This window comes from Myxocyprinus asiaticus, chromosome 49, assembly GCF_019703515.2.
Source record: "Myxocyprinus asiaticus isolate MX2 ecotype Aquarium Trade chromosome 49, UBuf_Myxa_2, whole genome shotgun sequence".
Lineage (NCBI taxonomy): Eukaryota > Metazoa > Chordata > Actinopteri > Cypriniformes > Catostomidae > Myxocyprinus > Myxocyprinus asiaticus.
Genome location: NC_059392.1, coordinates 12,116,450 through 12,238,622, shown reverse-complemented (window position 1 = coordinate 12,238,622; position 122,173 = coordinate 12,116,450). Strand labels below are relative to the sequence as shown.

Genomic DNA, 122,173 nt, shown 5'->3' with positions numbered 1-122,173 from the left:
CTAACTCTTGAGGAAGCTGGGTGAAATTTTGGGTTTTTTGCGTTGGCTCTGCCGTGCGGCTGGAACTTTTGCATTGATGGAAGATTACATTTGCATTGAAGTTCCCGGCCAGTTTGAGAGTGGACACTACGGATGACCACAAAATATTTACATGCTCACACAAAGGATGTATTTTATAAAGCTGATGGATTATGTAAGTCATGGTATATATTTTATGCAGCCTCTGAGTGAATTGACTCGACCATCCGGGGAACCGGGATGCCGGTTTTGTTTCTTTTTGTATTGGTTCCGCCTAGAGGCTGGAGCTTGTTCTATTGAATAACACTCCTTTGGAACAGCTGTGGATTAATCTGTTCATTCTTCGTGCTTATTCCTCCTGCTGGCTGTAGTTTGTTTTGAGTTTTTTCTTTTTTTTTCTTTTTTTTTTACGGGACATTTGAATGATTACGTCATCCGCTGAACTCATAACAGCCAGCTCATTGAACATTCGTTTGTCTGTCCGAGGAATCTGAACGGTTTTATATCAGCTGGAATTTGTTTTGTGGAAGATCACATCCTTGAGACAGTTCTGTGAATGAATCTACACATTTTTTGTGTTCATTCTTCCTGTTAACTGGGTTTATTTCACAAAGTATTTTCTGTTATGTAATTTTGCCTTACAAATTTGTGAGGCAAAATTGAGCAATCCAATGGCAAAGTTGTCGTGGGGACTCGTGTGCGTTCATGGACCTTTTGAGTTTAGAGGGATTGTCGCCGGTTGGCGCTGTCGTGCGCGGGGTTAACGTTTTTCTTTTTTCTATTTGTTTTGTTCGGGTTGTTCGGGGTTGATTGTTTCACTAATGGGGAATGTGGTCTTCATAATTTTGTTTTTCACACACAATTTTGTATTTTTATTATATCAATATGTCAAATGTTAATATGAATAAGTTTTCTCTCTCCACATGGAATGTGAATGGGTTGGGGCACCCCATAAAAAGAAGGAAGGTTATTTCTTTTCTAAGAAAAGAAACGTAAGAAATATGATAGTGTTTCTTCAAGAAACACATCTCTCCCCACAGGAAGCTGAAAAATTAGGAAAGATATGGGGTGGACATGTTTTCTTTAGTGTTGGCTCAAGTAAGAGCAAGGGAGTCATTATATTGGTAAATAAACATCTACAATTCAAATTTCTCAAACAGATTAAAGATAAATTATGAAGAGTAATTATTGTTTTAGCTGAAATTCAAGGGCAAAGTCTGATTTTGGCTAATATTTACGCACCTAACGTTGATGATCAAGGCTTTTTTATAGATCTTGAAGGGATGTTGCAAACCGCTGGCACCCCTCATGATATAATATTGGGAGGAGACTAATCTATTGATGGACTCAGTCCTTGATCATAGTGAAGCAAATGTGTGTAAGCCCCCTAGAGCAACATTGACGCTTCACAGGATGTGTAAAAATCTTGGTCTTTCGGATATTTGGAGACTTTTGAACCCATCCGGTAGGGACTATACTAGTCTATACTATTTTTTTCATCAGTCCATAAGATTTATTCTAGAATAGATTTTTTTTTTTATATCCAAATCCCTTATTTCATCTGTTGTTGATTGCTCAATTGGAAACATTTTAGTCTTAGATCACGCCCTGGTGAGTTTAGGGGTGTTGCCACATATAGAGAAAAAGAAATCATATAGTTGGCGCCTTAATGTTTCCCTTTTACAAAATCCTGATTTCCAACAAATGTTAAAGACTGAAATCAATGTTTATATGGAGACCAACTGGTCCTCAGTATCCTCTGTGGGTGTGGCTTGGGAGGCACTTAAAGCGGTTCTTAGTGGTCAGATCAGACAGTATGCCTCATTCATCAAAAAATCCAAAGCACGAGAACTTGTGGAGTTGGAAGGAAATATTAAAAGTGCCGAGGCAGAGCTGAAGCGCTGAATGTCATCTGATGGCCTCAGAGAATTAACCCGATTGAAATATGATATAATACTATTTTGTCGCGGAAAGTGGAGTTTTGGTTATTCAGGGCAAGACAGTCATACTTTGAGTCGGGTGACAAAGCAGGGAAGCTTTTGGCTTTAGTCTTTTTCTACTAAAGTAAATATTGGTGGTGAAATATTTACCTCAGCCTTTGATATTAATAATGCCTTTAAAGAATTCTATATTGATCTTTATAGTTCCACGCCTTCATCTACTGATGAAGATATTAGAAACTGTGTGGAACCATTAGATCTTCCTAAACTGACGACTGAGCAAAAAAACTCTCTTGATTCTGAGATAACCTTGGAGGAGCTTAACGAGGTAATTAAGTCCCTACCTACTGGCAAGGCTCCGGGGCCAGATGGTTTTGCCGCAGAATTTTTTAGATCCTATGCTACAGAATTGGCCCCACTTTTGTTAGAAGTTTATACTGAATCATTAAAGAAGGGAAAACTTCCTCCAACCATGACACAAGTCCGGATCAGTCTGATTCTTAAAAAGGACAAAGATCCAAGCGAGTGTAAAAGTTACCGTCCAATCTCCCTGATCCAACTAGATGTAAAAATATTGTCAAAAACTTTGGCTAACCGATTAAGTAAGGTTATGACATCTCTTATACATATAGATCAGGTGGGATTTATTCGGGGCCGCAGCTCTTCTGATAACATCAGGCGTCTCATCAATATTGTGGTCAGTGGCGAATGAATCTCCGGTCGCTGCCATCTCACTTGACGCCGAAAAGGCGTTTGATATGGTAGAATGGGATTATCTTTTTAAGATTTTGGAAATGTATGGGTTCAGGAGTACATTTATTGGTTGGATTAAGTTACTTTATAAACACCCTGTAGCAGCGGTACAAACAAATGGATTAATTTCAGATTATTTTACTCTGGATAGGGGCACTCGACAGGGTTGCCCTCTTTCCCCGTTATTGTTCTGTCTTGCCCTGGAACCATTAGCAGCTGCGATAAGAAAGGAGGATGATTTTCCAGGGGTGACAGCGGGAGGTGCGGCGCATAAGCTTCTGCTTTACGCAGATGATATTTTATTATTTGTCTCTGAACCTACTAGATCTATGCCTTGCCTCCACAGAATTATTAATTCCTTTTCCAAGTTCTCAGGATACAAAGTCAACTGGTCTAAATCCGAAGCTTTGGCGCTGACAGCGTACTGCCCAGAAACGGCTTTCCAGCCGGGCGCCTTCCAGTGGCCCAAACAGGGCATTAAGTATTTGGGGATTTTATTCCCAGCAAATTTGTCTGATTTAGTTAGTTAATTTTGACCCTTTAATAAAAAGGTTTTCGAGCAATGTCAGCAGGTGGGCTTCATTACATTTATCGATGATTGGGAAGGTTAATGTTATTAAAATGAATTGTATTCCAAAATTCAACTACCTGCTACAGTCTCTCCCTGTAGATGTCCCCCTCTCTTATTTCAAGCAATTTGATAGCATAGCGAAGTCCTTTATTTGGAATGGTAAGCGCCCCAGGTTAAATTTCAATAAGTTACATAGGCCAATTGACAGAGGAGGGCTAGGCCTACCCAAGATTTTGTTTTATTATTATGCGTTCGGTCTTAGACATTTGGCTCATTGGTCGCTTCCACCTGAAAGAGCCCCTCCCTGGTTTTGTATTGAAAAGGAAGTTCTTGCCCCTATCTCGCCACTGCATAGCCTTTCGATTAAACTAGCCGGAGAGGTTAAGCCGCATCCCGTTATTTTGCATTTGCACTCGATATGGACAAAAGTGTCCAGAGTGTTTAATTCTGATATTTATTTAAATGTTGCCTCGAGCATATGGCAGAACCCTAAACTATGTATTAATAAGTCCCCTTTTTGTTGGTCAGATTGGATTGTGAGGGGGGTTAATGCACTTGGTGACCTATATGAGGGTGGAGTATTGAGATCTTTTGAAAATTTGGTTCAACATTTTGGCATTCCCAGATCTCAGTTTTATAAGTATTTACAGCTTCGCCATCTACTCTGAACTATTTTTGGGAGTGGCACGCACCCACCTAAAGTGGCAGGTGCTTTGGGAGAGGTGATTACTGCTTTTGGAAAAGGCCATGAAGCATCAGTGTATTACTTCCTACTAATTCAGAGTCTGGGGGATGGAGCCTTGACTTCTCTCAAGAGAGTATGGGAAAAAGATTTGAATTTGGTATTGGAGGATGGAGTGTGGACTAAGATTCCTAAAAATGTCAAGTCTGTATCTAGAGATGCAAGGGTTCACCTTATGCAATTTAAGATTTTACATAGATTTTATTGGACCCCCTCTAGATTATATAGGCTTGGTCTTAAAGACACACCCACTTGCTGGCAATGCCAGTCAGAAGCTGGAGACACTACCCATGTCTTTTGGGGGTGTGTTAAGATCCAGGAGTTTTGGTTGAGGGTTCAGAGGTATATGTGCGACGTTTTGAACACTCAGGTTTTGCTTTGTCCCAGACTCTGTATTTTGGGTGATGGGGCGGTCATGCATTTAGGGGACAATCATATAAAAAACTGGGTTATAACCAGTCTCATGATTGGCAGGCAAGTAATTTTAAGGGGTTGGAAGTCAAATGGAGCACCCTCTTTTTCGGAGTGGTGTGTGGAAATGGGGAGGGTAGCTGCATTTGAAGAGGCGGTAAGTAGAAGGCTGGGGTTGAGGAACTTATTTGCTAAAAAATGGGGCAAATATTTAGTTTTTTGGGGGGAATCTCGGGGAGGGGATGTGGAGAGTGTAGTTTAATCATGTATGTTTATTATTTTATTTATTTGTGTGTATATATATATATATATATATATATATATATATATATATATATATATATATATATATATATAATATATTTTATTTTATGTAAGTGTATGTATGTGTATCTGTGTATGTATATGTGTGTATATATATATATATTTATTTTATTTTTTTGGATTGTGTGTGTGTTATGTGGGACCACAGGGGTGTTCATTAGGGGTCAGGGTGGGATTGTATTAGTAGGGTTTAATACAATGTTGATTCATTATATATGTGTTGAGTTTTTTTCACTGTCATATGCACATGAATCAATAAAAATGTTAATTACAAAAAAAAAGAAAAAAAAGATGATGATATAAATATGGTTTTACCACCAACACAAAGTTCCATAGTAATAGCATTTCAATATAAGATTAAAGGCCATGAATATGGTAATCAGTGCCATAGTATAAATCAGTTTACCACAGAATTACATTTTGAAACCATCTGAGTGTTATTAACTCATCTTAATTAAATGGCTTTGTAAATAAAATGTAATCTTTTACACTGCCAGGGACAAAAGAGTGCTATTTGAGTTCAATCTATCGAGGGTAGGTTGCGCTATATAACAAACGCAGTGCTAAAATATGCAATTACTATATTTAGATTCACACACTAAGAGCAGATGATCTCACTGACAAATTCCCACTGAACTACATGCTAATTACTATAAATAGTTGCTAGGGAACATCATTAACGGATGAAACTACTTTACTATTGTTGGATTTAACTTTTTACTAAATGTATTTAATAAAAATAAAGAAATACAAACAGTTAAGCACCTAGCTTGCTCTCAGGTGGTAAAATTACAATCTGTTGTATCTCTCTGGTGCCAGCGGCCCAAGTCTGGGGGTACAGGGAGCACCATAAAACTCGTATCCTCTTACATTTGACCTCAGTTAAAAACTTCACAGACACATTCAGTGCCTTGAATAGAAAAGAATAAAATGTAGTGACATAAACAATACACAATGAATGAACACAATCAAACTACACTAATAAGTCCATATACACCGATGGGCCAAATCATTATGACCACCTGCCTAGTATGCTTTTGGTCCTCTGCGTGCCACCAAAACAGTGCCGACCCACCGAGGCAAGACCTCTGAAGGTGTCCTGTGGTATCTGGCACAAAGACATTAGCAGTAGATCCTTCAAGTCCTGTAATTTATGAGGTGGAGCCGCCGTGGATCGGACTTGTTGGTCCAGCACATCCCACAGATGCTCAATCAGATTGAGATCTGGGGAATTTGGAGGCCAGGGCAACACCTTGAATTCTTTATCATGTTCCTCAAATCATTCCCGAACAATGTGTGCAGTGTGGCAGGGTGCATTATCCTGCTGAAAGAGGCCACTGCCATCAGGGAATACCATTGCCATGAAGGGGTGTACCTGGTCTGCAATGATGTTTAGGTAGGTGGAACGTGTCAAATTGACATCCACATGAATGGCCAGACCTGGTTTTCCCAGCAGATCATTGCCCAGAGCATCACACTCCCTCCACCGGCTTGTCATCTTTCCATGACAAGTGCATCCTGGTGCCATCACTTCCCCAGGTAAACGGTGCACATGTACATGGCCGTTTATATGATGTAAAAGAAAACGGGACTCATCGGACCAGGTGACCTTCATCCGCTGCTCCAAGGTTCAGTTCCAACGCTCGCGTGCCCAATGTAGGCGCTTTTTCTGTGGACGTGGTCATTATGGGCACTCTGACCAGGGCCCAGCTACGCATCCCCATACGCATCAGGGTGCGATGCACTGTGCATTGTGACACATTCCTCCCGTAACCACTATTAACATTTTCTGTGACTTGTGCCATGACCTTCTGTCAGTTAGGACCAGATGGGATAGCCTTCCTTGCCCTCGAGCATCGATGAGTCTTGGGCGCCCAACATCTTGTCGCCGGTTTGTGTTTTGTCTCTCCTCGGACCACTGTCAGTAGGTACTCACACTTTTTACCAGGAGCACCCCACAAGCCTTGCCATTTCAGAGATGCTCTGACCCAGTCGTCTGGCCATAACAATTTGGCCCTGGTCAAAGTTGGTCAGGTCTTTACTCCTATCTCTTTACTCTTATCTAATCTACCCAGACCTTGACATGTGGCCTTGTTAGGAGATGATCAACATTATTTGCTTCACTTAAAAACTTGGCTCATCAGTGTATAATAATCGCACGCTATTCTCAGTAATTCTCATGTTGGGCAAGTTGTCACATGTATTTCATTTTTTTGTAATTTTAAACAGTTCGTTAATTACAATGTCTGTTGGCCAAAACAATGGTTTGATATTTTTGTATATTAACTTTTCTATGCTCTTCATGCTTCATAGATATATGATGTGCATTAAGTGTAACAGCTGTCTCTCTGCTCTCAAATCTCCCCCCAAAATCAGAAGACACTTAATACTACATTTCAACTTGAAATCTGTAACTTCCTGAATGTAGGCCGCTGACAGGAAAAAAAAAAAAAATTTGAAAGTGATGTTGACCCGCATAGTGAACATATTCTTCACATTCGGCACAATGTTATTAAAAAAAAAAAAAAAAAAAACAAAAAAAAAAAAAAAAAAAAAAAAAGCGCATCCCGCCCATTCAACGGTTATTGGCACTGGCATTGTGATTCAAACTGCCCGGTTTAGTTGTCGATCCGTGTCATCGTTACCCAGCCAATGTAAGAGAGTTGCCGAGAAGAAATCCCCGCCGCGTGTGTGTCAGAGTTTGGACGCCTCGCCCCTCTCGTTTAATACAAACCGATTTTCAGTATCCCTTTCGTTGCTATTTTGTTGGTATGTCCTGTGGACGCACGTTCATAATATGGCAAGCCGTTTTAACATTTATTCCTTAAAACTCAGTAGTAAGCATATGTATTTTCATGTTACTAGTACTTATTTTAAGTTACTACTAAATATTCCAATAGTCCTTTATCTTTTTCCATTTTACAAGCAACCATTAATTAGTACTTATTTCAATAGTCACTAGTAAGATAAGAAATGGTATGAGTAGGAATTGGAATAGACACCAGTGTCTAATAAATAGGTACTAGTATCTAATAAGCACTAAAACTGGAACAGATGATGATTACTATTGGAATAATTATAGTATCAAATGAATAGTTGCTGGTAGAATTCACCATTGGAATGCTTATTAGTAAGTAAAAAAAAAAAGTACTACACAGCAAGCCAAAATATGTGCCAGTTAAGTAACTGTCTGCAGCGTAATTTCATGACCAAACTTTTGTCATGGCAATGTAACTGGTTAAAGTATTCTGGATAACAGAAAAGTGAAATTCCTGGATTCGTTTTGCACAATGTAATTTTGTAATGAAGTTGTGTGTTGGCTCTCCTGTCAGATGCAGTATGAGTAAAAAATACCTCAGAAATATGTGTAGTCCTGATTATCTGCTGTTGGATGAGATTCTGTCAGGCTATATGTAAATATGTAACTATTATTGTTTTTATAACTTAAGACATTTATATATTTTATTATGAAATAAAAAATGTTTTCCTCAGAAAAACAAACTATCCTGTCAGGCGCAGTTCCATTGTGCACGGACTGTTCTGAGTTCAGCTGAAGATGTGTGATATTACAATATGAATTTGTGTATTTCCCACCTATCTATATTAAAATACCATTGTTTGAGTATTATGTTAAATATATTTTAACTTGTCAAAATGTAACAGTCTCTTAAGTACTTTTCCTAATTGTGACTGGAGATGTTTTAAACATTTAAATAGCAAACTCTAGTCATTATTTACATTATGAGAACGTAAAGACAACATTGTGAACTGGTAATTTGATGGTAATGAAATTATAGCCCTATAATGTTGCAGTTAGTCATGGAATTACCAAAATATTACGAATACATTATGTAACTGGACCGTTCTAGGTTATCTTGGGACATTAGGAGGATGTACGTAAAGACAACATTGTGAATTGGTCATTTAATCCCTAATAGCACACGTACATCACCCAGATGTCTATTTGATATGTGTGTTTACATTTGGAAGACATATTTTTAATGTTGTTTGCTCATCTGCAATATGTCAATAAGACAGTTGTCAATAAGTATGTCTCGGATGTCAATAAAACATTCCGCAGATGTCTTTGAGACATTTTTGATATAGCATGTTGGTAAATCTGATCTTTTAAAGATGTTTAACAGATTTTAATTAGATTGTGATGTTTTCCAGATGAAACTATCTAAAACCGACATCTCTGAGATATATGTGTGCTATCTGGAATGGGCCTATGACGTTGCAGTTACGTTGCCAATTAGTAAATCATGAAATTACCCACAAAAAAAAAAAAAATATATATATATATATATATATATATATATATATATATATATATATATATATATTAATAAATTACGTAAATTGTATATCGTGTGTTAGCAGGTCTTTAGCAAAAATAGATACAATTTTAAGGAATAAATGTTAAAACGGCTTGCCATAAAACGGTTTGTCATATGCACACACACAAAAGCACGCACGATTTTTTTTTTTTTTTCATATCTAGCCGGTCAAGATGGCGGCGGTACTGCCGAAGCGGAGCAGCCGCTCGGCTTAATTGATCATTCTCACTAAATCACCAGGACAGATCGGATCGAAATCGACCAAATCTTTTCGATCCTCCATAACCTTTGTTAAGATATCATCCGTGATATCCTATCGCATTAAACCGGGTGATTTTCACGGAAAATGCTCCTGCTCTAGTTTATGTGTCTCGTCCATTAGCTATACTGGTGAGAATGGGAGAGAAGCTGGAGTTAAAGCTGAAGTCGCCGGTCGGAGCCGAAGCTGCAGGCTACCCGTGGCCCTTACCAGTATATGTAAGTACTGTATTTATATATTCAATCTAAACCGAAACCAGCTCCGGGATTCCTTGCTATTATACGAAGTGGGTCAGGAGGGTAGGGAACAACGTGTATCCAAAGGGCACATAGTGTAAAGACTTTTATTATTGCTGCTTTGTGGTTTCTAGTAGTGTTTTAAGTACTTAGATTCACTAAAAATGAACATACGAGACTGATTGTACAACTGAAAGTTCCGTATATATTCGTATACATGTGTATTGTCAAAGAGGTGACTGTATTATAAATTAAACACTAATAATTACAGACCTAAAATATCACAGTCGGATTTGTTGTAAAAAAACAAATGTCTTTAGACACTGGGCCGTTTCACCGATGCTGAATAATCCCATCAATATTTGAATAGCAGGAAATACAAACAGTGCTGCCGTTTGTAGCCCGCTGACCCAGTTGGCCATCTCACACAGGCTGTGTATCAAAACACAGCGAGTTCCCTATCTAGACATCATTTTGGTGTTCTATATGGGCGTTCGAACGTTCCATTCGAATTTGCAAGATTCGAATCGAACGTTCCAACGCGTCTATGAGGCCCATTCTAAAATATGAACCTACCAATGATGCTCTGAAGTGCTGTCTAGGTAGGCAGCGCACTAGGTTTTGAGACACATCCACTTACCAACCTAAACCTACTACAGCAGTGTGTAATTGTCTAATACTCGTTTTACTTGAAACCTCATAGCTCTTTGAAGAAACATGCTGTTTAAGCACATATTAAACCAAAAACCAATTTCAGTTAATATGACTCAATTTCAGCTAAGGTTTACAAAGACTGAAACTCACGCTAGCCGTCAAGCTAATAGCTATATAGCAGGGCTGGCTAACTTTATCACTCTCTCTCTCTCTCTCTCTCTCTCTCTCTCTCTCTCTCTCTCTCTCTCTTTTTTTTTTTTTTACCAACAGCAACATTCAACAAACTTTAGATAACTAAACAATTTATATGGCTGCCAGAAGTGTCCATAAACAACAGTAATGGATATATTAGGTGTACATAAAATTTGTGTCTGCTAAATATCGTGTGGAGGATGTTAAACAAAAGGCAAGCAGTGAACTCAGGAGATAGGACGGTATCTCCATATTGTTACTGTCTTTTATTGACAGCCAGCTCTCATATCTGTCCCATAACTGTTATGTGGCCTTATTTTTTACTGTGCAGACGTTTCCCTTACATTATTTTGTAAGGCTTGTAGCAGCCTAGTAGGGTGCACATAGTACATGTTAGAACATTAGTTAATTTGATGTATTGAAGACTGTTTTGTGTTCACTTGGCTCAAAACTGTGGTTGCTCATTTGGCAGCCCTTGCAGTGGAATGGTGCTGTGTTTTGGTTGCCATCTGCATACATTTTGAGAGGGGACAAAATGTAAACCTAACCCATATAGCTTGAAATCTCTTGTAAAATAACATGGGGTTTGGCACTAACTGGACTTCTAGTCATAACTTGTAAATCAAGTGGTTGAAAAACCTGCCAGACTTGAGGATTGGCTTTTTTTAAATGGAGCATTGTGACATTTACATTATTTTGTGTGGTTTGTTAAGGGGAGTGTCTGTATTGTACTAAAGGTTTGGGCAACTGATAACTGAACAAACCTCTAACTTACATAAGCAGTCTGATTTAAGATTTTCCACCCAGTGGACGATAAAACGAGTGAATCAATCCCATAGACTTTGACGGAGGGACTCGGGACAGATCCGGGGACCAGAATATCAGAGATTAGGGATGGTCTCTTTTGATTTGGTCCAGTAAGCAATCATCTAGAATGCCCTAGCAATGCCTTAGTAACTGGTGACAGTTAGATTTTCCTAAGCATTTACATTGTCTTATGAAAATGTAAAAATTGAACTACTACTGTTGTGCCTTAAATGCCGGTAGAATGACATCCCAAGTCAAAAAAAAGGTTTGTTTTGGGCTGACCAGACATTGTTCTTCTGTCTGTGTTGTCTTTGAAAGCATTGTACAGTCACTGCACATTTACAGTAATCATAACACAAAGATTCCATGGCGTGATTAACTCAGGTGATGCTGTGCTGTTGAACTGGATGGTTGACAGTGGGCTGAGCCCACAACACCACACACATTTGCTCCAGTATTCTCTGTTACAGTGTTAAATGTCAAAACGGCAAACAGCCTCGCAGTATACGGCCTTATTACACGGCTCTCTGGAATATTTTATTCCGATTGGTCAATTGCAACATTCTGCGCTCATATTTTTGTGTGTAAAGGCTACTAAACTGTATTTAAATTTTTATTTTATTTTCCCCTTTTCTCCCCAATTTGGAATGCCCAATTCCCAATGCACTCTAAGTCCTCGTGGTGGCGTAGTGACTTGCCTCAATCCGGGTGGCGGAGGACGAATCTCAGTTGCCTCCACATATGAGACCGTCAACCCGCGCATCTCATCACGTGGCTTGTTGAGCACGTTAGCGCGGAGATATAGTGCGTGTGGAGGCTTCATGCTATTCTCCGCGGCATCCATGCGCCCCACCGAGAACGAACAACATTATAGCGACCACGAGGAGGTTACCCCATGTGACTCTACCCTCCCTAGCAACCAGGCCAATTTGGTTGCTTGGAGACCTGGCTGGAGTCACTCAGCACGCCCTGGATTCGAACTCACAACTCCAGGGGTGGTAGCCAGCATCTATACTCGCTGAGCTACCCAGGCCCCCGCTAAACTGTATATTTAATTGTCCATGGCAACTAACCTCCTCTGTTTCTCGAATCATTATACGGTCTAATTGTTCTGACATAAACAACAAATGGACGTGAAATATTGATTTGAGTTTAAATTAATTTATTTGGTAGGTAGTGTAATTAGTTAGTCCGTGTGGCACTACATCTTGCTTGCACTGTAAGCATGATGTAAATTTCACCTACTTATTCATTAGGGGTGTTACGGTTCTCGGTAAAAAAAAAAACCGACCCGTACTGTTCTGTAAGCATTGGCACGGGGGTTCACCAAGTTTAATGACACATCTGGGGCACAAGGTTTGGCAAAGATAACAAAGCGTCAAATAGACACGCAAAGTTACAACCTCCGCTAAATGCACCTGAAAGGAGCTGTAAATGGATACTCTCCGCCTGTGTTTCACGTGGGTCAACTTTGTTGACATCACAGTTCTGCACGCATTGTGTGTAGTCGCAAATGGCAAGCGCCAAGTAAAACGAGCCGCTGATAGAGAAGGCCCCTGCATTATTCGAGTCCTCCTGTCTGGGAAGGGAACATTCTCTTTTTGTAGTCAATTACAACAGCAATGGTCAAAAACATTTACAAAACAGGCACTGTTTGCAGACATCACTCGACGCGAGTGCTGTATACTGGTAATTCATCAATATATGATTAATCATTTACGCCGACATCACCCAGGGATAGATAGCGCGGCGCGAACAGAGCTGCAGGTGAGACTAAACTGCACACAGTCACTTCCATTTTTAAGCAGGCACTCAGTGCAAATACTGACAGACATAAAACAATAACTAAAGCACTTGGGCTGTTCATTAAGTTATTTTTCCCTGCTACATTGATGAAGATTTCGGATTTCAGTGTATGATTATAACACTCAAGCCGCGACATCCCGGACCCTTCACATATCCATTTTAATAGCAAGTTTCCTTCTATAGTGACGTACAGATTACGAATGTTGAATATGTTGAGTTGCGTTTGAAATGCACTTTATATTGATGCATGTAGTGTAATAGTGCGTAGTAACTGGATAAGTTTTTTTAGTTAAGGACCCTAGTGAAAATTAATCATGGTTTTACTATAGTAATATTGTAGTAACTATGACTGTAATAACCATGACTGCCGTCACCATGGTTTTCTTGCAGAAATCATGGTTTTGATACAATTAACTATGGTTTTACAAAAGTACTTTAGTATTCATATAGTAACTATGATTTTACTGTTGTAACCATGATAGTAACCATGTTGATTTTTTGGTTACTATGATTTTACTACAAATACCAGGGCCTGAAATTCGGCGCAGGATTGTGGGTATAGCGCACAATTGTAATCATTCCCGCAAGTTCCACATTCATAGTGTGGGAAATTCCCACACACTTTTATTCACTTTACAGTGCAGCTGCGAATTATTAAACCAATAGATACAGATGAACAAATCAAATCAATAGACTTGTATTTGTATCAAACTCTAACTCCAGAAGATGCACAAGTAAATCCGCTCTATCTCTCCCTCTCTCTCTCGTGCAGCTGTCAGCAGCACGTTTGAGCACCTGTTGAATTTGGTTTTTAGCGCGCACAGTGAGGGAGTGCTTTGTCGCGTAGTTACTGAACTTAAGATGTTACAGATGTATAAACTTTTCTAAACCTGTTAATTCGACATGTAAATGCTGTTATACTGCATGTCCGTTAGCGAGCGACACCATAAAACTATCACTCCTGTTAATGATTAACAAAGCTGTTAACATTGCAAGCACATTACATTGGAGCGATCTATAGTTTTGATGCCTTTCATATATTGGTGCTCCAACATTAGTCGTAATGCAGCACTTTTGACAAGAAAGGCAGAAATTCCAAAAGTGCTTTGTGTACCAGCTGCATGGTGAAGAGAGACACCTAAACACCTGTTACATCTCTCATCTCCATCTCTCCATCCAGAGTCTGAAATTAATGGGGGCTCTGGGCAAAAATGCCTCCAAAGATTTCTTGTTGTTTTATTAATAACATCTGATAGCCTATAGGCCTACTTCCAAATTCATACATAGTGATCTTCATTGGAATTTTCACTGAACTTTATTTGTTTCGTGCTGATGTTGCAAGGTCAGTGGCGGATGCTCGTGCCATAAACGCACAAATGGGCATTCACTTCTCGCGCTCCGCAGCAGTTTGGTGTCCTGCTCAAGTGCTAAATTACGTGACCGTTTAGTCCTTTTGTTCAAAATATACTGTCCTAGTAAGTAACACTGTAAGTGTATTCAGTAATGTTGCCCCTCAATGAAAAAGTTGATGTTGTTGTAAAATTTCGGACATTTTAGTGTCACTAGTTTTATCTCTGTAACTGCTGATCTCCTGGGATTTTCACGCACAACATTCTCTAGAGTTTACTCCGAATGGTGCCAAAAAAAAAAAAAAAACATCCAGTAAGCGACAGTTCTGTGGACGGAAACGCCTTGTTGATGAGAGAGGTCAACGGAGAATGGCCAGACGGGTTCGAGCTGACAGAAAGGCTACGATAACTCAGATAACCACTCTGTACAATTGTAGTGAGCAGAATAGCATCTCAGAATGCACAACACGTCGAAACTTGAGGAGGATGGGGTACAACAGCAGAAGACCATGTCAGGCACTTTATTAGAACACTCAGTGATTGCGTGTAATACAGATGTGCTCAAAAGTTTGCATACCCTGGCAGAAATTGTGAAATTTTGGCATTGATTTTGAAAATATGACTGTCTTTTTGAAACAACCACACCGTCTTTTTCCAGAGCAGCCTGTATTTTTCCTGAGGTTACCTGTGGGCTTTTCTTTGTATCCCGAACAATTCAGTTGTGGCTGAAATCTTTCTTGGTCTACCTGACATTGGCTTGGTATCAAGAGATCCCTGAATTTTCCACTTCTTAATAAGTGATTGAACAGTACTGACTGGCATTTTCAAGGCTTTGGATATCTTTTTATATCCTTTTCCATCTTTATAAAGTTCCATTACCTTGTTACGCAGGTCTTTTGACAGTGCTTTTCTGCTCTCCATGGCTCAGTATCTAGCCTGCTCAGTGCATCCACATGAGAGCTAACCAACTCATTGACTATTTATACACAGACACTAATTGCAATTTAAAAAGCCACAGGTGTGGGAAATTAACCTTTAATTGCCATTTAAACCTGTGTGTGTCACCTTGTGTGTCTGTAACAAGGCCAAACATTCAAGGGTATGTAAACTTTTGATCAGGGCCACTTGGGTGATTTCTGTTACCATTATGATTTAAAAAGGAGCCAAACAACTATGTGATAATAAATGGCTTCATATGATCACTATCCTTAAATAAAAGACCAGTCATTTGCATGATCAGTCATATTTTCAAAATCAATGCCAAAATATCACAATTTCTGCCAGGGTATGCAAACTTGTGAGCACAACTGTATATCTTGTCTGAAAGATGTAGAAAGAGGATTTCATGCTTGGTTTAAGTCACAAACAAAGATAATGACAACACAGGGCAAGGGCATTTACATTGACTGCTAGTTTTTACAAGAACATGTGTTTGAAAAGTCTTATCTTCTGAAAGTTTGCATTTTTCACACCACTGATGTTGCCACAAAAGATTGAGCCGCTTTGTATACGGAAATGGGGGGGCAGATCAAAGGCTGTGGTTACCACAGAGATGACTGTCTTGTTTGTCCCTCCTGCCATTTATTTTACTATGAATCAGGCTCCCTTTTTTTTTTTTTTTTTTTTACACACAAACCAAGAATGTGGGTTTCTCAGAAGCACATGCTATTTTCAGTGCTGCTGTGTCACTAAAAACTCCAGTCTCTTTCATGTGTCATTCAATGTGTCCTTTCTAGGAGTGTAAGAGTTATGACTTAAGCAGTTTTAGTGCTTTGGTTGGCCTCGGATGACTTCCGTCTTTGAGTTTGCTTGATAAGGGATGGATGCCCCACCTACTGAGAGCCATATTTCTGCTCTCTGCAAAGCCTGCCATTGGGTAAACAGAATTAAAGAGTGCCCACATTGGCAAGCTGTAAACATGCCTTTCAAGTTTTTGTTTAGGGAGGGGTGGCTACTATTAATTAAGGATTCTGGGTGGTGGTTGTCCATATATTGTGCACTATGTTTGGACCTCCCTTTTTGCTTTCCTTTAAAAATAAAAAGGCTAGTTCACCCAAAAATGAAAATTCTATCATTTACTCCCCCTCATTTTATGTTTCTTGCTACATTGTGACAAGTTTACCACCACCTCTTACCATCAGGGAATTCTCCTCTACTTTAAATATTTCTTACGCTCAGTGATTGTATACTTGGCAAAGATAAAATCCCCTCCATTCATTTTAACTGTATTGCTTTTCAGAGACTCGGGTGAGTGATTTTTTTTATTTTTTTTCCCACTCCAGCTGTCTCTTTGGCTGTTGACGTCTCTGTGTCCACTAGTGTGCCATTTTGCATTCGCGGCTTCACATTGTACACTGAACAAAAGCACCCCACTCACCTGGGGTGGGAGAACAGAGAGGGTTTTTTATCGAACTGTGAGCTTTAGTGTTTTCTTTCTTCCCTGCAGTACTCTGCTGTAACTTACATACTCAGCCGCTCAATACACAGACATTTACATCCTGTTCGTACACTTTAAATCTACTGTGTGTGCGTGCATATCTGGAAACTTAGATCATCTATAAGTGCTTCCATGTGATGCAATGCCAAAAGCTTACTTGGCTTTAGTTTTTTTTAACTATGTAATTCAAAATGTCCTGTGTCGAACCTTAACTAGATTTTTCTATTTTCTAAAGAAAATGTGAGTGGTGTTCGCTTGTTCAGAACTCTCCACCACAATGTTTTTGATTAAATATTGAAATGTTTTCAAATAATAATATATGGTATTTAATCGTTGTTTATGCACCAAATCTTTTTATTTTATTATTTTCTGGTTTTTAATTTTAGTTGCACAAACTGCATTTAAGGAGTGCTTTCACAGTACAAGTTTTGGGGCATTCACTGGTTCCTTTGACATCAAAGTTGAGTTAGTTTTGTTGATAAGAATGCTGTTTTCCAAACTCTGGTGCGCACCCGCGAACAGGACACAAGTCCTCTTGAAAGGGTGGTCTGCGTGCAGTACGGTTCATGTAAACACCGGTACTGTTTGCTGCTGATATGAATGCAATCGTCTAGGGCTGGGTATTGCTAGCCACCACGCGATGTGTATTGCAATACACATCGCAATTCGATATATCGTGATACATCACGATATTATGATTTGATTCCAATTCACAAGCTTTGAATTCCAATTTATTTGGGTATCTTTCAGTTATAATGTCCATTTTGCTTGCATAGCGTATGAAAAATTCTTTCAGCTAATGCTTATACTGAGGACTTTTTAACTTGGTAAATTACCATAATATTTTCGAAATTATTTAATCATTAGTTTTTCATAATTTGTCACATTTTTGTGTTTGAAAAATATACAAATTCTATGTATTCCATCAATAAAAATTATGTCTTGAAATTGCATATCGCATATATAATTTGTTACTTGTTTATTGTTTACTTGTAAATAGTGCAAATTAGGCATGTATTTACGTTGATGTGTAGCGCAAATGCTAGAATACAGTTCTAGCATTTGCGTTACACATCAACATAAATACATGCCTAATTTTGACTATTTACATCTAAACAATAAACAAGTAACAAATTAGGCATGTATTTACGATGATGTGTAGCGCAAATACCAGAACTGTCTCTTTAACACCAGTGGCAGGGACGGAAGCGGCAGAAGTGTTTGTCGAATGGCTTCTTTATGTGTGATTAACATGAAATGTTTGTTGTTTTTGATCAACAACTAACTGTAAAGAACAAAGATATGAAAAGAGACATAATTCAATGACATAGAATAAAAGAACGATTTTACGATTTTAAGAATTGTCATAGGGATCATCAAACAAACATTGTGTAAAATCCATTTTCTAGTGCCAAACGGATAAGAGAGGCCCAGCGCAACTGCGATAGAAACAGGCTCAGCTTCAGTCTCTCTCGCCCCTTATAGAAGCGTCTCTGACTGCACTGAGGAACGGCACTCTGAGTTTGCACTTTTTTAGACAACTTCTTTACTTAAATGCTAGTCATGATAAGGACAAATGGTAGAATATAAATATCGATACATGGATTTATTGTATCAATACAATATTGTGAGTTTCACGATACAAATCGATAATTGCATGTATTGACAGCCCTTCAGTCATGGAAGTGAACCGATATTGATGACGAATTTACGTCTTTGCTTGCTCCCAGGTGCAGCTATTATGGTAAAATAATTTTTTAATACCAGTTTGTTTCAAAATAAATCACCTTCTGGCAGCAGCTCGCATTCTTCACATCTTGCAACGCATTTGTGGAAGACACACACTTAACATTCTTCATATCTTTTCACATTCAGTGCAACCAGGGCAGACAAACGTAAGTGCCATTTTCTGCATGTAAAGTTTTGGTGGTAAGCGACGTACTTCAAAAATAACACCGTGAAACTGACCTAGGAAAGACTAAGTACATTTTTAAACACATTCAATACGTAGATTTTAAAAACTATCTGCAGATTAATTGGTTAAGCTTTCTTTAGCTATTGGTATTGGCAAAATCCATTATTGGTCAACTACTGCTAGTTGCTCTCTGGATGATGGGGTACAAAAATGTTAGTCTGATTGCTTTGGAAAGTATTGGCACATATCTTCACAAACCACGCAATTTCAGCTATCATGTCTGTAGTTTGAGCATAATAATTGTGACGCTTGTCTTAGCAAACACCACTAACAAGCAGGGATTTGGTGTTTCCACAACCCTTCCCTTTGGTTGAGACACTCCCCTCAGCCTGAACGTTGTACAGAACCGTTATGAACAACACTGACATGATTAAACATAATGCTCATGTAATATATTTAAGGTGTAACATTTCGTTATCCCAGCCAAAAAGAACGACAAATTCTTCCCTTCTGTTTGTGTACGGGGGTTGTACTATGAGGTAATCTCCACGATTAAATGATAAATGTTTACGAGGCGTGATTTCCTCCCCTCACACACCCCCTCTGTGATTCACACCGAGGTTGGATGAGGTGAGTAAAGAGTCCACTTTCGTATTTGAGTCAGTTCAACCACCAAGCGTACTCGTGACAAAGCGCAGCCCATGACGCTGGTATTTTTTTTGCTCTCTCTCTCTGTCTTCCTCACCTCCTTTCCTTTGCCAGTGTGATATTTTTAGCTGTCACGTTGGTGTTGCTGTGCGCCGTGTGTGCACAAGACCGCCGGAACACCCCTTCATTTCTTACGTACTCACTCCCCCTCCCGTTCGGCATGATGTGCTGTGTCTGCCTGTGCACGTACACACACTTTTCCATCTGTCTTAGCAGTGCTGGTGTTTTCATTTAACAGCATATTAAAATAATGCAAGACAGTCATGTTCTGGTGGGATAGTTCACCCAAAAATAACAATTCTGTCATCATTTACTCGCCCTCTTGTTATTCCTAACTCGTATTATTTACAAGAGAATAAGGAATGACATTAATTTATGCTGAACTTTCCCTTTAAGTCCACTTGTTCGAGCTCACACTATGGGCACATTATTTCTCAGTGCCGTTGCATTTGCTTCAGAGTAGTAGTTGTGGGCGGAAGGGCACGAGACCCACCGTACTCACAGCTGAGCGGGAAAACTGCTCCATGCTGGATGAGGAGGAGCCTGGCGAGGCAGAATGGCCCAGCAGCGGCACACTCCGGCAGGCACTGTTCTTCTCAGTACTCTGCTGATGAAAAGTGGGTCACTGGGTCAGGTAGCGACATAGCTCAAGTGTCTCGGTTACAGCAGGACTGAGCGAGTTCGTCAGGGTCAGATCTGCAGGTCTGACATGATGCAGGCTTAATTAGACCTCTGGGGTCTTAAAGAGCCACAATTATGCATTTATAAGTGTGGCACAGTTAATGCAAAGTCACATGAATTGTGATCACCCTGCAGGGGTTTTATTATGTGATAATGACCATCAGACTGTAAATTTTCCCACTTATTACATGGCCATTGAACAAATAAATAAAGAATTGGACATTGGAAATATTGGTTTGAGAGTTCTGTAGGAACTTGGTTGTCTGGGACAACAGTCGATTATACAGTCTAGTGGTCATTGTACGAAGATATTTGACCGCAAAATGCCACAATTGAACTGTAAGATTCAAGGATTGCAGAGAGCCATGTAAAAAGCCCAAGATCACACTATGATGCATATATTGACTGAAACATAATGGTACAGTGACTATAGTACAAGTGCCTATGGTGACATAATGGTCTTATCCAGGCATGTGTGAGGAATTAACTTATTCAAATTATTGAAGGCATGCTGGCGGCTGTGTGTGCGGGAATGTGTGACAGTTATACTCTTGTGACCCTGCACAAACTGGAAAGGTCAAATTTGTGTTGTTGTCGTGCAGACTACCTTTTAAATGGATAACTGCCTTTACAAAAAATCTATAGTTCTTGCAAATGTGCCACAAATTTGCAACTCATTATTTTCACATGCAAATGAGCTTCTGATTCATCACAAATGTTTGCCAGAAGTTTGCAGCTCTTTACCGGCAGTGTTGAACCTCCTGCAAACCTTTGGCAACAATGGTCAATTTACCACAAGTTTGCTGCAAAGCTCATTTGCATGTGAAGATGATCAGTGGCGAGTTTGCGGGAAATTTGCCATGAACTCTCAATTTTTGTAAGGGTGATTTAGCTTTATAAACAACATAAAAACAAATAAAAATAGCCTTTGATGAATAAATAAAAGAAGTTATCATCCAGTTGGATTGTAACTCTTTTAGGAATAGCAACATAATATGCGTTTACATCGTAATGTAAGAACGCCCTTACAAAAATCGAGAGTTTGTGGCAAATTTGTCGCAAACTTGCCACAAATTCACACTGATTGTACAAATTTGCCACTGATTATTTTGACATGCAAATGAGCTTTGCTGCAAATTGTCCATTGTTGCCAAAGGTTTGCTGCAGGTTTATCACTACTGGTGAAGAGCTGCAAACGTTTGCGGTAAATCACAAGCTCATTTGCATATGCAAATACTGAGTGGCAAATTTGTGGCAAATGCTATTTTATATACAATATGTGATAATTTAATGAGTTCCAAATGTAGATTTTGGAACTGACGCAAGGGGGATGAGGTTATCAGTCAATGCTGATAATCTCAAATTAACCAGATATTGTCCAATTAATTTCTCTGGCCGATATAGCAATCTAATACTGCAATATAAAGTTTTATGGCTGGTTCATTTTTGTGATTCACTACCTTTTGGCAGGTGTGCCGAAGTAATTTTGAACCCTACTTCTAACATCTTTCTTTCTTCTCAGGATAAACACCATGATGCTGCACATGAAATAATTGAAACCATTCGGTAAGTCTTTTGTTTTTGCTTTTAGTTTTGATTGCTCTGTCAATTTTTATGTGCATAATGTCTGTATTATAATTGAGAAACTAAACTGGGTTTCTCTCTTTGTTCAGCTGGGTATGTGAGGAGATCCCAGATCTTAAGCTGGCCATGGAGAACTACGTACTTATCGACTACAACACCAAGAGGTAAAAACTCAGACTAATAAGACAACAAACGTTTATGCTTTTTGTAGTTTGCCTATTATTAGTATAAATATATACTATAAAATAAATGCATATTTACGCATAGATTTTGCATGTATAGTATATCTAGTGATTTTAATGTTGTCCATGCAAGATTTATTGCTTGCAATACAAATAGTTTCATTTTCTGTCTTGTATTTGAGAAGACAATGAAAGATTGTTCATTTATTTTGTTTTGTTGCAGCTTTGAGAGTATGCAGAGACTGTGTGACAAGTACAACAGAGCCATTGACAGCATTCACCAACTGGTATGTCAAGTCGTTCTAAATATTTATAGTCTTAACAGCTGACCAACAGTTGTTTTTATTTCAAAGAACTATTCTATTGGGTTTTTATATAGTTACTTTGTAGAGAAACTTTTATACTGTTACCGTCAATAAATGAAACAGACTGGATGTCATTTGTTTCCTTTCATGAGTTTTTTTGTTTTGTTTTAGTATGTCCGTGGTTCCATATTTGTCAGCATAGTAGTTTGAAATATACTGATGCTAAGTATAACTTTTTCATTTTGTGTGTGTGTGTTGCAGTGGAAAGGGACCACCCAACCCATGAAACTCAACAAGCGTCCTTCCAACGGCCTGCTGCGACACATCCTACAGCAGGTTTACAATCACTCTGTCACTGACCCCGAGAAACTCAACAATTATGAGCCCTTCTCTCCTGAGGTGTATGGAGAGACATCATTCGACCTGGTGGCCCAGATCATCGACGAAATGGAGATGATGGAAGAAGACACCTTTGTGGATCTGGGCAGTGGTCAGTAACCGTGCTCCCAAAACTTGTTGATAAAAGACATTTGATGCAGATTAGGTTGTAACCACTTCGTCCTTAGGAGTTTGCCTTATTCAAATGTCCTCTCGTTTTAGGGTGGATCTTTATTTTTGCTATCAACCATTTGACTGTGCATGTTTGTTGTCTTTGCAATCCAAATTTGTAGGTGTTGGACAGGTAGTCCTGCAGGTCGCCGCAGCCACCAACTGTAAACACTACTACGGCATCGAGAAAGCAGACATTCCAGCAACCTATGCAGAGGTACAAGCATCCTGTCCAGACCACTGTACCATTGGCTGAGATATTCCTTTAAAAGCTACCCGAACGCTCTTAATACACGGCAACCTCTTTACTAAAATGGACAGCGGGTTTTGGAGTTGCAGTGTTTACGTCTGAATTTTTATGTTTGCAGTCAATGGACAAAGAGTTTAAGAGGTGGATGAAGTGGTATGGAAAAAAACACAGCGAGTACACTGTAAGTGTTTATAGTAGCATATTGTGAATTGTGAGTGAAGGGATGTGTTTTGGTCTGTTTGTGTTAATATGATTTATGTCTTATTTGACAGCTGGAAAGGGGAGATTTCCTCTCAGAAGAATGGAGAGAACGAATAGCCAACACAAGGTATGATCACAAACAATCATCCGCTCACATTCCCACCAATGGGATCTGAGCACAGTTTATAAACAGGGATGCAAACTCCTCACCTTTCGTTTTGAAACCAAAATTGGTCACTTTAGTGATTTGTGTAGATCCAAAGAGTTTTTGGGGGTCAGATTCTAAAAGCATGCTTGACTACTGTGTAATTGATTACAGCAGTGGCCAAGCGTGTGCTTTTCTACCACAGTCCTACCGAGGCAGTCATACATAGTGATTCTGCGTCTGACAGGAATGCAGCTTGAAGGGCTCTGAAGAAGCGGCATTCATTAAAGAAATAGTTCACCCGAAAATGAAAATTCTCTCATCATTTACTCACCCTCATGCCATCCCAGATGTGTATGACTTTCTTTCTTCTGCTGAACATAAATTAAGATTTTTGTAGAATATCTCAGCTCTGTAGGTCCAAACAATGCAAGTGAATAGTGGCCAGAACTTTGAAGGCCCAAAAGCACATAAAGGCATCAGAAAAGTAATCCATACTACTCAAGTGGTTAAATTCATGTTTTGAAGCAATATGATAGGTGTGCTTGAGAAACGGATCAATATTTAAGTCCTTTTTACTACCAATCTCCACTTTCACATTAGCATTCTTTTGTTTTTGGCGATTCACATTCTTTGTGCATATCGCCACCTACTGGGCAGGGAGGAGAATTTATCATTGTTGACTCTTGATTTGGATGAAAAGTTATGTTCAGCAGTTCACAAACTAAAGAAAAATTATAGACCTGCTTTGTTCTTATAATGCTTAAACACTATAAAGACTATGGGTAGATTTTAGTCATGAACAACTAAAAATTATTCAAAGACTTACTCATAGCACATAAGACACTTATTTGTCGACACCTAGAGTGGCATCTCTAGAAGTGGTCACTAAACTAATCTGTAAATGAAATTGAACAAATTCGTGAAATAGAAGCAAGCCACACCAAAATGCCATCTATATTTGCAGCTAATTCTGCACAATTGTGCAGTTAATTTGCTATACTTGAAACATTAATATCACTGAAATTGTTGCTTTTAGCTTATTCTTTAAAAAAATATCCCTGGAAAACATGCTCACCCTTACAAAAAATCTAAACTAGCCGCAAACTTGCAGCAAATTTGTTGCTCGTTATTTTCACATGCAAATTAGCTTTTGATTCACTGCAAATGTTTGCCAGAAGTTTGCAGCTCTTCGCCGGTAGTTGTGAACCTCCGGCAAACCTTTGGCAACAATTTGCCGCAAAGCTCATTTGCATGTGAAAATTGTCTGTGGCAAATTTGCCATGAACTCTCGATTTTCGTAAGGGCATGGACCACCAATTGTCTCACCTTTGTCGTCCCCCATGATGAGTTTGCATCCCTGTATAAAACTTTAAAGATCAAATTAGCATCTTTCAGATGTAACTTCCAACCAAGTTAAATCCTTTTGATCTTGAAGTTAAACAATGAAATGTTGTTATTATTCAGGACGTTTACATAGTTCAATCTGAAAAAAACTCCGAAAAAAATCTGACTACAGAGGTAATGCGCAATTTGTATTAAACCAAGATGTTGACCGCTAAGCAAACAAGGTAGAGAGAATGCTAGGAACTAATATTTTTGGATGCTAATATGATGTAAAAGGTCAACTGGAAAACATCTGCGTCACTTCCTCAGCAGACGTCTTTGCTTTAAATATTTATGCATTGCCATATATACTTGAATGGATGGATGAAGACTGTAGCTTGACTACTCGACAATCCACTGTAGTTTGATTATTACTGCGCATGTAAACATTCTGACTGTCTTGTTGAGTGTCCAATGCAGGCCTGTGGTGTGTTGTGTTCTTTTGCAGTGTTATTTTTGTGAATAACTTTGCCTTTGGTCCTGAGGTGGACCACCAGCTGAAGGAGCGATTTGCCAACATGAAGGAAGGTTCGTTATCACGTGCTCTGACTAGACTTTTTTTTGTTTGTTGATTGAGTAAATAATATCACTTCACTTTAAATTCATTGTTGCATGACCAAATCATTTGAAGTGGACAGCTGCTTACATTTTCAAAATTATGAAGTTTCTTGCAGTGTAGCTCAAAGCAGCTGTGTAAACACCTCTCTGTGAAACCCTTTGACCCCTGCATTGACACATAGGTTCCCTGTCAGAATGAATTTTTATTTTTGAGGAGATGATATGTGCTTCGATTTTTAGAAGTATGAGCTTCTTGTCAGTCTTGTGGCTCAATTTCAGTCTTGTCTCTTTTAGGTGGAAAAATTGTATCCTCAAAACCTTTTGCACCTCTTAACTTCAGAATAAACAGTCGAAACTTGAGTGGTAAGTTTTAAGCTTGGGTCTTAAAGAGGTAGTTCGCCCAAAAAGGAAAATTGTGTCATCATTTACTGATCCTAATGACTTCTGTGTAAGAAAAGAAAATACAGTATTTAGCAGAATGTTAAGGCCACTGTTTTCCAGACAGTAAACATTTAACTGTGATTTTAAACGTTTGATGACATCAAGCATCATTGGTTCTCGCACATCTTGCGACTGATCTCAACACTATGGATTTTTTCGAACGCAAGCACATTGGAGATTTGAGAGCTACTTTTTCATTTGTGGGTGAACTATTCATTTAAATCAAGATTCGGAGTTGTTTGGTTCATTTTGATTTTGTTGTTTTAATGTCTAATGGTCGTTCGTTTTTAAAGATATTGGCACAATAATGAGAGTTGTTGAGCTGTCGCCTTTAAGAGGATCAGTATCATGGACGGGGAAGCCAGTGTCGTACTATCTGCATACAATAGACCGCACCATAGTAAGTGCCCTTTTATTTGAGTCACATAGGTTTTGTTGTTCCTTTGTCTGCATACAGTAGGAGCCTTATTTGCATTAGTCTTTATTGCTAGGCAAATGATGTTGCACATGCCTGTCTCATGACACAATCTCACCAAGAGAAGCTACACTAAGAAATGCTAGGGCTGGGCGATATATAGAAAATGAGCCAATATTTTATTTATTTATTTATTTTATTTTTTTACTAAATTAACTAAAGGAAGAATTATATTTATTGTTTTTCATTTGTATGCACCAGTGTAACAATACATATTGTTAAACTGCAATATTTTCCTACACACATTTTTATGAAAAGATTTTAATATATAAAACTGCAGCATAGAGATTTTTGTAAATTTTTCTCGTAGTAATCACACAATTTCCTGAACAAAAACGAGCAAATGTGAAGCAGACTTTCAATTCGAATTATTGAAACAGGCACTTTGCACTGATTCATGGAAATTAATCAAACTTAGCAAATATCAAGCATTTGTCTTAAAGCATGCATGCTCGCAAGGAAAGTTTGAGAAGCTTTTTCAACGACACTGTCTATTTTTAATGTTTTTTTTTTTATACCCTTTTCTCCCAATTTGTAATGCCCAATTCCCACTACTTAGTAGGTCCTTGTGGTGGCGCGGTTACTCGTCTAAATCCGGGTGGCAGAGGACAAGTCTCAGTTGCCTCCACTTCTGAGACCGTCAATCCGCGCATCTTATCACGTGGCTCGTTGTGCATGACACCGCGGAGACTCTCAGCATGTGGAGGCTCATGCTACTCTCCGCGATCCACGCACAATTTACCACGCACCCCATTGAGAGCGAGAACCACTAAACACGACCACAAGGAGCTTAGCCCATGTGACTCTACCCTCCCTAGCAACCAGGCCAATTTGGTTGCTTAGGAGACCTGGCTGGAGTCACTCAGCACACCCTGGATTCGAACTCGCGACTCCAGGGGTGGTAGTCAGCGTCAATACTCGCTGAGCTACCCAGGTCCCCAACGACACTGTCTTTTTAAAAACTTTATGGCAAAATAAAGTGTTAAAATCAAGAAATTCTGAATTTTGTATTTGCAGCAAAAGCATTCCAAATGTATTGTGTAATATTCTATATATTGCTCAGCCCTTACACATGCTTGTATTTGGGTGCTAAAACAGTGGCTTAAAGCATTATCTAACCGAAGACTTAATTTTATTTTGCAGCTTGAAAACTATTTTTCTAGTCTCAAAAATCCTAAACTCAGGGTAAGTTTATGCTTAATTCTATTTAATGTGTTTATGGGTTCTGTAAAAGATATCCAGCTAAATTTTGTCGTACGTCTCTGCATGTTGTGGTTAAAGGAAGAGCAGGAGGCGGCCAGAAGACGTCAGCAGAAGGATACTAAGGAGAACAAAAGCAACACCACCACCCCGACCAAACCCAAGGAGCACAAGGTAGACCTGAAGAAATCCCCATTGCCCAACTGCATATGTTCTCTAAATTGATTAGGACATCTTTGATTGAAACAGTGGCGAACAAGTGAAGTGTTTGAAGACAATCATTATTTTTGCCAAACTTTCTGGTGCAGCTAGTGGCTCAGAAATTACACACTTCACTTTTAATGAAAGTGTCTGGTCTTATTGTATATGAAAATCAAAATGTAATAGACTTCCTTCACATATAAAGGTGCACTCAGTAATATTTTTACGTTCGCTTAGTTTTGTTTGATACCAAACAGTGTAGATGCAGCATTGTGCAAGGGCAAACGTTTTGTTACTGATGACATTGTAGAAATGTGCTATTTGCAGTCAGCCAAATCGCAAGCCCTTTTAACATTTAATCAAGTGCTGGATATGAATTAACGACAAATATAATTCTGTTTTTACTAGTGAAAATGCTTATTTTTGAAATCGCTAATTAGTTTTGCACTAGTAAAAATTATTTATCAAAATATATTACTTGCGGAAATACCCATTTTTTATATCAAAATTGGATTTCAACTAGGAAAAGCTGTATATTTTTTTTGGTATATCTGTAACTGCATTTTCGCAATTTTTACAATGATCTGTTATTACTTCTGTTCAAAATGCAATTACAGAGATCTATAGTTTATTTCTTCCTAGATAAAATTCCAAATACACATATCAGGTTTGTATTACTAGTAAAAATTATTATATTTGATTACAATAATTGCAGTGTTACTAGTTACAAAGTTCCATTCCTGATATCAACAGTTGAATTACAGCTAGTAAATTTTTTTTTTTTTTTTTTTATGTCTGTAAATTAATTTAGTGTTTCAGATATGAGGAAATTGATTTCAGATATCATTAAATTAAAGCAATAGTTCACCCAAAGAGGAAAATTCTCATTTACTCACCCTTATGTTGTTCCGGATGTGTACAGTGCATCCGGAAAGTATTCACAGCGCTTCACTTTTTCCACATTTTGTTATGTTACAGCCTTATTCCAAAATGGATTAAATTCATTATTTTCCTCAAAATTCTACAAACAATACCCCATAATGACAACGTGAAAGAAGTTTGTTTGAAATCTTAAAAGTGAAAAACAATCACATGTACATAAGTATCCACAGCCTTTGCCATGACACACAAAATTGAGCTCAGGTGCATCCTGTTTCCACTGATCATCCTTGAGATGTTTCTACAACTTGACTGGAGTCCACCTGTGGTAAATTCAGTTGATTGGACATGATTTGGAAAGGCACACACCTGTCTATATAAGGTCCCACAGTTAACAGTGCATGTCAGAGCACAAACCAAGCCATGAAGTCCAAGGAATTGTCTGTAGACCTCTGAGACAGGATTGTATCGAGGCACAGATCCGGGGAAGGGTACAGAAAAATTTCCGCAGCACTGAAGGTCAATGAGCACAGTGGCCTCCATCATCTGTAAATGGAAGAAGTTTGGAACCACCAGGACTCTTCTTGGAGCTGGCCGCCCGGCCAAACTGAGCGATCGGGGGAGAAGGGCCTTAGTCAGGGAGGTGACCAAGAACCCGATGGTCACTCTTTACAGAGCTCCAGCATTTCTCTGTGGAGAGAGGAGAACCTTCCAGAAGAACAACCATCTATGCAGCACTCCACCAATCAGGCCTGTATGGTAGAGTGGCCGGACGGAAGCCACTCCTCAGTAAAAGGCACATGACAGCCCGCCTGGAGTTTGCCAAAAGGCACCTGAAGGACTCTCAGACCATGAGAAACAAAGATTGAACTCTTTGGCCTGAATGGCAAGCGTCATGTCTGGAGGAAGCCAGGCACCGCTCATCACCTGGCCAATACCATCCCTACAGTGAAGCATGGTGGTGGCAGCATCATGCTGTGGGGATGTTTTTCAGCGGCAGAAACTGGGAGACTAGTCAAGATCGAGGGAAAGATGAATGCAGCAATGTACAGAGACATCCTTGATGAAAACCTGCTCCAGAGCGCTCTGGACCTCAGACTGGGGTGAAGGTTCATCTTCCAACAGGACAACGACCCTAAGCGCATAGCCAAGATAACAAAAGAGTGGCTCCGGGACAACTCTGTGAATGTCCTTAAGTGGCCCAGCCAGAGCCCAGACTTGAACCCGATTGAACATCTCTGGAGAGATCTGAAAATGGCTGTGCACTGACGCTCCCCATCCAACCTGATGGAGCTTGAGAGGTCCTGCAAAGAAGAATGGGAGAAACTGCCCAAAAATAGGTGTGCCAAGCTTGTAGCATCATACTCAGAAAGACTTGAGGCTGTAATTGGTGCCAAAGGTGCTTCAACAAAGTATTGAGCAAAGGCTGTGAATACTTATGTACATGTGATTTTTATTTTATTTTTATTTTTTTATAAATTTGCAAAGATTTCAAACAGACTTCTTTCACGTTGTCATTATGGGGTATTGTTTGTAGAATTTTGAGGAAAATAATGAATTTAATCCATTTTGGAATAAGGCTGTAACATAACAAAATGTGGAAAAAGTGAAGTGCTGTGAATACTTTCCGGACGCACTGTATGTATGTCTTTCTTTCTTTAGCAGAACACAAATGAAGATTTTTAGAAGAATTTCTCAGCTCTTTTGGTCCATACGATGCAAGTGAATGGGTGCCAAAATGTTGAAGCTCCAAAAATCATATAGGTCTGCATAAAAGTAATCCATATGACTCCAGTGGTTAAATCAATGTCTTCAGAAGTGCTTTAAGTGTGGGTGAGAAACAGATCAATAGTTAAGTTAATTTTTTACTATAATTTCTCCTCCCTGCTCAGTCAAACTCCACTTTCTCATTCTTCTTGTGTTTTTGGTGATTCACATTATTCATACATACGCCCCCTACTGGGCAGAGAGAACAATTTCTTGCATAAATGGACTTAAATATTGATCAGTTTCTCACACACACCTATCATATAAATTCTGAAGACATGGATTTAACCACTGGAGTCGTATGGATTACTTTTATGCTGTCTTTATGTGCTTTTTGGAGCATCAAAATGTTGTCATCCATTCACTTGCATTGTGAAGACCTACAGAGCTGAAATATTCTTTTAAAAATCTTAATTTGTGTTCTGCAGAAGAAAGAAAGTCATACACATCTGGGATGGCATAAAGGTGAGTAAATGATGAGAGAATTTACATTTTTGGGTGAACTATCCCTTTAAGAAGTAATTAAAGAGGGGGCCTGGGTATTTCAGCGAGTAAAGACGCTGACTAACACCCATGGAGTCACGAGTTCGAATCCCAGGGTGTGCTGAGTGACTCCAGCCAGGTCTCCTAAGCAAACAAATTGGCCCGGTTGCTAGGGAGGGTAGAGTCATATGGGATAACCTCCTCGTGGTTGCGATTAGGGGTTCTCCCTCTTAATGGGACGCGTGGTAAGTTGTGCGTGGATCGCGGAGAGTAGCATGAGCCCCCCCCCCCCCCCTGTGCTGTGAGTCTTGTCCTCCGCCACCCGGATTTGGACGAGTAACCACGCCACCACAAGAACCTACTAAGTAGTGGAAATTGGGCATTCCAAATTGGGAGAAAAGGGGATAAAAAAAAAAAAGAAGTAATTAAAGATATCTAAGGCTTTTCTAATAGATACAATTCCAAATACACATATCAGCTTTGTATTACTACTAGTAAAAATTACAATTTGATATCTGTAATTTAGTATCTTGAAATAGAGTTTAGATATCATTAAATTGGGAAGTAATTAAAGATATCTTAAGGCTCTCTTACTAGATAAAATTCCAAATACTCATCAGCTTTGTATTACTACTAGTAAGCCTGTCGCAATTATTAAATAATCGTCTAATTGCAGTCATTTAAACTAACTGCGATTATTTGAGATGACCACGATTATTATGCACTTCAAATTCCAATCACATTTAAATCCCCCAAATAAGGGAATTTTAAACTAATATATAAATGCCATGAATGGCGTTTTTGTGTGTCATTCAATTGAAATCCGAGCACCACTGAGCCGCACCACGGACATCAACCCAGAGCAGCTCCTGTCCGGAAGAGTGTGTGAAATGCTTCTCAAACTCCGGCAAAAATATAAATGAGCAAATGTAAACGTTGATAGTGAACGCAAAGCGCTCCGGTTTCACTTTAATCCCCAGGTTATTAGTATTTTGGTTGCACCATAAACTGCATCTGGAATTTAATTCAGTTTGGACTCTTGTAGCCTCTGTCTGGCCCTCCCCATCACAGGAAGGAAAGACGGAGAACATTTAATATAGGCTACCAATTTTAAAAACTACTCTTTCATCACATTATCATATCAGCAAAATCCTATATTGATCGACCTCTAATTTATATTTATATAATGGTACTATACATAAACCAATTTTAATGTGATATATATGTGGAAAACATGTCTTCGGTATTTTAAACTTGCATATATCCTACCCTGTTTTACTGATAAGCAATGTTAAGGCCATGTTGAATGTGTGCCTAATTAAGTAAGAGCCTGTGATACATGATTTATTTTGAGATGGTGTGGGTTTGTTTTGTTATGCGGAAACAGTATTAGTTTTATTTGTTCAGGTCTTGGAAAAAGGTCTGAAAAAGTCTTAAATTTGATTTTAAAAACTGCAGCTACCCTGACCAAGGCTGCACAGGCCTAAAAATAATATAGACCAATTCTGATTGATCAAAGTTATATTCAAATTCCTCACTTTCATTGTACCATGTGCAGCAGCCGCAGCACGAATCAGGTGGTGAAGAGGAGCACTCCAATTCAATCGCACCCATAAAGCCGTCGCCCAAACCCCGCCGTGCTAAACTGCTGACAAAGGGCCGCAAGATGGGCAGCAGGAAGCGTGGGCGACCCAAGAAGGCAGCCACTATAACCGCAGCAGAGCGCAAGAACAAGAAGAGCCAGAGCGCCCTGGATCTGCTGCATGCTAAAACCCTCTCAGCAGCGCCCCCTCAGGGTGAGACACTCAAATCATCATACTTTACACACTGTCAAAAGACACTTTCCCCCAGAGTTCATGAATAGTGAAAAGTGTTGAGTAAATGATGGCAGAATTTTCAGTTTAGTCTGAATTATCCTTTAACTGATTGAAAGTGGTTCGCCATAGTCATGACGAGTTCAGTAATTCGATAAGCTGACCCTTGTTATAAATTTACAGATGCATACAGGTCACCTCAGAGCCCATTCTATCAGCTACCTCCCAAAGTGCAACATTATACATCAAGCCAGCTTCTCCTTAGCCCGACTCCACCAGGCCTGCAGACTCTGCTCGGTAAGTGCACATAGGCTTGCGTAAATGTGTACTTGGTAGATTCCATACTTACATACTTAACGTGAACTTCTCACTCTTGCTCTAGATAACATTAAAGTCCAATACCTGCAGTTCATGGCGTACATGAAAACACCACAGTACCGCACCAACCTACAGCAAGCTCTTGAGCAGGAGAAGGTAAAGACAAGTGGTTTTCCTTTGCACATTGTTTTTCATTGTCTCAAACTTTTTTTCTTGGCTTTTACAAATAATGCCAGCTTCAGTGACTTCTCACTAATCTGTGATCTAAGCAGGTGTAAGTGCTCTTTGATCTTGTTGTAACGTTATTATTACATTTCTCTCCCCGATTTTTCCCGTGCTTTTATGTCACAGTTGCGACACACAGAACTGTCAGGTCAAGCCCAACAGCTGCTCAACACCTGTCATGCACACAAAGAGAGGATCAGAGACCTGTTCCAGTCCAAATTGGAGGAGGTAAGACTGAAATGTTCATTGTCTGTTGCCAAAGCTGTCTGTAGTTTTTGGAAACGTTACTTGTCAACTAAATGGCAAATTCAAAATTGGTATCATTAGCTGAGGTTAAACCCTTTTGTCCCCTATGTTGACAGCTGGGTGTGAAGGCGGTGACAGTGGAGGATCTGGTGCAAGCACAGAAGGAGATCACTGCCCACAACATGCAGCTGAGGGAGCAAACCAAACAACTGGAGAGAGACATGGCGGAGCTTCGTGATCAGAGTCTGGTGCTGGTGAGTGAACCGGAATAAGCCATCGTGAGCAGAATGGTAGTTTCAGGGTTCCCATGGTCATTCATGGGCAACCTTGAAGTATCAGGGAATTTAAGAATGGTGTCTTCAGGCCTGAAAAGTCATGGGAATTAATAAAATCTTAAATTATGTGAATATCTATAGTGAATAGACATTTTCTAGTTGTGCTCTGGTCTAGAGGTAGACTGATATATTGGTTTTACCGGTGCTGATAGTTGCTTTTTGAACTCGGTTATCTGCAAGAAATCTATGCCGATAGTTGCTGATGTAGTTTTGTTTTAAATCATTTTTCTATTTTGATTTGATTATCAAGTGTTTAAATTTTGTGACCTGCCTAATATGCTGTTGGTCCTCCACGTGCCGCCAAATCAGCGCCGACCCGCCAAGGCATGGACTCTACAAGACCCCTGAAGTTGTCTTGAAGGATCTGCTGCTAATGTCTTGGTGCCAGATACCACAAGTCCTGTAAGTTGCGAGGTGGAGCCACTGTGAATCGGACTTGTTGGTCCAATACATCCCACAGATGTTTAGGTAGGTGGCATGTGTCAAGTTGATGTCCAAATGAATAGCCGGACACAGGGTTTCCCAGCAGAACATTGCCCAGAACATCACACTCCCTCCACCGGCTTGTCGTCTTTTCACAGTGCATCCTGTTGCCATCACTTTCCCAGGTGAATGGCGCACACGGCCGTACATGAGATATAAAAGAAAACGGGACTCGACTTTAACATTCGATTTTAAAAACTATCAGCAAGCTAATCAGTTATCTGCCTTTTCCACCACCTTAGTTATCGGTATCTGCAAAATCCACTATCAGTCGACCTCTACTCTGGTCTAAAATACTTCATCGGCTAGATATTGCTCTTGTGTAAAGTTACACTTGCGTGCAAGCCATAGTGATGTCCGATTTGTGACCAAATTATTCTCTTAAGATTTTAAAAAAATCCTTATCCAGTGAACACGAACAACTGGAAGAGTCTTGGAAATTCATTGGTCCAAAAGTGTGGGTACCTTATATATTTTGGGCATGCATAATTGTTTGGCAACACTAAGCAACTAAACATCCTGAGGATCACAACATCATTGTACACATTTTTTATGTGGTTGTCAGTTGAAGGCTCGTTGCGAGGAGCTTAAGCTGGACTGGGGATCTCTGTGTTTGGAGACCCTGTTGAAAGAGAAAGCTGCTCTGCGAAGACAAATCTCAGAGAAACAGCGCCACTGTCTGGAGCTCCAGGTATCACTCACACACAAATTCTACTAAATCAGTTCAGAGTATACAGTTTTATTGAATTTATATAAAGTGTCATAGCCATGGCACAGTGGTTAGCACCCATGCTGGTGAGATGTTAAGCCTTGGAGCTCATGTGGGTGATGCAGGTTCAATTCCAACTAGCAACGTTTTCCCGATACCATTCCCACCCCTGTCTTTCCTTAATAATTCCCTGCCTCTCCACTGTTTCTGTATAAGAGGTAAAACCCAAAAGTAAAATAAAAAATGTAAAGTGTAATCTTATAATATTGTAATATACAGTATATTGATATATTTATTTTATTACATACAGTTGAAGTCAGAAGTTTACATACACCTGAGCCAAATACATTTAAACTGTTTTTCACAATTCCTGACATTTAATCATAGAAAACTTGAAAAGTCTTAGGTCAGTTAGGATCGCTAATTTATTTTAAGATTGTGAAATGTCAGGATAAAAGTAGAGAGAGATTTATTTTAGCTTTTATTTCTTTCATCACATTCCCAGTAGGTAAGAAGTTTACATACACTTTGTTAGTATTTGTTAGCATTGCCTTTAAATTTTTTAACTTGGGTCAAACGTTTTGGGTAGCCTTCCACAAGCTTCTCACAATAAGTTGCTGGAATTTTGGCCCATTCCTCCGGACATAACTGTTGTAACTGAGTCAGGTTTGTAGGCCTCCTTGCTTGCACATGCTTTTTCAATTCTGCCCACAAATTTTCTTTTGGAGTGAGGTCAGGGCTTTGTGATGGCCGCTCCAATACCTTGACTTTGTTGTCCTTAAGCCATTTTGCCACAACTTTGCTTGGGGTCATTGTCCATTCGGAAGACCCATTTGCGACCAAGCTTTAACTTCCTGGCTGATGTCTTGATGTTGCTTCATTTATCCACGTAGTTTTCCTTCCTCATGATGTCATTTATTTTGTGAAGTGCACCAGTCCTTCCTGCAGATGGTGTTGGGATGGTGTTCTTTGGCTTGCAAGCCTCACCCTTTTTCCTTCAAACATGATGATGGTCATTATGGCCAAACAGTTAAATTTTTGTTTCATCAGACCGCAGAACATTTCTCCAAAAAGTAAGATCTTTGTCCCCATGTGCACTTGCAAACTGTAGTCTGGCTTTTTTATGGCGGTTTTGGAGCTGTGGCTGCTTCCTTGCTGGGCAGCCTTTCAGGTCATGTCGATATAGGGCTCGTTTTACTGTGGATATATATACTTGTCTACCTGTTTCCTCCAGGATCTTCACAAGGTCCTTTGCTGTTGATTTGCACTTTTCGCACCAAACTACGCTCATCTCTTGGAGACAGAATGCGTCTCCTTCCTGAGCGGTATGATAGCTGCGTGGTCCCATGGTGTTTATACTTCCGTACTATTGTTTGTACAGATGAACGTGGTACCTTCAGGCATTTGGAAATTGCTCCCAAGGATTAAATAGAATTAAATTTTTTCCTCTGAGGTCTTGGCTGATTTCTTTTGATTTTCCCATGATGTCAAGCAAAGAGGCACTGAGTTTGAAGGTAGGCCTTAAAATACATCAACAGGTACACCTCCAATTGACTCCAAATAGCCAATTAGCCTATCAGAAGCTAATTGGCTAATTGCCTAAAGGCTTGGCATCATTTTCTGGAATTTTTCAAGCTGCTTAAAGGTAAAGTTAACTTAGTGTATGTAAAGTTCTGACCCACTAGAGTTGTGATATAGTCAATTAAAAGTGAAACAATGTGTTTGTAAACAATTGTTGGAAAAATTACTTGTGTCATGCATAAAGTAGATGTCCTAAACAACTTGCCAAAACTATAGTTTTCTAATATGAAATCTGTGGAATGGTTCAAAAATGAGTTTTAATGACTTCAACCTACGTGTGTGTTAACTTCTGACTTCAGCTGTATGTGTTTGTGTGTGTGTGTGTGTGTGTGTGTGTGTGTGTGTGTGTGTGTGTGTGTGTGTGTGTGTGTGTGTGTATGTATATACACGCACACACACACTGGAAGCCAAAAGTTTGGAATAATGTACAGATTTTGCTGTTCGGAAGGAAATTGGTACTTTAATTCACCAAAATGGCATTCAACTGATCACAGTATTGTTAGGACATTGCTGATGTAAAACAAAACAGCACCATCACTATTTGAAAAGTCATTTTTGATCAAATCTAGACAGGCCCCATTTCCAGCAGCCATCACTCAACACCTTATTCTTGAGTAATCATGCTAAATTGCTAGAAAATCACTTGCCATAATATCAAACACTGCTGAAAGCTATTTGGTTTGTTAAATGAAGCTTAACATTGTCTTTGTGTTTGTTTTTGAGTTGCTTCAGTATGCAGTAGACTGGCATGTATAGAAACTCGGCAGTTAATCATTGTTTTGAGGAATGAAAGCTATACAATGCTTGAAATTGCCAAAAAACTGAAGATTTCATGCAAAGGTGTACATTACAGTCTTCAAAGACAAAGGACCACTGTCTCTAACAAGGAAAGAAAGAGATGTGGAAGGCCAGATGTACAACAAATACTTCCTACACACTACACGACTTTCAAAGATGTCGGATTGTGATACCGTTCATATTACACAACTGTCTGTCTTGTCATGGAAGTCGTAGGGTTTTCAAATTACACGAGGAATCGGCGACAGGGGTGAACGCATTACAAAACATTTCACTATTGACAAATCCCCGACGACTCTGCCTGGACTCCAAGTTACGTTTCACAACAGAGTACACGCGAGAAGTGGTACGAGATACGAAAACAAATGCATGATCATATGTTATGCATTTCAGAATATGATGTGTATGTTTTTAATCGCTTAAAGGTATCTTATATTTTATTAGTTACAATATGAAAAAGTACCTCCTACTGAAAAATCTACCTATTTGCTTACCTGACTGTCCAAGTGAGTTGGCAATTTCTCTCCAACTCTTGTCTTTCTCCACCCAGTTGTGGTACAGTTCAGAGGAAACATCAAATAGGCACTGGTGCTCCTGCTTATGTTCCACTAATTTTTCCTCCATTTCTTCGGTCCAGTGAGACTTTCTTGATACCACAGCCATGCCGGTTGATGTTCTGTTGCAGGTACATCAGGACTTCTCCCACTGAAACTTCCCGTGCCCCGTTTATTGCTCTCTCATTAGCTGTAGGTCAACGCTGCAGTTGTATTCAGTCAAAACACATTTCACATTGCGCGACTTGGAATCACAGACAGGTCCAGATATTTAACATGCTAGATATCTCGCTGACATCGGCGACGCGTCGGCGCTTCTCTCAGATCGCATCTTTGATAATTCATACATTGCGTTCGTCGCTCATGGGAGCAAGCTCTGATTTGCCTATGATTTCGGGCTTTTGTCGGCGATCTCCACAAAACTGTTGGCGAGTGAAAATCGAGCCTAAAATTGTGTAGTGTAAACTCTGCATAAGCAAGAGGATAAGTACATCAGTCTCTAGTTTGAGAAATAGACACCTCACATGTCCTCAGCTGACAGCTCCATTGAATTCTATCCAGTTTCATGTACAACAGTAAAGAGAAGACTCAGGGGTGCAGGCCTTATGGGAAGAATTGCAAAGAAAAAGCCACTTTTGAAACAGAAAAACAAAAAGAAAAGGTTAGAGTGGGCAAAGAAACACAGACATTGGACAACAGATAATTGGAAAAGAGTGTTATGGATCTTAACCCCATTGAGCTTTTGTGGGATCAGCTAGACTGTAAGTGGCGTGAGAAGTGCCCGACAAGACAGCCACATCTATGGCAAGTGCTACAGGATGCGTGGGGTGAAATGTCACCCGAGTATCTGAACAAACTGACAGCTGGAATGACAAGGATCTGCAAAGCTGTCATTGCTGCACGTGGAGGATTTTTTGATGAGAACTCTTTGAAGTAGTTTTAGTTTATTGTAATAGTCATTATTAATGTCCTGACTATATATTGTGATCAGTTGAATGCCACTTTGGTGAATAAAAGTACCAATTTCTTTCTTGGAAAGAATTTGACCTAATATTGCCCTTAAGACATGCCAGTCTATTGCATACTGTGGCAACTCAAAAACAAACGCAGACAATGTTAAGCTTCATTTAATGAACCAAATATCTTTCAACTGTGTTTGATATAATGGCAAGTGATTTTCTAGTACCAAATTAGCATCTTTATTTTATAGCATCTATAATTAGCAATTTAGCATGATTACTCAAGGATAAGGTGTTGGAGTGGTGGCTGCTGGAAATGGGGCCTGTCTAGATTTGATAAAAAAAGACATTTTTCAAATAGTGATGGTGCTGTTTTTTATATCAGTTATGTCCTGACTATACATTGTGATCATTTGAATGCCGCTTTGGTGAATTAAAGTACCAATTTCTTTCCATAAGAGCAAAATGTGAACATTATTCCAAACTTTTGGTGTGTGTGTGTGTGTGTGTGTGTGTGTGTGTGATATATATATATATATATATATATATATATATATATATATATATATATATATATATATATATATATATATATGCGCATTTAGTTCCTTCTTACAAAAGAAAACAAAACAATACGTAACAATGTTTTATTAACATTTTCTAAACGAAGCATTCCAGAGTATAAAAATAGAAATGCACTAAAGTAGCACTAATTCAAGTAACATTAAACATTTCTAAGTGAGAGTTTGACTGATTGAAAGAACTACTCCCCATAGTTTGCATATTCATTGCAATGGGCATTAAATGTCTTAAACCCTCTTCCTGCACAATATTAAGCGTGGCTGTCCAATTTGCAACAGCAATCGTGAAGCTGCATTTACATCATTAGAGCCGCTTTTAACTCCACATGAAAAGTGCTTGCAGAGAACTTCTTGTTTTGCTTTTAGCGCTGCACTGCCAATGTAATGATACTTAATCGAATCGTCTAGTAAGAAGGAAGCGCAATGCAATGCGGGGTAAATGCTGATGCTTCACTCCAGCGGGACATGTTATTGCGGCATACAACAATCCCATTTGTGTTTTTGTACAAAAAATTATGGTTATGAGGTCCTTTCTCCACACTTTATCATTGATGTGGAATCACTGTTGTGCGTTTGTGGTGTGTACATCAGTGTAATGACCCCTGACCAGTGTTTCAAACAGTAAAATGACAATCTGTCAAATTTATAAATGCAATAATCAAGTAAAAAAAAAACATCTTTTTTTTTTTTCAGTAATCACTCTAATTCATCAAGTTTGTGTGTTGATTATTGGGCAGAACCAGTTTTGGAATAGTTTGTTGCTGAAACTATTAAGATTTTGCAGGATTTGCATAGACCAGCAGATGTTGTTGTTTGTAAAATACTGTGATAACAGTTTTGTTTACAGAAAACGGAACTTGTGCCCCTGCTGAGATATTTTTACCATGCTTGGCTCTGTGTCCAACCTGCATTTATGTGAACGGCTCCCCCTGGTTTATCTTTTCAGATCAGCATTGTGGAGCTTGAGAAGAGCCAGAGACAACAAGAACTGTTGCAACTCAAGTCATCGTACAGCCCATGTGAGGTCTCCCCCTATCGAAAAGCCCTGCCTGGCCCAGAGCTGCGTCCCACACTTGGTCTCGACACCCCTAAATTCGCCCCACAGTCCTCTGCAGGATTGCCTATTTCACCAGACTACGAGATCGTGCCGCCCACCCCAGACTCCAGAACCAGGCAGCTAGGCCAACCATTGCCTGACTACACCCGCTTTTCACCAGCCAAGATCGCCCTCCGTAGGCACCTCAACCAAGATTCAGCTGCCAATCAGTTTAGAGCCTTGGGGAAAATCCACCGGTAAGTTTGAGACTCATTTGGCAGACAAATTAAATGGATTATACAAATTATATATATTTTATTAATTGTATGTAAATAACATGCAAGGCTGGGCAAAATATTGAATATTCATGATATTCACAATGATGTTGCTTACTAAATAAAATGTAAGCAACATTGTGAATATTGCAATGATTTTAATGCTCTTAATTCGTCTGTCAAGTTTCGTGACTCGTGAGTATGAGAGCGTCAAGACAGACGTTTTAAAAGCATCTCTCATTTAAACTTAAGTAGCAAAAATAGCATTGGGGCCATTCACACTTAATGCGTTTTACTGTCCGTAAGCGCTGTTATTTAATTCTTTTAATGTTTACATGTGCTAGACGGACGTCTTTGAACTCGCTGTTTTTTGAGCATCTAACGTAGGAGCGCCATGTTTTTCAGATGCAAAACACAAAGGAATGTACATTTTTAAGAACACGTCTTGAGATACCTGCGTTCTGTTCTATTCGCTACCTCTAATTTTTTTAGCACAAGAACACTTTAGGTCTGTATGGCTATTAAAGTTCCGTTAAGTTCGATTAATTTCTGTGAATCTGTTCAAACTCCGTTTCAGTGATTTGATTCAAAACACTGATTTGGTGATTCACTCACGTCATCACTCAGTGTTATTGGAAGTCTCCATGTGGCATTTTATGCATGTTAAAATATTTTTGTGAAAATACATGTTAATAATATTATGTATAATATATATTTATATTATGTAAATATATGTTAATTATAATTTTATGTAGTTTCATTAATAGATATAAATAAAAATGATTTATAATCAATCTTTCTTAGTTGCTGTCTGGCTGTACATCAAAGTCTTAAAATATATATTTTATACTTGTATATAAACATCTCCTGGTGTTTTAGGCAGTGACCATGTGGCCGTACATCAAATTCTTAAAAATATAGAGATAAAATTAATTAAATATATCGCCTAACCCTAATAACATGTTTAGCTGACTGGGTGAGTTTTGTTTTTTGTGGTGTTTGATCACTGATCACTCACATGTGTTTTCAGGGGGGACATTGGTGCGGTATCATCACCAACTCTGGGATTAAAACAGGCTTGCCCTTCACCAAACTCGTATGATATTCAACAGACAACCACTCCCAAGAGCACAGATAGGGTAACTAATGTGTACATGCATTTATATGGCCATATGTGTGCACATCCACTTAAAAATTAAACAACTCTTATTTTCCTGCAGGCCGATAAGGAGAAGAGTCAGGCTGCCCCTGGTGACACTATAATCAGTCTGCCAATCAGCATCCCCCTTAGCACTGTGCATCCCAGCAAACTTCCTGTCAGCATCCCACTGGCCAGTGTGGTGCTACCCAACCGTGCAGAAAGACTGGTATGTGCTGGTGTGGACATCAGTGATGATGTATGAAGTAGGGGTCGACCGATAACTAAGGTGGTGGAAAAAGGCAGATAACCGATTAATTGGCAGATTTAGTTTTTAAAAATCAATTTCTAGAAAAATGAATAACATCCTAAAAGCAGTTTATTGTTGCAACCAAAATTCCAATAATAACCAGAGAAATGAAGATTTGGTGCATAACACATGCCCGGAAAGCAACTATCGACACAGATTAATCGGTAAAACCGATATATCGGCCTACCTCTCATATGAAGTTATTATAGCATATTATTATATTGGGAGATTTGATTTAGTTGTCCTATTATTTTTATTTTTTTTATTTATTTTGTATTATATATTTTATTTATTTTATATTTAATTTTAATTTATACATTTCCCATCAGATCTTTTTTTTTTGTATTTTTTTTGTATTTTTTAGATTAAACATTTTCCATTCAAATCAAGATTTTATTTTTTCTTTTATTTTTTTTAATAAACCACGTTCTTTTTTTGTCTTGAAATCCAAGAATCTGATTTTTTAAAAATGTATTCAAGTGTGGACCATCAGTGCTAAGGATCATTGGATTTGAGAAACAAATCTTGCAATCATTTAGGCAATAATTCATGCCTTGTATGTTTATTGCAGAGGAACACTCCTAGTCCAGTGTCAAATCGTGAACAATCAGCAGGACAGACCAATGGCAAACCACCTCTCACGCCTACCTCAGGTACAAACCCGAACACACCAGGCAGTTTGCTCAACTCTGGTTTGTTTGTTGTGGCTGAGGCCTATTGGTTGGCACACATGCTTCCAAAAATTCCCCTCAAAAAAGTATTTTTTTGTTAATTGAGCTTATGCAACACAATTCTTGAACTTTTAGTTGCAACTTAATTCCATTGCATGCAATCAATTACATTTTTACAAAGTTCCAGTCCCACACGGACGCATTGGAAATGTATGCGAACGTTAATTTTTTAATCTAACATCGTCCATTTATGTAGTTTATTTAATAGAACTTTACTGAATTAAAATGTTTATTTCTGCCTTTGTGCCAAAGAAAAAAATCTCTAACCAATGTTTGATAAAAATGTTTTTAAAATGTATGATGGTATTATCTAGTAGTAATCTAGTTACATTTTTAATACTGCTTCCTTCCTCCTGCATCCTCTTAGGGTACTCCTCCAGCTCAGGGTTGGTGAATGGCTCTCACTCTGCATTGCTGACGGAGGACCAAGACTGCGACACCACCTCCCCTCTCCCTCACAGCACTCCCATCATGGGCCTCCAGCCTCGTGGCTCTGGCCTCAGTCCTCCCCTGGGCACCGGGGGCGTGCTGCAGTATGCTGACGCACCACCAAGGCTCCCACCCGAGGACAGCCACGACCGACAGGGCCTGGAATCTGACACAGACCCCCTAGATAGCGAGGCCCGCCGCCGCATCTTTTTCTCTTCCTCCTCTTCTTCCTCTTCCTCCTCCTCCTCCACTGGAGGTTCCAGACTGCATCAGGGGCAGCATCACCATAGTAAGCATCATCATCATCATCACCACCACCACCATCATCATCACTCTCCAGGCTCACACGGGCAAGAGGGACGCAAACGAGGCCGGCGGAAGCGCAGCTCTTCAGGGGCCATGCCCAACAGCATCTCCCCCAAGAGGAGGCCGTTTCCTGGGCTGGGCTGCTCCAACCATTCCTCTGGATCTCCGCTTAATATCAATTCTATGGTGAGTTGATTTCTTGTTAGTGCTGATTGCTTATATTGTGTTAGGGATTTCTACAACCCCTGATCATAAGTATTAAGTATACTATTACTTTTCAAAGCAATCTAAAAAATCCTGCAGACTTGATTTGAAAGAGGAACCCGGCCATATCTTGGCATCATAAGCTGCGTTTCCACTATCGGGCCAAATGAGGGCGTGCTAGTGCATGCATTCCCACTGTCACTTCGGGGGTTTTATCATGCCTCCTCGGGGCAAACAGCCAATGGCCTTTGGCCCACTAATTACCCTTGGGCCAAACAAGGCCAACTGGGAATTGAGGCGGGGTCAGTGTCAAAGGCGGAGTTTCACTGAGCCAGGTCAGCGGTTTCAGCACAACCATACTTATTTCCCAATTTTCATATCTAGCTTACCCCAGCTTATCTCAGCAGATCAACCGAGAATAGAGAATTGTCAGTACTGGTCAGTAGAAGAAATCAGGGCTCTTCTGAATATTTGGGCTGATGAAAATGTGCAATGTCAGATCGATGGCATCTGCCGAAACGAAGACGTGATTAAGTATGTTGTGACCGAACTTGCCAAGTTGTGTATGCAACACACAATGGTACATGTTCGAAAAAAATAAAAAATTGTGGACACTGAACAAATCATTTCTTGTTCATTTCGAGGGCTAGCTCTTCTCCAGAGTCTGATACCTCAGCTTGAGCTTCCCTCTTGCTTGTCAAATGGGCAGGGTGTGTAACGGTGGCACCAGGGTGATGCGAGGTAATTGGCCCGATGGTGGGAACGCAGATCAATTTTGGTCTCGCAGCTCGAGTTCCGAGGCTATTGGCCCCGGCTGACCAGTTGACAGCCTTGGCTCGCACTGGCCCAATAGTGAAAAAGCGGCTATAGAGACTTGGAATGGGCTATTTTGACTTGGGCCAGTAAACAACCTCCAAGAACACCCTAGCAATAACCCACTGCACCTTAAGAACAGCGGAGTAACATGACAAAAACCACTCTGAATAGCTTAGCAAATGCAAAGCAATGTCTTGGCAACCACCTACAAAACCTTGCTTTCTGGTAGCAAGTTTTGCATTCTTGCATTTTCTTCAAATTTAAAAAAAGAGTTCATTTTTATTGTGTAATACTTCAACGGCAGATGGTTTAAAATTACAATTCTCGATAGTTAAGAATTGATGGATATTTCCTAAAATAAATTTACTTGATGTCTTTCTTTTGCCAGGTGAACAATATTAACCAGCCTTTGGAAATCTCAGCCATCTCTTCCCCAGAGCAGTCAGGCCGCAGCCCGTGTGGGCCGGATCTGGATCAGCCTCCTGTGCTTAAAAGAGAGCGCCCCCTGGAACTCAACAATTCAGGACACTATTCCTCCACCCCCAGTTCAGATGAAGAGGTCAATAATTTTGCCCCAGACACCTCCAATTCAGCCCGGTAAAGGCTCTTTCCTGGCAATCTCATTTCATCAATCAATTTTCATTTTACATTGTGGATCTTCAAATTCCTGATTCTTCCCTTTGTAAGTCAGTTGTTTTCTCTTTCAGAATTGAAAGGAAAATTGCCACCATTTCTTTAGACAGGGATGGACAAATCAGAGATTTGGAAAGGGGTAAGCTGCATTTTTTTAAATGAAAGGAATGTAATATATTGCTGGGTTTCCATGGTCAATTTTTAAATAGTTTTTCAGGCCTGGAAAAGTCATGGAAATTATGTAAATCTTAAATCATGAAAAGGGATGGACATTACTGAAGTGATAAAAAAATTTCTAAGTGTACTCTGCTCTAAAATATTTCATCTGCTACATATTTCTCATGTGTAAAGAACTTGGCAAGTCATGGTTATATCTAGGGCTGGGTATTGATTATATCAATTATATTATAGGTTTTTTATCATTTTAGATTAAAAAAAATTAACAAATCCATATTGCAGATATTAATGTTACATGTTTATTGTTTAATTGCATAATTTGTACTATTTACAAGTATGTACATTGATTTGTTGAACATGTGCTAAAAACTGGTACTGTCTCTTTAAAAAAAAAACAGCATTTCTGTAAAGAGCATCTGTAAATGTGCGCATGTTAACAAGAGATAGACCCGAATGGCTTTACCTCATCCGTGCTGTGTGTGATTAGAATTAAATGTTTATTTTAAAAAAATTATCAACATTTGACTGTAAAAAAACAGAAAGGGTATTAAGAGACATTGACCACGTTTACATGCACTTAAGAAAACGGGTTATTCCAGGGTTTTTGCAGAAAGCGGCGTTCTAAAACTTAATGTAACCGAGAACGTCGATTTCATTACGCCATTAAAGGGATTAAGAGAAAGCGGTCTAACACACCTAGGTTTCTCCTGGAGAAAGCTGCTTATGTGGCCATGTAAACACATAAGCGGCATCCTAACAGGTTTTTGAAGAGAGCGCATGTGTGTGGAGCAGACAGAATAAACGCCATAGGATGGAGCCCAACAACAAGTCAACAAAACATTTCTGGGAGTACAATGGGAAAAGCACATACACAATAAACTATTCCCATTTATAAACACAACTGTAAAATATCGACGGTCCCTCAAGTTCGCATATATGCTTGTACATTGAGGGAATCCCAGAGTTTTACGTAAATGGAAACCCCACTAATGCAGCGCAGTTCCGCTGCAGGTCAAGATAGAAAGGTAAGGAAACAAACACAGCAACAACTCTGGAATATTTGGAAATAAAGTGAAGCAACAGAGAATAAAATAGTGAAGTCTTCGGATGTACCATGTTTGTTATTTACACAAGTGTCGCGGCGAAATTACGTTGCTGTGGAGAAAGCTGCTTAGTGACCGAGCCACATGTATACGGGAGTAGAGTGCACTGCTTAAACAGTGCCTGTAAACCGGAACACTGCTTTCTTGCAATAACCCGCTTTCTGGTGTCCATGTAAACGTAGTGACTATTCAATGACAAATGGGTCGTGTGGATCTCGTCTTTGGACACGCATTACATGGAACAACTTTTACCCTCAACATGCAATGAAAGGATCTCGCTGCTGAATAGTTCAGCACTATACTACACAAATACTGGTGAGCAAAATCTAAACATTTAACAGCCAGTTGCCAAATATATACATTTTATTCGCATAGCGTGAAATTTGGTTTCAAATGCGAGTGATTTCCTATCATTGTAGTGGAAGGTTGCGCATCCAGTAAAAGAGTGATCTTGGGATTTTAAAATTGTTATTGAGATTGTTTAAATCAAAAATATTTTTTAGGGGGCCTGGGTAGCTCAGTGGTAAAGACTGAGCTGGGTAGCTCAGTGGTAAAGACTGAGATACCCAGGGCTACCACCCCTGGAGTTCGCTAGTTCGAATCCCAGGGCGTGCTGGGTGACTCCAGCCAGGTCTCCTAAGCAACCAAATTGGCCCGGCTGCTAGGGAGGTTAGAGTCACATGGGGTAAACTCCTCATGGTCCCTATAATGTGGTTCGTTCTCGGTGGGGCACGTGGTGAGTTGAGCGTGGATTCCGCAGCGGATGGCGTGAAGCCTCCACACGCTCTTTGTCTCCGTGGCGACACGCTCAACAAGCCGTGTGATCAGATGTGCGGGTTGATGGTCTCAGACACGGAGGCAGCTGGGATTCGTCCTCCACCACCCGGATTGAGGTGAATCACTACGCGACCACGAGGACTTTAAAGCGCATTGGGAATTGAGCATTCCAAATTGGGTGGAAAAAGGGGAAAACATTTTTTCCTTTTTTTTAAATCCATATCCAGTAATCACAAACTGGAAAGGTCATGTAAATGTCTTGGTTGAAAGGTGTGGGAACCCTGGTACTGTCTTTTGCTAGTTGTGGATCATATTTGCTATAGAACGTTTACGTTTTACACATATCTTTCATTAATAGGCTCACAAGGGTGTAAATCAGGTGCCAGCAGTGTAAGCAGCGAGGTCTCCTCTTCCTCTGGTGCTAGCAAATGGAAATCCACTTTCTCCCCCATATCTGACACCAAACCTACCCCTTCAGACCTCCGTCAGTGTGGCTCGCCCTTCGGTGTGGGATCTTCCCGTGGTGCTGGAGGGGGCACGGACTCTGACTCCGATCAGAAACAACAGAGGAGAGGAGAACGCGAACGTGAACCTTATGGGAACTCAAACCTCTTTCTCAGTCAGGACGGCAGTGGTCGCTCTGTGGTAAACACGTCGGAACGACCACCACAGAAACAGAAAGTGCGTGAGTGGGATCTGAAATGTGTGAGCGGATTGGCCAGCCAGAACCTCTTTATATCTGCTGCAGCCAGTGGAGGCATCTTGAGTGGAAAAGTGGGCGGGGCCACCACAGTTTCCACTGCCGCCTCAGTGGGACAGTACTTCCCTCTGGGTGGGGCATCGGTCCTGCAGTCCTTATTTGGAGCTCAGGTCCCCGGACCATCCACCAGCGGAGCCCCACGATTGGTCAACGGACATTCAGCGCTGGCCAGCTTTTCCAGTGCAGGATTGGCAGGGGGCACTGCAGGAGGTGAGTTTACATCTGGGTGCTTCTCCGTTTTGAGTGCATTTCATTTCATGGTATGAGAAGTCGGCTAGGGGTTGACAAAAAGGTAAGTCTAGGCCTAGCGCTGCCACCTTGCCTGGCTCTCCCACACTGCTTGCTATGCTGTTGATTTACAAGCTGACTGTGCAAAGGCTGAAGCTGCACACCCAGAGGAAATGGCAACAGGCTGTTATAAATTAAATGCTTACAATATGCAGTACAACAAATGCTACCATGACATTTAAATACTTGTAATATTTTTCTATTATATTTAAATTATCTTAATAATACCAAAAACCTCATTAAATAAAGAAATAATCATTTTATTTAAAAACTATTTTATTTTTTAAATATTCACAATAAAATTGAAATAATATCTTAGTAATTTGTCCCCACATTACAGAAATGAGAACTGTGGGGGGAAAATATGCTTAATTGTCATGAAAGTTATTTCACGATGCAAACCTCTTAATGGTACAAAAATAGGCTTCATTTCTTAATGCAAATATCATTTTTTTTAAAGATGAATATGACCCGGATATGTTCTGGACAGGCTTTGCAAGAGCCTTCAGTTCATTAATGATTGATTTAAAACGCCTCAAGATTGGCAAGAAACTCCTTAACCCTTGATTCTAAAAGGGATAGTTCACCCCCCCCCCCAAAAAAAAATTCTCATTGTTTACTTGCCCTCATGCCATTCCAGCTGTGTTACTTTCTTTTGCTGAACACAAACTTAAGATTTTTAGAAGAATATTCAGCTCTGTAGGTCCAGACAATGCAAGTGAATGGTGACCAGTCCTTTGAAGCTCCAAAATGCACAAAGGCAGCGTAACCGTAATCCATAGGACTCCAGTGGTTAATTCCATCTCTTCTAAAGCAATATGATAAGTGTGGGTGAGAAACAGAGCAATATTTAAGTCCTTTTTTACTATCAATTCTCCTCCTTGTCCATTAGATGGCTATATGCTCGAAGAATGTGAATTGCCAAAAACAAAATAAGTGAAAGTGGAGATTGATAGTAAAACATTTATGTGTTTCTGCTTTTTGGAGCTTCAAAATTTTGGTACCTATTCACTTGCATTGTATGGACCTACAGAGCTCAAATATTCTTCTAAAAATCTTCATTTGTGTTCAGCAGAAGAAATAAAGTCAGACACATCTGGGATGGCATGAGGGTGAGTAAATGATGAGAGAAATTTAATTTGTGGATGAACTATCCCTTTAAGGCCAAAGTTTACTTTGGTTTTCCACGTGCCGTTATGTGTTGCGCATGGTGCGCGTGGCGCAAATTTAATCATCAGTACAGTACTCGTGGAATGTCCGTGTGCTGCCCAGTTTTTCTAGACGTGGATAGTCCGCATGCCCCTGCTGTTGACTGTGCTAAAATCTCAAAGCAGTTGCAGTGCGATGCGTTGAATGCATCCGAATGGGCTCACGTTCAAAAGAGTGTACTTTGAAAAGCTGAGTGCTCAACCGTGCACGAGACGGAATGGCATGCAGAAAGTACACCTTAGCTTTTACGGACGTAGGTCAGCCTTCGCATTTTCTCTGGGTGTTTGTCTTGATTGCAGGTCTTGTTTTTGGGTGTTGAGGCATTCCACTGTGTACCAGCACCTTAGAATCCATGAAGATCGAGGTCCATCAGTGGAATGCCTCTTTGCTTTAGATGTGCTTGATTGTTGGACTGGCTTGCTGCTGTGCACAACCTGGCTGAGCCCCCATTTTCTGTCTCTCTCTCTCTCTCTCTCTCTCTGTCTTCTGCTCCTCCCCTCTCTGTGCTGTGTCTGCAGGGATTTTTCACCATTTGGTGCCTTCAGTCTCCTCTCAGCATTCTGGGGCCAATCTCCCAGGCCCTGGGGCCCTCAGTTCCCAGCAGCAGAGGCATCTGGACACTAACTCCAAACCAGGAGCCTCATTTTTGCCTTCGGGCCCCTCCCACCACAGCCGCACACAGACAGTCCTGCACGCCCCCTCCCCGCCCAACCACTCCCTCCCCCTGCCCCCTCCCCTCAATGCTGTCTCTAACTCCGCCCCTCCCCTATCCTCCTCCCAGTCTTTGAGGACACAGTCCTCCCTTCCCACTTCCACCGTCTCCTCCTCCTCCCAGTCCCTGGCTGTCGCTTCCGCCACCGCTGCTTCCATCACCACCACCTCTGCTTCCTCACGGCCCTTCACGGTGCATTATCCCGCACATCTGCCACCTCCACACCCCTCCAGCAGTGCTGGGGCAGGCGGGGGCGGGGCCTTGAGCTCCTGGAGGACTCTGGGTTTGCAGGCATCATACATGGCCTCGCAGCTCCCCAGCAATCGCCCCAGATAGGACACGGCCAGGTGTAAGAGGGAGGGGGGGGTGGGGGGTACTGAAATGGGAAGAGACTGTTACTAGATGGATACAGGGAAGCTACTGCATTCTACCTGCTGTATTATCAATCTGAACAAGGTATGTGGTGTTCGCATGGTAACACGCAACATGCTTTGCTGCTTTTTCTTTTAATAGCTGCATATTTGACTGCTTATTTTGCGTTCTTTTGGTTTCATAAAACACCTTCTAGATTGTACCATTTTGTCAGAATTACCACTTTATTCATGTCTTTGGAAATGTTATAATATTAGAGATTGACCGATATATATATATATATATAATATATGTGTGTGTGTGTATATGTTTTTTTTTTGTTTTGTTTTGTTTTTTCAGATACCGATAAATTTTATGATTTAGTGTATGATAACCGATATGCAGAATCAGTTTAATAATTTTTTAATTGCCACGTTTTGACTCTGGCTAAATAACCATTATAATACAAATCAATAAAAACATTTTGTTTGAGATTTTGGCAATTATCGGTAGACCCGATAAGGAACCAGTAACAGATTATGTATAGTGTGAATATTAGTAAATTATCTGAATGTTTTAGGATCCAATAACCGATATGCGTAACCAGTTTTACATTTTTATTTCTACTTTTTAACTCAATGGTTAAATAATAATTTAAAAACAACAATAACAACATAATGCGCATTATGAATATTTTTATAATATTATTATATTTATGGTTTTAGTTTCCGATAACCGATTTGCAGAATCAGTTTTGAATTAATTTTAATTGCCACATTTTGACTCTGGCTAAATAACCATTACAATACAAATAAATAAAAATATATTGTTTTGTTAGAGATTTAGGCATTTATCGGTTGACCCGATAAGGAACCAATAATAGATTAAAAGTGTGAATATTGGTAAATTATTTTAACGTTTTAGGATCCAATAACCAATATGCATAACAAGTTTTTAGTTTTATTGTTACTTTTGGACTCAATGGTTAAATAATAATTTGAATACAATAATAAAAACAATGGACATTATTAATATTTTCATAATAAATGTATTATTATCAAAGGACGTCAGTTATGACATAGTGGAATATTTCCAAACCGGGATTTTGGCATTTATCAGTAGACTTCAATCGATATTAATAAAACTATAACAGATTAAGTAGAAAAGTATGAATATCGGTTTAAAATTGTTTTAAATAGTCACATGTTTAATAATAATTATAACAATATTATTATTGTTAAAGGAAGTCAATTATGACGCAATAGAATATATCCAAACAAAGATTTTGGCGATATTAAAGGAATAGTTCACCCAAAAATTAACATTTGCTGTTAATTTACTCACCCTCAGGCCAACTAAGATGTATAGACTTTCTTTCTTCATCAGAACAGGATTAAAGATTTTTAGGAAAGTATCACAGATTTTTAGCGTCATCCAATGCAAGTGAATGGACACCAATTTTTGATGGTCCAAAAACCATATTTAGGCAGCATCAAAGTAATCCTTGCGAATCCAGTCGATCGAGTAATGTCTTCTGAAGTGAATCGATACGTTTGTGTGAAAAACAAATCGCTAATTAAAACGCTTTTAACTTTAAATCTGTGCTTCCGCCAACTCTCTGTAGCTGTTTGAATTGACCTAACTCAGTGCGAAGTACATTCCTCTGTGGTAAACGGAACAGAACTTCTGAATTCTCGCGTGAATGCGCCAACGTGATGAAGTCACGTGACAGCGACGGGAGGCATTGAGTGTTTACAGGAACTGGGTTTTTTTTTATTTTTTTTTTTTAAAGTCAATAACGTTATAATTAGCGATTCGTTTTTCACACAAATGTATCGATACACTTCAGAAGACATTACTTGATCGGCTGGAGTTGTGTGGATTACTTTGATGCTGACTAAGTGTGCCCTTTGGGCTATCAAAAATTGGTGTTCATTCACTTGCATTGGATGAAGCTAAAAACCTGGGATACTTTCCTAAAAATCTTAAATCCTGTTCTGATGAAGAAAGAAAGTCATAATATATATATTCTTGGATGTCCTGAGGGTGAGTAAATTATCAGCAAATTGTAATTTTTGGGTGAACTATTCCTTTAAGGAACCAACAACAGATTAAATAGAAAAGTCTGAATATCGGTAAAAAATTTCGGTCAAATCAAATATCGGTCTGTCTCTATATATAACATGTTCATGAATGAACTATTTACATATTGTGTAATTCGTGGATTTTTACCCTCAAATGGTTACAGGTAACTGAAGAAATCTACCTCAACCCAACGTAACCTATGCAATGGACCGGTGTGGACCAATGGGCTTGACTCGCTCACCGGTGCTCAAACATTTGCTAACACAGGTTCAGCTTATAAGATACACACACACAAACACTCACATACTCACAGATTTACAGATTTTGCAACTTCCTTGCTTTTTAGTGAATTAACTGTCATGATTTATTACTTGTGTGTTTAACATGGCCTTCAGTCAATTGTTTGAAAAGATACAGAACTAAGACTAAATTTGCAGTTGATTCACAGTGGAACAAATGAGAAGTGTTTTACATGTCTAAAAGTAATTTATGTCACATCAAAACAACTTGTGAATCTTCATATTCTTGCTGATGTCAATGGAAAGTAATGTGGCTTTTATGATTGATAATTCCTAATCGGTTGGACTCTGTGAAGCCCGGCCCTTGGAGCCTGATCCAATTGTAGGGAAATCTCATTACAGCCTGAGCTTGTGCTACAGAGTCACAAAATACTAGAAAGTCTCCAACGGGTTGACATTGTTTCATGATTTTAGTCACATTTTCAACAATAAATCGGTTTAAAAGAATAATTGTCATCTCGGAATTGGTGCATTTTAAAGGGGTAGTTCACCCAAAAATGAAGTTTTGCATTCTTTTACTCACCTCTGTGTTTACTTTCTTCAGTGGAACACAAAAGATGTTTCAAAGAATATTCGGCTGCTCTTTTCCATACAACAAAAGTGCATGGTCACACAAAGCTACACTTCAAACTTAAAAGGGATAGTTCACCCAAAAATGTAAATTCTCATCATTTACACACTGTCATGCCATCCCAGATATGTATGCCTTTTTTTCTTCTGCAGAACATATTTGAAGAAAAATAGAAAAAATATCTTAGCTCATTAGGTCCTTAAAATGCAAGTGGATGGTGATCATCAGCATAAATGTCATCCATGCGACTCCACTGGTTAAATAACGATTGCTTTTGGTGTGAAAAAAATCAATATTTAAGTACTTTTTAACTATAAATCATAGCTTCCGGTCAGCAGCAGTATACGCATTCACGAGAGGGCGGAGTTCACACGGTCTGTGGTGTGACGTATTCGCTTTGGCATGTTTGGACATAATCTCACATTTTTCTCTCGTTTGAGACATCCAGGATGAGCACACAAACTCCCCATTGTGAGTAAACAAACAGATAAAACCAATGGCGCTTCTAAACAGTGTTCCTCCTATTCCGTTTTAAACAACGCCGCTCTTTCAGGTGTGTCGCACGTGCTGTTCTCACGTGAACGTGCCAATGCGATTACGTCACGCGTGTACTGCTGCTGACCGGAAGCGATGATTTATAGTTAAAAAGTACTTAAATATTGATCTTTTTCGCACCAAAAGCAATCGTTTCGCTTAAGACGACATTAACGAGTGGAGTCATATGGATGACATTTATGCTGTCTGTCACCATCCACTTGAATTTTAAGGGCCTACTGAGCTAAGATATTTTTCATCGAATGCGTTCTGGTAAAGAAAGAAAGTCATACACATCTGGGATGGCATGAGGGTGAGTAAATGATGAGAGAATGTAAATTTTTGGGTCAACTATCCCTTTGATTAAAATGAACTAATGCCACACAATTCTAGAACATTTTGTCAACTCTATTTCAATGCATTCTATCCATTTAAATTTGTAAAATGGAAGTTTTATGAATACTTTTTGTGGTGTTAATTTAGCATTGATGAAACTGGGCAGGGTATTTCCATTTTCCAGCATGCTTTGCATGGGACTCGTTAGGGAGAGTAAATGTTTAAATTAAGTGTTAGTTTGTGTTTTTGTGCAGGATGAATATAAAGGGGGATACTTGTTGGTGTTTAATGTTTTTTTATGTTGAGATTTAGAAGAGTTGTTTTATGTTGGAGTTTTGGGGGTTTCCATTATGGTAAAGAAAGTGGAGTTTGATGTAACAATGAGGACATCACATATGAAATTGATTGCTCGCTTCGTTGAGCAATTGCTGTGCTAACCATAGCACAGTTACTAAACTACACTCTGTTGTGCAACCAGCATGTATTTAGCATGCTAACATTCACTTTCACTAGTTAGTATATAATAAGTAAAAGAGATCTGAGTTACATTGATACGTCTAACTTTGTTGGGTTTACTCAATTCAACTAGGTTCTTTCTACACAAAGTGTTGGTGTTGAGATTACGTAGTAATTTTAAGTCAAGAAAACAAATTTCAAACATGTGGAACCACTGTCCATGATTGAATCAAGTTCAGCCAAAGATTTGTTTTTTTAGTGTATCGTATGACTTCAGAATACTCTGAATGTACTGCACAAGTCATATGAACTGTAATCATATTTTATGGTGCTTTTTGGCTTTTTCTCCACAGTTTACTTTCACTTATTATTTGAAAAAAATAGAGCCATTCTCCAACAGTTCTCCTTTTGTGTTCCACATCAGAAAGCCATACAGTTTTGAAACAATGGTGAGAAAATGGCGACTTCATTTTTAGGGTGAACTCTCCCTTTAACAGCTCTCCATAGGAATTGTTTGTATTATGAGGTGAAATAAGTAGGAAACCCAGAGCTCAAGCTGTAAAGTGGAAAAATGTACCTTTTAATTTAACACTGGATTACTTACCTGTGGAGCTGTTAATGGAATACGTAACCACATATGCCATATAAAGACTTTAATTTTGCAAGTTTTATTCATCAAATGATTCAATTAAAGCTCTTTCAAGAATTTATTAAATATGAAACGGACACATTCGCACCTTACCAGGAGTACATGAATATGATGAGCATGTATCTGTAAGGACCTATTTAATCAGGTTAGTTACACTTTAACTGCTGGATCTTATCAATCACTACATTTACCGTAACTTTAGGTGTTTTGTTTGGTTTAGGTCTCTTAATACTCAAGCTTCCATTTTCTTATGTTACTGCTGATCCTTTAATACAACGCACATATTTTGTTCAATCGGGGTGCAGTGTCTTACACGGTACAGGCATATTCAGGTGAATTGTGGTGCTGAACCATTCTTGCTGGTTTCCTTTGGATTTCCACTAATTTCGTGGTGCTTTCCGCAACCTGGAAAACCAGCACACGTGTACTTTTACACAAACACACATACACACTGATAAAAAGACGTACACACACTGGGAAAATGCAGAATAAATACGGTAAAAAAATAAATAAATAAAAAAACTAAAGAAAAAACTACTGGGCAACTTTAACTCATCTTTGTTTTGTTTTTATTTGTGTATTTTTTTTTTTTTTTTTTTTTTTTGTACTGTGAATGATAGTGTCTTTCAGACTGTATAATTGTACATAATTTGGTTTATTTATCATTTTAATTTTCTGTCATTTGTTTTTGTTGGTGATTGTTGGCTCTTTTGTATAGGAGCAGAGCACAACATGTGCAAAGTGTATGAACTTGACTCACAGTCTAAACAATATGGTGCTACAATCTGTACAACTTTAGACTGTGCTTATTTATATTAAGAACATCAACACACACAAAAAAAAAAAATTAATAAAGATACTTGGTGCTTTTAAACGGGAATGATTTCAAGCCTTGCGGCATTTATTTTTCCAATATTTATTATGTTATCGTATTATTTGGCACCCAGCTTAAAGCAGTTATTGCTTGTTTGGATAGTGCTGATTATTTTATAGAAGAAACACCTTTTGGTCTTAATCTAACAGACTTAAATAAGCATGGAAGTTCACCACGCTTTGCGGAACTTTATAGGAGGGTGATAAAAATTTTAATGAAGTATTTACTTCAGTGGTGCTCGCATCTGAACTTGACCTGTATGACAAGTAGTGAATGCATAGAGCTACTACACCTTGACTGTTTGAGCCTGTATGAAATGGAAAACTGGTGCCAATGGCGTTAATTTTTTGTATCTGTTATATTAAAACTTTCATTTGTTATAAAGATGAAAATGTGTGCTAAGCCTATTTGCCTACATTTCTGGGCCTAAACGGCTCGGTGCTGTTTTCACAATGTAATAATCACTGCTTCGTCTTACTAAAATTGGTGCTGTTGTTTAAACAGATGTCTAATATGTCCCATACCAAAACCTACAATCCACTATCAAAGCCTGTCCTAGAGTGTGTTGTGTAACTTAGAGTTAGAGCCTGTTGCGTTTCGTGGTGAGGTGAAGTTCCGATGTGACTGATCGTAGAGATGGTTAGTTTTCCGTCAGTGGGCTAGTACTGTGGTCGACCGATACTGATATCTAAGATGTAATTCAGATACTCACTGAGCACTTTATTAGGAACACTGTGGTGCTAATAAAGTGCCCGACGTGGTCTTCTGCTGTTGAAGCCCATCCCCCTAAAGGTTCGACGTGTTGTGCATACGGAGATGCTATTCTACTCACTACAATTGTACAGAACGGTTATCTGAGTTACCGTAGCCTTTCTGTCAGCTCGAATCAGTCTGGCCATTCTCCATTGATCTCTCATCAACGAGGCATTTCCGTCCGCAGAACTGCCGCTCACTGGGTGTTTTTTTGTTTTGAAACCATTCTGACTAAACTCTAGAGCAGTGGTTCCCAACCCTGTTCCTGGAGGCCCCCCAACATTTTGTACATCTCCATTATCTGACACACCCAATTCAGGTCATGGAGTCTCCACTAACGAGCTAATGAGTTTACTCAGGTTTGTTTGATTAGGGAGTTATCCAAAATATTAAGTTTTGGGGGGCCTCCAGGAACAGGGTTGGGAACCACTGCTCTAGAGACTGTTGTGCGTGAAAATCCCAGGAGATCAGCAGTTACAGAAATACTCAAACCAGCCCATATGGCACCAACAATCATGCCACGGTCAATCACTGAGATCACAACTTTTCCCCATTTTGATTGTTGATGTGAACATTAACTGAAGCTCCTGACCCGTAGCTGCATGATTTTATGCATTACACTGCTGCCACACGATTGGCTGATTCGATAAATCGCATGAATAAGTGGGTATACAGGTGTTCCTTATAAAGTGCTCTGAGTAATAGGTAACACAATTTGATGACAAATGAGACGCAAAATTTCTTCAGTGAAAAAACACTACTGGAAAATGTATGAAAACAAATCATCCATTGACAAGGCTGTTTTGTCTTTGGCTTTTTTGAAATTGATATTTGTGGTAATTGGCCCAAAATGGTCAAATATCCTACCTGGCATATCGGTCTATCACTGGCTAGTACAACATTGTCAAAATGGTAATTGGCGTGCAACATAGTCGGCGGGAGTGCAGTTCCTTAGTTTTGTATCCTTGTTTTCTTCATTGTGTGTTTTGTTTTTGTCTCGAAAAAAGTCAACCTCATCTAAGCTTTATAGTCAAAATGCTGTTTAATAGACTATGGTGTAAAATGATATAAAAACATTGTGTAATTTCTGTCTAACTAAAGATGATATAGGATATTGACCAGTAAATGAGTCCATTGTTACCAGCACTGAGGGTCTTTTTTTTGTAGAAATTAATAGTCATTGTTAATGTTTCCTGTTTTAATGGCCAATTTGTGTTTTGATATCTTTGCAACTGTTTATGATTTCATTATCCTGACAGTTTGAAAACTCTTTAGAACAGGAAGGTGCTCTCCTGCACTTTAAACAAGGAAAATGCAGCTATGAAATTCATGCACCTCTTGCATTGTGCTAGCGAGAGTTAATCATTTAATAAACGTCAATGCAAGCTTGGCTTGTTATTGTGACGTCTCTTTCTAAATCTTTTGTCCATCCAGACATCTCTTGTTGGAATGGAAATTAACTTAAGCTTTTCTTGAAATTGATTTTGAACTATTTAAAATAAAAACAATTCATAATTCTTGCTGGTGTTGCATTTTCTCAGGTATATGTACAAGGTTAGATGTGCATTGCAAAAGGCAACTCAAGTCCTTTGGCATGTTTCCATAGATTAATGATTATGTCCAAATATAAATATGTAAATTCACAAAGGTTCTGTCTAGTGTCTCAGGAACATCAGTTCTGACTTTAATAGAGTTGCATATTGGAAGGGAATGTTAAATATATTGGCTGTCTTCCTGTAGCTGACATATATAAATGAGAATTGATTGGTTGCCCTTAGAAGTTTGCTTTACTGTGCATTGTTTACCTGTGATCGCAATGTCCACCGGCGTATCAGCACTGACTATCTTTCAGTCATAATGTTCCAATCCAAATTCATCCCTTTTAAGTTATGAAAAATGCTTGTATTACTCAAATACTTTAATACTTGCATTCCTATTTTCAGTGAATCACAAATTATATTTTGTAATTGTTTATCAAAACCATCATAGGATTATTGTGCAGTAATAGCAAACTCTTAGAGCCGCCAGATTTGTGTCACTGTGTTTGGTGCTTTGAACTTAAGTTAAAATTACAGCCTAAATGAGTGGATAAAAGCTTTTAAATCCCAGTTTTCTGTTAACAAAATTAATAAAGTGTTTCTAATGAAAAGCTGCTTGATCTTTATTTCTTTATCATAATGAATGAAGATTAATGTTGGACTGGAAAGGGGTGCAGTAATGGTTCAACTGACAATAAACCACTTGAAAACCAATTTACAAGTGGTCCGAGGCATTGCAGGTGATCCTTTGAGAAGATCAAATCTCATAAATGCGTTTATTATCCACTTATACACTGTAAAATCTAATTAGATTATCATAGATTTTTTAAGGCAATCGGTTTGCAAGTAAACGTCATTATTTGGCTCAAGTGAACTTAATTATGTACAAAGTACAAGTAAACTCGATTAAAAGTATCATTGTTTTTTTAATTATTTAAATTGAGTTATAGCACGTCTTATACAGTATAAGAGAAATAATGACTGCAGTCTCATCAAATCAAATGGCAGAGAAGATTCTCTTCAGTTCTACTTAGTTTACTTAAATCTGCACTTTTGTAAAGTACTACTGAGTAGAGAATAATGGCTTAAATAGAACAGGCTCCAAGTTCACCAGAGGTAACACTAATCACACTAATGGTGACTTCACACAAATCACAACTATCAACCAGCTACAACAAAACAACAAGAATAGTCATAAGAACTAAAACTATATAAATTTTTAAATATTTTTCTCCATAAGTTCCTTTTTGTCTTTACCAAACATACATGATTTATTCAAGAGCAAGGAGTCCATGGGTGTGTATTCCACACAGCTGCAATTTTGTACTTGATCATTTTGAGTAAGCTGTACTCGAAGCCAAAGTTTAAAGAACGTAAATATTTGAGTTATGATTCCAAAATGTGACATTTCAAGTACTGTTTAATGAGGACCACTTAAATATTTTTATTAATGACAACTTTAGGGTTTAGAGAGTAATGGTAACAATTAAAACTAGTAAGAATTGTAAATGGTAAAGCTTAAGTTGAGTCAACAATTTTTTTTTATTTGATACAAGTATTAGAATTTATAGTGTAATTATTAGTATTGAAAGGAATGTTATGTAATGTTAAAAATATAATTAATTAAAAAATATAAGATCATTGAGGTCACTTGGACCCTCTCACAAAAACCTCAAATAAACATGAGATATGAAAGAGATTCGCCTTGAACTGTTTCGAATGCTTCTAAAACATAGACCCCTGTGTTTTGGGAAATACTTCTTACTGGATTACACTTGTTGTGGTGTTTGCCAGTTGGTTTGCATTGCGCTTGTTTGGAATAGACGAAAGCAAAGAAAGAAGTCCTAGAATATGTGTCCTTACAACAAAGGAACACTTGTAGATAGAGACCCTTGCAGATTTATTCATTTTCTCATCTTGAACTATTCAAAAGTATTCATAAAGTTCTTTAGAAATCATCTTACAATATGGAAACCAGAGATAACTTTTTTGGCTGCTCTCTAATTCTGAACATTAGAGAAATACTTCTTTTTCTTTCATTTAAGAATTCCAGATATGGTAAACTATCTAGCATTTTGTCTTCTGTGATTTGTGCTTGTTCTCAGCCATTGTTTTGGCCAATAGATCCTTGCCTTATCTCTTGGGACTGGTCAAATACCTAGCACACCAGTGCTACAGAGACCTTGACTGTCTGGAAAACATGTGCAGCTGCGTGTCTTCGAGAGGCGGGGTTAGGAGTTTGAGAGTATTTCAGTAACATCAGATAGCAAGGACAAATTTTATTTTCAGTACCTAAAATTATACTGAATGCCTTTAGCTATTCATATTTATGCATTTGGCAGACACTTATCCAAAGTGACTTACAGTGCATTCAGAGTACACTTTAACAGTTTGTATGTTCCCTGGGATTCAAACCCATGACCTTGCTGTAAGTTGCATCAAGCAAATTAAGTAGTTAAACTGCCATAAAACAACCTTAAAAACACGACTTTTGAAAGAAGAATAAATGTAAGTGCTTTAATAAAATTAGAACCTTCACATTTCTGTCTTTGAACCCTCTAAAAATTGGTCCCATTCACTTCTATTGTAAGTGCCTCACTGTAACCATGATTTTTGCTTTTTTTAAAGAAAAGGAGGGAAAAGTCTAAATGAATTTTTGTGGTAATCACCATTATGCCACAAATGCTGGCGATTGAGCTTAACTTGTATTGAACCCGGAATATTCCTTTAACCGGTTAATGATGTGGCAGTAGAGGTAGGCAGGAATGTTAAGGGGGTGTGGGAGTAGGACATAACAAGGACTGGATTCAAACACTCATTGCAGGAAGATGGCCCTATCCCAACCATATAGAGCCTGCAAGTCTGAGTAGCCTGCCAGGAACAACTCGGGGCACCTTTCAAGTATCTGCGATTCAAACCTATTTTCCTATGAGCACAAAGGCTTTTACGTGTTACTGGAACATTCGCTACTCAATATACCACTAAGGGTCATGTTAAAAAGGTAACTCTCATCTTGTGAAAAGTCTTGCAAGATTAATTTTTTACATTTATACATTTGAAGTCCTGGAGCAACCTTGCTTCTAACTGTACACCAAACTGAACCCTTACCTTGATAGCAGCAAACGCAAATCTTGCGAGAGCTTCGCAAAATGAGATACTGCCAAATCTAGATGCAATACTGCCGTGACTCCAACAACTTGTTCACATTTAGCTTTAAGCTTTATATTTTGGGAGAGTGTTATAAAGAACCTCACGGCTAAAATGATTTCCTCATTCATTGTAATTATTCAGTGTAGCTACGAAGCACTGCCCACACTGCAAATTTGCTTGTCAGAGTTGCCCAAACTTGAACCCCACACAACATTTGTGTAGGGAAATTTCTTTGCCATCAGGTGAAATTACTGACTGCGCAGATTTCCATTTGAGATGACTGTATTTTGCCTGCAGAATTTCACAGTGCAAAGGTAAAAGTGACTGAGCCTTTATTACAAAGAAAGTCCCTCTGGAGTAAACTTAAGTTAAGTGACTTGTTTAAGGGGACAGTGGTCATAGATCACTCCTAGTGGGGTTTGAACCTACAACCTTTTGGTTACTGGCCCAGATTGTTTCCACTCTCTATATACAGTATATTAGCATGCAAGAGGTTTAAAACAAGTCTAGAATGTAATATAGAAATGGGGTACAAAATATAGTTTCTCACAGCCAGAGACGAGCAATACATGACAACACAAAAGACTACTTACAAAATACAGGAACATAATGTACCTCAAAAGACTCAAGGACACAAATACTCTAGGACGTGTAACTGCATCCCAGGGGAATGAAATTAAAAAGGGATGAAAAATGAAAAGAAAATAACTTTGTTACAGTTTACCATTTCAAGACTCTATGGTCAAACTGTTATCACCCTCACACTACAGCTGTGTGTCTGTGGTCTACACAGTAGTTCATTGTCTGTGTGGGTTCCTCAGCTTATCAAAGCTCAAAGGCATGTGATATTCATTCACTGTCCTTTGACACTCACATCAACCCGCATACCTCAAATACCCCCGTTACTCCAAGGACGAGCTTTCTTAGCGGGCTGGCTCCTCTCAGGAAACCAGGAGGCGTGTATAAAGCACATCCCCATCACTGACCCGCCCCAAAACAAGTGTTAGACTTCTTTGTGATTGAATCAGAGAAGATGCTTGCCCAGACAAGATTTGGGATGATGCTGTTGCTGTCTTTGACTGTGGTGGCTGGGTCATACGGTACCACAGTGGAACACAATAACCAGGACAACAGCCAGAAAATCACCCCAATTTCAGGTCAGTTCTTTCTAATTTCTTCTTGTTTCTACACATTTTTGGTGTCATTTTTGCATTGTTTTACATCTTGCAGATCAGTGAATCTGTTACGGTGGTAGTTCGAAACTTTCAGAGTGATTTTGCTATGATCCCTGTAGTTTTGGCAGGTACGTAGGAACTATTTGAAAAGTGGGGGCATATTAGGGCTTGGGTGTTGATTACCTACCAATTAGTGAAAGGACGTACAGTCATTTAGAACTTTCGGAGGTACGAGTCCTTCCCAAATAATGGTCGATTCACCCTTGAATTCATCAACAGGACACAATAGAGATGAGCGGGAAGATGGAGATATGGGACATATGCCCCACAGTGCCAATGAACAGCCAACCGACCAATCAACACATGCCACTGAAGACGTACCATGCCAAGAGGAGCAATCAGCTAACAATCACGCAATGGATGATTTCCTGACAGCCCTGAAAGATGGCTGGAACAGGGAGAGTGAACAGCCAACGGAGTTCCAGCGCTTCGGAATGTGTTCGCAACATGATGCAATACCAGATTTCCAGGTTTCTGCATTAACGCGCCTAGCTGAGAGTGCACACCAGCAAAGTAATGGACTTAAGGTTGTACATGCTACAAAAGGTAAATATATTTTCTTTGGCTTCGTAAATTTGATTTCAAATTTTACTCCTTGTATTTTATAGCTGGATATTCATTCTTGTCAACTAGTTACTCTGATGTTAGTTAACGTGAATATCACTCAATCTTTTTATTGTGGTTTTCTTAGTAGATATTTGGGATGCTGAGAAAGATGGAGAGATTACTTTGGCCCTCACATTTCCAAGGCAAGCCCAGCCAACCAACCTGGCCTCCTTGATGCTCCTGTTCAGTGTGGATTCCATCAAGGGAGATGGTTTGAGAATGACATTCAGCAGTCATACTATTCATCCATATAAACAGGTTATCCTCATAATTTTCCTTTAAGCCGTTTCACCACTTATATTTACTATAACAGGATATGGAAGGACTGGAAATTATGGGGAATGTGGGAAGAGAAGATCAGAAGTGTTTTGAGCCAGATTTGAATTTGAGCACCACCAACTCAATTGACCTCATTCATGATACATAAGCAAAACAAATTTTTGTTAGTTTGTAAAACTATTCTGCAACAATTTACATAAGAATGAATGAGGCCCATTGTGTTGGGGATTGTGCATTAACCACTACACCATAGCTCTGACATGATGATAATTCACTAAAGCATGTTTTTTATGCATATTTTTGGCAAGATAAGTTGTTATGGTGTGTTTTCTCTGTTTCTCTCTCTTCCAGACGATTTGCATTTCCAAGGGCATGCTTTTTATTTTCCTTACTGGTGGACAGAGAGAGCATAATAATCACAGTCACCTTAAACTGAGACTTGCAGTTGAGACATTGAAGACTGAAAACAGTGAGACTTTTCTCCTTCCAAAATACACTTCTCAAGTCTCCTTTAACAATGGCCTTATTAACTGTTTTCTCATTTTAGGTCAGAAACCTAGTCTATCTGAGCTTCAGGAAGTCTTAATGAGAAAAGTGGATGGCAATAACATTACAATGAGGCCGAAGTTACTTTTCCTCTCTGACCGTGGAAACAGTGATGAGCATAGGACACCTTATTTAAAATTCCATGGGTAAATTATTCACTTGCTGGAGGTTCATAATGGACGCCATTTGCTGAATTAAACATGCAACACTACATTTGTCACAACAATATAGCATACTACTGTTTGAAACATTAATAATTATATAATGTATTCTGTTTAACACACTATTTTTTTAATTATTAGGCAGTATACAGTACATACTGCACAGTTTTCAATAAGTAGAAAGAAAGTATTCCATTCCGAACATAACCAATGTTCTGATTTTTGTTTTATTTGTCCAGAATTCCTCTGGATCAGAGACCTTCACCTGGCCCTCTTCCCCCATCCAGAACTTTTCTTTTCCTGTGCGAGCTGAAGAAGCTCTTCAATGACATCCAGCCAGAGAAAGAGCTGCCAACACCTCAAGAAGAAGCGAGCACAGTCTCTTTGGATACACTGCATTCCCTTCCACCCCTCACCCTGGGAGTGTCATCCACAGAGTCCCTCCTTTCGGTACTGGTTAATTCCTCTACTCCGACTGCATTTGTCTTCCCCCAAAGGCAGCAAAGCCTGCAGAATCACCGAGTGGAGCTGACACTGGAGTCTCCTCTACTTTCTGTGCTCAGACAACGACTGGATGAAGCCATTGCTCAGGTGAAAAAGGAGGCAGGGCAAAAGGTAATTGACAGGCTTCAGAAGCTGAGTGAACTTAGTGCCCTTCCTCCAGATGGAGATGATGATAAAGCAAGTGAGTACTGTAGCTTTTTTTATATGTCTGTATGTTATAATTGCATTAATAAGTATATACAGCAGAAGCGGAGGATAGAGTTTTTAATACTGGTCCCCATGATTCATTTATAGTCAGTCAAGACTATAAAGAGGCACAATACCGGGCTGTTTTGCTGCTGAAGGCTTTGCAGACAGTGCTCCGTACCTTGGAGGTGGAACGGGCCCAGAGAACAGCCAGAGCAGATGAGGACGGCCCAACAACGCCCAGTCAGTGTCGACTTCAGAGCTTGACTGTTTCCTTGAGAAAGTACTATTTTGAGCCCTCAATGGCAAACATTAACAACTGCGTTGGAGCCTGCGTCTTCCCAGTGGACAATGGCATCAACCATGCCATCCTCCTGAACCACCATATCGAGAGCGGCCAGCTTGTCACTCGCTCTCCCTGCTGTGTGCCAGTGGACTATATTGACCTGCATGTGATCGAGCTGGAGAGCGTGGGCACCCAGATCGCCCAGAAGCGGAATGTGGTGGCGACCACATGTGGGTGTCGCTGATGGCCTCCTTTGATCTAAGAAATGTACTTATGCATGTCTATATTGCAATATATGAATAAAACATCACAGATCTGCATAAACTGCATTTATTTTTGCCTGTCAATACACAACAAAGCCTCTCTTTTTGCTAAATTGATGCAAACAGACCTGGTACATATTTAAAGGAATATTCCGGGTTCGACAGCATTTGTGGCGTAATATTGATTACTTGAAAAATTAGATTTGACTTGTCCCTCCTTTTCTTTAAAGCAAAAATCTGGGTTACAGTGAGACACTTACAATGGAAGTGAATGGGGTCAATCTGTAAATGTTAAAATGCTCACTGTTTCAAAAGTATAGCCACCAGACATAAACAACAGTGTGTGTTAACATGCTTTTAGTGTGATAAAATTACTCACTAACCTTTTCTGTGCAAAGTTATAGCCGATTTTACAACTTTGTTGCCATGATGATGCATGCCACAAACACTGTTGTTTGAGTTCAACTTGTATTGAACCCAGAATATTCCTTTACATTTGAAAAATAAGATGTAATTTGAATTGTAAATTAGGTGATTAAAGCAAAATTTTGCAAATACAAAAATATATAAAATATATTTTTAGATCACTTTGGGTTGTATGAAATAATTAGACGTGCTGTTAAACACATATTTGCATCTGTGCTGAGCTCATCAAAATATTTGACTGTGTTTGAATAAAGTAAATACAAAGCATATTTTCCTTGCATCAATTGTACGTATAATGAATGAAAATAAATTCACAATGACTCCTTAATAATTTGCACCCTGCATGCAAAATGTTTCAGATGGTTTTATATTGACATGAACACATTCACCTAAAACAGTTATTTTTGATTCAGAAGTCCTCTTTACCCTCTTTTTTTTTTTTTTTTTTTTTTACACAGACTGTTCCTTCTTGAGTAATCCTTTATCCATTTCCCTGTTACGGATCTTTCGTGGCACTACCTTGTTTCCTGCCTTCTGTCTTGCTGTTCTTTTCTTTCTAAACTCCTCGATTTTATCCTCAGATCCCCAGTTCCAAAATGCGAAGGTGTCCCACCATGAACCAGGCTACAGGAAAAAAAACACAAGGTTTCAGAAATGGGTAACTACCTGCACATTGTTCAAACCAAACACAATCCTATGAGCCTTACCTCTTGCAGATCTCCACTCTGAAGCTCTGATCCAGTTTCTTCTGTCTCTTTAAAGAATGGCTCTAGTGTCTCTGTTGCACAGTAAGACACCATTAGTACTTATTAAATGGCTCCACGAAATACTTCATTGTTACTGGTTAATCGCTGTATTCAAATATTTTGGTATAATGTCCATTTTCCTACATACCACTGTTAATTTCATGCCTCTCGAATCTCTCTATGGTCTTCTCACATAATAAAATGACTTCAAGTTAAACAAATATTTTATGTCTGTTTATTTATTTGTTTGGTAAGTAGATGTGTAATAAGTGAAATAATGAACAAAAAACTAGTCACTATCACTTAACAAACCACTTCAAGGTGATCTGAACTGGAGGGTCCAGTCTGGGTTTATTTTGCTACACTTACCAAAATGACAGTACATTGGAGATCTCATATTCACACACACACACACACACACAGATGACTCGGTTTTATGAATTCACCTTGTACTTTCTCAACTCCAGAGCTGACCACAACGATTATCATGGCTACTAATATGCAACGGTTCAAAGTGATGCCTTTCCATGGATTTTCGACCTTGCTCAAGGATTCCACAGGAAATATGCGCCGATATTTCACTGTTGGTTGAAGAGGGCATGGTTAACTCAGATGGTTATGGTTAACTCAGAAGAGCTATGTAACATCAGTTGCTTTGCAGATGCAGCATAAGACTGTTAGAATTTACATGCACTGTTAATACTAATAATTATCTGAAATTGTAAAAAAAAAAAAAAAGTAAAAAACATTTACTCAACGTAGTTTTTTACCATTTCTTACTAGTTTTAATTAAGTTACCATTACTCTCTAAACCCTAAAGTTGTAATTAATAAAAACAATCAAGTGGTCCTCATTAAACAGTACTTGAAATGTCACATTTTGGAATCATAACTCAAATATTTACGTTCTTTAATCTTTGGCTTCTAGTACAACTTACTCAAAATGATCAAGTACAAAATTGCCGCCCTTGCGCTAAAATAAATGATGAATGTTTGGTCAAGACAAGGGAAATTGTGTAGAAATATAATAACTGTTATTAAAAAACATATAGTTTTAATTCTTATGACTATTGTTGTTTTGTTGTAGCTGGTTGATAGTTGTGATTTGTGTGAAGACACCATTAGGGTGATTAGTGTTACCTCTGGTGAACTTGGAACCTGTTCTATTTAAGTAATCCTTCTCTACTCAATTTACTTTAGAAAAGTGCAGATTTATGTGCATTTAGAAGTGCTCTCGAGAATTCAATGGGCCATATGGCTAACCTAGAGTCCAGACATAATTTCCCTTATAAAGATGTGCTAAAACTCAATTTAAATAATAATAATTAAAAAAAAACTATTTAACTTTAATATACTATCTAACTTCAATAATTAAGTTCAGTTTACATGAGCCAAATGAGTATGTTTACTTAGAAAAAGCACGTACACCGATTGCCTTAAAAAATCTTAGCTAGGTTAACTAATTAAATTTTACAGTGAACAAGAGCAATAACAGAGTCCACTCTCGAGCTGTTTCAGTGTTATATTTGTAGATCAAAGGGAAACATACTTGCTCTGATGATCCTTGCTGGAACTATCCAGGGATGTAAAGAATAAAACAAAGTTTGATGTTGACAGATTTCAACAGAACTTCATACATAAATCAATTTTGCAACAACAATGTCTATTGTAATTGAATCGTAATTGAATTGAGTACATTAAAACTAATTACAATGGTGTTATGCCAGACAGCTGTAACAGAATTAAACACATACAGTTTAAACATTTAGGATAATCTGTAGCTGTAAATTAGATGTCTGAACTTACCGTGTAGCTGACAACAGTCTTTATGGTGAATATGGTGAAAGTCTGATAAATGTAATGCGTATAATGTTAAATCTAAATAAAAATATAATAATAATACAAAACTAATTTACAAGTAGTTTGTGGCTGAAAACACCAGGCTCTTACCAGGCAAAGCCCGAGTGGTTATGTATAAACTGTGTACAAGAAAGGATACTGGTTTCAAAGCCAATGTGTCAAACAGGGTCTCAAGTTCTTCAGAGCCCCGATGGACAGGCACAGCTGAGAGTTTTTACATGATTTCTACATGGTCCATTTTCAATTTTGAATTGAGTGTTAGTAGTAGTAGTAATAATAATAATAATAATAATAATAATAATAATAATATATACTGTATATATATTCTTACTTTTATTCTTTTTTATTTTTGTACTTAAATTATTTAAAATTATTATTTTATTATGTTCAAACATCTACATATTATACAATGAAATCACTTAATATTTCTGTAACTTATATCACTTCATGTTTTCTAAATATTATTCTTTATATGCAGGTCATTCTCAAAAAATTTTGACTTTCCAACTTTCAGTTAAGTTCAGTTCAGTTTTTGCCAATAAAAGCTGAGAGTTGACATCTTTTAACATCTTGACATTATTATTATTTTTTTTTTTCATAAAAGACAACTTGACTGTTGCTCTTTATTTTATATTTTTATTTAGTTTTATGAATGAATCAATGGTTGTAACACCAGTGACAAATTCTCTTAAAAGATTAATTTTCTAAGATGGTGTCAATAGCATCACAAAACATTCTAATCAGATTGAAATCAACAAGTCATATCAATATTTTTTTTCTCAATAAATCTTTCACATGAACATTAAACAATGTAAAACCAATAAAATATTTAAATGAACCATTTGAAAAAAGTTAGTTAAAATGTAAATTAATAACTTTTTCAACATGGTTTGTAATTCACTTTATGCACATTTGAGCAGCCTTCTTCTGCTGAACTTTGACCTCGGACGTTCTTTTGCATAACTTTTTTTTTATTATTTATTTATTTATTTATTTATTTTTAGGCAATTGACATTAAAAAATGTATAAAACAACATTGAGTCAAACCATCTAATTAAAGGTTAGGTTTCTTGACTATATTATAACTGAAAAATAAAGGCACATGTCTGTCACCATATTTTGTTAACGACCCATGCAGTTATATTACAGATGTTAAGCAATCTATGACATAGTGCATCTTGCATTGTTAATTACATTGAGAGTGAGCTAACATTTTATGTTTAATGATTAATAGATTAGGTAACTTCGTTAGAGGCACATGTATATTTTTAGTTATCCAATCATTCTAGATTTAGATTTGTGCATACAAAACAAAGGCACTATGCACTGATAGATTAGACATTATTATCCTATACTGTTGTAACCATACATTCTATTTGAATATGTTTGTTTCCACTCGGGGATTATTTGTTGGTCAAAAAAAAAAAAAAACATGACGTAGCACCGAAGACACGCCCACTCTTGGCTGTCTCGCGTTCAGAGTATAAATACAGCGGGCCTACGGCTTTAACACACTTAGTTGGAGCACGGACAGAGAAAAATTCGGGCTTTGACGTTGGCCGGATGGTTAAATCCAACCTCCAGACGATCCTGAATAGCCACTGTTTTGTCAGAGAAAAAGAGAGTAATATATCCAAGATGCCAGTGAACGAAATGACCCGTAATAAACCCGAGAGTGACAGGTAAAGTGGGACTTTTACGTAATAGTTTTGGCTAGCTAATGGCTGTTAGCCAGCTGGCTCGCTCGAGGCCTTGTTTTAGCTGTAAAGCCTAGCAATGTATGTTGTATACTGAAAGACGATCCAACATATATTCGCCTGATTGTTTTTAATAGCGGAATGGGGTTTAAGTCCTTTTTTTTAATTTTTTTTATTTTTATTTTTATTTTTTTTAAATACCTGTAGATTGTCTTTATTATTATTATTATTATTATAACATATTATATATTAAATATGCGAGCTAGCTTGGTCAGTTGGTTCATGTTGTCACTCACGAATTAAAATGATTTGACAGGCCCGTTTCCAGGTAACACGTTTATGTGGAGTTCATCGAACGTTCGAGAATGTTTTCAAATCTTCCATTCCAACGTTTGTCATCGCCAGTGTCTTTTAAATGATGTAAATATTCTTGTAAATTCGGTTGTTGAGAGAATCAAGGGTTAATGTTTAAAAAATGGTCTCTATAGTCCCGTAACACCTCATTTTTATTACATATATTTTATATTATTTGCATACGAAGATTATCTCTTTTATTCACTTCTGTCTGTGCGCTATCGTAAAGCTCAGGTGATTGACGGATTGTTTTCGTGAGATAGTTAATATTAACAAGCTAACTGTAAAAGTTCACGGAGTTCAGATACTTGTTAATGTGTCACTGCTCTATCGTGGCATTTTGATACGGGATTTTGAGTTGTGATAATTTGTTGACATTTAGAGTAGACATTTTGTTCAAACTGTCTATTTAAATCGGTTTTAAGCTACAATAATTGAAGGGAAGATAATGTACTAATGGCTAAATCACCTCGCCCATCCCCCTCTTGTTTGTGCATCTATCGTGCGTCATCGGTTTTCTGTATGGAGGGCAGTGTTGGGTGTAATGCATTACTAAGTAATTTACTGTACTTAAATTACTTTTTCATTGGGAAGTAAGGGATTACTCTTATTTTTTTCAGTACTTTAATTTGTTACTTCTGATGTAATTGTGTTAAATACTTAATTCTATATAAAACAATAGTTAATTTAAAATCGAAATTTAACATCTAATGATAAAATATGTTTTCTAATTTAACGCTGCCCCTTTAAATTCTTTGGCCATTCCATGAATTTATGTGAATTTTATATGATTTATTTGAAAGAATTAAAAGAACAGTTTCATGTCTATCCTTGTATTTTTCATCTGGCAAAGGATAAGGTTTTTAGAAAGTAAAAAGTAATGCAGTTACTTTTGAGACAATTAGTACAGTAATCTAATTACATTGTAGAATATGTAATTAGTAGTTAGTCATTTTATTACCTTTTTTTTTTTTTTTTTTTTTTTTTTTTTTAAAAGAGTAACTTACCCAACATTGATGGAGGACCATGATTCATTTAATTTAAGAAATAGACTGGAGTGGGTGCCTGGGTAGCTCAGCGAGTATTGACGCTGACTACCACCCCTGGAGTCGCAAGTTTGAATCCAGGGTGTGCTGAGTGACTCCAGCCAGGTCTCCTAAGCAACCAAATTGGCCCGGTTGCTAGGGAGGGTAGAGTCACATGAGGTATCCTCCTCGTGGTGGTGATTAGTGGTTCCCGTTCTCAATGGGGTGCATGGTAAATTGTGTGTGGTTTGCGGAGAGTAGCATGAGCCTCCACATGCGGAGTCTCTGCGGTGTCATGCACAATGAGCCACCAGGGATGGATTATGGCTTGCAAAGGCCCTGGGGCCAATTATCTCCAAGGGCCCCCCCTCCCACAATATTTTTTTTTGGGGGGGGTTTCCATGCCCCGTTTTCATTGTTGATGGGTTTTAGAGTGGGGGGGGATCACCAAACTGGATCGCTCAACCTTAAAGCCCAGGAACCCCCTGGGCAGTCAAGGGCCCCTGGGCACTGGCCCCATTGGCCCGGTCGGTAATCCATCCCTGCGAGCCATGTGATGAGATGTGTGGATTGACGGTCTCAGAAGCGGAGGCAACTGAGACTTGTCCTCCACCACCTGGATTGAGGTGAGTAACCGTGCCACCACGAGGACCTACTTAGTAGTGGGAATTGGGCATAACAAATTGGTGAGAAAAGGGGATTAAAAAAAACAAAACAAATAGAAATAGCCTGGATTATGTAATTTCTAGAAATATTCTTGCATTGCTATCAAGTGCTCTAATTTGCCTTTTATGTCATGTTATTGAAGGCTGACTTGGCTTAAAATTCATCAATAAATCCTATTAATTCCACAAGTATTACATGGGATATCTATGATAAATCAGTAGAGCCTTTGCTTTAAATAGCAGGTCCCAAGGAGAAATGTGCATCACAGCATCTGAAATTTGGATTATTCTGCCTTGTAATTTAGTTTTAGGCATGACCTGACTTGCACAGTGCAGTAGGTTTAGGGAGTGTTAATAACATAACACCTCTAGTCTCCTTTTTGGTATGAAGTTGCCCACCTGTTCATCTGTCTTTTGTCATTTATAAGAGATGCGTCACAAATCCACATTCACAGGCTTGGTTTCCTGTCCTGGTATTAAAACTTTTACTCAGTTAAATGTTGGGTAAGTACATCAGTGTTCATTCATCTGCTACAGGCTGTTGTGTAACTTTAGCTCTTTCCTTCCCACGTGATCCGAACATCTATCACAGTTTCACTGCGTCTTGCATGAATGGAGACTGGGTGATGTATGCTAGTCTGCCTTCAGGGATTATCCCATTTTCAGTGGAACAAACAAAGTGAAGTGCAGGTTTTATTGCAGTGTTCACATTGCTTTGCTACATGTGACACCAAAGTGATATTAGGCCATTGTGGCTCATGCAGACAGAAACTATTTACAATAATGTCTAGAAAAAAGGGTGTTGGAAAAGACCCTCCATCTATAGCCCCTAGTTAAAGCTGCACTATGGAACTTTGTGTTCTCTTGCGACATCTGTGGTTGAAACTTAAAATTGCAAGCAACTTGCGGAAGAACACTATGTAAGTTGTTTCGGCACTGGTCTTCTGTGTGGATGAATCTCATGATTTGAGGTTACCTGGACATTGTGATCATTTTCATAGAATATTTTCAAGCCTGTGAATGTGGATTTGTGATGCATCTACTCATTCATAATTAGGCTGCTAAAGATTTGCATAAGCAGTTAATTTACCAATTATTATGTGATCTTGGATTCCGGCATGAAAATACCAATATTTTTTTGTGCAGAAGTGCATATGCCCAATTGACCTCCCAGTTTGATAGATCTGTCTTTGTTTGCAAAATGCATGGAAAATGTTGGTGTATTTTAGAGGTAGGCCGATTAATTGTTGCCTGTAGTTTCTTTTTGGAACTATCGGTTATCTGCAAAAAAAAAAATAAAAAAAATAATAATAATTTGGGCCATGGAGGGGGTAGTTCGGCTTAGTTCTGCAGTATAAAAGCAGCCTCTAGAGGTGAAATGAAAACAATCACATGGGGATTGGCTGCTTCTAAATCTTTCATAATTTAGACTATTCATCCATATTTTTATCATCACTTTGCATATTTTGTTATTTTGATTAGATAATCATGTGTTCTACATTGAAGCGAAGGCATGCAAAGAAAAATGTGACTCTGGAAACGTGCCCCATCAGCGCGTACATCTTGCCCACAACTTCATATCATGTGAATAATAATAACAGAGCCAAGTCTCTCATTTCAAAATAAGAGCCCCTTTGTTTGTTTTTGGGTTTGTTTACAGTTCAAGTCCCACATTATGCACCAAATTTTTATTTTTATTTTTTTACAATTAATATTGGGATTTTGGTTGAACAATTAACTGCATCTGGTATTTTGTTCATTTTAGACTTATTGCCTATAGTGTATGCCTGTGCCCGTCATGGTAACGAAAGACTAAGATTTTGGTAATATTCTATAAATCCAATTTAAAAAAAATTATCGGCTGATTAATCCGTTATCTGCCTTTACACCACTTTCTTTATCAATATTGGCAAAATGCAGTATATCCACGATAGATGGATTGTCTTTTCCACACACTCAAATTCTTGAAAAGAGAGATGTTGGTATGTGACTGAAGTAAAAAAATTAAATAAAATTGCCACATTAAATGTCAATATTTTGACTTTCTATGAAGAGGTGCATTTTGTTCATGAGTAACCCTGAGAAAATGTATTTTATATATATTTTTTTATATACTTTTCTCCCCAGTTTGGAATACCTAATTCCCAATGCACTCCAAGTCCTTGTGGTGGTATAGTGACTCACCTCAATCCTGGTGGTGGAGGATGAATCTCTGTTGTCTCCATGTCAGAGACCATCAATCCGTGCATTTTATCATGTGGATTGAGCATGTTACTGCGGAGACCTAGTGTGTGTGGAGACTTCATGCTATTCTCTGCGTCATCCATGCACAACTTGCCATGTGCCCCACTGAGAGTGAGAACCACATTAAGGTGACCACAAAGAGGTTAACCCAACGTGACTCTACCCACCCTAGCAACCTGGCCAATTGGTTGCTTAGGAAGCCTGACTGGAGTCACTCAGCATGCTCCGGATTCGAACTTGGGACTCCAGGTGTGGTAGTCAGCGTCTTTACTTGCTGAGCTACCCAGACCCCCTAACTCTGCACTGTGTTAATGTTCACTGGGCTCCAGGTCACATCTACCGATGACATGGATCAATGGCACTAAGGTGTTTAGCAGCCAGTACGAAGTTCTCTTGAAAGTTTGCCCTGGTGAGTCTTTACAGAATTTGACTTAATGACTTTTAAAAAGGTCATATGGTGCAAGTATTAAAATACTTTCTTTGCACATTCAATACATGCGTGTACGCAACTTAATCATCAATTCCAAAAAGTTTTCCAACATTTTTCGAAGTAATTTTCAAGAATATAAAGACATGGGTGTGCCTGGGTAGCTCAGTGAGTATTGACGCTGAGTGACTCCAGCCAGGTCTCCTAAGCAACCAAATTGGCCCGGTTGCTAGGGAGGGTAGAGTCAAATGGGGTAATCTCCTCGTGTTTCTCGCTCTCGGTGGGGAGCATGGCGAGATGTGCATGGATGCCGCGGTACTTCACCTCTGCATTAACGCGCTCGAGCCATGTGATAAGATGCATGGATTGACTGTCTCGGACGCGGAGGCAACTGAGATTCTTCCTCCACCACCCGGATTGAGGCGAGTCACTACACCACCACGAGGACTTGGAGCACATTGGGAACTGGGCATTCCAAATTGGGGAGAGGGGGAAAAAAAAAAAAAAAAACAGTGCAGAGCTATTGGCAAGCTTGTGTAAGCTTGTGATCTGTCCGATCGCTTTTCATACAGACATTTTCTAAGACAGTGTCGTGTTTTTTTTTTTTTTTTTTTTTTTTTGAGTGTACAAAAGGAATCATAGCTACCACTCTTTTGTACACATCTTTGTAGTATCAGTGTCCTCATAAATTACAATAACAGAGTGTAACTGGTGCATATTATGCCTGCATTAGTGCCATTAATGCATAATGTAAACATGACAGATTACACATTATCTACTGCATATATATGTATATATATATTACTTTAAATAATCAATTGCTGGTTAAAACTGCTTTTATTGATCTCGTATGAATTCTACTCGCAGAATGAAGCATGAAGTCATTAACACATTCTTAATGTCACATTAGTTAAGGTTTTTTTATGTAGTCTTTTGCGTCCTCTTATTTGAATGCTCCTCTAAACGCATCCCTGTGGCGGGTGTCTGAATGTTCGGAAACAGAATACCGTTGTTAAGCTGTTTTGAACTTCTTTTTTTAGCTCTGAACAAAGAAGCACTTTGCCGTGAGTATACCGCAGGGACTTTGTTTGTCAATGATCTATATACAGGTTACAGTTCATGTAATATTTTATTTCCTACCTAAACGGCTCCTTATTTTGATATTTTCTGTTATAATTGAAACTAGGGATGAAAATTCTTTTAATTGATTCACTACCAGCTTTAACAGGTTAACTGATAAACCATGATTTAAAAAAGTGACCAAACGGGCATGACAAAGGTCTATACTGGCTGAAACAAAACAGGCTCACATGACAAATGTGCATATTTATCAATAGTTATTACATCAAAATGTGAATGAACGACTGTGTATTTCCTCATATTTCATAACAAACTAATTTTGAATAGATTGCTTGTATGCCAGATTTACGCGGAGGCAGTAACTTTTGGCAGTTTAATGATGGAAGAAAAAAGGTCAACTTACCCCACACATTGTGCAGCTGGGCAGTCCTAATAATTTTTGTATGGTTCCACTGTGCACTCAACATATTTCCTTGGCTTTCAGACTGGGAGGAAGACAGTGATTTGTGTTAATGAATGAATGAACATTACATTTATGTAGCAATGTTCTGACACTACACTCAAAGCACTTTACATAGTGGTCTCTCCTCACCCACCACCAGTGCACTGCATCCACCTGGATGATGCAACAGCAGCCATAGTGCACTGACTACACACAAGCTATTGGTGGAGCAGAGACAGTAGAGTGATGGAGCCAATTATTAGGAAGCCATGATTGATGAGGGCCAATTTGGCCAGGACACCAGGGTTACACACCCCTTACTTTCTACAAGAGGTGTCCTGGGATTTTTAATGACCACCAAGTCAGGGCCTTGGTTTAACAGCTCATCCTAAGGACAATACATTTTTACAGTATAGTGTTGCCATCACTATACTGGGGCATTAGGACCCACACAGACTAGCAAATGAACGCCCCCTGCTGGCCTCTAACACCTCTTACAGCAACCTTAGTTTTCCCAGGAGGTCTCCCATCCAGGTACTGACCAGCCTCAACCCTGCTTAGCTTTAGTGGGGAACCAGTCTTGAGGTACAGGGTGATATGGCTGCTGACAGTTAACAGTGCCCTCGAGTATAGCATGCCCTACATAATAATCCCATCAAAATACCTCTCTGTTGTTTCTTTAACCTCTCGGTTAATTTTTAACCGATAGAATTAGTCCAACAAGTTGTTAATGCTGGTCAATCAGTTAACTACATCTACATCCCTAATTTATACCCACATGCAAAACGGTCAAGCATGGTTTCATATTGTCCTTTCTGAGTGCTAATGTGTCATGTGTTGTGTTTTCAGTTCCCATCGCTGCAGTAACCTGTTTCCGGGGCCTCTGTGGTGTTCCTGATGTCCCTCTCCCACCCCTGAAGATCCCAGGTGGGCGAGGGAATGATCAGTGGGATCACAGTCTTTCAGCTAAGCTATTCTATTCTGTAAGTATAGAGCTTTGGGTTGCTTATTTTCAAGTCAAATGAAAGTCATGGCAGTAAATTTCTCCTGCCTTGGTCATGTGGAAATAAAGATTCTGTTCTGTAAATTATTTATTTGTTTATTTTTATTTTATTTTATTTTTTTACTGTGTCCATGTTACACAAATTTTACTATTATTAATGACTGTAGTCAGCAGAAAATATAACGTGTTAAACCAGTCACTTTGTTTTTACAAAATAGTTAAATACAACAGTAGGTCACCCTTATTTTATGTTGCACATGTTACTGTGTAATTTACATAAATAGTGATTAATACTACTTGGGGCTGTCGATACAATCAAATATCAATATATCGCGATACTTTTTCTCACGATATTGTATCAATACTTGGATCCATGTTATCATGATATTTTCAGTGCAGTCAGAGATGCTTCTGTGAGGCATGAAAGAGACAAACTGATTTTGCAGAATTCACGGTTTCTCTCACGGTCATGCTGGACGTCTCATGTGTTTGGATTTTTGGTTTTCTAGAATCTTCATTTGTACGATACGAATGTCGATTCTTAAAATGCCATGGTCGCTCTTTCAAGTTTTGGCTCTGTGTAATGTGAGTCCAAAGACTAGATTCAAGTAAACCATTTGTTGTTTAATAATGTCTCTTTTTATCCTTTCTGTTCTCTACAGTCAGGGGAGTGAGGTTTACACATACCACACAGCTATCATGTACCTGCTGGCTCCCGTTACACAATTTAGGCATGTAAACAACAAACATGTAACAATATGCTGTATATATGCAATATAATATGTAATTTCAGTACATCATATATATTGATGTAATACATGGACTAAGTTTTTAATTAAGCTAAAATGTCACCAAAATTGTGAAAAACTAATGATAAAATAAAATTTCTAAAATGGATATGTCTGTCATTTAGAAGGTCCCCTGTATAATGAATAACCGCATTAGCCTTTAAAACCACATTAAATGTCTTTCAAACTTTATGTAAGCAAAATGGACATTATAACTGAACTATACCCAGATTAATTGAAATAAAAGCGAAATCGAACCATGATATCGTGATGTATCGCAATACGTATCGAATCGTGGGGTGGCTGGTGATACCCAGCCCTAATATTACTGAACTACATGTACTGCTTTTACTGTTATTGTTATCATTACTACATATTAGTCCCATCACCAGTGGGAAGTGAGGTTAGAATTGCTACCTCTACTGATTTCTCGTGTTAATGAATTGAATGTCTTGCATTCAGTGCTACATTTTGTCTTTGTTCCAAATGGCCATATAACAGTCATATATGGGAAATGGTATGCATATAACTGTATTATATTTTCTCTGTAGGATGCTCAGTTACTTGTTCTTGAGGAAGCTCCTCAGCTGAACAGCCGCGTACGTTTTTTGCTCTTTGAGCGTCGCTGCTCTGTGAGCAAGCGCTTCATCTGGAGGGGGGCACTGAAAGGGGCAAACCTTTACATCGAAATCCCCACTGGTGTCCTCCCAGAAGGGAGCAAAGACAGGTTTGTCTTTTTTTTATTTATTTTTTTATTTCCTCTCTCTCCTACTAGCCTACTTCTTTTGCTGTGGAAAAGAGAAGTTGTTTTTGGCTCAAACATGTTTCATGTGGTGGATTCATTTTCAGATCCTATTATTCACTCATTGCCTGTCCTGTACTTTCACAATAGTTTTTCACTTTTGCTGGAGTTTGCAGAGGAGAAACTACAGGTTGATCACGTTTTCATCTGCTTCCACAAGAGCCGAGATGACCGAGGTAAGGCTAATTGCAGTTCCTCTTCCTGTAATAATGCCTTTTTGTTCTGTCTGTTGTTGACATCTCTCTTTATCTTACTGTCTCCAGCATCACTGCTGAGGACGTTCAGTTTCATGGGCTTTGAGATTGTGAGACCAGGTCATCCCCTCGTCCCAACCCGCCCCGACGCTTTCTTCATGGCATATAGTATCGAAAGAGATTCCGAAAATGATGACTAAAGATGATCAATCACATCATTGCTTCTCATATCTAAGCTGTATCTCACCCAACATGGTCACCATTAGAGTATGAATGTGTCCATTTGACTTTCATGTTAATTACTACGTTGTAGTTCTTGTAAGGGTTGTGCTGTATTTTCAGTTGTATTTGCACTAGTGTAAACTAAATTTCCACAGTTACCATTAGTCCATAAACCCCAGTGGTAATGGTTTATCTCCAAAAGCAACTGGTTTCTTTGCTTATTTCCCCTCTCCCATTCCTACACGGTGAACATTTTTAGGGCATAATATTTATGGTTAAGACCCCCAGGCAACAATGTTTGTAGAATTATGGTTTTTATTGCTGGTATGTTGATTTTTCTTTTTCCTTTTTTCAAGTTGTTTGTTTCTTAATGTGTGCATGAATCTTGAAGTTTTTAGCTGTGACCTCAATAGGATCTATCTGCATGTTTGCTACAGTGTGCAGAATAAAAAAAAAATTGCTCCCCTTACATGACCTTTGTCTTGCTACCTCTTTTCACTTCCATATGCATAATGTAAAATTATAAGACACCATGTATCTTGCGCTTATCTAACTGAATTTCCAGAACTTGCCCATAGTATGTGCTATAATGCCAATTTTTCCAAGTAGTGTATTGCTAATAAGTAAACTACAAGGTCAAACTCCAACAATAAGCTTAGTTCATAATATGTAGCTTATATTGACACTGTTTGTACTGTAAATGAGTAACCTGACCTCAGTGACAATGACGATAGATAGATAAAAGCTGCTCATTTAATGTGCATCACAAATGCTTTATTTGTATGTTGTCACAAGAAGCACAAAAGAAAGGGCTGGGGTGAAGAGTAGTGATTTCTTAACATGAACATTTTTATGTACTGACCTATAACATAATTACAAATATGGTCTGTAGGACAGGGTGATCCTTTTCTAGATGGCAAAACTGTTCATTTAGGCCCTATAGCTAAGAACTTGGTTCCATACTGTTACAGCCCTTTGGGCTACACTGCTCTGCAAGTGGCAATTAATGTCATTAACAACATTTGCATTTTTATCTAAGCTATTCAGTCAAAGTTGTGAAGGCCCATGTGTGCAGTCTCGGGATTAGTAAAGGATAGATATTGCAGACAGAGATAGTCTTCCCAGTCCAAGCTATGGTGATCCTGAAACAGCCCCCTCTCTGCAAGCTTGAGAACAAAAAGAGATCGCTTAAGTTGTAGATAATTAGAAAGCACAGCGCTTTCTATTTGGTTCTGCTGGATAAGCTGCTTTCGTGGACCCCAAAGCAAGGCCTGGAGGACACTTGACACATCCTTCATTTCTAGCCCAGGTTTCTTGGATGTTAGATGGGTGACTAGCCACAGCAAACCTTGAGTGTATGGAGAGTCTTGTGGTGCTTTCCACATCAATGACCCAATGTCTGTAAGATGCAAACAGTTCTTCAGCAAGTTCCCCAACTGGAACTCCAGGGAAGTTGTTACTTGAAAGACCTCATCCTCAAAATGGCTGCACAGCACCACACGAGGGGTCCCCCACTTCTTCCAAAGGTTCTGACACATCTCACCTTTCATTTTCTCCTTGTCTAGTTTCTCCTTGGGTATAAAGATCATCTCCTTCATATCCCTTCTGTTCTTGATCTCTGTTGGGTTTTCCCTACTTTCAACCAACCTGATACTAGGCCACACTAACATGACATTCTCTGGTTTCAGTTCCCTGTGAAGGACATTATAACATCCTAAATGCTTAAGTCCTAGTATCAACTGGAGGACAAGAAGACAAAGTCTCCTTTCATAAATCTCAGGATGAGTCCAGTGCAACATTTGTCCATCCTCAACAAAGTCCTCCAGTGTCCCCAATGGAAAGTCTCTTACAACAGTCACATGGACACCTTTCTTCAAAAGAGAGACAACTGTTTGCTGTTGGCAAACCTCTGTGCTGCCACCATCTGATGACTCTGGTGTTGTCTGAGCAGTCTCTGATTGTGAGGCATAACTTTGATCCGTAGTGTTGCATTGCAGGAAATGGGCTACACCTTGTTCGATGTTTGGATGCTGCATAAATGTAGAGCAATATGATATGGAATCCCCTCTGTGAACCTGTAAAAAACATTAAGGAGTCTGTCCTCAGTATACATGTTTTCTTTGATTCTGTTAGTTAAATAGGGTCTGTTACAAAGCCTTGTGAGCTGCCTCCAGAGGCAGCAATTTAAGGCATCACTGGCACGCATCCGACACGAAGGCTGTTCCAAAGTATATTAATTATGCTACATCCTAAGATTCCTAATTTTGGTCAAATTCTAAGGTACCAAAATGGCACATGGAAAAATTGAAGTATACCCTAGGCCTAGCCTATAGAACGCTATTTGAATTGTGCTTGGAGTTGCTACCTATGTACAGGGTTGGGGAGTAACGGAATACATGTAACAGGATTACGTATTTAAAATACAAAATATAAGTAACTGTATTCCACTACAGTTACAATTTAAATAATTGGTAATTAGAATACAGTTACATTCAAAAAGTATTTTGATTACTAAAGAGATTACTTTGCAATTTATTGTCATTTGTTTCATTTAATATTTAGTCCTTTCAGATGGAAAACATTTATACATATAAATGATGCGATCCAAAGTGCATTTGAACAGCGGTGAAACACTTTCTTATGATGTGTTACATTCATACAAGCAGACAGAGAAGTAAGTTTGAAGTAAGTTTGGAGCAGAAGAAATAGAAATAAACCTTGTGTAAATTGTCAGCTTTACGCTAAGATAAAATGCTCTTTCTAGCCATTTTACATGCACGTTACCAGACACGATCATATTTTTTTTATCAAGAAAATTCATGTTCTTTTTGTTCATCATAATTTCTTTTTTTCTTGTAAGACCTTTGATATTAGGGCAAAAGTCGTATTCTTGATAATAATTTTTGTATTGTTTTCCTGTAGAAATATCTAAAAATCCTTAAGATCAATTTGATTTATCTTGTTTTAGAAACAACACTGCATAAGATAAAGTCAAAACAAGTGAAAATATCTACCAATGCTGAAGAAGTAATCCAAAGTATTTAAAATACGTTACTGACCTTGAGTAATCTAGCGGAATACATTACAAATTACATTTTACAGCATGTAATTATTAGTGGAATACATTTAAAAAGTAACCCTCCCAACCCTGCCTATGAAGAGCATTTCAAATCAGTCTCTTATGAGACTCCATAGAAGGCAGTTGCCTATGTAGGCAGCGAGGCAGCTCACTTGTTTTTGGAACAGACCCATAGGCATGTTAGATTTGAATAGCGTTTAAGTCCTTTACCCTAAAAACTCTTGCATGTGCTTTAAAAACAATTGCTTTGTGACTAAAAAGCTCTTAAATCAATGTAGCACATGTCAAACTGCTGGTGCTGTTGCTTAACACCTGACTTATTGAAAGAAGTGTGGTATGAGGGTTTTGTACTGTGAGCTGGGGTTGCCTTATAAGAGTGTGCATACTGTTTGTGGTTCAGTGGCTCAGCCTGAGAAAGTGTTCATGGCCTACTTGAAGCTATGGATTGAAACCCCTATATTATTTCTTACATATACACAAACAATTGCACATTGCCACATTTAATAACTAGATTCATTGTGCAATGTATTTCGTCCAGTGTATCTATTATGTTAGTAGTACTAATGTTCTTACCTTTGCAGAAAACAGCTTTCCAGGAAGCTTTGGACAACGCACCAAGTAGAAAATATCCCTCTTAGACCACTGCTGCCCACACAATAAAAAATCATCAGGTTGAGTTGTCTTCAACATCTCTATATCCTGCTCTCTTAGGAAAATGTTCATTTCAATGTTCTGTAATGTGTTCCTCAGGAGCTGAAGATAACACCTTTGAATGCTCACGGAAACATGCTCAAGGCTTTGGAAGTTTCTGAAGAATCCATAAAGCTGTTCATCTGGCGTATCAAAGGTTAACTGGTACAAGGACTGAGCTTGATGTAGCTCTTCTTTATCCTCCTCTTTTAGCATCAGTGGGCCTTGGAATGGCGTTATCATGTAGAGGGGATTGTCATAGTTGCAGGTTCTTGTGTGATTATGGTAAGGTGGGTCTAGAGCATCTGTTGGGAGGGATAGGGTTCTCGTCAGAGTCTTTTTGGGTACCGGAGGAGGAATTTGGTCTGAGAAGAATCTCGCCTGGTGATGTTCTGAGCAAACAGTACATATGACAAACATTATTTTGCTCTTGCATGTACACATGCATACTAAGACTTGGTGCATCACTGCAAGAGAATGTCGTGTCATGGAACAATGAAATGAAATTCAGCGGGAACTGCCTTGGTTCCTATTGTGTCGTGAGACATTGACTCTGTGTGGTTATGCTGTCTGTCTAGTGGCTTCCCGTTTGGTGTCAGGTGCTACTTCCCTCAGTATATTATTTGTATAAAAGAAATAAAGTGTAAAATAACTAAAACAGAATGGGGAAAGCTGTGCATATGAAAGATTACAGGGTGCAGTTCTCACATTATTTAGATCCTCGTTGCTTGCTGTAAAAATTAACTTGCTGTGTCAATCTTTACAAATACACCCATAAAGTACTCACCATAGCATTGATGTATAGGACAGTGGGCCGCATTACAGTCAGTAGGTGTGGTTACCTCCGTAAATGGAGACAAAGTGGTCTGTGGTCCAGACAAGTGTAGATCCCCTACCTTCAGCTCTAGACTTTTGCTCTGAGTGGAGCTTGAGCTTGAAGAAGACTTGCTCCTAAACATGTGCACATACTAATTTTGAGAGATCAAGCAACACATAACACAAGAACATGATATTGGTTCAATACTCCTTTTACATTGCAAAGCGACCACAAATTTTCACGGTATGAGGTTTCCTGACAGACAGCTCACATGTGTCAAGATGCAACACTAGCAAGACTTACCTGCGCTGTTTGACGGGCAGTGCAGGTGGTGGTGTTCCTCCTGAGACTCCAAGGAGTGCGTAGTCTGGTGCCTGGTGCATTTTGGTTTAGCGTGTGACAGCGTGAGCCTTCGTGAATGTTTTTCACCCTCCTCCAACTGTCAGTTCCTGTAGTTTTCTTCCAATGAGTTAGCACACGTTATATTTCATACATTGCCTCAGCATATCTTACATCTGAGGTTGGCAGCAGAAAAGCTTAGTGTACTTTGGGCACATCTGTTTACTGTACCACACAACTTTGAAATAAGGAACAAGTTTTTGTAAGTTCTTATACCTCTTACTGTTATCTGATGACACGCTAATTTGCACTAGGCTCATGCAGTAAGTAGATTGATGCAAAACATGAATCTATAGGGTTAGTCTTACCAAGCTATTCTATTTCTGTTTATAGAAGAGAGACACTTTTTATTTTTGATATTTCTTATTATGTTGAGGACATGAAGGTCCCACTTGAATGTTTAACTGTCCAATCTAGCCCTTTGGGCTGATTTGGCACACCTTTTTGTGTGGCGCCCCTAAATGTTGTAGATATTGCATACCCTGTTTCTGCCCCCCTAAACAAAACAGGTTTGCTCTTATAAAGGTTCTTTGAAAGTTTTTTCCTGCCAGAAAGTTTTTTTTATGTCATTGTTCAGACACTAGAGGATGCTGTTGTCCCTTTATACACAATAAGCAACCAGATGGTAAGTTCAGAAATTGATTCAATGAAGATATGATTGAGTTCAGTATGACTGATTAATCATGGTTAACTGCAAAAAGTGCATTACTACAATGACACTGGTGACTGAGAACTTTTGGTCTTGCGTGATGCTGCTAATAGGTATCAGCGCAACATAAAAAAACAATTACTTAGTACATCTGTAGATACTCCCTGCGTTCAAAATCGCATACAGTCAGAGTATGTACTGTATTTGATGAAGCATGCACTTCTCAGCTGGTAAAACAGTTAGTTCTCTAGGCATGCATTTGAGTAGTATGAATAGATTCCAAACATACTTCATCTGGGGACATGGGTATTGACCCTGTGACCCCAAATTATAACATAATAACAACCAGTGTTGGGTAACCTTACTTTTAAAAGTAACTCGTTAAAATATTGTGTTACTCCTTAAAAAAGTAAATGAATTAATTAAACAGTTATTTTTAATGGAAAGTAAAGCATTACGTTACTTTTGCGTTATTTTTGCATTACTTTTTTCTCACAGCCACTTTCTCTTCTGCTATTCTATGCATTCCATACAAACAAGCCATGCATTGCATACAAGAGACATTACAGGTCATGCTAGCTACTGTACAATACTCATGTCAAAACAACACAGTAAACAAACAGATATTAGAAAGTAGTTCTTCACATCATATTTATAATAAAGAAGTTAGTATAATTAATAGTATAATAAGTTAGTGAATTGAGCGAGTATTTTACCCAGTGTATCATGTTGTGGCCAGTGGAAGACTAGTTTTATAATCCCTCTGCCTAAACACGTTTACTTGTTTTTTTAATGCAGTGTGTATTAACACATTAATCAATCATGTTTCACTCAACCGAATGTTGACTTCATATTACGCTAAAACATTACATTTTTTAGCGAGTTGATTGACAGGCGATGTCTGTAACTAATAGGTGATTGGCACTTTTACCGGAAAGGCGGAACTTCCTTTCTACAGCCATTGACTGTTGGGTGCTAGAGCTTCTTGGTTGGGCGTTCCAATTTCTCCCATTCATTTAAATAGAAGTGACTGGTCTCTGCTAAATAGTTTCTGGCCTCACACTCTATAGAACTACAATACCCATCATGCACTACGTCTCCTCTCGGAAGTTTGCATACTTTTACTCCTGATTTCTCGCAATACAGGGACAGTAGAGGTGTACAAAAGCAACGTGTTACTTTATTTAAAAAGTAACTCCCATGCTGAGTGACTCCAGCCAGGTCTCCTAAGCAACCAAATTGGCCCTGTTGCTAGGGAGGGTAGAGTCACATGGGGTAACCTCCTTGTGGTCGCTATAATGTGGTTCGCTCTCGGTGGGGCATGTGGTGAGTTGTACGTGGATGCCAAGGAGAATGGAGTGAAGCCTCCACACGCGCTATGTCTCCGCGGTAAGATGCGTGAATTGATAGTCTCAGACGCGGAAGCAACTGGGATTCATCCTCTGCCACCCGGATTGAGGCGAGTCACTACGCCACCACGAGGACTTAGAATGCATTGGGAATTGGGCATTCCAAATTGGGGAGAAAATCAAAGAAAAAAAAGTATGTTATGTCATAAGTAAGTTATGGTCTAAAATAATAAATATTGCGTTACTTTATTAGTTACTCAGAAAAGTAATCTGATTAAGTAACGCACGTTACTTTTATCATGTTACCACCAACACTGATAACAACATTCACAAAAATAATCTACATATTTATGCACAAGGAACTTTCTTGGTAGGCGTATATACCAATTACAGTTGAAATGAGCTGTCCGACTCGCGGTTTACTGCCATTCTTTTAAACCCAGCTTTTTGAAAGTGACTTCTCCTTACCTTCTGGGGGATTATGGGATTGTAAAGTGTACAGTTGATCTGCAGTTCAAATTTTGCAGGAAAAATTAGCCTAGGTCATCTGGCTATTTCTCACTTTCTGTTTTATGAATACTGAGGATTTGGACATACAACTCCATTGCCATACTGTGTTCGAATACTATATAGTAGGGAAGTATGGCTTTTCGGAGGCAGCAATCCTTTTTCACTTGAATGAAAAATGAGGCTGTTCGGGATAGACTTAAATTCTCTTCAGTGGCATCAACTGTATAAAGCTGTAAAAAAGCTCATAGATCACATCTCATTTTCCACAACTCGTGTTTTCTGGAGTTTTTTGTCAACTGAAATTTTTCAATATTTCGTCAGAGGAACGATCCAGAAATTATCGAAAATTAAAGATGGCACTACTGTCAATAGGTCCAATACTGTAAATTAGGTGAATAAGCTGACAACTGTGTTGATATCTTAGCCACAATAAGACAACAAACACAGCTGACTGAATGATAAAATAAAAAGAAATACACTTCTAAACACAATGAAAAGACAACCTCGCCAATGGATGCCAGCCCAAACTGTACCTACAAGACAAACACTACCATTTCTGATTTAGATAATTTATACATTTCAAAATGAATTCTATACAAATTACAGTATACATTAAGTACCCTAGTTTGTTGTTGTACAAAATATAATAGAATCCAAATCTGTGATTTGCATGTTTTAATGATTATCATCTCTCATAAGGGTTTTAACAAACTGAGCAAACACTATTATTTTTTTTATTTATTATTTCAATCATGTCAAGTGCAGATCAAAAGATGAATTGCCCAGTTCTAATTTAAGACATGAGTGCATAGAACAAGCCCGCTTTCAGTTGCTCATCAAAATAAAGAAAGAAAGGAGAGTGAGGAGGGGATAATAATAATAATGAAAGCACTGAAAAGTCTCTGAAGTGGACCATCATTAGGCTCAAATGCTGCTTACAAGAGACCTCTCACATGCAGTGCTTCTGAGAGCAACGGGTCTTCCTTACGCACAGATGCAGATTTACGTCAGAAGCCTTTCATAAAGTCAGTCAGCGCAAACTTCAATCTAGATAAAGTGGATGCTTAAGTTATGGACTCAATTGATCCGAACTGGAATCCCACTACACTGTATTCATAACAGACATTTGCATACACAATGCATACATAATGCGTACACATTCATAATCTACATGGGTGACATGAGTGTGGCTCGATCCAAGTTGTTTTAGTCTACCAGTAAAAAAATACTATCATTCTAGAAATTTACGTTTTTAGTTTTTTCATAACTATGACATCAATCGCTATGAAACAAAGGTGAAATTTCACATTTCGAAAGCTCTATTTTCTAAAAACACGTTGCATCAAAGATTTCAGCACATTTCAACCCACTAACCATATTTGTTAAACTGTGTATTTTAAACTTTACTTTATTAACCTTAACAGTTTTGCATTGTTTCATAAAGATACATACACCAATTAGCCACAACATTAAAACCACCTGCCAAATATTGTGTAGGTCCCCCTCGTACCACCAAAACAGCACCAACCCACATCTCAGAATAGTATTCTTCTCACCACAATTGTACAGAGCGGTTATCTGAGTTACTGTAGACTTTATCAGTTCGAACCAGTCTGGTCATTCTCTGTTGAACTCTCTCATCAACAAGGCATTTCCATCCACAGAACTGCCGCTCACTGGATGTTTATTGTTTTGGCACCATTCTGAGTAAATTCTAGAGACTGTTGTGCATGAAAATCCCAAGAGATCAACAGTTACAGAAATACTCAAACCAGCCCATTTGGCACCAACAATCATCCATGTGATTATCTAATCAGCCAATCATGTGGCAGCAGTGCAGTGCATAAAATCATGCAGATACGGGCTAGGAGCTCCTGTTAATGTTTCACATCAACCATCAGAATGGGGAAAAATGTGTTCTCAGTGATTTTGACCTTGGCATGATTGTTGGTGCCAGATGGGCTGGTTTGAGTATTTCTGTAAAACAAAAAACATCCAGTAAGCGGCAGTTCTGTGGATGGAAACACCTTGTTGATGAGAGAGGTGAAAAGAGAATGGCCGGACTGGTTCGAACTGACAAAGTCTACGATAACTCAGATAACCGCTCTGTACAATTGTGTTGAGAAGAATATCATCACTGAATGCTGTTCTGAGATGCGGGTTGGCACAGTTTTGGCGGTACGAGGGGGACCTACACAATATTAGGCATGTGGTTTTAATGTTGTGGCTGATTGGTGTATATAAATCTACAGCATTTGTGGCATAATATTGATTACTACAAAAAATTATTTTGACTCATCCCTCCTATCTTAAAAAAAGCAAAAATCTAAGTTACAGTAAGGCATTTACAATGGAACTGAATGGGGCAAATTTTTGGAGGGTTTAAACACTTCTGTTTTTAAACCCTTCTGTTAAAACTCATATATTATTTGAGCTGTAAATCTGGGTTTAGGGTTTGGTTACATTGCATTGTCATGGCAACGAAGTTGTAAAATTGGCTCTAACTTTGCACAGAAAAGGCTAGTAAGTGATTTTATCACTCTTAAATCATGTTAACATGCATCTTGTGGCTATACTTTTGAAACAGTGATTTTTTTTTTACATTTACAGATTGGCCCCATTTTCTTCCTTTGTAAGTGTCTCACTGTAACGCAGATTTTTGCTTTTTAAAGAAAAGGAGGGACGAGTCAAAATTTTTATGGTAATCAATGTTATGCCACAAATGCTGCCGATTGAGCTTAACTTGTACCGAACCGGGAATATTTCTTTAACTATGGACATGTTCCTTTAAGTTTGACAACACAAAAGTGTCCAAAAAGGCCTAATTTTTGCCAGAAATTTGAACACTATATCTATTGTTTTATACTTTTAAAAAAAATCGAACAAACTAGTTTATGTAAAATGATTTGCTTGAAAAGTGTGCTTATGCAATTTTTCTTTCAAATAAATGCCATTCGGTTTGATATTTTGTTAACTAACAATGCAATGCCATTCATCCATTTTTAAATGTGGCTTAAATGTCCAAATACTTTTTGGGGCCATTGTATGTCAGAAAGCAGAGGCTTTTACAAGCATTTGTATGTTCAAAATACTTTATTTTTCCTTTGTAAAATTATAGATAACATCTACAACTATTGATCTGAATATCTAAACATGAATAAAGATTATACAGAATGCATAAAACAAAACATCCAGCTTTCATTGTTGGTTTCATTTATTGAGCATCACTGCTCTGTGAAAGTTCATTTGAAGGTTTAAATTGAAATTGAAAGAGTTTCTTTCTGGCTTTTCAGATGTTTGCGTAGAATTCCCCAAAGGCTTCGCTTGCTTTTGCTGACTGGTGCATGGTTTACTGGAGTGGAATAAGAGTCTTTCCTTTGAGCCAGTTGTCTTTGGAGCTCGATTTCTGTAACACTGTGGCTTCTACAGAAGCGATGACTGGCAGGAGACTGGTGTGGAGGGGTACTGGCATGTGGCATTGTTCTGACAGGCATGCTTCTTTTCATTTCCAACTTAGGATGTCTGGTGGAGATAACCTCTTCATCATGGCCCCAACGCCTATGTCCAGTCTGGAAGAATAGTGCTTCTTCGTTGGCCATTTGTGGGCTCTTGCTCAACATTACGAAGCCATATGGGGTAGTGACTTTGGGGAGGTGAGGTAGGGAGAGAGCTGCTCTGCTGGCTGGGTCGGAGCAATGTTCAGCCTCCATAAGAGGACAAGAGAAAGAACAATCGCTCTGATTGGGCACCCGTCTGCCCGAGAAGTCTCCAAGGACTCTTCTTCCAGTACAAGGAGATGACCCAAACCCTGAGGATGACGATGGCGCTGACGCAGAAAGCGAGGACATTTGCTGGGCATGGTATGATTCGGTAATGTCATCAACGCCTCCCCAGTCCTCCTCTTCTTCACCTTGTCGTTCTGTATCATTGGATCTGTACCTGTAGCCATCCTCCAGGGCAAGTTTTGGGATGGTGAACTGTGGGATGCTGTCAGGCGTCACGACGATGCTGCGTATACTGTCTTTACTACCGCGACATTCTGACCCCAAAGAACTCCCGAAGGAGCACGCGCTCGCGGTTGCCCACATGAGCGCGCGTATGCCCGCCGAGCTGTGCCTGCGCGCGAACGGGAAACCCACGCTTTCTAACTCGCTGTCAGCGCTCGCTCCCGTGCAGTTTCCAGCGCTGATGGTGCGCGTCACCGTCATGTTTTTGTGCGTTGCTTCCATGCTGTGCTCTTTCACACTTGTTTTGCAAAATACTATGTGTTTATCACCTGTTTGTGGAAATTTGTTACTGAAAGTGCAGCACCCGACTCATTTTATAGTCCATCTCTTCCTGCCACTTCAAACCTGCCCACTCCATTTGTTTTCGTCGTGCGTATAAGTGATGATGGAGCCGTGAGCGGAAACATGCCCAAATATGGATCTCCCCGTGTCTCGCCTGCGTGACTGACGTAGATGACAGAGACGAAACTCTTGCAAAATAATGCTTGTAATCATATTTCCGCCAATTAAACACCATCACTACATTAATTGTTAATACAATAAAACTCTGACAACTTAAAAATAAAGAAATAAAGAAAATGACAGAAATATTCTGAAATATTCTACACTCTTTGAAGGACATATCCCATATGAATGTATCACCTAGAAGTCTGTTTGATGTGTTTACATCCATAAGACGTATTTTTAACGTTGTTTGCTCATCTGCAATACGTCTATAAGACACATGTTAATAAGTATGTTTCAAATGTCAATGAGACATTCAGAAGATGTATTTGAGATGTTTATGTTTTAGAATGTTTGTAAATCTGATCTTTTTAAGATGTTTAGCAGATGTTAATTAGATTGTGATGCTTTCCAGGTGAAAAGATCTAAAACAGACATCTCAGAGATGTACGTGTGCTTATGCCTACCATGGTGCCTTTTTGTAATGCCTTGCCTCATAAATTTGTGTAACCTGTTGCAAACAGTTTATCTCCTATGCATCACAGAATACATATGCCCCTTTCTCCCAAACATCATGAAGATATTTCCAATCCTCATTGTTGCTTTTATTAGGAACACTAATAAAGTACCCAACGTGGTCTTCTGCTGTTGTGGCCCATCCGCCTCAAGGTTCGACATGTTGTGAATTCTGAGATGCTATTCTGCTCACTACAATTGACCTTTTTCACACTCCAGATTTTGGAATGTGGAAGTAAACGTTTGCAGGGTAAACTTCAACATCGGTGAATGGGAGACCACAGCAAATATGATTTTCACTTACCCATTTGCTCCAAGAGCAAAAAAAAAAACAAACAAAAAAACCCACTATTACATTTGAATGACTATCCAGAAAAAAATTAATAAATAAATAAAAATAGAACACGGTGGATTAAGCAAGTCAGATGGGAGAAGATGCCAAATTTACTGTCACTCTCTCAGCAGCTGTAATAGAAACCCCCTCGCAGCTGTGGTAACTAATTTTTTAAAACAAATTACAGGGTAATATAACACAAAGCATAATGTTATAAACTCACACTCAATATTTAAAAAAATTATCATCTAAAAAAGTTTGCTAGATTTATGCTGCTAAATAAGGCGGAAATGCGTCATCACAGTCTGTGAAAAAGGTCTATTGTACAGAGTGTTTATTTGAGTTACCGTAGCCTTTCTGTCAGCTTGAACCAGTCTGGCCATTCTCTGTTGACCTCTCTCATCAACAAGGCATTTCTGTCTGCAGAACTGCCACTCATTGGATGTTTTTTGTTTCTGGCACCATTCTGACTCTAGAGACTGTTGTGCGTGAAAATCCCAGGAGATTAGCAGTTACAGAAATACTCAAACCAACCCGTCTGGCACAAACAATCATGACATGGTTGAAATCACTGAGATACATTTTTTCCCCATTCTGATGGTTGATGTGAACATTAACTGAAGCTCCTGACCCGTATCTGCATGATTTTATGCATTGCACTGTTGCCACGCAGTTGACTCATTAGATAATCACATGAATAAATAGGTGTACAGGTATTACTAATAAAGTGCTCAATGAGCATATATTGTGCATTATTGTATAATTCAGCATTTCACTTGTGAAAAAGTATACTGTGGCGGTACTGTACAGATGGGACTGTACGTGTCAGTTGATAATACCTTGGTACTTTGATATACTGTATGCTTGCCTTTAAATGATTACCATATGTAAATGGTATTTATGGTAGGTTAAATGGCAAATACTCTGCATACATTTTTTCTGAGATGATATTTCCACTCATTGTTTTAAATATGCAACATAGTGAGGTCATATAACAACAACATAGCCTTGCAAATTGCGCAGGGTACATTTTCCTTAAGGTGTGCTTTTAGCCCTGTTGTACTGTACAATGGAAATTTGTTTTTTTATGGTCACAAAGTATATCAAGATTGAAAAAACGTAATTTATTTTTATCGAATAATGACGCAAGGTTGTTTTGATTAAAATGCATTTAAAAAAGTAAAAGGCCCCCAGAGGGGTTATAGTGATATAAATTTAGGGACAATAGTTACAGTGCAAAATTTGTCAACTTATGCAAATAATTTTGAGACAGCAGGTTGCTTTTTAGAGTAACAAATTTAGATAATACTTATTCATTTCAAGTATTCTATGAACAAATTATTCTCATTGTGATGTGATCAGCCAATGTGAGCCAACTTTGAAAATTTTTCATAACAAATCTATTTGCCCTACTTAAGAAAAACAATGTGTTTTATGTGGGCCTTTAGCCCCCGCAACAGGGGGGACTTTTTACCCCAAATACTATTATTCACGTTCTAAAAACTTGAACAAAACTGAAAATTAAAAATAGGTATTTTGTCTCAACATAAATATGATAATTTCAGGGATTCTCATTAGCTACATAAATGTGCAACATTTTAAAAATGATTCTATGAAATCAAATTACCTTAAAATCAAACTTTAGACATTGCACACAGTGATTTCATAGATCAGGAATATTTTGCAGTGTATAGTGACAAACAGGTGTTAAAGAAAGTAGCCTACTAATGTGGTAGTTTTTTTTTTTTTTTTTTTTGGTGTTTAGTGTTTTGTGAAAAAAGATTCTCAAAAGTGCTTTTCCTTTAGCTCCGTTGTACCCTACTGTTTCTCATTCTTTAAAACAATAGTACGTTAAGTAGTACACTACGGAGCCCCTAAAGGGCCAAGGTGGTGGAGAAAAATTAGTGGCGTGGGAAAAAAATAAGCAAATGCTTTTGTGTTCTCTCGCAAAACATTGCGTTCCTCCGACAAACTTTGCGTGCACTCGCAAAACTTCTGAGTTCCCCCTATGTATTCTCTCGCAAAACTTGTGCTCTCCTATATGCATTCCCGCTCCTGAATGCTGTGCAGGCTATTGCATTTGAGAGATAAATTGAGATGACAGGTGCTGGTGCCTACTTTTTGTGGAAAACTGTATCTTGTAAACATGTAAAGAGTGAGAAGATACAGTGACTCCTTTCTGTATTGCATAATTACATCATACATAAATCTGATATATGGCATATGCAAAAAAATAAATTAATAATAATAAAATATATATATATATATATATATATATATATATATATATATATATATATATATATATATATATATATATATATATATATATATATATATATATATATAAAAAATATATATATATATGTACAAAAAATGCTACAAAACTGAACGTTTTTATATTTGTAGCATGTTTTCCCAAACTACAGGCCTAATGGAATTTGAATATCATATGCTCAAATATCAACTATTGCTTTATATGTAAGTTTATGTGGCCATTTATCATGTGCCAGCAGATGGGGACAACTGTGTTATGAGTGAGTCAGTAGTTCAACACTGACAGTACCAAACCGCATAAATGATGCCTCCACAGGGCACTCCGAAGGGAGAGCAATCATGGTGGCTAAACTAAAGGGTTGTTCCAAACACAAATACGAATGATTTAAAAGTGAGTTCTGAATTGCAGTTATTTTAAAGCCCAAAACCTTCAGTCACCACACATAATGAAGCATTTATTGCTTTATTAATGAAGAGGAAAACACCATCACAACAACAACAAAAACAATAATAATATGTGATTCAAACATGTGCCACAGCGTTCCATTTCAATCACACCACTTGCATTTAATATAATTTTAACTGTGTTGTCTTTATTTTCACACATTCATAAATTGAAGATTATGATTTGTGCATTGCCTAAGTATTGTCTTTTGGGCTTCACTCTTTCATTGCACTGGCTTTCTCTACTTGTTGAACTCAAAAACTGGAATAATGCTGGAATACACATAGGAGAACTAGCAGAAGACTGTCATTATGATGCACGTTTTGCGAGAAAATGCAAAATAATTTGCGAGAGAACACAGAAGTTTTGCGAGAGAATGCAGAATAATTAGCAAGAGAACGTAAAAGTTTTGCGAGAGCACGCAAAAATTATCGGGGGAATGCAAAGTTTTGTGAGTGAACGCAAAAGCATCCGCTTATTTTTTTCCCCCACCCAACTAAATTTTTTCCCCACTGCCTTGACCCTTTAGGGCCTCAGTAGTCCGCTACTATTCCATTTTGGAAATAGCGACTGTGTCTCGTTTGGAAGGCTGCATCCTCCGGAGGTCGCATTTGTTGGCCGCATACGTCATCGAGGCTGTCTCTTTTCATAAATTCGAGTAGGACACTTCGAATGCAGCCTTCGAATGCGACCTTCTTTCACGGGAATTCAGAGGATGCATGAGGTGTATCCTTCATGGGCGCTCACAACCCACAATTCTTTGCTTCAACGGAAATGTCTAAAAAAATGATGCCAATTTGCTCGTAAGTATAATGTTCAAACGCAAGAAATGTTCATTCCCAAGTTGAAGTACCTCAGTAGATGGGTGCAGAGTATATAATATCTATAATTATATTAATATATAATTAAAATAAAGTATTAGACTAAAAGTACGCCTGTAAAATCTATTTTCTTTTCTCTTTACATCATTATAACTCTCATACATTCTCATCCAGAGGGACTTTGTTCCCTTCTCACTCAAAGCGCTTGCGCTTGTTAAAGAGTGGCGTGCTGTCATAGCAACCATGTTACGTCCGTTTCCGTTTGTCCTACCAAGGTCATCTCGTTTAAACGAGGCTTGTTTAGAGGAGGACACTCGGTATACTGCAGCCTTCAAAGGACGCGTCCTACCTAGCATGCAGCCTTCCAAACGAGACACAGCCACAGCCAGTCAGACCGTTGCCACCCTCGTCACGCAGCCACGCGCAGAAGCTCTCGTTGATTGGAGGAGCGCACGTTTTGTAATTAACGCGCGCAAGTGCTGATTGCACGCAGTACGTAAATTGGCATTGAAGTGGTTTAAGACTATCGGTGCCTTTAATCCAGAGAGCGCGTCGACATGACGAACCAATGCTATTTCACCGTTGAGTCTGAGAACGTTGAGGGCCAAGAGGCAAGTTTATTCGATTACATTTCCCTCACTCAGGCAAAAGAGGCCATTCACCTTCATTTTATACACATGAAGCCTTCGGGCAGACAAATTAATTTACGTGGAGCGAGTTTTATAGACTTGATTTGTTCTTCTCAACAGAAAAAAGTTGTGGCGAAGAGAAGTGGAGTCATTTCATCCATCCTTTGTCGAATTTCACAGTTTTGGCCAGTCAGTTTTACTGTGAGTAACTTTAAATAACAAGTCTAATGCACTGTGGCCGGCGAGTAGTAGCCTAATTATGATTAGCTGCCTGTTTTGTAAACAATAAGCCTGAAAATACTTAAAAATATTGCTCAGTAGTTCAAAAATCAATCAACACACCCCTTACCTGTAGTGGGTAAGCATATCCTTGTTGTAAGTTGTAAGATGGTGTTGTAAGTGCAATTGTGGTCTGTTACTGTCACACTATACTATACTCTACATTATTGTTTCAAGTAGACTAGCTTAACCAGTGTAGCATGAAAGTGCCTTATACTGATAGCCAGCTTTAAGTGGTCATTTTGTGTTTCCCTCCCCAAAAATTATGTATTAAACTGAATCATTTAAATGTTATGTTTGATTTTATATACACTTGTTAATCCCTTTCCAGATACGAGCTTTCCGTGGCTTATGGTGGCTGTTTGGGTTCTCCACGCCAGTTAAGGCCGTCTCGCTACCCACTGAGGAGAAAGGTTCCTCTAAAGAAAGACATTGCAGAACAGTTCGGAAGCGTCTCCACAGGGCCACACGCCTGTTGTTGGCCATCCTGCCCCGACGCATCCAGGGCGCTTTAGGTTATCCAGTCTGCACCAGTATTGGCTCTGCTGTGTCCCCAGGTAGATTTAAACTAGGACTGTGCAAAACTACCAATTTTCATAATTGATTGTAGGTCAGTTGTTTGAACGACTAGTCCAGTAGTCGGTGTTAAAGATGATGATGATGATGATAATGTATAATATAGGCTCTGGTATGGTCACGTGACCCCGATCAGCTGTGTTTCAGAGGATATATGGACACTATGTGCAGCACTTCAACATGGTGACTTGTGTTTAGTCGACAAATAAGTAGGCTAAATAACTAAAACATCTTATTGCACAAAACTATCAAAGAAATAAGAGGCTCCAATATGGAGCAGCACAAAACCATTTATGCGCGAACTGAGCGCAGAATGCGACCCTCGCAAGCCGCAAGATAATATTGCGGGTACATATCTGGTTCACGACATCAAGCAATTCAAACCTTTTTACTGCAACTATTTAAGCAGTGTCCGACAGAATCCGCAAAAGACTTAATCTCTCCACATCACCTCACAAATATGGGAGCATTACTCGCAGCAGAGGATTTTGAGTTAGACCGTGATCGTCTTGAAATGTATTGTTGATGCGGCGCTTTGGCTGTAACAACAGTGCATAGAAATACTAAACCTAAAGCATTAAAGGGACTAAACTTCTTGCAGAGGGTTTTACTGTGCTGACTATTATTCACTGTTAAGCACAGCACATGCAAAAACGCTCTAAGAAGTTGTCTCAATTAATTTGAAGTGCATCTCCAATTAAAACCACCACCATTAAAAATTGTTAGTAGTCGAGCCCACTTATTGACTAGTTAGTTAGACAACTAGTTGATTAGTTGACCACTCTGGCACATCCCTAGTGATTTAAATTAAACCACTTCCCTCAATTATATTTTGCAGTCTGTATTGCATCAAATGTGATTACCTCAAGCAAGTATACAGAAGTTGTTTGTTCTACTTTTAGAAGTGCGTTGTTCCCCTACCAAGCCCTGTGGCAAAGGCAGTAAAAGAAAACAGGATGACCTGGATGAGGAAGACGAGGCAGAGCAGCAGTCCTGGGTGGAGGCGTTCACTCAGGAGCTGGCTGAGGAGGACCATGCAGTTGATCCGGATTATGAGGTTTGCTTTACCTCACCCAAAGTCTCCGACATTCACGTATGATAGTCATTTCTCATAATGAAGTGTCATATTGCTTGCAACAGGTTTTATTCATTGAGGGAGAAGCTACCAAAGGTTTGCTTCTAAACTTCAGAATGACAGTACTGTGTGTGTGTGATTTGAGCAGAATGAATTCCATGAAATTTATGATTTAATATTCACTCAGTATTTATTTTTATATATTTATTATTAGTAGGTGTTTATATAATGTTTTTATAGTTATTATGATAACTTACAACCATAATTCAGCAAATAGGAAGTAGAAATTCATAGATGTGTTTTTAAATGTGTATGTTTTGCATGTGCAGAAATAAATGACACATGTAAACATTTACTCAAACATTTACTGTAATTACAAAAACTCTTTGTGATATATTTGCAAGGATGCAAACTACTCACCTTTTTGGCCAAAGTTGCCTTTTTTTTTTTTTTTTTTTTTTTTTATTTTTTTTTTTTTTAAAGCTAATTTGCCCAATTTGTTTGGTAAAATTTTCCGTTATTAAAATCACATGAATTGGCTACTTGAATCTTAACCTCTTCAACTCTGCAGACCTGCCGGTGCAAAAAAAGTTTACGCTTAAAATGTTGTAGTCTCAGAATACATAAGTCAGCAATATGAGTTATCGTCAGAAAGCTTAGAATAACCATCACTTCTGCATGTATGGTACATAAAGTAAAAAAATAAGGCATGACCTGATGCAATGTCACATTTCCATCCAAAGTTGCTTTAATTTTTGGCTGAGATCTTGTATTGATGACGGGAGAGTCAAATCACTATGTAAAGTCTTCTCCAGCACATCCCAAAGACTTTCAATGGGGTTAAGGTCAGGACTCTGTGGTGGCCAATTCATGTGTGAAAATTATTCCTCATGCACCCTGAACCACTCTTTCACAATTTGAGCCCGATGAATCTTGGCATTGTCCTCCTGGAATATGCCCGTGTCATCAGGGAAGACAAAATTAATTGATGGGATAACCTGGTCATTCAGTACATTCAGGTAGTCAGCTGACTTCATTTTATTGCTGCATAATGTTGCTGAGTCTAGACCTGACCAATTGAAAAAAAACCCAGATCATAACACTGCCTCCAGAGGCTTGTACAGTGAGCACTATGCATGATGGGTGCATCTCTTCATGCACTTCCCTTCTTACCCTGACGCACCCATCACTTTGGAATAGGGTAAATCTTGGCTCATCAGACCACATGACCTTTTTCAATTACTCCACAGTCCAATCTTTATGCTCCCTAGCAAATTGTAGTTTTTTTTTTTTTTTTTTTTTTTTAGATTAGCCTCCCTAACAAGTGGCTTTCTTGTGGCCGCACAGCTGTTTAGTCCCAATCCTGTATGTTCGCGTCACATTGTTCGTGTGGAAATGTTCTTACTTTCACTATTAAACATAGCTGTGAGTTCTACTGTCTGTGGGTTCACCACTATCCTTCCAGTATCCTTTTAATAATGCGTTGGACAGTTCTTAACCCAATTCCAGTGATTTCAGCAATCTCCTTAGTAGTTTTCTTTGATTGAAGGCCAATAATTTGCCCCTTCTGAAACACTGTAACATATTTTCAATGACCACAGGACATGTCTTCTGACATTGGTTGTTTAAGAAATGAAGCTACACTGCATCAGTTAGGGTTAAAAGAATTGTTGCCAGCTGAAACACATTAATCACTGCAATAATGATCCAATCATAGGCTCTTAAGTATCTGCTTATTTAAATCAAAGCGTTGACTTTTACAGGCAGTGTAAAAGTCTTTCAAATAGCACTTAAATAGACATCATATATCAAATGAAAGCTCACATTCTTGGGAATAGAATATGAACAGTTTGAGATTTTCAGAAGAATCAAAGTGAAATATGACTTCTATAAGACATCAAATGCAAACGTCTCTTATGCACCGATCACTGCAGCTGAAAATAGTTAAACTTTATATCTGCTTCTACCTATTTTTACTCATCTGTGAGCTTGCTTGTGTGAATAGTTCAATGTTATATCTTAGATGTCCAAAACAAAATACGCAGTCCAACAGAAAAAGCATGCCAAACAAGTCATCAGAAAAATGTTTTGTGATATGTTATATTGTCGCAAAGGGGAGGATCTTGGCTTTCTATTGCGATTGAGCTTCTAGTCCACTCAGAGGCCAATATATTGGAATAAACAATGGGGGTGATGCATGAACTGAAAATTAGACTGAATGTCTATAGTCGAGAACATCTGTGTGGGCTAAAATGCATTGGAGTGCCACGTACATTTCAGATCGGCATTTTGTGATGGAAGGTGATAGAGAAATCTGTTCTTGTACTTGCTGCAATCTAGTGGAATAAAATAAGACTTTTTGGAGGGAGATGGTGTGAACAGAACCAGAATTACATGCTTAAAGTTAGGACAACAAAATTAATAAAATCTATTCATCATAAGATTGTTAACATACAATATTATTGTCTTTTTTTTTGGGGGGGGGGGGGCTTCTGAAAAAATGAGACCTATTTTTGGCAATTAGTACACAGTATGTGTAAATGGTTGGCTTTTAAATTTGAGTGTGTAAAATTGCAGATGGCAGCCCAAAAATGCACCAGAATTGAAGAGGTTAAACACTTAAAGCTTTAAATGCACCAAACAAATAAACTAAAAATACAACCCTGGAACACCTTTTTCATCCTTCATGAATTTGCATCCCTGTATTTCTGACTTGTACATTAATAATTGTTCTATATATAGAAGTAGCAGGCACTTAAAATAAAGTTTAGGACAAAATCAGTATAGATTTCTCACTACGCCTTCACAGTTTTGAATGGCGAACATCACATCCTTTGAAATATTTCAACGCAGCCGGAGCTCAATGTTGCATCTGGAGATGGTCGGAACCCCACGCAACCCCCGTGCAACACTCCATTGGAAATAAATGACTTCCGGTTTATTGTTTGTAGGATGAAGTAAAAAGGCGGCTTTAATCTTTTGGTACAGGAGTCAAGTATCTTGTTTTGTAACACTTTTCTATTTGTGGCAAGTTGGTTTCATTAACCATGTTCCAGGACAATTAATTTAGTGTCTTTTAGAAATGTAGTATTACTAGGGATTTCCTAGAGAAAAGTTGACAAATGACCAGAGTTTCACAGGAAAAAGCTGCTTGAGAGGCTCCCTTGTATCTTAATACTAAGTGTTGCAATATTCTGAGTAAATATTTCTTTTTGTAGGGGACTTGTGGTGTTCCAGTCTCTAAAGCCATCTTTACACTGCAAAGGTGGCACAGAAGCTGCATCTGAAGTGGCATTTAGGCAATTACAATGGCATAATGTTATGCCATTTTTGATGTTTTTAAATATACAATTATTAAATGAATGAAAATATGAAGTATACTTTTAAATATGAAACAACATTTTATAGTGTGTGCTCTTACGACAACACTTGATTCCAAGAGCTGAGGTGAGTCAGAGCATGCATAATTTAGTCTGGATTTTATATTCGGCATTGCGTCTCTACACAGAATTGAGCAGGCACAGAGCAGCCTTAACTTGGCTGTGTAAAAATGCCTTAAATTTGAGTCCAAGTTATTTCTCAAGTCCATTACAAATACATGTCCAAATCTAGTAGAAGAGCCTCTGTTTCTGAGACTAGTGCGAATGACATTTTATTGCCACTTTATTTTGGGTCAGTTAGTTGCAGTGAGCCCAAGTGTGAACCGTTCCTGTGCTGTTATTAGTGTAAATTTTAGAGATGGAGTGCCAATTTTCTCCTGCAGCCCAGCGCGGTTGAGACAGACAGTGAAGAATATCGGTCACACAATGACACAGAGAGCGACTTGGAAATCGAGAAGGGTGTTGTGGTGATCAAAGACCTGGAGACGGTACAATATTTATTTTTTATTTTTTTTTTCTCTTTGCTCTTGATAAATAATCTTCAGCTGTATATTACAAGTCATGCATGTTTCTATTGCAGGTAGGTACTCCAGAGGCCTAATGATGACTCCCATAATGTACTAATGCTGGTATGCAATCAAGAATATGGCATTTGTTGCAGAATGTGTTTTCATTCTCTGGCATTGTCTTTTCCTGGCAGACTTTTTGGTTTCATTCCAGTGCTTCCCAAATTGCTTGTTCTGTTTTCAGTTTTTTTTTTTTTTTGTATGTTTCCATGTTAAACTGCCAAATAAAACTAGTGTTTGTAGTACAACTGGTTTGGTTTATTGAAACTGTCCTGTGCCCAGTTTGGCCAGTAGATGGCAGATCCTCACAATTTTTGATTGCAAGGTGGACAGTGTTGCACATCAACTTCTATTAAATATTTTATTGAAATTTTTAAATGGTGCTGTGTGAACATTGGCATCTGTTAAGCTCTTAATTATTTGTGCTATTCACTATGACTGTTTGGGCTGTTTCATATGAAATTGCTGCTTAGAAACCCTAGTTTCAATCACAAATAATTAGAAGAATTGCACAACTTCCAGTCAGCACATGATCTATTTATTCTGTGGGCAAAAGTGTTTGAAATGGTGGGGGGAATAATTTAACTATTTCTCTGAAAGTCATCTTAAAGGGATATTTCACCCAAAAATGTATTTTCTCTAATCATTTACTCACCTTCATGCCATACAAGATGTGTATGACTTTTTTCTACTGCAGAACACAAAGATTTTTAGAAGAATATCTCCGCTCTGTCGGTCCATACAATGCAAGTGAATGATGACAGACTTTGAAGGTCCAAAAAGCGCAAAGGCAGCATAAGTGATCCATAGGACTCCTGTGGTTTAATGCATGTCTTCAGAAGCGATATGATAGGTATGGATGAGAAATAGATCAATAATTCTGTCCTTTTTTTTACTAAAAATGATCCTCCTTGCCCAGTAGGTGGTGATATGTACAAAGAATGTGAATTGCCAAAAAATAAAAAGTGAAGAATTATAGTGAAAGAATTAAAAATTGATCGGTTTCTCATCCACCCCTATCAAACCACTTCTGAAGATGGATTAAACCACATGGATTTTATGCTGCCTTTTATATGCTTTTTGGACCTTCAAAGTTCTGGCCACCATTCACTTTGTGAGGACCTACAGAGCTGAGATATTTTCTAAAAATCTTCGTTTGTGTTCTGCAGAAGGAAGCAAGTCACACATCTGGGATGGCATGTAGTAGAGTGAGTAAATGAGAGAATTTTCATTTTTGTGTGAACTATTTCTTTAATAACTCACACCCCATGACATCTAAATTAAAACTGCTTTTAAGCTATTGATATAACTTGAGACTTCCATCTCTTCACTGTACATGGAATTTAAGCTATTAAAAAAAAACTACTGTTTCTTGTAAGTCTTTTTACTGGGTTCACTTCAGTACAAATCAGTCTCTGTAGCTTTCTGTACTCTGTTTAGTGCTGACTTTTTTTCCCTATTATCCAACAAAGTTTTTATAGATTGGACAGGTATCAATGAGTCTTTCATCTTTGGGGGACAAGCAAACTAATGTCAGCTGATGCAGAAGGCATTAGGGCAATGACAGTTACAACTACGAGTCTGATAAGGATATAAGAGTTTACTCCTGTAGGCGCTACCACCTACACAGACTAAAGTATCTAAGATGGAGTCAAAGGTGAGCATTGTTCTGCTTGCTCGAGAGGAGGGGGTGGATTGTTGAAAAGAAAAAATGTTTGTAAATGAATTGAGCACATCTGTTTAAGTTGGGCGCAAATGTTTAAAGTGTAGTTTGTGTCACTAGCCTCACAACATGAAATTGCAAAAATGATTAGCTACTGTATGTTCAAAATAGTATGCTACTATACTAATATCGATATGCTGCAGAATTTGTAACTAGTATGTTGGTATGCAATTACAAACAAAGTCATTGTGTGTGTTTTGCATATATCATGTGCAATGGCCTCTGGTTTTAATAAATAATAAATCACAAATATGTTTAAAATGTTATAATATACCATATGCTCACTTCCCTGCAACAGCAAAAACACTTTGAGCCAAGAAGTCAGTGTGACATTTCAACACTCTAATGGTCAAACATCTCATCATACGATTTCGCAGGTCAGAGTTCGCCAAACTTGAACATTTGTCCGCAGCGGTACACAAAATTTATTTACATGGTCTTGCATTTTGGTGTTCCGCATTCAGATGTGTTTAAATGGAAAGTCAAGAGAGACCACACCTTTACATGCTTTTTATATCAGGGTGAGGTCATAAATGGTTTAATCAAACCAATCGGCACACAGCGTTGCATGTACACCTTCACCGTCATTTAAAAATAAAAAATTTCTCCCCAATTTGAAATGCCCAGTTCCCAGTGCGCTCTTAGTCCTCGTGGTGGCGTAGAGACTCGCCACAATCTGGGTGGCAGAGGACGAATCTCAGTTGCTTCCGTGTCTGAGACCGTCAATCCGCGCATCTTATCACGTTATTTATCATTATTTAGAATAAACACGGTTTTCTTGCCTTGTCATATTTTTTAAAATGCTGATTTTTGGTTATCATGAATTTCTGTTATTCTAATTGTGCTCAATTGTGGTTGCTGCCCTGGTTGGGAGCCAATGCAGAAGTGTATTTGTGTCCATATTAAGTCATAGAATGAATCAGGGCAATCATCAAAATGGTTTGTTTTTAGCTGGGAGTATTTTTCAATGTATTCCAACTATAAACAGGCAGTGATGGTAGAATGTAATGAAATACTATTTTTCTTGGATGCTTTGAAATGAACAGAGATGCTGGGGGGGAGGGGGGCCTTCAAAGTATAGATCAGATCTATGGTCTGCTGGGATTTCTTAGCTGTCAGGCTTTTTTGAAAAGGAGAGACTTGGGAGAGTTTTGTTCTTAGTGTGCCTGAAATAGCACGTCTATAACAGGAGCACCCCTTATCTCAACTTCTCCATTTTCCTTTAATGTAGATGTTGCTTTGAAAAATTCAGCTGTGTGCGAGTTCGAAGCATGATATGCTCAAAGTGTCTACATTACAAGGCTATTCCTTATTCTCAGATATACAAACACCATTACCTTGAGCTATGCTTTTCTAAGGCACTGGGTATTGGCTGTAGATTATTTTATGGTCATATTATGTCCTTTTCATGGCTTTGATTTTTATCCTTGTCTTTTGAGGTAACCTTAGGCAAGGTGTCGAGGTACACGGAAGCCCTGCTGCGATATGGCACGCATCCCAAACTGCATCCCTCAGCAAATTCTGAGTGCCGTCTCATTGTCACCTACACTATATGGACAAAAGTATTGGGACACCCCTCTTAATCATTGAATTCAGGTGTTTCATTCAGTCCCATTGCCACAGGTACCTAGCCATGCAGTCTGCCTCTACAAACATTTGTGAAAGAATGGTCGTTCTAAAGAGCTCACTGAATTAGAGTGCGGTACTGTAATAGGATGCCACCGTTGCAACAAGTCAGTTCGTGAAATTTCTTCCCTCCTAGATATTCCACGATCAACTGTAAGTGGTATTATTGCAAAGTGGAAGCGTTTAGGAACCACAGCAACACGTAAAGTTACAGAGCGGGGTCGCCAAGTGCTGAGGCGCATAGTGCGTAAAAGTCGCCAATGCTCTGCTGACTCAATAACTGAAGAGTTCCAAACCTCCTCTGGCATTAACATCAACACAAAAACTGTGCGCCAGGAGCTTCATAGCATGGGTTTCCATGGTCGAGCAGCTGTATGCAAGCCTTACATCACCAAGCACAATGCCAAGGGTCGGATGGAGTGGTGTAAAGCACACCGCCACTGGAGTCTGGAGCAGTGGAAACGTGTTCTGTGGAGTGATGAATCACGCTTCTCTATCTGGCAGTCTGATAGATGAGTCTGGGTTTGGCGAATGCCAGGAGAACGTTTCCTGCCTGACTGCATTGTGCCAACTGTAAAGTTTGGTGGAGGAGGGATAATGCTATGGGGTTGTTTTTCTGGGGTTGGCCTAGGCCCCTTAGTTCCACTGAAGGGAAATGTTAATGCCTCAGCTTACCAAGACATTTTGGAGAATTCTATGCTTCCAACTTTGTGGAAACAGTTTGGGGAAGGCCCTTTTCTGTTCCAGCATGACTGTGCCCCAGTGCACAAAGCAAGGTCCATAAAGGCATGGTTGGATGAGTTTGGTGTGGAAGAACTTGACTGGCCCGCACAGAGCCCTGACCTCAACCCTATCGAACACCTTTGGGATGAACTAGAACGGAGATTGCGAGCCAGGCCCTCTCGTCCAACATCAGTGTCTGACCTCACAAATGCTCTTCTGGAAGAATGGGCAAAAATTCCAACAGACACACTCCAAAATCTTGTAGAAAGCCTTCCCAGAAGAGTGGAAGCTGTTATAGCTGCAAAGGGGGGACCAACTCGATATTAATGCCTGTGGATTTAGAATGGTATGTCATAAAAGCTCCTGTAGGTGTAATGTGTCCCAATACTTTTGTCCATATTGTGTATCTTGAATGACAACAGTTGTCAGACTGTGCAATAGCACATTGTCTGACCTGAATACTATTAACAGCTACATAACCTTGTTCTCTCCTTTATTGTAACATGACTCTATGTAGTTTTAATATAAATTACTGAGGTTATGTATATTAATATTCCACAAATGTTCCATTTAAGGTTTGTTCTAAACCTTTAACACTAAGTATTAACCACTTAATATAAAAACTCCATTCAAACTTTGTTTTGTAGATAATATCTGCCTATACTGTAGGTGTACTGTGTGTGCATATATACATAAACATATATTTATACAACAGTTAGTTATGGTTCTCGAATCAGATTGACGGAAAGCGTTCAAAAAGTGCTGATAGCGCACACCATCAGCACTGGGACGCTTTACTGTTTGTATCACTCTGCTTGTGTTTGTCGTTTTCCAAACGTGTAAGAGCAACTAGATGTATTCATCCCTGTGACATTAAAGATTTGAGCCAGCAGGTGGTGACAAAAAACCGTCTTGTGTGTGCTATGAGCGAGTTGAGCTGACTTTGACAAACTGTATGCTGTCAGTCAGTGTGCAAATTTCTTTGAAGTCATCTGGACATATCTCTCACTCCATGCTTACTCGGATTGTTACTTTACTATAGCTGAGAAATAGAGTTAAACGAACAGCTTGAGCATTATTGGTGATTACAGTTTAGAGTTGTGACAGACGAGTAATCAAACACGATCAAGGCGCCTTCCTGATACAAGTTTCCGAGTTGGGAGAAGACGTAAACTTTCACCGTGGTGGAGGAGAGAACGCTTTCTGTGTCATGTCAAAATAAAAGTTTCCAAAGAAATATACAAGAATGAAACTGGCGTCCTCCATATTTTATCTCTGACAACAAAACACTTGAACGTGAGTGAAATGCTCTTTGGATAATTCTGAGAGCACGTATGGCAGCATCTCTCCACAATCGAAGCAGATTACTATTACACTACAGCTGAGGAATAGAGTTAAACTAACAGCTGCAGCATTTATCACTGTAACAGATGCAGGTAATCACACACTCAGTCACTCTCTCTCTCTCTTAATCATACTCATACACATGTCCTTATTTCTTCAATAACTTGTTTGAAACAGCCCAAGATTTTACTAGTCCTAAAGTGATGTTTTCAAATTAGTACCGGAGGCTTGGCTGTATATTTCGAATTAGCAACGGCAGATCCTGAATCCGTGGTGTAAGAAAGTAGTTCCAGTCACAAGAATGTGTTTTTGGGACAGTCCTCAGTTTTTCCCTATTTATTTATTTACTTGTTTGTTGAAATGTTGTATAAAAGCAATATCACTATTAATATCACAATCGTGATAATATCACAATCGTGCTTGTATTGTCCAATTGTATTGGCCAAACCACAGCCGTACTGATAGCTGGACATACAGCTCTCATGCTTTTGTGATATTGCTTTATTATTAGGGGTATTGCTTTATTATTACTTAGCGCTGAAACCCTATTATAATGTTTTGTTTTGATTTTTCCCCTTTTTCACCCAATTTGGAATGCCCAATTTCCAGTGTGCTTTTTAAGTCCTCGTGGTCGCGTTGTGATTCGCCTCAATCCGGGTGGCGGAGGACGAATCTCAGTTGCCTCCGCTTCTGAGATCATCAACCCGCACATCTTATCACGTGGCTTGTTGGAGCATGTGGAGGCTTCACGCCATCCACTGCGGCATTCGCGCTCAACTCGCCACGCGCCCCACCAAGAACGAACCACATTATAGCGACCACGAGGAGGTTACCCCATGTGACTCTACCCTCCCTAGCAACCAGGCCAATTTGGTTGCTTAGGAGACCTGGCTGGAGTCACTCAGCACGCCCTGGGATTCGAACTAGCGAACTAGTGAACTCCAGGGGTGGTAGCCAGCGTATTTTTACCACTGAGCTACCCAGGCCCCCCTATTGTAATTTGTAACCGGCCTATTGACGACACCTGTGCTATGACTTTTCTAAGGGGTTGGGGGTATGGTGCACCCCTGGGGGGCAAAACATTTCTCAAGGGTCTCGCCCATGAAATTATTTTTTTTCCCATACTATGGCAGTCAATGCAAGAAAGTTGTCAGATCATATCTCCCAATCAGAATGTCGTAGAGACATGGGGGCGGGTTCATTTCTCTCGGGCTTCCAATCAGTCTTTAGGTATCATCTTGGAAATGGTGTAGCCACTCCGTAGCAACCATTTATGGCATCCTAACAAACACATACATAGACTTCCATTCAAAATGGCTCAGAAGGATATCTTCAGAACAGAATGTCGTAGACACTTGGGGATTGGCTCTTTTGAGTCAGGTTAGTAAGCAGCCAATAAGATTCACTCTGGTCACTGGCTAGCCATGCCCTATCAACCATTTAGAGCACCCTAGCAACCATCCCCACTGACTTGCATTAAAAATGGCTGAGTTTGATATCTTCTGAGCAGAATGTCATAGACACATGTGGGTGCTCTCATTTGATTCGTGCTGGCAAGCCGTGTTCGAATATACCCTGTGTTTGGGGGTAAAATGTACCTCAGGGGGTAAAAGGGGGGGGGGTAACTGTCCCAAAAAGTCCCATAGGGTACTATGGGAAGACATTTTTGTTCCTACTATGGCAGTCAATGCAAAAAAGTTGTCAGATCATATCTCCCAATCAGTGACATAAAGACATGGGGGTGGGCTCATTTCAATCGGGATACCAATCACTCTAAGTATCACCTTGGAAATGGATTAGCCACGCATTAACAACCATTTATGTGACCCTAGCAACCACCCCTCATTAACTTCCATTCAAAATGTCTCAGCAGGATATCTTCAGAACAGAATGTCGTACACACTTGGGGATTGGCTCTTGTGTCAGGTTAGTAAGCAGCCAATAAGAATCACTCTGTTCACTGGCTAGCCACGCCCTGGCAACCATTTAGACCACCCTAGCAACCAACTCTATTGCTTTCACTTAGAGTGTGATATCTTCGGATCAGAATGTCCTAGAGACATGAGAGTTGGCTTGTTTTAATTGGGCGAGCAATCTGTCTTCAAGTAACCCTAACACTAACCCTAATGCCCTAGTAACCATTTAGAGCACCCTAGCAACCAAACACCATTGACTTCCATTCAAAATCACTAAGATGGGTATCTCAGGATCAGAATGTCGTAGAGATTTCTGGGTTCACTTATTTCACTCAGGATGGCAAGGAGCCTTGTTAAGTATCACCTTGGTAACTGCCTAGAAACCAGATGGGGTTACCCTAGCAACCAAGTAACAAATCTGCAACAGAACATCCTACTGTCATGGGGGTTGCCTCTTTCAACTTGGGGCAGTTGGTGGGACATTGTGGTGAGACATTTTGCCACGGCAAGCACCACTCACATTTTCTACAGGAAATGTACCTATCTAGTTATTATTATTATTATTCTGCCATAAAACTGATTATTATTATTATTCTGCCATAAAACTGATTACTTTTGCGAACTAGTCCTAGGTTTTTCGGCCATTCGGGACCAAACCAGTGCCAAAGGATTCTATGGTCTCAATATCAAAAGTTATAAAAAAAAGTTTGAACTTTCGACTCGAGCTAGCTATGGTATGCGAAAACATCGGAAGTAGGAGTGGCCAATTTGATGTAAATGGCTATAACTCTTGAAGAAAATGAGATATCGTCACCAAACTTGGCATGCTTATGTAAGAGGTCAATCTTTGGTCGCCCAAAAAGTTGGCACGGTTTTTCCACATGGTGGCGCTATAATACCAAAAAAACATGAAATTGGCTGTAACTATGAAACCGTTAATCTTATTGACTTCAAAATTTGCATACATTGTCTTTGTCTCAGCTGCCATCATTTTCTATATGGACATTCATGTATGTTGAAAAACATGGCCGCCATCGGCCAATCAAATTTCAGCAGCTATTACACAAGGTTAACAATGACCGATCGGAACGAAACTTGGTGGACATATTTGACTCTTGATCTGAGAGGGTTGTGCAAAGTTTAAAAAAAATCGGCCACTATGTGGTGCTATCACGATTTTTGTAGGTGTTAATGGTTGTATATAATGCAGTGTTGTGAAAAAACACAAGTAATATATATCACCTGATAGCTCTTCTCATTCTAAACAACTTTGCCTCAAGAAGCATTGGTGTCTGTCAAACCGTTCGGTAAATATTTCAGATAATGTTAAAAACCTACTTTTGTGAACTAGTCCTAGGTTTTTCACCCGATCGGAACCAAACCAGTGCAGAAATATACTCTGGAGACTTTTTATCAATAATTATCAAAAAAAAGACATTTTGACATTTTGACTCATGGTCACTAAGGGGTGCCAAAACGTTTGAAAAGGGCAGGCCATTTTAGTAAATGCCCGAACGAAAATAGATATTTTCACCAAACTCGGTACATGTGTATGAGCTCAATCTGAGGTCACATAAAAAAAAACACGGAGTTTGTCTGATTGAGTTGAAAATCGGCATGCAGTGTCTTTGTCCAAGGTGCCATGATTGTCTATGAGGACATTGGCGTATCTCAAAAAACTTGGCCGCCATCGGCCAATGAAGTCTGAGCACCTATTAGAGAAGGTTAACGGAGGCCGATCGGCACAAAACTCGGTGGGCCTGTTCAACTCCTGGCCTTAGAGGTCTGTGAGAAATTTGAAAGAAATTGGCCAATGGATGGCGCTAATGAGTTTTACGCCTCTGTAATCACGTGGTGTTTCAAACATACACACAATGGCTGTGTCCCAATTCAAAGGCTGCATCCTTCGAAGGACTCAGACTTTTTTTTTACATTTGTATCTTTAGATATTTGAGTAAGTTGAAACCCAATACTTATGTTTAAAAGTGTAATTCGGCAATTTCTCTCAAATAAATCCTGTCGTCACTGGCGCGCATTCTGGGGTAGGCAAGGCCGCTAAGGATCCATCTGTTGTATCCTTCATTTCACAGGAAACGAAGGACGAATTTGGAGGCCGCATTTTGAAGGATCCTTCGAATTGGGACAGCTTTGTCGTGCAGCAGTGATGCAATCGGCCTTCGAATTCGACCTTTGAAGGATGCAGCCTCTGAATTGGGACGCAGCTATAATTCATATAATTTGTTAGATCTCCTCATACTGAACAACTTTGCCTCAAGAACCACTGCTGTCAATCAAATCGTTCATTATACATTCACGATTATGTAAAAAACCTACTTTTGTGAACTAGTCCTAGGTTTTTCAATCAACCTCAATAAAATCAATGCAGTACAATTCTATGGACTCTCTAGGTCAATAATTAATGTTGAACATTACCCTTTGGGTAGCTATAACAGTGTCATTTTGAAAATGGGCATGGTCAAGTGTACAAATAAGCCCATAATTCCTAAACAAAAACTCAGAACTTCACGAAATTAGGTGAGCACATGCGACATATGATTCTAAACAAGTATGCAGACTTTTATGGAGATTGGACCATAGGTGGTGCTATGAGCTTTAAAAAGCTTTAAAAACCATGTATTTCCTTAGTAAATTGCCTTTAGTGGCTGTAAATGGTCTATTTCATCTATTATGTAGGTGGTTACATGTTTGCTAAATAAAACATAATACCTTTTTACGCATGTGCTTAAAGGCCTTAAACCACTTGAACCCTGTTAATTGCTGCTCGCAGCTATTATTATTATTATATTTACATACCAATACAAGAATGAGCCTATAAAAAAAATAAAAATACAACGTAAGAAATCAGCACTTACATGAGATTTAAAATCATTGGATTGTTCTCAGATTTTGACGTCAAAACACAAACAATCATGCGCACAACATTTGCATACATTGTGTTCATAGTCTATAAGAACAGTGCTAAAGGAGTTTATGTGCAATGGGAAATTAGGGTAATGCTCAAAAATCTGCTTGTGCCAACACATTTTTGCTTAAACCATTTATGACCGTACTCTGATAAAGACGTTTATGGCATTTACATAAACACACACGTCAGTTTAACAAGCATTATTGTGTAAGAACGTGCATGTAATTGCATTCAGTGAGTGCGCGTACATGCAAAGCAAAATGCTGATAACCACCAAAAATCAGTTTGTTAAAAAATCAATGCAACAAAACCTGTTTTGATGAGATTTGAAATAATCTGATTATTCTTTGCTTTTGACATCAAAACATAAACAGGTATTTGCAAACCATTTGCACAGATTGGATAAGCCAGGTAAGGATGCCAGAAAATGTTTACATGCAGAGCGAAGTTGGGGTAATGGGCAAAAATCTACATATGCCGATTGTTTTTTTGACTTACCCTGATAAAAAAAAAAAAAAGAACGGAAAAAAAAGCTGTTTAAGGTGTTTACAAGACACGTTGTCGGCTAAAGCAAAATCTGTTTAAGTATGTGCATGTAAAACATGCTCAATTACGGAATTTTTATTTTTGAGTGAACTAAACCTTTAACACTATTCTTTTGCTGCCTTGCTGTTTGGCATTTTCTTCTAGATTGCAAATCTTTTTGAAAACTGTACTGAATTCTTACATTTTATCAGATCAAATGTGCCTTTAGCCTAAATGTCCCTGGAGCATTACAATAAATTTCACATCCATTCAAGGGTTTCTATGTTGAGTTGTGTATTTTATTCCCCATAAAAGGCCTTTAAGCATCTTCTGAGAGCTTTGTTTACCAAATAGCTGCATTTGACACATGATCACTGCAGTGTGACGACACAGCTGTCAGATCATTCTTTTCTAATCTACATACAACTTGACTCTTGGCAGGCATTGTTTTCTTTATATCCCTGGGGTGATTATCTTACATGTGATTGTAGAGTGTAGTATGCAATTCTACTGCAAATTTTTCAATCGATAGGTTTGAGCTTTAGCATAGAAGATGCTGTGCTGGAGTTTTTAGTCTTTAGGAGAGGCTGATTGAAGCATTAATTATAGAGACTTATTGCTACCCAAGTACATGAAAGGACCCTGTTGAACAAAGATACAACTCCACAAAGATAATTAGATGGACTAAACAGCCGTTTTGTCACAGTATGTTGAGTTTGACCTAAATTTGGTCACTATACAGTCATACAGAGATTTAATTTTTTCCGTCAAAACAATAATTCTGGATAATTCTAAAGATAGAGTAATTCTGACTCTAAATTCTGATTGGATGTGCCATGTTACAGTTGTAAATACTGATTAAAGACCGAAACATATTTATTGCAAGTACATGAACGCAGATGCTTTTAGCTACGCAAGCTCGATTTTGTGTATTGTTGCATTCCAAAATATGTCAAACTGAAATTCATAACTCAAGTACACATTGCATTCTTAACTTTAATGCCACTGTAATGTAAACACACGATAAGCATGTTCAATCAGTCTTTTTATTTAACATTGGTATCTTATCATGTTGCTGTTGCCGTTGTTTAACCCTTATTAAATCGTTAATATAGTTTGTACTGCATTATGCCACTGTTGTGCCATCTTTGAGGGTTGCCAAACTAAATTTTGTTGTATTGTATACAATGACAAAAAGGATTTTTACTTATATTTTTACTCTGACGACTTTTTTTTTTTTCCACTTAATCCAATTAGAATAAAATTCCATGACTTTGTTCACATATGGTATCTGAAAACACAAAAAAAATTGACCATTTTCTTTTTTATTTTTTATTTCACTTTGTTAAAATTGTGTTCCCGGTAAAAAATGACTGGCCATTGGAAATGAATGGATTAGACTACAAAATACAGAACTATTAAGTGTTCAGGAACATCCCAGTCCTTTAGATGAGCACATACTGTATGTGGATGTGTGTTTGCACACACAAAGTCCTCAGACATGTGCACACACACACACACACACAAAAACGCACACACAGTGTGTGTTGAGCGCCCTTTAGTTCATCATCTTTCCATGTACACTCTTTGAGGAATATTTCAAGATCTGCTTAATCATTGTTGTTTTTGGGCTCGTTTGAATTGGGATAGTCTGCTGCAAGTTACAATAAATATTTTTTTGTTTTCTGCAGGGAGTGCCCCCCACTGCCCAGTTCAGTATGAGCTCAGTTCAGTGAATCCTTCCATCAATACAAATATATATATTTTTAAAATGTGTTCAAAAAGGAGTACAAAACCTGTCATTACTAAAAAAAAAGAAGTTGACAAAAAAGATCAAATGCAATATCTTGGGGTAATATATGCAAAATGAGAGATTTATAAACAATCTTAGTGGTCTGGTCATTTTTGACCAGGAACACAAAATGTGTTAGCACAAAATTAACACAACACAAGGGTTAATAAAAGCAATGTAAGCCACACGAGGTTGTGCGTTACAGTGATTTTTAAGCAATTAGAAACTTAAGGCAGTGTAAAGCTCTCTGCTTAATGTTATGCCCAAGAACACGCCTTACTCAAGATAAAATACTGTAATGCACGACCTCTGTGACTTGTTTTATTATACTGGAATTTGAATCATATTCCCCTCACACACACACACACTCACACAAAAAGGATACACATCTTGTCAGTTTAATGTTGTGAAGTTTGTTGCCTCTGGTTTGTTATTCGGTTCAAATTCTTGTCAATGAACAGTTGTTTACTTTGTCATAATCAGACCTATCAGTCATCTTCAGGATTTGCGAGTCAAAACGTCACAAAGCCGTCACCCGAATTCAGTGTCTATTCAACCATAAGTCATTTGTAACGGAAAAAAACTGTTGCGTTTCCATATAAACCGTGTTTCACATGGCCACCACCAGTCATCTGTTCACTTTCAAGCTTTTAAGAGTGATTAGTTGAAACTAGAATATGCCAAAAAGTATGCAATCCCTGGGATTGCCGACAAAAGTCTGCATCAGCTAAGTCTTTCTAAACCATTGCCTCTTATCTCTCATGTCATTTGATTAAGAATGAATGGATTTGTTGACTTAGATTAATCAGCCTTTGCGATGTTGAAGTCTTCACTTTCTGTCACAAGCTAGTTACTCAAAATATACAGTATGAAATAAAATTAAGTATGGTAAATATGAAATGCCATACAATATTAGGGAAAGAATATATCTTCATGAATGTTGCATATATAGCAAATGGGTAACTCTTTACAATAATTTTCAATTCTTTAACATTAATGCATTAGGTATCTAATAATGAACAATATTTAATAATTATAATACAATTTAATGAAATAATAGGAACTCTCAATGAACAATATTTTTAACAGCATTTAATTTTTAAATTTTAATAAAGTTCATAATGCATTAACTAATGTTAACATTCAACTTTTCATTTAAAATTTTTATAATACACTGTATGTAGAAATGAACATTAGCTAAGATTACTAAATGCTGTAGTATTGTTCATTTAGTTTAATTAATGTAGTTAACTAATGGTTATTACAGCATTATTATAAAGTGTTACCAGCAAATGTACTGTCAAAAATGTACTATTGCTTAAAATTTTCAGCGTTTTAGACAAAGCATTAAAAATAGTTCATTGTAAAACATATCCAGTCATTAGAATCAAACTGCCATATTTTGAAAAAAAAAAAAAGTTAACTTCTGCCGAAGGCAATGTTTCACAGTAAATGCACAATAATCTGCAGTAAGCTTGGTTCAATTTAGGCCATGTTTTTTTGGTTAGTGCGTGTTCAAGCCACTAGCAGCCATGTCATGGCTACTGAAAATATTTTCTCACTTTATTAGAGCATAAAATTGCTTACACATGCAATGTCAGTTTCATAACCAGTAAGTTAAGAAGTTCATATGGTTCGTCTCACTCATGATGTGACTGGGCATCCCACTTAATGTGAGGAAGTAAAAGGGATAGATCACCCAAAAATGAAAACTCTGTTATCATGTACTCCCCATCATGTTGTTTCCTTTCATTTTTGGGTGAACTATCCCTTTAAATATGATTAAACCTATTCCAAACAAGGTCTTATTGGTTAAGTCATTCACTAAATAGGGAACAAGGGAGCATCCTATAGCTCTCTATGCAGCTAAGTGCATTCAGTCCAATGATATTTGGATCAGCATGTTTGGCAGACATGGGACACTGGTAATCAGTACATAGATTCAGATTTTATAATGTAGAATTTTATTTTAACATGGTTGGCAGTGATTGGATGATGCTGGCCATTACTTTGAATCAGAATTAATTATGCATATTTTCATATGTAACGCCTCAAAAACATAACCAACACTTCTTGAAACTGTCTATAGCTTGGAATTATTAAAACAACTTACAACTTAACTTAGTCCCGCTGTCCACTTATGTTGCCATCAATTTTTAGGAAAACTATTTGCTCTAGAATTTTATTTAAAAATAAATAAAATGTTTATTAGGTGCTACTAGTTACAAATCAAAAAGGGAAATGGTAAATGTGCACAGCAGTCACGCTCTGGTCTTAGGAGGTTAAGGAATACTTTCATTAAAAAAAAAAAATCAGAAAAAAACTATTCAAGTTTTAAAGAATAGATCGAAATAGATTGAAACATTTTTAGTGTGTCTTATTCCTACTTTTGATAATTTTTTTAAATGTTACATTTACCAGAATTTCTCCCTCATCCAGACTTTTGAACTGTTTTCAACAATACATTTATAATAAGCATCACATAAATTATCCATTTTATAATGTATAACATTTTCAATTCATTTGGTATTTGTTTACAATTGGGATTTTAATAATGAAAAAGAAATGCTGTCCCCATTGCTGTTGTCATTACATCGCAAAAGCATTTCAGAGAGTTTCAACTGAAGTTATGATGGAAATGAGAAGTGACCGTGAAGTTTCGACAGTAGGCGTCCCGTTTACAGGAATATGGGCCGTTCGTCAGGGGGAGATGTTGTATCTCCACTTCAATAAGGAACATGTTCCTTTCTGTCATACCGTCAGTGATGTGCAATTCGTGTCACAGTACTGGCAGATATTCCTTCTCCCATGAAGTGTTTGACAGACACTCGGACGTCGAAACTATCAGGGAACACTCATAACTAAATTTAACTAACCTAGATGATGTGATCTTTGTATGGGTCATTTAAATACTATATATGTTGGGTCCTTGGACAGCATCTTCACAGCTCAAAGACATAAATTGCACTGAACTGTTATGTTGTTTCCCTTTTCTCCTTTGAAGAGACAAGAATGTCAGAATTTCCACAAATAATACATTGAGTGGCGCTTCTGACTCACGTGAGTTACTAGATAGAACCAGAAGAGAGGTCGAGTGCACATCTGAGGGTCTACCACTCTAAAGTAAGTAGCGGTCTACCAAATATTACTGTAATCTGATTACGTTGGGGTGCTATGTAATTGATTACAGTTACTCATTTATTTGTATCCTTATTACGTAACGCCATTACAAGTATTCCGTTACTCCCCAAGCCTAGTCTTGGGACCATAGTATTCTCAGTCCAATTCCTTTCATGCTGACAATATTTTGTCAAATTAATTGAGACATTGTGGACTCCCTAAGGGACTTGCAGTTTTTTAAAGTTTCACAGTGTTTACTCTTGTTTCTTAATTAGGAGTGTGTTTATCTCTTGTAGATGCAAAAGTTTAAATCAGTTTTAGAAACGAATTACTGTTGCTGCTAACAGTTTGCTTTATGAGCATAGACTTCTAGTTTTAAACCACTCTGGATTCTTAACACATAGGTAAGCATGCAAAACATGATGAAAGTTTTTAACAAGATTGAAACAATATGATTTACAATCAGATGAATGTGTGAAATTCTAGATTTGTGGTATAGCCCTCTGATGTATGGTCTCCACTTTAACCATAATCACCATGGGTGATTACCATTGACCCTTATCCATAACCATATATGACTGTCCTCGTAATGTCACAACATAAATTCAACATGGCTGATGAAAGTGGTGATGCACCAATACCTCAGGAATATTTAGCCTACCATTATCTTCTGTTGCATTAGAGCCATGTGTAACTGTCTCAAAATACATCATTTTGAAAAAATAAGATTGGAATGATTGTATTCTTAATTTAAAGTCATAAGAAAAATAATAATAATTGTGACTTAATGCTTTAAAGAGCTAATCTTCAACATTATTAACCCACAATGCTCCATATCATTCTCTTAAGGGACATAATGTAATCCAAAATATAACCTATTGTGTATACTGTTCCTTCGAGTATCAGTTTCAGTTTTCTGCCATTCCAATGAACATGAGTGGCATATAGTTGCAAAATCAATGTGTTTAAGCGAAAACGTAGGCCATGTCCACACAAAAATGTTTTTGCTTGAAAATTCCATTTTCAGTTTCCTAACTTCATTGTTTTCCAAAATATTTGGTACTAAAGAGCATTTTCGAAACTTTCAGTTTTCTTCTGAGGAAAATGCTGTTTCAATGAAGATGAGAGGCATAAACTTTGCAAAATCAATGTGTTTTTCAAGTGAAAATGTAGGCCATGTCCACACAAATGTTTTTGCTTAAATTCCCTTTTCAGTTTCCTTAGTTCATCATTTTCCAAAATATGTGGTGCTGAAGTGCGTTTTCGAAGCTTTCAGTTTTTGGAGGAAAATCCTGTTCCAATGACGATAAGATGCGTCAAAATTGCAAAATCAGTGTGTTTTTTAGTGAAAATGTAGGCCATGCCCACACTAATAATGTTTTTGCTTGAAAATTCTATTTTCAGTTTCCTAACTTCATCATTTTCAAAAATACGTGGTACTAAAGAGCATTTTTGAAAGTTTACGTTTTCGTCGGAGGAAAATGCCGTTCCAGTAAAGATGAGAGGCCTAATCAATGCTTTTCAAACAAAAATCTATTAGTGTGGATGGAAATGTATTTCCATACTTTGGAAAAAGATGACGTTAGGAAATGGAAAACAGAGTTTCAAGCAAAAACAAATTGGTGTGGACATGACCTTAATAACTGGCCATATTGAATCTTAAATATCAGAAGTGTACATTGTGTATACGGTTCCTTCGGGCATCAGGTGTAGTTTGTTCATGAATCATCCACTGTCCATACTCCAGTGACCATCTTGTATAAGTGCTGTGGGCTTGATCCTACCAGCAGGACGAGTAGAGTACATGAGCCTGAGGTAAAAAAAATAAATAATAAAAATCAAACAAACTGTGTAGGCTGGCGAAAGAGGCTTCACAAAATGACCCTGGTTATTTTTGTGACGGTCATTTTATTGTGTTTCTACAGTTTTTCGGTCTGAACAATAAAAAATTGGTTTCAAAAAGCTTGTAAAAAATGCATATTGTAGAATGGTACATGTCTAACCATGCATTTCAAATCTTATTTTCAGAGCATACTCATGCCATTAAGCCACCCACGGCAAGCTCTTCACTGTCATAAATCTGCATACAGCATAGGAGGCTATTGTGTGGCCTTTTTAGTCCATGTAAATAACCACATTAGACTCACCACTGCCCCTTCCATTTGCATAAAATGGCACAAAAACACTCGATTAAAAAGCATGTGCAGCAAAGCTTTCAACTAGAAATATTTATAACCGCACTGCCTTGTGTTTAGTCCTATAATGAGTTGTCTATGTTAAATAAATTCTCTTATCAGATTGAACAAATAGTACTCTGTAAGTGCTGATTTTTTGTTTTTTTTGCTGGAGGAAAACACTGTTCGAAGATGTTGATGGGAGGCATAAACTAAGCATATCAATGTCCACATCCATACATTTTTGCTCAAAAACTTAATTTTCAGTTTCCTATTGTCATCGTTTCCCAAAGTATATGATACAAGAGAAAGTTTTCGCAAGTGTCTATTTTCAGTGAAGGAAAACTGCGTTCCTGTGCAGATGAGAGGTGTAAACTTAGCAAAATCAGTGTGTTTTTCAAACACTGTAGGTTTTATCTAGAAATTCATTTTCAGTTTCCTAACTTCATCGTTTTCCAAAATATGCGGTACTAAAGAGCGTTTTCGAAATGTTCCGTTTTTGAAGGAAACTCCTGTTCTATTGAAGATGAGATGCGTAAAAATTGCTAAATCAATGTGTTTTTTAAGCAAAAACATAGGCCATGTCTGCACAAATATATTTTTGCTTGAAAATTCTCTTTCAGTTTCCTTAGTTCATTGTTTTCAAAAATATGTGGTACTAAAGAGCATTTTTGAAAGTTTCAGTTTTTGGAGGAGGAAAATGCCGTTCCAGTAAAGATGAGAGGCCTAAACGTTGCAAAATCAATGCTTTTCAAACAAAAATCTATTAGTGTGGATGGAAATGTATTTCCATAATTTGGAAAATGATGTTAGGAAATGGAAAACAAAGTTTTCAACCAAAAACAAATTGGTGTGGACATGACCTTAATAACTGGCCATATTGAGTCTTAAATATCAGTTACTCAATGTTACTGTTTTTAATTTGTTTATAGAGCTGTTGTAATATCACACTTGCAATCATGCTGTTGTACTATAAACATCAGCCGTTGGCTGGATTTTCAGTAAAACAACACACTTGTTTAATTAATCTTGTTGACATTGTTTAATTATACAACCCATCTGCATTAAAGAATATTTACATTGTGATTAGTCTGTGCAAGAAATTAATGTCCATTGTGTGTACTTTATATATTGAAAGTATCCTTAAATATACTAAATATCAGAAAGAAACTAAACATAACAGATGGATTTCATTTCCTTCTCATTTCAAAGGACTTGGTACACTTTTGCGATTTTAATATTTGTGTTGGTGTGAGCAGGCAGGCCTTTGGTTGCATGTCCCCTCTTAAATGGAAATTGGATTTTGAATGTCTCATTTTTCCAGATAAATGGCATTGAACATCTTGCTTTTTGTCTGTAAGCTTTGAGAAGGCTAGTGGCCAAAGCCTGTACTGATATGAGGATATGGAGAACAACAAATCCATTGCTATTCTTGGGCAAGCTGTAGTGTATCATTCTTAATAGTTCATATTACACTCTTCCCCAGCAAATGTTCCTTCTGATTGCTTTTAGTGCACTTCATAATTGTGTATCATTCTATTATTCCGTAAGTAAACATTGGGAGATAGCT

The 122,173-nt window shown here is 38.4% G+C and overlaps 4 protein-coding genes, 1 long non-coding RNA gene and 1 pseudogene across 8 annotated transcripts; 5 read left to right on the top strand and 1 right to left on the bottom strand.

Annotated features, from left to right (window-relative positions):
* The first annotated feature begins 9,271 nt into the window (after positions 1-9,271).
* Positions 9,272-53,771, top strand: LOC127437915 (histone-lysine N-methyltransferase, H3 lysine-79 specific-like). 3 transcript variants are annotated; one of them, XM_051693078.1, is made up of 28 exons: positions 9,272-9,576; positions 21,666-21,709; positions 21,817-21,891; positions 22,133-22,196; positions 22,476-22,704; positions 22,886-22,980; positions 23,132-23,194; positions 23,286-23,341; positions 25,194-25,273; positions 25,598-25,666; positions 26,038-26,144; positions 27,363-27,404; positions 27,501-27,593; positions 32,308-32,545; positions 32,747-32,860; positions 32,946-33,037; positions 33,233-33,334; positions 33,469-33,606; positions 34,736-34,861; positions 40,299-40,645; positions 41,694-41,802; positions 41,884-42,030; positions 42,683-42,764; positions 43,210-43,763; positions 44,986-45,194; positions 45,305-45,369; positions 47,646-48,257; positions 52,856-53,771. In XM_051693078.1, exons 1-28 carry the CDS (start codon positions 9,496-9,498, stop codon positions 52,861-52,863), a joined length of 4,041 nt encoding a protein of 1,346 aa, XP_051549038.1. In that variant the 5' UTR covers positions 9,272-9,495; the 3' UTR covers positions 52,864-53,771. The 3 variants fall into 3 exon arrangements, with proteins under 3 accessions (XP_051549038.1, XP_051549040.1, XP_051549039.1); XM_051693080.1 differs by lacking the exon at positions 52,856-53,771 and adding an exon at positions 50,063-51,384; XM_051693079.1 differs by lacking the exon at positions 34,736-34,861.
* Positions 53,772-53,775: 4 nt separating this feature from the next.
* Positions 53,776-59,313, top strand: LOC127437926 (uncharacterized). Its single transcript, XR_007896633.1, has 2 exons — positions 53,776-57,377; positions 57,582-59,313. It is a non-coding gene; the product is annotated as an uncharacterized LOC127437926 (long non-coding RNA).
* Positions 59,314-60,780: 1,467 nt separating this feature from the next.
* LOC127437918 (muellerian-inhibiting factor-like) lies at positions 60,781-65,927 on the top strand. Of its 2 annotated transcripts, XM_051693085.1 has the most exons (7): positions 60,781-63,009; positions 63,307-63,633; positions 63,779-63,951; positions 64,324-64,441; positions 64,520-64,664; positions 64,919-65,364; positions 65,478-65,927. In XM_051693085.1, exons 1-7 carry the CDS (start codon positions 62,886-62,888, stop codon positions 65,897-65,899), a joined length of 1,755 nt encoding a protein of 584 aa, XP_051549045.1. In that variant the 5' UTR covers positions 60,781-62,885; the 3' UTR covers positions 65,900-65,927. The 2 variants fall into 2 exon arrangements, with proteins under 2 accessions (XP_051549045.1, XP_051549044.1); XM_051693084.1 differs by having other exon boundaries at positions 64,324-64,664.
* A 4,525-nt stretch (positions 65,928-70,452) lies between these two features.
* Positions 70,453-80,361, top strand: LOC127437925 (ornithine decarboxylase antizyme 1-like; annotated as a pseudogene).
* A 295-nt stretch (positions 80,362-80,656) lies between these two features.
* LOC127437920 (inactive tyrosine-protein kinase PRAG1-like) lies at positions 80,657-84,993 on the bottom strand. The gene is made up of 4 exons (XM_051693087.1): positions 84,782-84,993; positions 84,449-84,612; positions 83,545-84,053; positions 80,657-81,967 (listed from the first exon to the last, which is right to left on the bottom strand). The coding sequence occupies exons 1-4, from the start codon at positions 84,859-84,861 to the stop codon at positions 80,936-80,938; spliced, it is 1,785 nt and encodes a 594-aa protein (XP_051549047.1). The 5' UTR covers positions 84,862-84,993; the 3' UTR covers positions 80,657-80,935.
* Positions 84,994-96,786: 11,793 nt separating this feature from the next.
* On the top strand, positions 96,787-102,950 carry org (oogenesis-related gene). Its single transcript, XM_051693361.1, has 6 exons — positions 96,787-96,840; positions 96,979-97,059; positions 97,469-97,694; positions 98,616-98,770; positions 102,552-102,656; positions 102,749-102,950. The coding sequence occupies exons 1-6, from the start codon at positions 96,787-96,789 to the stop codon at positions 102,767-102,769; spliced, it is 642 nt and encodes a 213-aa protein (XP_051549321.1). The 3' UTR covers positions 102,770-102,950.
* Positions 102,951-122,173: the final 19,223 nt, after the last annotated feature.

What these genes read in the sequence shown, in the direction of transcription:
- org (XM_051693361.1), top strand. Translation starts at nt 96,787, where the DNA reads ATGACGAACCAATGCTATTTCACCGTTGAGTCTGAGAACGTTGAGGGC. An exon ending in TGGCTCTGCTGTGTCCCCAG is followed by an intron (nt 97,695 to 98,615) that starts GTAGATTTAAAC and finishes TTCTACTTTTAG; the next exon opens with AAGTGCGTTGTTCCCCTACC. An exon ending in TGATCAAAGACCTGGAGACG is followed by an intron (nt 102,657 to 102,748) that starts GTACAATATTTA and finishes TTTCTATTGCAG; the next exon opens with GTAGGTACTCCAGAGGCCTA.
- LOC127437915 (XM_051693080.1), top strand. Translation starts at nt 9,496, where the DNA reads ATGGGAGAGAAGCTGGAGTTAAAGCTGAAGTCGCCGGTCGGAGCCGAA. An exon ending in ATCGACTACAACACCAAGAG is followed by an intron (nt 21,892 to 22,132) that starts GTAAAAACTCAG and finishes GTTTTGTTGCAG; the next exon opens with CTTTGAGAGTATGCAGAGAC. An exon ending in GCCACTGTCTGGAGCTCCAG is followed by an intron (nt 34,862 to 40,298) that starts GTATCACTCACA and finishes TTATCTTTTCAG; the next exon opens with ATCAGCATTGTGGAGCTTGA.
- LOC127437920 (XM_051693087.1), bottom strand. Translation starts at nt 84,861, where the DNA reads ATGCACCAGGCACCAGACTACGCACTCCTTGGAGTCTCAGGAGGAACA. An exon ending in TCCTATACATCAATGCTATG is followed by an intron (nt 84,054 to 84,448) that starts GTGAGTACTTTA and finishes CTGTTTGCTCAG; the next exon opens with AACATCACCAGGCGAGATTC. An exon ending in GAAAGCTGTTTTCTGCAAAG is followed by an intron (nt 81,968 to 83,544) that starts GTAAGAACATTA and finishes TGTTTTTTACAG; the next exon opens with GTTCACAGAGGGGATTCCAT.
- LOC127437918 (XM_051693084.1), top strand. Translation starts at nt 62,886, where the DNA reads ATGCTTGCCCAGACAAGATTTGGGATGATGCTGTTGCTGTCTTTGACT. An exon ending in CTATTCATCCATATAAACAG is followed by an intron (nt 63,952 to 64,323) that starts GTTATCCTCATA and finishes TCTCTCTTCCAG; the next exon opens with ACGATTTGCATTTCCAAGGG. An exon ending in TGGAGATGATGATAAAGCAA is followed by an intron (nt 65,365 to 65,477) that starts GTGAGTACTGTA and finishes ATTCATTTATAG; the next exon opens with TCAGTCAAGACTATAAAGAG.